The sequence below is a fragment of the Puntigrus tetrazona genome, chromosome 6 (genome assembly GCF_018831695.1).
Source record: "Puntigrus tetrazona isolate hp1 chromosome 6, ASM1883169v1, whole genome shotgun sequence".
In the NCBI taxonomy this organism is placed as follows: Eukaryota; Metazoa; Chordata; class Actinopteri; order Cypriniformes; family Cyprinidae; genus Puntigrus; species Puntigrus tetrazona.
This window is the reverse complement of record NC_056704.1, coordinates 22,701,396-22,823,291: the sequence shown is the minus strand read 5'-3', so window position 1 is coordinate 22,823,291 and position 121,896 is coordinate 22,701,396. Positions and strand designations below refer to the sequence as shown.

The window sequence follows — 121,896 nt, the reverse complement described above, 5'->3', positions numbered from 1 at the left end:
GATGCAGGCTGTGGTTACTAACATCACAAAGACTAAAAGTTGGTCTTAAGCAACATATAAATGGAGTGACAAAGACTTTATGCTGTAAACACTTAATAATTACGGCTCCAGCTCCAGACATTTCTAGTCAGTATGTGAAATCTTTATAAAACTCTTACAAGTATATATATATATATTTTGTATAAATCTGCATTTATAAAGCTTTCTTACATTTTGGTAACATTTTTAACATATTTAATCACAAAAATGTAATTGAGTATGGAATACTGTATATTTGTATAAACAAATGATGCCCAAAATAAAATATAAATATATTATGTTTATAATTAATAATATAAATTATGTTCAGGTTCCTTTATTTATTTATTTTTCTATAAACAAAACTATACAAAACAAAACCAAATACTAAAACATCGTAATAATGTTTCATTAATACTGATTAGTTAATTTATTACATAAATTTATAAAAATAAATTAACTATTATTTTTTCAAGATGATTATTAAAACGTTTTAAGGGTTATTCCATTACACAAAAATAATAATTCTTATAAAAAAATATATATATATATATATATGTGTATACAAAACTTTATAATATTTTTTTTACAGTCTGTATGTATATATAGCTACATAAACCTAGCAAAAAAATAAAACATACCTCTAGAAAAGGTGTATTTTTTTGTAAATGAACTACTAATCCGGACCAAAAAGCCACTCCACGTCATCGACTCTACTTAATATGCATGTTTGGAACGCCGCTTTGACCAATCAGATTTCAGGAGCGGAACTAACTGTTTTAGAAAGGCACGCTATGAGAACGGTCTTGTCCCTCAGTTGTCCAGTAGCCAATCCTCGTCTTTTCTCGGCAGGCGTGCATAACCACAGCCTTCGGCGCTAGGATCCAGAGGGCAGGGCTTTGATTTCCCAACTAATTCCTCTGGCAAAACACGAAACGCTCATATGCACAACTTCCTGGATAGAGAAGCGGACCGCGCCGAATGTGGTCGAAGCGACTGACTTTGTAGATGCGCGAGAGCCGCCGTACAGAAGAGGAACCGAACGAGCGCGAGCGTCTCAAAGTGCGTCCGGTTGGGATTAACTTGAGAATGTAAAGAGAATGTAAAGGACGCCACAGAGAGCAGAAGTGTGCGCGGATTGTGGGCTGTCCGAAATGTCCCACGAAACAGGCACAAGATTCGTCGCCGGTCATTAAAATCGCCTCGATCCACTTGCAATTATTTTGGTCAGTCAAGTTAGCGCGTTTCCTTCATTGACGCTCAATTTGATCCGCCATTCCGCGTTGCTCTAATTGCGCATTTGGACATGTGGAGACTGCGAGGATCGTGTCGTGTGGGGATGTTGTGTTTGACTTTATCGGTCCTTCTCATCCAACCCATCATCTGTCATCCCGGTAAGACGGGCCTTTGTGCTTAATATTTTAGGATGCGAATGGTGATTGTGGGATATTTCTCTGCAAAAAGTTGCTGTGTTGAATGAGCAGGTGCGTTCGCGTCGATCAGCATCACAGATCGTAAGACGTTAAGAGTGATCGTGTGCGTTAAAGGCAAATATGCGCCTTGCGAAGCGAAAAGATGTTAACTGTATGAGCTGTAGTTCGGTGTTTAAAAAGGCGCGTGTGATTCATGAAGGTCAGTTTCGCAGTCCTCTGCTCTGTGACAGAAGTAAGGCTAAAGAGCTCGGATGGTCTCACGGACTTGATTGTTCCCAAGGTGATGTCATCTAGGCTATGTGGAGGGTATCCAGAAACTTGTAGATTTGATATCTTGTAGATTTATTTTTATTTAATTAATTGTTATATATATATATATATATATATATATATATATATATATATATATATATATATATATATATATATATATATATAATTTTAAATGTTTTTATTTTTATGCAACAATTTATTATTTTATTTTTATATTTATAAAGGATTTGTACAGTGCAAATGTGTTTTATAAATAAAATTAACTTATTATTTAGATTTTTTTTATTGCATTTTATTACACTTTTTTTAATTTATGGCGTTCATTTATCAGGCTGAAAATTTCAATTTCAGAAATGCTTCTCTTATCATCTTTGCATATGAAATTAATATGAATTATAATGGTATAAAAACGCCTAATTCTCCTTAGATGCTCCCGCATTGTTCCAAAAGGAACCTGTCGATTCGAGAAGTGGTACCAATTAGATTTTACTTCAGTTTAATTGCTGTCTGAAATTGAATTCGGTTTATTATGCTGCCCTTAAGTTCTCTATTTCCAGTGGTTTTCTATTTTTTATAGTAATGAAAAAAGCAGCTTAAACCGCCATACGTTGCTAGTCTTACATGGTTTAAGCTGGTCTCCCAACCTGGCCAAGCTGATATTTAGCTGCCAGTTTGACCATCTGAAAAATACCAGCCAAAAGAGCATCTTGACCAGATGGGAAGACCAGCTAAACCATCTTATGGACCCTTTGATCAAACGTAACTGTCATGTTTAGTCAAAATCTTGTTTAATCACCGTAAGGTTTTCCAAACTAGGGCAATACCCACCACATTAAAGGGGACTATTGAATGTTCTTATTAGTGCTTGACCAGTATCACATTGTGTGCCCATTAACATGCGCTCATATTCTTATTCCTCACCACGTCTGGTCCTGTGATTTGAGAATGTGATTTTAATTGTGTGCATTATCATTAACATCACATTACCATTGTACGGAATCGTTATGAATCACGACTGCAATTACAGCCAAGACGTAGCAGTTCTCTTTAAGCTTCACATATGCCAAATTTCCCTTTTAGACCGTGGCTCATGGACACTCTTGACATCATGTGAGCTTAATGAGCATGGTAGAAGAAAAAAAAATATCCAAGCAATAAGTCTGGCTGGAAATGTGGAACATGATAACAAATTGAACAAACCAGACCTTTTCGCCCACTGCCGAGGCGGCACTGAAATTAATAGAAATATAAGCTTGGAAATGTGTCGGGCCTTTATTACTCATAGATAATAGCCTGAGCAGATGAACGGAACATGGCGGACATCACAAGTCACTATTTCCCTTTCCTGTCCCAGCCCTCATTAGGTTTTATTTAACTGTGCTTTGGTACACTGTCACAGATCCCGTCCCTGTATTTCTATTAGCTGGTGTCATACGGTGGACAGTGAGCTGAGATGGTCTGTATGTAGGGCAATGGTTAAACTGCAAGTTTAGATAACTTCTAATGGCAACGGCCTGTTACATCAGCTTGCGTAATGGTTTGTGGGGAGAGGTTACATTTGACATCAAAATCAGAACAGATGTTTTATTCTTATTGAAGCCAGGCTGGCCACTGGGCATCGGCGTTCAATGATAAAACTTTCTGACCCAAGACTGTTTCCCATTGTCTTCCCCTGAGCTTCTCAGAAATGAAAGGGCACTTCATTATTTGGTTCAGGAAGGGCTGGGACTTCCGATTATATAATTCTTTTTGTTTCGTAATTCCATTTGAATTATATATTGTTTGCGTGGCTCTGATTTCGCTTACATCGTGGAGACCAAATATATAGAGCAGATCAAAACACACACCGCTGGTCAAAAATGTAGAATAATTATGGTTTTCTAATGTTTTGGAAAGAAGTCTTTTATGTTTACCAAGGCTGAATTGATTTGATAAAAATTTTTTTTTTTTTAGTATATATTAAAATGTCATTTATTCACTACACAAATGTGGTTTATGTAAGATAAAGCATGCATTCAGTTAATCAAAAGGGGCTGTAAAGAAATGTTTCATTTTACAAAACATTAATATTTCTTTTTTTTTTTCAAAAAATGTTCTATTCATCAGGAAATTAAAAAAAAGGATCATGGTATATCATTTTTTTTACGTATTAATAATAGGCTTCCGATCATTTTAGGCATCAAATCAACATATTGAAATTATTCTGAAGGCTCATCTGAAGTAACGATCCTGAAAATTCAGTTTTGTATCACAGGGATAAATGACATTCGTTATAAAAGATAATAATATTTCACAGTATCACTAGACATGTCCGCAGTCAATCACAAGCTCCCCCTGGTTCACATCCGAGCCGGTTTTGTGTAAAATTTAATGCGCACCCTCGAGCTACTACCTGCTCCTGCGTGTTTGTAGATTTCTTTAAACTTATATCAAATGCATAGTTTAAACTTTTCATTTGTGTGTTCTTTCGTGCTCGCAAAAGAAGGTCAAAGATCTCCCAACCCCGTGGGGAGCGTCTATCATCTCCTCTGGCCGACACCACAGGAAGCTTCTGCTTGACACCAGTATCCATCAAGGGCCTCTTGTCAAAAGACACTGGATTTTTAATGCTCTACCTTGCCCTTCAGTCTCTGTTGCCTCACTCTCGCTCTCCCCTAATGAGGAGTCCTTTCCTGTGTGATTGAAAGGCAGTCGGCGCAATAAAATCAGAAAAGAAGCCCTCTACTCCTCTGCCATTCTTATCCACCCATCACCAAAATCCTGACCTGCATACAAAGAGCCCGTAAAGCGTTTAATTGAAAGCAGAGAGTAAAAAATCAATACGCAGGAAGCATTAAAAATAATGGGAAGCAGTGATCCAGATCCATATTTCATATCCACAGATGGGTGTGACTTTTACATATGTCGCTGGCTCGCTTTAGCGTGCATTTTACAGTCTTTTTTTTTTTTTTTTAAACGGCATTGGAGTTTGACTGTGGGCAAGTGCTTTAATAGAGTGGTTTAAAGTTTTAGCTCTCTGGAAGATCACTCCCGTCGTAACACACATTTTAGACTCGGATATGGCTTGTTAGGCTAATAAAACGCTTTCTCCCAACTTTTTAGTATAAAGCTGTGATGATTTGACGAGACGCCTCAAGAGGAGGATATGGAATGATTCTGCATCCTGTTATTCTAGGATTCTGAGATGCGTGTGTGCTTGTTTCTGCTTCATCAGCAGTATATTGTCAGCAGGGAGAAGATTTAGGAGGGACGTCTCTCCTCCTCCCATCTCAGGCCTTATTTTGCATAGTCATTTTTGTCATTTATTCCTATTTAATCATGACCATCTCACCTCGCATTAAAATCATGATCTATTCAACTCAGAAATGGCCTGTATACATTTCTACAGATAAGTGCATACTCATTTTCTTATGTCTGCTAAATATTACAGTATTTATTACAGTTTCATTTTACAAAGTTTGGGCTCATTAAGTAGGGCCCTGTTAAATCTTTTTTTAATTATCTTTTTCCCAAATTCTGTTATTTATGCATTTTTTTCTGTTTTATTCCATTTTTTTCGATTAAACTTTTTCTAGACTCTACTAAACGCATTTTAGACTCTAAACTAAAGGTTTTAACATCAAGCGTGTCTGATTATTTGGGTTCATGAAACATTTTTAATGAATTTAAAAGCAATTTATTAAAAACTTAGCGAAAATGACATTTTAAGACCCTAAGAAATACCATTTTTGTTTTTTTTCTCAAATTAATTTTTTAAACCAATTTCATTATAATGGTTTCATTGAATTTTAATAATCAAAAACATTCCTAATTAATTGATTTTATTATATATTTTTCAGAAAATATTTCTACTTCTAATTCAGAAATTAATACTTCTATTCAGCAAGGGAGTGTTAAATTAGTCAAAACTGACAGTAAAAACAGTTTCTTTTCGTATTAAATGATACTTCACAGTAATATAGCCTCTGTGAGAATGAGAACTTCAGAAATATAAAAAGATCTGACCCCGAACTCTTAAACGGTAGTTTATTGTGCATCCATTTTATTTTCTTTTAAATATCTTGTTAAAAAAGAAAATATGTTTTTACAAAATACTCATATTGATGTACTTGTGCTAGGTTAAAAAAAAATCAATGCAGAACTCATTCTGCGCCACTGAAAGACACTACAGTTGTGTAGGTAGTTGAAGTGCTAATTATGTGCGATCACATTTATAAACTATTAAATTATTTTCACCTGCTGGTCATAAAATCATTTTGATTTGCATTGAAAGAAGTAATATCATAGAGACCTGCAGGTAGCTCAGCTCTTTTTTTTTTTTCTTCTTTTTTTGCTTTGACCAATAAGTGACCACCTAGCAACCACCGAGGACATCTTAGCAATAGCATAACAACGCTTAAAAAAAGCACTTGCGCTATCATTTTCTAAAAATCAGAGAGCCTATAGCGTTAAAGGCTGCGTGTCTTTTGATCGATTGCAGTCATCCTCCTTTTTCTCATGTGTTCTGCATTCTGTAATCCACGGCATTATTGCAAATGTTCTTTTAATTAGTGTTTTAAAAGACGAGGAAATGAGCAATTGTGTAACCCGCTCCCCGTTTGAGACTTTTTCATCTTTAGCGGCTGACTGAGTAGTCGCCCAAAGCAGGCGAGGTATTTACATTTTTATTGAGGTGCAGCGGCACACAACTTGAGGCCAGGGATCGGGTCAGAGATTCTTTAGCCACAAGCTCTCTATGAGTCTTTTATCATATGCTTCCAATTGCTACATGCTGCGCTTTGAATCTCCTGTGTGGTTGATGAAGGGCCTTGACCTGCCGCATCCTCATATCGATTCCAAGCCGACTGTCCAATCACCCACACCAATGACACTGTGAACCACGTTAAAAAGGCTTAGGATGTTTGTAATGAAAGGCTGTTTGGTTCTGCTGGTTCAAAGGCATCTTTGATGAGACTGTAGCACATGAGCGAGTTGCTTAGCTGGAAGGTGGTCTCCAATGTATCTTTTATCTGCATGATACTTATATAGAATTTAATTACATGTATATTCAGTTCCGTGCAGACATATTAAAACAAATTGCGGCTATGAGTTAATAGCTATGTTTTATAAGCCCTGAAATATCCAGAGATAACAATCTGATGGCAGTAATTGGATGTCAGTTCATGTAGCCTCTCGCAAATGATTTTGCTAATTATACGTTATTTTAAGAGAGAGGTTGTATTATCTTAATATAATGATTGATTTGTGCCCTTAATAGCCTGACAGCTTCTGAAGCCTCGGAGTGGATATTTTTCTCGCTCGCTCTCACACAGTCACTTTGTCCTTCTTTTTTTCTTCTCACTCACTCTCTTTTCTGACCTTAATACTTTTGAGATATAGAAGTACGTGAGAGTTATCGCACCCCTCGACTTGTTGCAAGTCCATTCAAAATGCTCAGAGAAGTGGTAATTTCCCTCTCTCTGATGTATTACAGATAGTGCTGCTGAGGTGGATGGACATGCGCGCACACACACACGCACACAGACACACGCACACACACACACACACACACACACACACACACACACACACACACACACACACACACACGCACACACACACAGACAGACAGATAGACACATACACACTTTCCTCCAAGGGTTCTGCCTGTTAACATCCAAAAAAATGTGGAGAGTGGAAAATGAAACAAGAAAAAAATATATATATATATTTTGATTTAGAGATTTAAGAAAGCAAATTATAAGATTAGATCTCCTCTAAGGGGATAAACACACATTCAGTCTCAGCAAGCATCATGTTGATATTCTGTTGACATTTTTGTGTTTTTGGAAAACAACAAACCACAAGAAATACGCTTAAAAATGGCTAAATACTGTGTTTTCTCGGATTGTTTTTTTTTTTTTTTTTCGCTATTGTGAATTTATTTATTTGTGGAGAAGGGAAGGACTCAAAACACTTGTTTCCCACCTAAACACCATAGTTCAAGGTGTCAAATATGTACACAAAGCACTAGATCATTTGTTTTAATCATTTTAATATTATATAATTAGACAAGATCAAATTGAATTTGAATTGTTAAATGTGACATACAGAATATTACCTGGGTAAAACCCAAAATTAACCCAAATTTGCATTGTGTAAGTAGATGAAATCAGTGTTCTTGCCTTACATTATTTTATTACAGTAAACCAATGATTTATATTTTGACCGCTTGGGCTGTATTTTGTGGTCAATTTTTAGGTTTATGCCAGATTGTTCTGCAGTGTACTTTACTAAAGAAAAAGTTCACCCAAAAAAACAAAGAAATTCTGTCATCATTTACTAAAAACATTCTCATAAAAAGGAGATTTTGAGCTGTGTGAAATGAATACCCAAATAGTTGTTGGTGCCCACTGACTTTTTAAAAAAATAAACCACTTTGCAACACCTTAGCAACAACCTAGCTTCCAGTTATAATAACCCAGAAATTACTATATTTCTTGAAACTGCAAAGATTTGTATTTATACTATATAATTTGTTTATTTGTGAATAAAATTAAATCTGTTTTATTATACCTCACTCTCCAAAATATCTTCTTTAATGTTCAGTCGAAGAAAGAAACTCGTGCAGGTTTGGAACAACTTGAGGGCGAGTAAATGACAGATCTTTCTTTTTTTAAATGAGGATCTAAACCGTTGCTTTTTTTAGTAAGAAAAGTCATTTCAATTTGTACATGAAAGTGTGTTTTTCATTATGAACATCTCGATTGTTTTAAAGCAACCTTTCGAACTCAGAATACAGTTAGTTTAGATTAAAAACAGAGATCAGTAGATTTTCAGACCTTTTATGGTTCTGTGATTATGATTGTCCTTCTAAAGGTTGTTACACTCTCATCCAATTGCTTGATAATTAATAGCAAAAATGTGTTTGCCCTTTCCACAAACCTATAACATATGATTAATCCAGCTAATGGATTTGCCCAAGCTTTTGATAGACTCAGTCAGCAGAGCGTTCAGCTACTATAGCTGGTAAGTCCTTAGTGTTAGCTTTGGCAGCTTTAGTGATGGCTACTGGTCTAAGAGACTCCGTCTATAGGGATCTTAATTACACCGTAATTATCTTTCACACCGGGTAGATGTTAAGGCATTCTTTGCTCTTAATAGCCTCAATGGAATTTTACATTAAGCAGTCTACTTTGCCATTTTCATTTTATTCATGAATGATCACGTAATACTCCAGTGGAGCCCGGTGGAGGACTCTATAAAACGGAGCTTTCCGCGCCGTTCCGCGGCGGCTGTTTAACCGTTGGCTTTTCCATGCAGGAAGTCGTACTGTATTGCTGTTTAAAATAGGTCAGTCTTCTTACTAAACAATGAAACAATAGGCCATCACTTGTTCCATAAATACAGGATAAAGCCAGGATGTTAGTGGTTTGCAAACACAATGTGGGCTGGCTTGCTTTGACTCCGGACTCATGGTGTGGGTCCATCTCGTCCCCTGCCTTTTGCTTTAATACTATAGATAGGATCTTTTCTTCCTTTTGGGCATTGATTTATCCTCATTGATTGAATGAATGAGGATAAATGTTTAGTACTTACATGTGAGATGTTAGTGATTAAGTTACAATAGGCCATCTCTGCAAATGCTGAGGCAGAGGAAGCCATTCACCCCCGTTCTCTTTTTGTGTTGCTACTTGGCAACTCAAATCACGTTTTTTTTTGTTTTTGTTTGGAGAACAGATGTGCTATTATTTTATTCATAAGTGATCAGATTTATGTTTTTCTTCTGGCTGACAAACAAACAAACAAGCAAAATACTCCTATAGACTTAAATATTCCACTCATGTTTACAGTATGTCTTTCACTTTCTTTAGTTTTAACAAAGCTGCAGGCAAAAAAAACCCCTGACAAACAAAAACCACTGACACAAGGAGTTCATAGATTTACGTTTCAATTCTTTTGAATTGGGGTGATTATAATCCATAGCAACCACCTAGCAACACCTTAGCAACCAGTCATAATAGCCTAGAAACTTCCCTGAAATCGCAGAGAATACCTTACCAATGGTTTTGCATACTGTATAATTTATTTATTTTATTTTTGCTTAGAAATCAGTCTTAGCAGTCAGTCAGAGAAATCTGGAAACAGCCTAGCAACACCCTAGCAACCAATTGTAATCCTATATCAGTATCAACTCTGTACTTGCATTGGCCTTGCATATTTATTATATTATTCTCTAAGATGTTTTCACCCTTTTAAATTTTGACTTTTTTTTTTTCTGGCAGACAAAACCCCCAAACACTTACATAGACTGAGGCCCTTTAGCCATATCTAGGGACCACAATAACATGCAGTCTTTGGAGTGGACTCTTTTGATTTAGAAGCAATAAGCCAACGTAAATCAGTCTGAACACCTAGCAACACCCTAGAAAACCATTCGGAACATCTCAGCAATTTCCTGGAAAATACAGTAAAAGTTGTCAGACACTTTGGTGAAGTTTTACAGGCACAACCGCCACTTTACTGTAACTTTTTCTTCTAAAACCTAGTTTTTATTGTTCTTTTATTTAATGATGACAGTGTTTGGTGATAGGAACAGAGTAGTCTAATTATAAAAAATATGCACATTGTAGATGTCGCTGGTGCACTCCACTATTGCCATACAAAGCTTTCATCCACAGTTTAGTAATTAGGATCTTTCCATTTTAGCGATTTCACAGTTTGTAAGCTGGTTTCGCACACAATGACACATAATCTCGGGTCAGCTCTTTAACCTGACATCTTTTTTTAGATGATCTCCACTGGGTCAACAGGCAAATGTAAACACTAACCGCAAAAATAGATTACGGAGCCGGAGCGGGAAGCAGAGGCCCAGTTAAATATAACTCAAGAGAGCTTCACGGTCGGCTCTCGATTATTCCTTTGAAAAGCCTCTGTAACGAAAGTAGATTATATTTCTTTGTGGACACAAAGAAAAATCACTCACATGTCGAATCATTTATCAAAGGATTGTCTGCACTAAGCAAACCACCAACTGAGGTTTATCGCTAGCGTTTAAATCTCCATGCACGTCAGGTGCTTTAGGTAGAGGGGAGGAGCCGTGCATCCATTATGCTTTCCTGACCTTTTCCGCTTCTAGGTCTGTGCGTGCCATGTTTGCCCTTTGAGGACTTGCTTTGGAACACAGTGTAAATGTCCACTGTGCCATTTAAGGATGTTTGTGCCACGGATTTAGAGCTTTCAGTAAAGGTCGACAAAGAGAGGTATTGTTAAGGAAGTTGAGTAGTGCAGATGATAGACTCACCTGCTGTGACCTGCGTGTTGAATTAGGACGTGCCTGGACCCATTCTTGTTTATTTACTCTCTGCCTGTACATCCATGCATGCATATGTTGTTTAGATCATAGCACTTTATTGTGCTTTCATTAGTGCATTCATTTTTCCTTTTTCATCCTTTTGAAGCCTCTTAAAATTGATTTCACCTGAAAGCACACGATTGTTTGTACTCAAAGGCCATAACAAATTGATCTTTTTCAAAGGAATAAATCACCAAAAACCTACGTTTGCTTAAAATTTACCCATTTAAGGCCATCTAAGATGCAAACCTGTTGATAAATAGATGAGTGAATGCAGCGAATGGGTGCCGTCAGAGTTTAAACAGCTGTTAAAAACCATCACAATAACTCACAAGTAATCCATATGACTCCATTCATTCAGTTAATAAAAGATTTTATCTTTAAACCATTGCTTTTAGCTGAAATTCAGGTCTTCTATATAATACTGTTTTATCTAATATTGTTTTCTTCATTGAAAAAGTCGTATCTGAATGAGAATAGAAATATGAACAGATCTAGCAAAATAATTCAAAACACTTTTGGTTTGAGAGGACAAGGGGGATGGACTTGATATTAAATATGTTTAAAGTGCCTAAGGTTTGTATTTTGGTTTAGGGAGTCAGAAACAACAGTGTGACATGCATGCAAGGAAAAAAAACCTTTTTAATTTCTTTATAATATGCAGTTATTTTTACCCTATTTTTTGCAAGTCTCCCAAATGATTCATTCAGTGTTTCATTTTGACATCAACATGAACCTTTTTTAAAAAACGTCTTGTTTCATTGATTCAGAGTTGAGACTTAATGCACAGCGCACTCTCAGATTTAAACCTTTTTAGTGCTGTGTCACACACTGCATGAAAACTTTTCCTGCATTTTCAAAAATCCATAATAGGGGCACTTAAATGATGTATTTGTTTGTTCTAACGCACAACTTTTCACTTTAGAAGATCCTAATCTGTTCAGATGAAGAAGCAAACTCGTCTTGAATGGCCTGAGTAAATGTTCAGCTCATTTTAATTGTTAGACGAACTATTCCTTTAAAACACATCAATTATAGAACCAGCTTTGTAATTATAAACTTATGAACAAATGACAAAACTAATTTTTGTATTATACAAACAGTGTGTGCAAAACTGAATTTGATCAGCAATGATAAACAAACCCTTGCGTCTCTGTGTTTGATGCTAATTCATGTGAACAGTTTGTTTCCATTTGGGCGCTGTAAAGGTTGCATGTTTTGCTGTAGTTATTATAGCAGCTGTGCAGCCTGATGAAAAAATTCTTGACATGAATTATCACTTAGCCATCGCAAAACATTATGGCTGATGAGAACCGTGTCACGACAGCATCAGCATTTTAGCGTGTCTTTACTTTAACCATGTTTATTCGTCAAAAAAGGGCCATAGTGGGTGTTTCGGCTTAATTAAACCTCTGAGTTCTCATGTTAAAGTGTGACGGTCTATTTTCAGCACGCCTAGTGGGAGTATGGGTTGTTTATGTATTATGCCGAGAAGTCCGCTGAGAAGCTTATGTGAGCATGGTAACAGTAGCTTTATATTGTTATATTTATATGTGGTTTGTGGCACAAATTACCAAAACTAACTGCAGTATTGCTTCTGATTATTATTTTAATTGATTTTGTCCTCTGTAACAATGATATTTTGTTTCTTAGCGAAATTCTGTTTCCCGTAAGGTTCGTCAGTAGATTATTAGTGGTTCGCTAATAAAATACATCCCTACTGTTCGAAAATACATATACACTACCGTTCAAAATTTGGGTTCAGCTTTCTTTATATATCAACATTCACTTCTGGGCTGCTTACTATTTGAATAGATTCATCATATATATATATATATATATATATATATATATATATATATATATATATATATATATATATATATATATATATATATATATGAATCTATTCAAATAGTAAGCAGCCCAGAAGTGAATGTTGATAATACAAATAAATGTTTCATAAGCAGCCAATCAGCATATTAAACTTTGTGAAGGATCACGTGACTCTTGAGAACTGACTGCTGAAAATTCAGCTTTGCATCACAGGAATAAATTACACTTTAAAATCTATTTAAACAAAAAACATTTATTATAGATTGTAATAATGTTTCACAATTTTACTATAATCTCCGTTTGTGACACAGACGTGGCTAATTTCTCAGATTACGCATCTTGTAGAAAATAAGCGTTCTGTTATTTCTCTTGGCAAAAAAAAAAAAAAAAAAAAAAAAAAAGCTGCGTTAGCTTTCTAAGGATTCTCGGGATCAAAATATCATAGACATTTGAGTTAGGCCCTTTTGACCTTTTCCAGTAAACAGCCTCTTAAACGCCTTAGATACTGGATAGCAACACCACAGTATTGCTTCAGTGAGTTTTCTACATAAAATATACAACTCACAGTTAAGCATGTTAGTTCATCTGTTAACTACCGCATCGCATCGTTGAAAGGTGTAACAGACAGTTGTATAATTGTGTGTTAGAGGACACTTAACATCTGCTAACACCTGCGTGTCCTTGCGTATACGTGTTTACCCGTGTGTAGGTTGCCCAGGTTACCCGTTATGTTGATGTTTGTGAGTTCAGAGGCAGAAGTTCCTGTTTAATGTCATGTTTAGCTGCACTGAACTGCGTAAATGCACCTGGCATCACAATCTGCCAGCGCGCATATTGCCTGTCTCTTGTATCCCTCCTGCCTCATAACAACAAGCCGGCTACAGGCGCGCACACACACACACACACACAACACCTTTAGCAAGCCATCCTTCATTTACTTTATTCGTGATCTCCTTACCGTGTCAAACGGCAGACATGCAAACATATTCCCTCAGAGGACCGGTTTGCTGATGTGGCGCCTGCCGGCTGGTAGCTACTGTTTTAAAAGCCCACGGGAGAAGACTTCAAACAAGCCTTGCATAAGCACTAAGGTATCGAGTCCTTTATTTTAGGTCGGAACCTAATGTTTACCCTTCGTAACGAGCGATAGGAAAATCATTACAGGTTAGCGAACCCCATTCATAACCTTTGAATGCTTTCTGATAGCTTTCACAGATGCTAATTGTCTGCCATGCTAGTACAACGCTCTACGTAGTCTGTTGCTGTCCATCAGGGATTAAACAATAAACAAACCCAGACAGGTCGCTAACCAATGAGAGCAGTTCTAATTGCTTACTAACCAATAAGAGTGGACGTAATTGCTGCAATGGAGGGAATCGACTTAGTGCAGCCACTAATTAATCTCCAAAGTAATGATGCAAGTGAGGGCAAGAGCGCGGCGAAGGATTGGAAAATCTGTTTATGCAAGAGTAGCAGCACCAGGGTGTCTGCACCCCAGGAGACTGAGTCACTTTAAGAGACTTTGAAGTGAGATAAAATGAGGAATTGCACTTCGGTTTTGAGATCTGATGACTGCCTGACAAGGTGCTCTGTTTAAGTGCTTACAGCCTGCGTTCACGTGACGTGCCGCGGTGTACATCAGGGAGTGGTTTGAGAAAGATGTAGTTCACTTGAAAATGAAAATTTTATCATTTGCTCACCTTGCTGACAATTTCTAGATGACAGGTTCAAAAAAAAAAAATTGTGTCAAAGCAAAGATGTTTTAGCGTGTTAAATCACTGGCGAACACGATTTAAACGTAAACACAGAATTTCATTCAAAAAGAAATCAACGCTTTAATTTAGCAAAGGTGGATGAAATAGATCAAAAATTGCACGCTTTTTACGTTGTCACAAAGAATCCTAAAAAGTGTCGAGTGTCACAGTATTCACAAACATATTAAGCAGGAAATGTGTTAAAAAAAAAATAATGAGAAATGCTTCTCGAGCAGCAAATCGGCATATCAAAATGATTCATGACTAATTAAAGACTATGTGACACTGAAGACTGGATAATTGCTGCTCAAAATGTAAATTATTTTAAATGATTCACAATATTAGTCTTTGGTGATTAGAAGATGCTTCTTATTCTGATGTTTGCATAATGTATATTTTTGATTACTTTATTTCACCTGTCGTGTGTAAACCTGTCATGGATGTACAAAAAACTAAAAATCTCCATGTGAATGCAGCCATATAAAGCTATAGCTTTCTAAATAAATATATGGTAATGTAAAACAATATGCACAGTTTTCTAGATGAAGTGGGCGGCACAGCTTAAGTAAAATATGCCTTATTTTTGTAATGTAATGAAATTGTTTTGTTAAAGTTTTATTCAAAATACAATTAATGTATATGGTTTAATTAACTACAAGTAAATCAAATTGACTACATTTAGATTACACAGACACAATAACTTTTCTTAAAATCAAGGCTTTTATAACTGCTCAATTTTTATGCAGTGAGCCATTACTTGATACACTTATAAATGCACTAGACCACTAGTCTCTCCCTGACATATGATCTGTCATGTGGTTCAGAAATGCAATAAAAACACAGCTCTCTAAAGCAGAGCATGAAAAGTGTTGTTGAGAGTTTCTCTAATTGTCTTGAATAGACATAGGGCTCTCTCAGCAGGAAGCTTTGAAACACACAGAGCAAGATAAGCAGGGTCTTTACAAAGCCAAAGGGAGAATAGCAGGGTATACCAGACACAGCTGAGAAAACCTGTACTTTTAGGGTACTGCTTGAAATATTAATACGTCTGGAGGAGAAATTATATCCTACACAACCCAGCGTGCATCTTTCTGATGCACACCAGGAAGTGTACACTTCAGTACTTTTGATTCCATCCCGTCATCCCCAGCAGTCCCTGGTACAGTGAACTCTGCTCATGTTTCATCATAAGAAGGGAAAATGTGTATATTGCATTACATATTTTAGTTTTTTACAGTAAGTTACATGTCATTCTTCTTGCATTTCCATAATTTATTGAATAACGTGATCAGTTTTGAACTTAAAAATTGTTAGATTTAACCTTTTGCACTGGGAGCAAGGAGCTAGGGACTGAGAGTCCTGTCTTTCTAAAAAGTGAACCATATAGAGCCTTAAAAATTGGGATTTTAAACTAGAATTTAAAAGGATGTCAATATTTGAGTTACAAACATTCAGAGTCTGTATACATATATATATATATATATATACACACATATATATATATATATATATATATATATATATATATATATATATATATATATATATATATATATATATATATGTGTGTATATATATATATATGTGTATATATATATATATGTATGTATACTGTATGTGTGTTTGTGTATACATATTTGCATTTTACATATTACATAATCCTGATTTTACTCTGGTGAACAAGAATAGCCCTAACGACCTGTGTATCATTAAAACAACTACCCCTTTTTCAGTTAAGCAGTCATTGCTTGGGGTGTGAATTTGTAAGACAGCTGTGAAAATGAAGACTAAAGACTATTCGGAGAAAGTTAAACAAAGACATAAATGAGAAAAAAAGTGCCTATATCTCCATGTCGATTAGATGCCCTAGAGAGCACTTTTTGTTCAGTTATCACAAAGTCAGCTATCCAGCTACTGCTTAGAAAAGGCTGTCCCTCAAAAGCCTGCATGCAGAAGGAGACTTATGAAAGAAGCCACAAAGAGCCGAATAATCACTTTGAAGCGGCTACAGAGTTCAGTAGCTGAGAACGAAATAAAGGTGCACTAGTCAACCATATAAAGAGCTCTGTATAGCGCTGGCCTATATTGGAGTTTGGCACAGATGGATGAATGGTTTGGGGAAAATACTGCAAGGAAAGTTGTTTAAGTCTGCTAAAAAAAATAATTTATCTTTCAGCAGTACAGTGATCTCAAATAAATTAATATTGTGGTCCTACATTGTCCAAGTGAAAGCATTGAAGTCTTTAACGACATCAGTATATATTTGCCACAAAAGACGAAAAGCTGCTGTCGATTTAGAAATTTTGCTTTTGATTTGGCTTTCATCAAGAGCCCTTTTTTCCATAACGGCAGATATTTGCGATGACCGAATGTTATAAAATCTCATTTAATGCTGTAAAATTTTACACTGAACTTCTGTGCCTTGAAATATTAAAACTGTCATATCCTGTGCAGTGGCCTTAAAAGTGTTTAGTAAAGAAATCACATCATTTAAAAGTCTCACCAAGCATTTATTCGATACATTCAAATAGTAATATTGTGGAAATGCTGAATTTTCAGCAGTCATTACTCCATTCTTCAGTGTCACATGATCATTTAATAATGCATTCTAATATGGTGGGAGAAAAAAAGCATAATAAAGAATATTAGTGTTGAAAAAAAAAACAGCCAAACAACTTTTCTAAAGAACTGCATACTGCATTACCAATTGAATGTAATACGTTTTTGTAACAATGTGGATATCTTAACTGTCAGTTTAATGTGTCCTTGCTGAATATATCAAATAAATTAGTACTGATAAATCTTATTGACCCCCCGAAAACTTTTGAACAGTAGTGTAGAACACTCTCTGGTTGGCACATGTCCTTAGCTAATGTGATCTTTAAATGCGACTTGAAACGAATTGTACTTTTCTAAAGCGTTGTCCTTAAGCATGTGAATTTTAATTGCAGAAACTATTTTTGTTGGTAGAAACTATTATTTCTGCTCCGCTGGTTCAATTTCTTAGTCGATCAATTCATGAGCTCAGACCTGACAAGTGAGAGTAAAAAAAGCCTGATGATCAAAAAGAAACTTTCTGTTTGTTAAGCATGACCTCCCACTACTCTTTATGAATTACAAATCATGCCGTTCTTAAGTAATTATTGCGACCGGAACTTGAGCTGGTGTGAGTGTTTCTAATGAGAGGAGCGAAGTGGCAGGTTTTTTACAGGTTCGGAGTCCCCGTTGAGTACTCTTTGAGTGTTATTATTACTGTTATTACTACTTTTGATTACTTCGTCAAAAGTCACGGCATGTATGCAGTTCTAGCACTGGAGGTAAAAGCATTAGGAGCTGTATTATAGGCAGAGTATTTTCTAAGGTGGACCATATTGTAACATTGATCATGTTTTGCATTGAGCGCTAATGGAAAGTCTTTATAGTGTCATCTGATTTATCTCCGACAGCTTCTCGTGTGGAAACAGAGCGTCGCGGGAGCTCAGCCACTCAAAGAGAGCGAAGGGCGTCTGGGGAACCCTATTGGGCGTATTCAGGTGAGTCATTCTCTCCTAGACCAATGAACAATGAAAATGTGTGCACAGCATCAGTAAGCAATAGCAACAATGTTTACTCAGCATAAGCCTGTGTGTCTGTGGGGAATCAACCCTATTGGGAAATTTAATGAGTATATTTCCTTTTGAAAAGCGGCAGGTGGGTTTGGTCTATTACTTTTCATGTTTTGCAGCAGGAAAAGACCACTTTGGAGCCACCGGGCAAAATCAATTGGAAATACTGAAAGCTTTGTCTCAGAGAGAGATTTTTTTTACATAATCTATAACTCATCTAGCTCAGCAGAATCTGCGAGTGATTGCTGGATGGTTCTTATTTTGTACTTATTGGGAGTTATGAAAATGAATCGATCAATGGCCTCTGGCGGACACACGGTCAATAATCGTGAACAGCAGCTGCTCTTATCTCATTTCAAACATCCCTCCCCCTCTTATTTCCAGCTGTTCTTTTGTCTTTTTATTTTAGATTTTTTTTCTTCTCTCGTTCCTCTGGGCATCTGAACTGTTCGCTTCATCAGCTCCGAGGCACTGACAGACCAGTGCCGGCTTGTTCTTTGCCAGCATTCTGACTTGTGTCTGTGCTCAGAGGGATGAGGAACATTTATGCCTGTGGTTCCAGCAGCCCTCTAGCATGGAATGATCTTTAAATGGTGCTTTTTCCTTTCTTTCGACTTGCTGGCAGCCATATATATGTATTTACCATGTGAAGTCGTGCGATAAGCCCTGCAAGGCTTTCTCCCTCAGTGTGTGCTTGCTCTAATAGACGATGCAGCGTTTTCCAAATGTCGTTTCCATGATCCAATGATCTATGTCAAAAGACACTGTTTTCTGAAATTCTGATTTTTGTGGTTGCTTTTTTATATCTCCCTGTAGGAAAGAAAACCCCAAATGATCTCTTAAATGTCTCAATATCTGTTTGAGTGGGACATGAATGGAGATATTTTCTAAAGTATCATGTTTCTTTTCCTCTTATGTGACTATTTTTTCTCATGAGAATAAAAACACAGTAGTCTCATATGCATCTACAAAATTTGTCAAAAAACCAGAGTTTCTTGATTTTTCCGGTTATATGATGTTCTTTTCAATTCATTCCTTACATTTCAATTCAAGTTGCAAAACTGCATCATGCTTGTTGCAGAAATTGAATTTGAATTTAACAAATATGTCATTAAATTGTAAACCAACCTCGTAAGATACCAAAAAAAAAAGAAAAAAAGTCAGAGATCTCAACATGAGCTAAAATGATCTGGGCTGCTGTGTCCACTATTTCTATTTTTAGACCTCCTAATGGATTTTAAGAGAAACATCTGAGATTCATCATGCCTCCAGAAATATGAAAGAGCAACCTATAAGCAGTTTGGTTTTCTTCTAAGTTTGGTTTCTGAGCAAAGTAGCCTGTGCGACATTAGACTTTCTGTAGACCTTAAGAGTTCGCATGATTTCTTGGAGTGTTTTGAACAGATGTTGTTGTTTCTCAGGTATAGCTGTGGTTCCACAGCGGTTTCTCTGAAAGCATTAATGAGGCTAGTCAGCATGAAGGGTTTATGATTCAATTCACAAGCAATAGCTGTCTGCTGCGCTTGTTTGTGCATTTTGCTTGTCTTTCGCACATTTTTCCCTGTTACAAAGGATTTATTTTCTCACCAGACACTTTAACTGTCATTTTTGTCTCTTTTTGATTCAATTTCATTGTTTTGCAGCTTGTCCGTGTCAGAGTACTATGTTGTATGTTCACTGTCAAGCTAAACCCCCTGCTAGTGCCACTAGGTGGTTTGATGCCACGATAGCTGATGTGCTTCTGTGGACTAAAGAGAGCACAGTCTGGATTTTCAGAACTCTTCTGGGGATCAAAGCTTTTTTTAGTTTTATGATCTATGTTAAAGGGCATTACAGATGTTACAGGAGGAAAAATGTCATTGTTATGGATCTCTGTGTGCAGCAAGTGTTGTTTTTACTGTAAAGTTTAAGTGTAGCTTTGGAAGAGAAAATACCGTACAAATTGTACTGTAATGCATTACTATTTTTTGGAAATGTACCATTGTATTCTTTGAAATACTGATTTGGGTAAATACTATTGCATGTGATATTTCAGTACCAAAGAACCATGGTTTTGCTTGCCATATTATATAAGTTCTTTATTGTCACAGGTTGACCGTACAATGCATCTTCAGTTAATCCATTATGTTTTACTGCCAAAAGAATAACATTTTTGTCATTCCAATATCTGGGGCCATATTAAAATGTAAGATTAAACATGAAATTATATTATAATAATATAAATAAATAAATGATTTTATGACATTAAATTTAATTTGCTAAGAAGATGAGAAAATGTAACATGAATAATTAGTATTGATTTTTGAAATGCTGATAGAATAATTAGTAAAAAATGGAGAATGCAAAAGTCTCTCAGACTTCTGGACCTAAATCTGTGCTTGTAATGATTTCTGTGTTAAGCTTTTCGTAACAATTGATGTGGTTAACCAACAAGTAATCTTTAGGACGTTCATGAAAGCAGTTCTGTAGCTTTTCTCAGCCGAGTCTTTAGTGTTCTTTTCAAATTTGGTGACATTTGAAGCATTTCAAGTTTTTTTTTTTTTTTTTAGTCTGCATGTTTGTGCTCTTTTTGAACAGAGCCAGAATGCACTCGAACCTTTCATGCTCTCACAATAATTTCTGTGCCAGAAGCATTCTACAGGCTTTACCTCTTTACCTTTTCCCTCCTTTAAACCCATTTTCAGAGCAAAAGCAAATCAAAGCTTGACAGGTGCGGAAACAATTGCAGATTGCCCAAAAAGCCCATCTAAACACTATTTTGGGATTTACACCTTTGAATTTATATGCAGTAAGATAATGCAATACATTTGAAAAATTTGCAGGAGACACAGCCAGTGCAATAGATTGCTTTCTGCTTGGAAAAAGAACCTTTATTTTTCGAGCTCATATATTCTAACTTGACATTATTCAGTTTGGAAACAAGATAAGTAGGCCTTTGTTGATAATTTTCGCAATTTAGGCGTGTAATGTGCAAATCAGCATTGTTTATGTGCATGACTGATCTATAAAGGATCCCGCTAACTTTATCGTAGAGTGGATGAAATAACAGAACCCCCTCTTACAATATATTGATCTCAAGAAGAACCTAATAAGGAGCAGATCCAGCCTTTGCCTTCAGAATAGCTTCCAACAATCCAGAAAAGAAGATTGTACAGTCCTTCACAAGAGAAAAGCCTACAGATCCGTGAGGGATGAAGAAGGACTCTATTTCTTGCTTTGTGCTCAAGAACTTCATCCCAAGAAGCGATAATAGCTCTATATATAATACAACACTGTATAAGATGTACCTGGACCTGTAAAGTGTATTGATTAATATGAAATCATAGCAAATCATATAAAATAAATTAAATGTTAAGATAGAAAACAATTATAATATTATTTCTGAATATTGCTGTTAAAATGTGGTCTTCTTTCAAAAAAACATTCAAAAATCTTTTTTAAATGTGTATAATACATGATTCCTTTCTTTTTATTAAAAAGTTGAGTGCGTCATTTTCAGCATCATTAGCAACATTTAGGAGTAATTCTGTAATGTGATATAATACTCATCATACTCAATCATTTAGGTTCGAAAACATCTTGTGACTTCCTTAAAGCTTAAGCGCATCAGACTCAGGGAAACAGATTCATTAGGTATATTTTATTACTTTTGTCATTGCTCAGGTGTCTAGGATTTATATCTTCACCAGGTTATATGTCTTTGTGTTGACCTTGGATAAAGACAGTTTCAGTATAGCAGTGCTGTAATAAATTTCAGCTTTGTGAAGCTCTTAATATAGAGGTTTATTTTTTTCATAAAGGTTTCATAAAAGTTTGGAGGTAATCTCTGAGACTTTTTTTACTTAGAATTTTGGCCTTTTGCCACTTTTATTTGCTGAGATAACATATAGAAAGGTCAGGAAGTGATGAAGAGAAAAGTGCCGGAGCGTCAGGTTTTTCTCAGATGTTTCTAAAAATCTCTCTGAAGATAAAAATAATTTCATCATAGAAGAATTTTTAACATTGACATCAAATTAGATGTGCACTCTTCACAGCGATGCCATAGAGGAACCATACAGATATAGGTTCTTGAAAGAACCATCTCTTTCTTACCTCTTTCTAATCTGAAGAGCCTTCTTTTACCACAAAGAAGCTTTTGTGGAACAGAAATGTTCTTCAGAGGTTAAAGGTTCTTTATGGAACCATTTAGACAAAAGAGGTTCTTCAATGGCATCTTGAAGCACCTCTATTTTTGACTGTGTAATGTCACAAAGTCACTGAGCAAAGTCACATATCTCTTTTTTTTGTTCAGCTAACACACTTTGTCCTTAATGTTGATAATTCTTTTTTTCTGGTTTCTTGAAAGATGTCTGTGCTTGTAAGACATTCAGAAAATGGACATAAAGGATCGAACATACTCTAGGCCTCAAAACCAGACACACTAGCCTCAAGGAAGGTGGCAATCAACAAATGTTAAAAACATCACGGTACAGCAAATAACTAACAATAATGATAAAAACAACAAAAAAAGTGACAAAAATTACATTTAACTACATAGTTTATTCTACATTATATTTAGCAGTGCATGCTGGGTACTCACAAAGCCTTAACATTTCACCAAAATTAAATTCATGTGTTGAAAGAGAATAGCGTTTTTTAGTATTTGAGATTAAAAAAGTTTTTCTTTTAAACAGGAAAATGTGCAGTTCCATTTTTTGCAGTGCAGTTAGTCTCACCGCTGTCAAAAATTGAGATAAAAGTGATCACATTTGGTGTGGAATCAGTTTTCACTCAGAAACTGCTGGTAAATCAGTTACAAAGAAGTGGCAAGTAACACATTAAATTAAACATGACATTTTCTAGTAGAAAAACTGAATGAACATTTTCCTGTAAAGCATACTCCAATAATCTTTGTGTCTTCTATTTTGTACAGTACAGACTTCCCCACATGAGCAAAAACTACCGCTAAGAACTTTATTTTCTGTATTTAGCAACTAAATGGTCTCTTCATGTGAGCTTGGAACACTTTTCCCCTTTTTGCTGATGCAATTTGTCCATGCTCGGCATATGCTGTTATAATTTTCTTCTCTCTCCCATGTGACACGACAAATAATGTTGCTATTTTTGTGACAGATGCGCCTGCGATTCTTGTGCTGGCAATATGATCATTTGGAACTCGGTTCAGTACCATGTGTTGCTTCAGAAAAATGACATATAGAAGTGCTAATTGTCAGGTCTCCGCTAATTGCCTGTCAACAAAACGTGACCCACCTTTGCAGCTGCATTTGTAAATGACTTCATAATTAAAGTCTTTTCATGCTATTCATGAACGCAGATGTATGTAAAAGTAGTTGTTAAATGTAATTAGATTTCTTAAAGAAGACAAAAAGACTCTATATGTGCACAGCTAGATGCGGATACGGCTGAGGATGGAGCCCGGGTAAACGACTGTAGAGCTTGCAAGGTGAGATTTGATTATGGTTTATTTAAAATGTGCGTGTGTGTGAAGGTATTTTTCAAAAGGGACAGATAATATGCCACACTGCAGGGTCTCCCCCAGGAGGTGCGGGCACGCATCATTACTCATATTTTTCCTCTCATATTCTGCCAGGTTTTCATTTTCTTCTGCCAGTATTCTCTCATTCCCTCTCCCTCTCTCTCTTGTCTATCTCTTTCCCTCCCCTTTCCTCTCGCTATATCTGAGCAAATATTCACTTTGTGCTAAAAAGAGAGTATCGGTGTTTGACAGCCTCCGTCGTCCCAGCATTCTGTTATTACAGGAGCAGTTTGCGTATTTTGTTTACACGAATGGTTCAACATTTTAGGAGGAATTCTGGGTCATTTGGGTTCTATTTTTAACCACGGAACTTTGAAATTTAGGATTATGTGCCCATCAAGGATTTCAGCGGTCGTTCCTAGTCATTTATGTGATGTAAATGCAGCAATATGACAGCCTGTTGTGGTCGGAAGCTAAAACAAGTCAGATCGACGATCATTTTTCTGTGTCCCTGGCAACCCTCTGTGATTGATGGGTCAAGATGGCCCACCTAGATGGTTATGCAAGACGAGCTCTCATAATTTGCAATGATAAATCGCTAAGACAGGAACCAATTTGTGTGAGAAATCCGGCTCCTATATCATCCTCGAAGCTTTCTGTGGCAAAGTGCCTGTCCTTGCTGGAAAAACAAGTTTTATTAAGAATTCAAATTAGATAGGATCTGTTTAACATAATGGAATATAGCGCAACAGAAGGAGATGCTTAGAATGATCTCAGATGTTCTGTGGTTACTCAGAGAAAGGAGCACGCAGAGCATCCAAAAGAGGATTTGTATTCTAGGCTGTTTATGTGCGGAGTGAAGTGGATGAATGTTTGGGGAAAAGATGCAGTGATTCTGAAGAAAGCTGTATCATATATCATACGCCCAGTTATCACTGGTTTTATGGGGTCACATAGTATGAGTGTATTTGTAGCCAACATCATATGGGTCAAGACTATAAATTTTTCTTTTGTAATAAAGATTGCGTTCCATGAAGATATATTTGTAGGTTTCCTAGCATAAATATATTAACTATCCCTGTCTAGGCTCTTCAAGGCAAGTTAAAATTATTTCTTGGTTTTATATAGCAAATATTTAAGTAATTTAAAACATTTTTTGTAAAGTATCAGCATTTCAGTTCTCTAAAAAAGATTTATCAAGATTTATTTTTCTCAAGTCATTGTTATAGTCATCGTATATTAAACAAATGGAGTTGAATTGAGAATTGACAGGCATTTATAAATTCAAAATAACTGACAGGCATTTTTATTTTTATTTTATTTTATTTTATAGCTCTTTGCTTTTCAGGGCAAATAAAAAAATCTTATTTTATTTCATGTTTTTCTATAGTAAATAATTAAATAATTTATTAATTATTTGTAGAAGTATCAGTATCAGTATTTCAGTGCCTTAAAGGAATAGTTCACCCAAAAATGAAAACATCATCATTTACTCACCCTCAAGTGTTTCCAAACCTGTATGAATTTCTTTGATCTGTCTAACACAAAGGAAGATATTTTAAAGAAAGTTTGTTACCAGGCTGTTTTGGGTCACCATTTACTTCCATAGTATGACAAAAATACTATAGGAGTCAATGGTGACCCAAAACCTTTTTCAAAATATCTTCCTTTATGTTTGCAAAACAAACTACTCGAGGGTGAGTAAACGATGACAGAATATTCTTTTTTGAGTGAACTGTTCCTTTAAGAAAAAGATTAGTCAAGCCTGTTATTTTCATTCATCATTTTTATTGTACTAAACGGATGCATTTAAATTGAGAATTGCACTTTTGAGGGGGGAAAAAATTGACAAACATAGTGAATTTCTAATTGGCTAAAAGGTGAAAGCTTGACTGTTGACCTGGACTGTTTTATTAACAGAGCCTGAGAATGTCACAGAAACAAATGCATTTTCTCGGCACACTGCTTTCATGTGGTTCTATCAAATATGTGCACAGTTTTGGTCTCTATAATTTTGCTAGTAAAAACAAAACACTTCGGTTTGTGTTGTTTTTTTTTGTAGCCGCGTAAGTGCTAGGAAAAAAAAGCTCACAGTGGGATTTGAGTTCAGGCGGTTACGTGCAGCCTGGCAGCCTAAGAGAAATCTAAGGTTACCCTCCCTGCCAACACAAGCGTTTTGTAATCGTGACCCTGTGTGAGGAGGGGTTTGTTTGGTGAAACTTTCCTCCCCACCCATAACATCACCCCTGCATACAATGGAAGTGATCATATCTCTGTCTGAACAGGAGAAGAGGAAATGAACACATTAGAGGGTGGACTGTAGAACATGCAGCTACATGCTAGATAGTTATCTTGCAGAAAATACCAGATAATTATTGACCTTTAAATTTGAATTCACAGTAAAGTTTTTCTTCTGTATGAATCCTTCTCACAGCGCCCATGGCTACAACCATATCCCTGGCCATTCATAATTCATAATATGCTCATCGGAATAATAGAAGAATACATAAGAATATATTATTTATTATAGACGCCCTGAAAAATCTGTACTTCTGTTTACTTCCGAATACTTTTTACTTTTTTTTTTGTCATAAAAAAGTATTCTGCTGTGTGTGGAATTTATGTGACAGGGTTATTTTTATCCCAAGATCCATAAAATACTATGTTGTTAAATCGGTAATGTATATGAAATTAAAACAAGCCATTAAAAATGTGGGCACAGAAACCTAAAGTTTCTTTTTTTCAGCCTCCTAAATTAAGTTTCACAGGGTGTGGGACAACATCCAGTTCACTTGAACTCTCCGTATAACTACTCGGAACAGGAAAGGACTTTGTTTTAGGTCGCAAAGTACCTTAAGATGGAGGCTGATAATACTGGAGGCGGACCTTGTTTTGTCTGGAACTCCACTCGCTTGCTAATTAGACGCAAATAGACCTTTGATTTATCATTTCCTAACTTGTCCTGTTTCACCACGCAAGTGGAACGCAGCCGAGATACTTTGGAAGAATGGGTCAAAGATTAGTGTTCTAGAACATGCCATTCTTGCTATAAAGGAAGCTTTTAGACGCATTATGTAAAAATATTTGAGAAAAGCTGCAGTACTGTTCAACAGTTGAGGTACTGTATGATGTAATGAGTAAATAGAGTTTAAAGTAAATGTTATATATTGTTATATATTGTAATATAACATAAGTTGCCCTATTATGGGGTTTGAGGGGTACGAGTCCCAACAACAGGTTAATATGCATTTATTTTTACTTTACTTGCCTTATGACTCCCAAATGATCAACTCAACGATTAATCTTTCCATTTCCCTCTTTTGCGTGACACTAATCTGTGGTGATTTTTCGGATTGGTCTTATTTTTATTTCATCATGCCTGTAATGCCTAATAAAGTTGTTTACAGTGTTACCAAAGAAACCGCTATTTGTCACCTAAAAGTAAAAGTGTCACCTAGCGACAATGAATGAATTAGCATTTTCATTCAGACAAATGACTTGACTTGGGATTTGTTTAAAAACTCAATTCAGAGTCGACTCTTTCTTCTGAGAGACAGTAACTTAATACACCGTCACAATTTTTAGATTTAAACCTTTTTACACACTGCATAAAAGCTCATATTCAAAAATCCATAACAGGGGCACTTTAAAACAAGTTTTATTCTTGTAATGGCAAAGCTGCCAGCAGCCATTGCTACAGTTTTCACCGCCATATCATCCGTCAGAAAACATTTTAATATTCAAATTTGGTGCTTGTTATTATCAGTGCGGAACATTGTTGTGCTGCTTCATATTTTTTGTGCAAACCATGATACAAGCAGCATTTATTTATAATAACGTAAGAGTCGTGAACATTACTTTTAATCAGTTTAATGTGTCCTTGCTGAATAATAGAATCACTTAAAAAAGAGATAATGCATCTTAAATAATTATGTATCTTACTGGTTGTTCATTTTTGAGGCAGTCATTTATAGGGACGTGAAGTGTAATTTGTGTTGAGTTTCGGTTTGATTATGTGTGTGTGTTTGTGTGTGTGTGTTCTAAACTCATTATCGAGGGCAAAATACTGTTAATCTCAGTACACATTCCAAAGGAAGTGGGTGGAGACGATGAGATAAAGGATGTAATTCAGTCTGAAAGGTATCAATTAATGAGTTCAGTTATATCTCACCAAACAGCAGCAAAACCCATTTTCCTGCTACACATTTTCTTTACTTTAATGAAGGTTACATAATGTTTGAAAAATGATTCAGACACAAAGCTTTAAATATGGAAAGGCTTCTGCATTCAAAGCAGGTCTTCAAGCTAAAATCTGATGCTAATGATTAGAATAAGAGTCATATATATATATATATATATATATATATATATATATATATATTATTAATATTATTAATATTATTATTATTATTATTATTTATTTTTACCTGATTACTTTTCACTAGTTAAAAATCAAAAAATGCAAAAAGTCTTATTGCTCAGAAATGTAATAATACATCTTTTCTCAAGCCACAGGGTTTGAGGTATCATCCCTTCCTTTTTTATTGCCCTGAGATTAATTTATAAGCAGGGCCTTCCGATTTCGTCTAGGAATAATTTGTCTCAAAAAAGAAATGTCATTTGGCAGTGTGTGTTTAAATGCTGGTGATACTCTGAATGTGTTTTTCATTCCAAAAAAAATTTAAAGCTTTAACAGTTTTATGACTGAACAGCTTTGAGCAGTTAAAACTATATTTCTTTTTCAACCAATTATGGAAAGAAAAGGGGCATTATTGTGCATTTTCTTTGTATCACTAAAGACGCTTTGAGGTAAATGTGAGAAAATTAAAGAAAATTGGTGTGGTTATAAAAGCTGAAGCTGTCATAATGCATCCAAACAGCAATTGCAATTTAACCCTTTAAAATGCAAAGTATATGATATATGCGCAAATTGCATTTGGAATAAAACTCTTGATTTTTGTGTCCATCAAACTGATTAAAACATTTCAGTTGAACCGTAACTCGCATTCATGCTGCTCCAAACACGCATGGCTTTCTTTCATTTGTGGAAAAGGAGACATTTTAATGAATTGTATTAGTCACTCTTTGCCATGCAGTTTCACTGAATGAATGCTAAGGCTTTCAAGTCTCAACAAGGAAGCAGAAGGCACCATCAAAGTATCATAAAATACAATTCATGAGTTATATTTTAAGTCTTGCGAAAGCCATGTGAGAGATTTTTGCAACAAATAGGTTTGCGTGCCTGTTAACCTATTGCTGCAAACGGAGTCAATGAGTTGAACTCGAGAAATGGATTCAATTCTTGAACGAATCATTTCACAAAGCTTCATCTTCAGAGTCGTACTGACTACTTGTGATACTTCTCACAGCTTGTCTTTTTACGTTTCACAGAGTGTCGAAATAATAGCAGCTTTTAATTTTTTTTTGGTGAACTAATCCTTTAAGACAGATTGTTTATTGCTTCTCATTTCTCTTTGAATTAAGGACATTTAGCATATTTTCCCATGAATATTAATACTCCTAGTTCTGTTCACCCATTGAATATGCATATCTGTAATCTGCACACAAAGACACTTTCCGAATTCCTCATTTCCCATGACTAACATGTTTAATTCTTTTTGAAGTGTAACAATCATTTGCTTGTTCATTTATGAGTCACTCCTGCAGTGAAGCTCTAAGTCTTTCGAACGACAAGCTTCTTTTTTCGGCAAATAGCGCTTTAGTATCGGTGACCGAATCCGCATAATTCGCATCTCATTGATCTGTAACTTTGTTGTAGCTATATTTGTCTGGATTCAGATCCGATCTGGCCTGTTTTTCGCATGGCTTGCAGCTATCAATGACCCTGGAAAAGTGGCAATAACCGCAGGTCTCCTGTCCAAACCCCAACCAGCTCCACTGTCACTATCAATCGCATCAGCATCACATGTTTGTTTCCTGTCGACCGTGCGCGGTCTACAGACCACAGAGGGTTAGATTGAACACGACTGGTGAGCGGAGCCGTGCCAAAAAGTGTGATGGCTGCCAAAGTGTGTGCCGCGTGTCCCATTTTCTCAGGAGGGACAAAACAGACATGACAAGGCAATCTCCACACAGTCAGCGTTCCCGTGACAACGCCGGTCAGGTTATTTATCTGCAAGGTTAATGGGATTACGGCTGGTAACAAAGATAGTGGATTGAGACAAACATGTGCCCGTCGGACTGAAGGGGAATGTGACAGAGAGTGGTAGCTGTTGAGCTAAATGACTCAGCTAGCCCAAACAGATGGTGCTCAATACATACACGAGTCATAAAACAGTTTTATGGCCGGCGTTCCTGGTTTTCCCCTCCAAAAGAGATCCGAATGTGGCACCGCATATTTGGAAGCGTTTGCGTCGCCTTGCCTGCTCGTGTTTTACTCACAGTTGATTCCGATTTCCGTTTCTTTGTTCTACTTCTGTTACGTAACGCTGCAAACGTGTGCCAGAAAGTTCAGTTTTTGTCTCATTTATCCATAGAACAGTGTTCCAGAAGTACATCTGGGTATTCATTAGCAAACTTGAAATTCTTTTTCCAGTCAAAAAAAGAAAAGATGTGAACATAAAAGATGAAATTGCTTAAAATGAAAAGTTGCAGAAGACATTAAGGCATTGACATTTGTGTGTGTTTTTTTTTTTTTTGCCTTATTTTAAGCATGAGTCCATTTAAATACAGCTGGGTTTATCCCCAACAAAATTTACCAAGGATATATTCTCTAATATCTTGCACAATTTGATATATCAAGAAAACGACTACTGTCTGCTTTAGTAATACTCTTGTACTATTCAGAAAAATATTTTTCTTATACTATTCAGGAAAATTTTCCTTTTGCTAGATTTATGTTCAACAAGATCAAGACAATTGCCTATGATATGCATATGTGGGTCTCCTTGGAATTACAAAGTTCTAAAGTTATTCTCATTTATATTATGTGACGTTTCTTTTGTAAGCTGTGTACATTTTTATCTATATAAGTCTATGTAATGCAAAAACTTTGAAGCTCAATATCTTGAAACTGATCAGAATGCAGATAGAACCTTATAATTCTAAGGCACATGATTATGTACAATATATTCTATATGTACATAATAGGACATAGATATACACATGTATTTGTATATAAGTAACAAATATAGACTGTAAAAACAAATTCCGTAAAATTTACTATAAAAACTAACAGCAGTGTTTGCGGAATTCGACCGTAAAAAATATGGTAACAACATTTAGGTTTTACAGTTTTAAGTTAAACTTACAGTTAAATACAGAATTTCATAACTGCTATATTGTTAATATATCAACCTATTAAAGTACTGAAATCTGTTTTGTACCTTTTAAAAAACACTGATAATTACCAAATACAGGTAGTGATGAACCGAAGCTCATCACAAGCAGCTTTTAAAGAGAGACTCATTAAACTGTAATACGCAATAAACTTTAATTTAACAACATTACATGTAACATGCATAATAATAAACATAACTGATCAGAAAATAAATCTAAGAAAAAAAAACATCAAATTCAAACAAAATTTAAATGAAATTCTAGGGAATTCATTTTTTTACCGTTAAAATCACTATAATTTTTGTATGTTTATATATCTCATCTCATGTGCTGTATATCATGTTTTTATTTTTACTGCAAAACAAGTCAAAACTACAGATTTAGAAAATTGGCTTAGACTTCTGTCATTTTTGAAAGAAAAAGAAAACGTTTTTCTTTGCTCCTAGAAATAACACTTGTGGCTTCATGTTTTTATAATGTCACACTTTTGAACACAGATGTTGTAGCTGTCATCTCGTGGTTCATAGTCACTTTTTAGGGATCCAACAGAGTGTCTTTGCACCTGTCTTTACAGGGAGCCCACTCGTTCAAAAAGGCAGCTAAATGGCTTCTGAAATTGAATGGAAATTTCTGCTAGAGCAAAGTGCATGCAACCATAACTTTTTCTTTCTCTTTTTTTTTTTTTTTACAATATGGCAGGTCAAATCAAACCCATTTGAATTCCAATTACCATTTTTTCAAGAGACCATTATCACAGATGTGCACTTAATTTTGATATTTAGAAGCATTTTCTGAGGCAAGCATTATCATCCTTGCTAGGGTCAGAATATTGTAGACTTTTTTTTTTTGGACTAGGGCCTGCGACTATCCTAGAAACCGCACAGATAGCTTAGCAACTTTTTTCTAATTTATTTAGTGTGATGCTTCTTAAATAAGACTTCAGATGATCAGATGTCATTTTACAAGATTATACATGAAGAAATCCAATCCAGTCCAAAGGGGTTTTCCATTTTCTTGCATCTGTTAATGTGTTTTTGATTTTAAATGAGCATCTAGGGCCTTGTGTTACATTATTAGTATTTTTACACTATCCAGTCCCACGTTCCCTTCATTCATTCATAAATTCAGGCCTTAGGGCAACACAAACAGTGTAATAATCCAAGATGTGTTTTATGCCAACTTCTGTCATCAATAAAATAAGTTACATAGAGCCACTTCTTGTTTTAATCCCTAGTTGCTTACAATTACAGTTTGATTAAAAATAAATAAAACGATGATATAGTCGTGTATCTCTTTGCATTGCCTGGCCTGAGATAGATGGAAAAAAATGTTGTTTCATTCTCATTATCATTATCTCGCTCCTCCTGTCTCTTTCTGGGAATCAGATCACGCAGAATTAATCCAATTAGTGTCTCTGTTAATTAGCCTGCTATTCCAAGACTGAGATATAAATTAGAGCTTTCAAATTGTTTGGTGAGATTGTTCTGAACGCTAATTAAAATGCAGTGTGAATTATATGAATTGGCAGGACATAAAAGATGAGTTATTTCTTGGCCATACGAAAGAAAGAAGTTGGAAAAGTAGTCAGATTTATCGCACAGCTGCAAGATTGCGAGCACTTCAAGTCGCCTATTGAATCAGAGGCAGTCTTTTATTTAGATGAGGCTGTTATAGGTTTATTGATATTTCTGTTATATACAGAAAGGCCACGAGGAGTGTAATGGCTGATAAACGGTAATATATCTGGAAAGGATGATGACTCGTACAACATGTAATTATCCAAGTCAATTTGTTCTGCTGTAACATTTCTACATTTTATAAAGGATTTTTGTGTATTTGATGGGGTAAAAGATGTCTGCAAACACAATGGCTTGCTACACAAAGTGTATTACGTAGTTTAATCACACTTGTGTATATTAGAGGAGTTTATGTGATGAAAATTCACAATTAAATTCAGGCAAATCTTAAGCTTATGGAGCACCAATGAGAGATAAAGTATTGCAGTGTAATTGCATCTCTCAGGGAAGCGTTTGAAAATACACATATGTAGCGCTCACGTCTCACATTGCCTTGATGTTTGAGTGTCAATGAAAAATTCAAAAGGGCTTCAAGGCATATAATATCATCTTATGATCCATACCGGTGCTCTCAAATGTATTTCTGCAGAAATTTTCCACAATCAGTGAAAGGTAATGAATCCGTCAGAGTACAATTCATTCATCAAGTGTTGATGAAAAAAAAAGCAGTATAAAAGTCAAATATCATTGACACTTATGCATATTCAGAGTTAATAAATTCAGATTTCATTAATACATATTTTATTATGTTCCTCACTTTAATGATATACTACGCTTCAAGTTTTTGGGGTCTGTATATTTTAATGTTTTCGGGAATAATAATAATAATGTAAGAGACTGTGTACAATGTATGTTTTGTTTTATTATATTTCCTATATTAAATCCTGTTATGGCAAAGCTGACTTCTCATCAATCACTTCGGTCCTCAGAGTCACATGATCCTTCATAAATTGAGCTAATATGCTAATTTGGTGCACAAGAAAAAAAATCTTATTTTTATCAGTGTTGAAAACAGTTGTGCTTCTCAATATTTTTCAGGATTCTTTGATGAATAAAAATTAGAAAATTTAAATCTTCTGTGCAGCACAAACAAAAAAGATAATAAATAGTATAACAATACGGAGCAAATGATGGCAGAATTTTAATTTGGGGGGGTACGTCTCATTAATTATCTTGTCATATCTCCTCTGATGTTTTTTTTTCTCAGTCTGTGAAGCAGAGTTGATAGGTTTCCTCTCTGTGTTGCTGCAAATTTGTTGCATTCGAGAGAGCAAGACACGACAAAACTGTCAGCTCTCACCTTCCCTCAACACATCCCTCAGTGTGACGCGATGAAAGCTGTTGCATCTCGCAGCTCGTGAGCCACATCGTCTGAGGTGACCGGTCGCCAGTTATGTATACGGTCCTTAAGGACAAACGAAGTGTTGAAGAGAAGGAGATGTTGAGCGACTTTTAAGAGCGAGCGATCCAGAGATCACCCTGGCAGGGTGGATGTAGTGTCACTGTCACAATTGAAGACTCCGGCAGAGCCAATTGTTTAGTGTGTGACACGGAGAGATTAAATGGTTCAATGAAGATTTGTGGACTGTCAGTTGGACGGACGTGGACGGCGTGCGGGAAATACCGTAGGCTGATAGCTTAGGATGAGAACCGCGTCTTGATCTTTTCTCAAAGGAACCTGGATGACTAATTAATTAGGAGATAAGAAAGTGAAGCGAATTCGTCTCAGCTTTGCGCAGGTGTTTTAAATCTATTTCAGAGTAGATGGTGACCTGAGTTGCGGTGGGGGGCTTATGTCAAAGCGGGCTGAATCTGGAGGAGAGATTGAGTATTTCAGGTGAAGTGTCTTTGTGCAGATATCCAACCCCTGCTGGGACAAAAACCGACAGCTGGTTCGGGCTCACCGTGCCAGCACTTAACAAATCAGAATAGAGGAGTCTGGCCCAAAGAGAAATCAATGGAGAGGTGGAAAGGGGTAATCCAGCGTCCATCTAAGAATCATATTAGCACTGAGACTCTACGCCTGGGTGGAAAAAAACAAGCGGCTGACTGTCGTCTGAACTGCCAGCCTAAAAGCATAGACACAGAACCCTGAGGAGATACAGTGAAAGCCACGATAACCCTCAGGATGTGTTTAATTGGCTTCTGACATTGGGGAAAAAACAGCATCAGGTTGTAGAATCAATTCATCATTTTGGACTTGGACAACCATGTTGTGTGAATGCAAAAATATTCACAGCTGAAAAACCAGTTGCTTTTTCGTTGCTGGAAAATTGATGTCAATTAGCAGAGCTCCGAGGAGATTTCTGCACAGTAGCAGCGGGCCAAGATCTTTGGAATGACCTACTTGTCCCCTCATTAATTGGGTAAGAGGAGTAACCTTTCCTTAAAAGAGAAGAAGCATGACTTCTTCTGTCCCAATGGAAAGTGATCTGACCTTAATCTGTCAGATGGAAAAGAGAGCTCCCCCATTCTCTCTTGGTCTCAGTGTTCCTGTTCCAGTGACCTGGGTGAAGAGTTGAAACTGGTCAGGGCATATCAGGCTGTTTTCAGTGTTCAATTTCTTGGTCCATTAGTGGTCTAACAATACAATACAATGCAATATTTTTTTGAAATTTATTTTATTTTATTGTACAATTTCTATAAATGTATATTTCGGCATATATATCTATATCAGTATACTTGTTTAGTGACTCACTCTGTAGGTTGCATAAATACACCAGTAGTTGGAAACAAGTCTTCATGAGTGAGTCATTCATTGCTTTGTTCAAAAGCATTGAGAAAAGCATCAAGAAGTTGCTGTCAGTGCTTGAGTCATTGAATCATTCACTGAACCAATTAGTTAAAAAGCTGCTGATTTTTCGTTAATGGAGAACAAAACTGTAAAATATAAAATACTTAGTAGTAGCTTCTTGTTTTACACTGAAACAAACAAAAGTGTGTACTATTAAAGCATTGTTTTGGACCCAAGTCTGTTTCACAGCGTTTTTTATTTGTTTGGTTTTTCATACTCAGCTGTCCACTAGTGACCCCACCATACAAATCTAGCTCTATCAAACGGACCTGTTTCTCTGAGAATATCATCAGGATGTCATAGTCTATCGACATGGAAAATAAGTGTAACTGAGCTCAGTTGGGAGTCAACAGACTTTTAGCGCAGAAGATTAGAGACAACATCATTCTTGACACCACGATCAGACCCTCAAGCCCGAGGGCAAATCTGATGTGCTGTCTTTGAATCTCCAGCATAAAATACTTTTGTTATAACTCTCAAATTGCTTCAAAACCCAAGCCCATTTTTAACTATGCATTTGATTGGCATAAGGTCAATGCTTGCACGAGATAGCATTGCGATGGTAACCGTGCACCTTTTGAACCAATCAATCCCGAGTTTTTTTTCCCTCTCCTCCCACTTTGACTATCCAGGCTGAAAGAATCTCGGTGCGAGCAGTGCTGATGATAAAATTATAGTGGTTAGTTAAATTTCGTACCTTCTTGTGACTACGAGTATTCAGGTTGCCATAGCAAAGTCTGTTTAATCTGACTCTGGAAAAGCAGGTCCCAAAATTGGAGTGATTAGCTTCAGGCACCCCATAACCGCTCATCAGACATTAAAATTACATATTGCTGTGTACATTTGTCCTGGCAGGAAGCCGAAAATGGTGATTAAAATGACAGTTTTCCATAGACAGTTTGTACAGATTGTTAAAGAGAAACACAGTTGCTTTTACTGCTCCTAAGAGTCCTATATATCTGTTTACCGCACCCCTCAACATGTCAAAGATTATTATTCATATACTGTGTGGGAGACTTAATTTGATGCGCAAAGCATTAACCATTAGGAGGCAATTTACATACACCACTATGACATGGACTCTGATATGTCTGCCACCACCGGTAATGAAACCATTCATCAGTTTAGTGCTGCATGTTTGCAGAACATGTGAGCTCATATTTCTCTGTCTTAGACCAACACAGATGGCTGATGAGTATCAAATAATAGCTCAACATCATCACGAGAAGAGGGATTTATGTGCAGAAAAAGTTTGCGTTGCATTTGTGTTTTGCTAATTCAGATTTACATTGCAAATGTGTACTTTTCCTCAACTGCTAGACAGAGATGAGTCAATGTTTAGTCAACAGAGGAATAATTTAATTCTGTCCTGGTGTGTGACATGATGCACTCTAAAATACCGTTTTGCACATTCAGTTTTTTGGTTTTTTTAGGTTAAATGATTAGGCATGATATTTTTATTAATCAAGAGGCCTCGTGTTAACTGAGAGACTGCTTGGAATATTGCAACTTTTAAAAAGTGATATGCCACACAGCAGGACCTTTTAAAATGGCCTAGTGAAGAAAAAATGTGATTTTAAAAATTGTGGAAAAAAAATGCTGGAAAATATGTATTCTCTGTTACATATTGAAATACATCTCTGTTGTGATTTTAAAAAGGACATTAATCATCAGCAATATGTATTCCGTATAACTTGAGCGCCTTCTAGCATCTGCCAATGTGTAAATGTTTATTCTTCAAATTTATTATTATTATTATTATTATTCTTTCACAGGCACCTATGGACCTCGAAGGTGGGCTTCTGCTTATCCAGAATGTGGAGAAAGGAATCAGTCTCCGGTAGATATCCTAGATCTAGACACCCAGGTCTCTCAGGAGTGCCAGGAGCTCACCTTGGATGGCTTTGAAAACAAGTCATCAAACAGGACCACCATGAAGAACACAGGCAAAACAGGTTCGACCAAAGATTGAAACTGCTATTGTTCCAGAACTTTGACCTTCCTCTTAGCTTCAGGCCACCTAAATGTTTAATATATTTCCAAATAATTGCATTAATAAGAAGCAGTTTGCAAGTTTCCTATATTGACAGACAGTTGCATCAGGTCTGAGGGAGTTTGAAAGTCAAAGCCCAAGCTAATTTCAGACATGTGCAATGCCCTCTCAAAGTTCCTAAAAGATCTGTTGTGATGCCCTGTGGATGTGGAAATTTATTTTTTGAAGGCCTAAACTTAAAGAGGTCTGAGGATTTTTTTTTTAAATGTAGTAATGTCTTGTTTTTTGTTTTTTTAGGAAAAAAACTTATTGACCTGCAACTTTTAAAAACTAGTGTGAATACATATGAATAATTTGATCATCATCAAAAAAAAAATTCAAATTTTCTTAATTTTTCATATTATTAGTAGCAGCAAAAACACATCTATATTGTGCGTTTGTTGTACACATCTGTAACAAAATCATTCTTTTTGGCCTGCAAATCTAAAATTAGCAGTGCGAAAGCATATTTTGCGCATTTCAAATGTTACTTTATGGTGGTTTTAATTAGGAGTAATTTGGAGAATGGCACACTGTAGAGCGCTTTTACTGAGAAGGTTTTTGGGAATGCTCGCCAAGACCATAAACACGCTGTGGCATAATTACCATAGGAGCTTTTTCTACTGTTTACAGAGCACAGCGTTAGATCCTTTAAAACCCCGGCATCACAAGCGTCTCCTGAGTACCACAAGTCTTTAGCCCAGTGTGTGTATTCACCAAAAGATCCCATCTCTTCACAAACATTCCTCATATCCCGCCTAAATCAGTTGTTTGTTCTCACCCCAGCACTTTAGTTTACTTTAGAATTAAACCGAGATCTCCACATGAGAGCTTTGCTCGTGTGAGATGCTTTGAGTGGTTCCTTGTAGTTCATCTTAGTTTTTTTTACACTTCTTAGATTCTTAGAGAGTATGTGGTAGAGCTCTGTCCAGTTTAGCATTGAACGATGTGACTTATTTGTGAAGCATTTTATAAATTGAAAACCAATTAAAGTGGCCTTTTAAAGTGAATTTTGTAGTATTAGCATTCTAATTGTAATTTTTGCATTGTCCTATCCGATCACAAAATAAAGAGACGTTATTTAAAATTAAACATTCAATAAATGCATTGTTAATGACTGTGAAAGTTGTTAACATTTTGATTTATTAACAATAAGCTCAGTAATAATGCACGTACTTGCAGTTAAATGGATTTAAATGTCCAGAATTGTTTCAAATAGCATTGATTTTGACCACGTTTGTTAATTGGCCGTGGAAAAACAAGTTGTATGAAGAAGTTATATAGTTTCAGCGGAGTCTACCCAGCAGAAGAAATGGAAGATATTTCAATTTGTTTACCAATCCAGGCTTTAAGGAGTCAGAAGGTCAACTCTTAATGCGGTATAATGTGACGGTCTGTGCCAGGAGAGCCCATGGAGCTCATTTTGATGTGTCCGCTCTGGCCTGCAGAGTGCATACTCAGTTTCTTATGCATCATTATTTGTTTTAAAGGTCCTTTGTCAACATAAAAAAGACAAAATTCCCCTGGAGCATTTTACAGTCTGAAGGAGAGTGGGATATTAAAATGTATATATATCTGCCTACATTATTTGTCGTTGAATTACACAGCTTAATGTAATACACTTGGCAGCCTCGGTTTTACATACCACAGCTCATTAAATGTATTTTTATATCCATTCTCTAATCTGATCTTCTTTTTTTCATTCCAGTGTCTATTGTTCTGAAGAATGATTACTTTGTGAGAGGGGCCGGCCTACCTGGACGCTTCAAAGCAGAGAAGGTGGAGTTTCACTGGGGCAGCACCAATGGATCAGCTGGTTCTGAGCACAGCATCAATGGAAAGAAGTTTCCAGTAGAAGTGAGTGTGACACATTATGTCCCTAATGTGTGTCAACTGCACTCGAAAAACAATATCAGTTCCACTTGAAAGAAAAAAAGTTGCCAAAAGGGCTAAAGGAGTCCCGTGTTTCTTTGCAAAAACAAGTTCATAACAGTTCTTTTGAATAGTCCTTAAACCACCCACTTTCACATTAAAAAAAAATCTTATTAGGAATGGATTTTAGGAGAGGAGGATAACGTTACTAAATGAGTTTCTTCAATAAAGTTCAAGGATTTCACCTTGACTTGAGTAGGTTGAAAGCGGTATACTAATCTGCACTAATTGAAGGACCTCTCAATGAAACTTGGATCGATACGTTTTATTGACTTGATGGTGTACCTGCTACATTTCACTGAACAGCAAGGATATTTGGCTTCCTTAATTCTTGCCTCAAGGTGGTGTTTTTTAAAATGATTCGTCTTCTTCAGCAGTTCAACTTGGTATGTAAATGGGCGTATTTGTTTCCATTCAGTGTCATTTCCATTATTGCAATAATTATATATAATAGAAAATTTTAGTAGTATTTTTGATTTGTTTTGTTTTATAAAAGAATTTTGTGGATATGACAAAAGAAGTTCTGAGCCCCAGTGCTCATCTTAGTCAATAATGACGAAAAAGCTAAATTTTTAATTAAGTGTAATTCCTTTCCATGCCTTACAGGGTGTTTTGTAGTTGCTTTCAACAACCTTCCAGTTCAAAAAGTGTCTCTTTTGCCTTACAGATATTATTTTGCACAAAATTAGTGTGTTAGTTCTTGCTTGTAAACCTTCTCCATTTGCCGTTGATAACATGCATATAAAAGCTAGGTGCAAGAAACACTGTACAGTGCAATCAATTTTCATTTTGAGATTTCTGATAAATGAGTGCAAAGCTAAAAAATTCAGAATGGACGCACCACTGCAATCAAATTAAATATTATGCAATCGCACTATACGCTAGAACTTGTTAAGTCAAGTGTATACTGGCTATTTTTTGTTTCCACACATGGTTTCTGTCCCATTTTGATTCATTAACTAAACGTGTTTGTGCTATGCTTTACTTTTGGTCACCATAAACTCTGAATTGGCTCTTGGAGGAAGCTAATTGGCTAATGAGGTTTGGTGATAAATGAGTAATATATTTCCCCCCGTGAAGACAATAAATGGACACCATTAAAGTCTGTGATTTAAAAGAGGCCTGAAGGAGACTGATTGGTTTTCATTAAAGACTTTAACTTTGTTCTTTCTTCTCTTTATTAGCGGTTTAATTCATTGTCCACCCCTTCTGACATTGTCTGGTCTTAATTACTTTGTTTGGAGGTTCGTTTTTTAGTTGCCTGGCTTTTACCTGAAATGCCTTGGGTTCCTTTGCCATGACTGTTGCCTTGCCAAGGGCGTATCAGTCTCCTTTACAGAAATAGCTCTTTATTTCATTCCATTTCATTTCAGTGTTCAAACAAGGTCAGAATATGCTCAGAGTAGAAATGAATCCTAAATTCTTGAGCTGAACCTTACTGGCATTTATCCATGATCTAGCAGTATTTCTTTTCTGTCAGTGCAGTGTCTACACAACAACGGTTTAGAGGATGGGAAAGCGAAATCATTTGTATTCATCAGTCTAAGTTTGTTGGGAATTAGCTGGCACAGAGGTCAGACGACCTGGGCTGGCTCCGCCTCTCTGGCAGCACTTTCTCATTAGACGAATCGACTCCGCTCTATAAATCCCATTTTACACAGAAATACAATTGATGTGTATCCGCACGCCGCTGGATAGCTGCTAAGCATTATCTAGCGATTTAAAACCCAAACGCATTGAAGCCAGAGACTGAGAAGAGATGCATCCAATTATCTCTCGACGACTTTTGTTGACCTCTGGCTCAAATCTGGCACAGTAAATTAAACCACAACAGCAATAATGTTAATTTTATTTTTTGGCCTTTTTGCCACTATTTTAGTGCTGCTTGCCAAGGAAAGCATCAGCGTTAGTGTTTAAATGAACTCTTAACCCGAAGTATTAAACTTTGGCATACTGTTTGCATTACATATGTTAACCCTGTAAAGCCCAATGTGAAATGATAGTAGTGTGAGTAGTTGGAAGAGTTTATTGAAACTTTAGATAACAAATATTACAAAAAAGTGCAAATACATGTGGCATACATTATGGCTAATATAGTATGATACAGGGAGAACGTGAAGCTCAAATTCAAAGAAAGAAAAAATACTTTTTATTCAGAGGCCCAAAGTGAGAAAATAGTATGTAATTTGGTAAAGACAACAGACTATTTAGATCAAAGAGAAAACAGATTTCTTACAAAAAATGCATATAAATAACAGTGCCTGGATCTCCCAAAAAAAAGATAGCAGAGATATCAACTAGTTGTTCAGTAAATGTTATTCTTAAGTTTACTGTATAAAGATACTACAGTCCAAACTTTTCTTTTTGAGGAAGAATGTTCTTACATTTTTTAAGTGGTCAGACTTATGCTTTTTTGTGTGGATGATGACACAATGAATTAGCAGATCCATGTACCATCTGAAAATTTATGTCAAGGAATGAGTTTTAGTATGCAACTACATAGAAAGCACTGTTGGTCTAGTTACCTGTTTTTAATGTAGTTATTGTCATATGTAACAATGGACTGCAAAACCCATTTTTCGAAGTGGAGATGTACACATTTTCTGAAAGCTGAATAAATAAGCTTAGGACAATATTTGGGCGTGATGTAACTATGTAAAAAATCTGGGATCTGAGGGTTTAAAAAAATCTATAAAATTGCCTGTAAAGTTGTCCAAATGAAGTTCTTAGCAAGGCATATTAATATTCAAAAGTTAGGTTTTGATATATGTACTTTGGGAAATTAACAAAATATCCTCATGGAACATGATCTTTTTTTGACCCGTGCTATATGTATTTTTGGCTATTGCTATAAATGTACTGTAAATATACAATTTAAATATACAATTTGGTCCAGATTCACATGTTCTATTTGTCTGATTTCTAAAGGGTTGAGTTTGATTGGATGCCTCTGCTTTTTTTATTAAAAAAAAGTATTTTCCTATCCTAAGTGTAGGATTATATGGTTAGTCGCATTTAATTCTTTGTACATAGCAGTATCTGCTGTCCTCAAAACAAGCTTCCGCCCGTCGGTTGAGAAGCACTGGTCTAACAATACAAGAGCTTGCTATTTTTCTTACATGCACCATTAAATGACCAGGGAAATGTGCTAAAGCAAAGTCTACAATATAAAACGAAGAGAGAACAACACGGGCAGGCAAATAACGTCGGCGCTCGAAAGGCTGCCAGAGAATAAGCTCAATTGGAACGTGATTGTCAAAGCGAGGCTTAATCTTATTCCCTGCATTTCAACGATCTCTTTCACGATTGCTCAGCTGCTGTGAGCTTTGACACGCCATTCATCCCGCTTTCCTTTCTCTCCCTCTCTCTCTTTGTAAGATCGTCCCTGTTTTTTCTGTAATAGTAGATTTAGCATTTATTTGACACATGGCACTTTGTGCGTTTGTTCAGAGACAATGTTTAAGGCAACAAAGACATGTTGTTTATTGCGCCGTGCCGAGGGGATTTGCTTCTGAGGTTCGCTTTCTTCCTAAATCCGTCCTCAGAGAGAAAGCGTATAATCCTTAGTTGTCTCAGATGTCAAAATGTGGAGTGATGAGAGAAGTAGGATATGACAGATATGCCGTTATTGTGTGTGCGTGAAGACGATGAGAGGAATATCAATTCGTGAGGATTTGACAGCGCTACTGTACCAATTTCGATACCACGATGCATTGTGTTTACCAAACAGGAAAGTCAAAGCAGAACATTAGTGTGAGCCGTTTCATATCCTGTCAAATAAGAATGCAGTTATAAAACCATGTTCTCATCTCTTTGCCTTATAGATGCAGATTTATTTCTACAATTCGGATGATTTTGACAGTCTGAGCACCGCGATAAAGGAGAGACGAAACATCGCCGCCATGGCTGTCTTCTTTCAGGTGAAGATCTTCTTTGATTTTTCGGGGGGATTTTCGGATGTTTACCAGCCTGTGAAATAGGGCTTTATAGCTTGTGGTACCAGAGACTAAAAAACATCAGATAGATTTGGTTTGGGCCCATGTAGCCTCAAGGCTTATTTTCACCATTAGCAACAGGTAGAAGAAAGTGCAGACATCTTCTCCTGCCCTCTAGCCATCTTTCTCTCAAAGTATAATAGAATAAACTTGCTTCTAACTTCGGTTTCAAAGAATAATGAAAGTCCATGGGGCAAGGCATTGCAATGGAATGAAAGTTAAAGTACGATTAAACTGCTTCAGAAGTCTAGCTGCAAGACTTTGAGAGTGACTGGCATGACGAAATGGCCTTCTAACCTTGTCTGTACGAAGGTTCATACAATCATGTATGAGCATGTCAAAAAATGGCATGATGTAACCAAGAGGTCAAGATTCGACTGGTTAGCATGGCCTCTTCTTGTAGATGTAGTTAGCCGTGTATTTTAAAGAAAAAAAGGTGTGGTTTATGGATAAATGTTTTGCAGGCCCAGATGGGGAACCCAAATAATGATTTCCACAAAAATCTGCAGGCTTTATTCTTCTTTTGCATCTGGACCTGCATAATCAGCCATTTATGCTTTCGAAAAGTAGTCTGAAAGGATGATTTAGACAACGTTACCGCTAATAAAACACACTTTTTACTCTTAGAAGAAAGTTTGGGGTTTGTATGATTTTTCTCTTTTGCATTTATTTGACCAGAAATACAGTAAAATCTGTGAAATTGTGAGATTAAAAAATAATCATTTTCCATGTAAATGTTTTACAATTTGGATTATGCATCATTGTTCCGGTCTTCATTATCCTTCGGAAATCATTCTAATATGATAATATTTATTAGAATTGTCAGTGTAGACATTTGAACGGTAGTGTAAAAAAATATTATAAGGCTTTTGCAGAAATGCCTTGCTTCATAGACCTCTATTGTAATTGCATTAGCGTTTGTTTTCACTGAGGGACAAGTTTACGAAAGTGACATAACAGAGCAAATACATATACAATTATGCTCCCAACAGCATTGTCTCCTGTTTATTTCAAGTTTTTTCTTCTTTTTCGACTGTGACAAACGTTCTTATCAAGGGTGAAAATGGCAAATTTTCCACGCTTTTCTTAATGAGTCCAGCCAAAAAGGAAGATTTGCGGTGCACAGGCTCAGTATTCAGGGAATGTCACATGAATGTATAGAGAAAAACAGGCTTAACAGGTCAGCGTGATGATCCGTGAAAATAACATTTTTGCAGCGCAGCACCGCATTCATCCCCCTTCATTCACAACATGCTTCGCGCGGTCGCATACAGTAGGTTTTTACACACCTTAACTAATGTGACAGGCCTATTCTTCACGCTGAAAGTGGAACGCAGGTGTGTCCTATGTTTATCCATTGTCAAATGGTGAAAGAATAACCTACGTCGGCGGACTTAAACTCTTTCGCCCACATGTGACAGCGTTATGGCTTACCGCTATTAGTGCTTAGACGAATGGTGTCATGTGGAGTGTGACATGTCCGTTCCTGGGGGTTTTATATAGTTAATCGATGTGGAGCTCCTGTATTGGTGGTTCCCTTGGGCTCTTTTATTGCCACCTAGTTCAACCAAATGAATCCTCAGAGAGCACAAGTGAGTATATTTCATCTCTGACCTGAATGAGCTTCTCCATCAACCTGAATAAAAGGTGCTTATGTCAGCGTGCTCTAGTTTTTAATGTTGCGTAAGCAGAGAACATGGGAAACTTATGTTCGATAATAGCAGGTTTTAAATGCAGCCCATTCTTTTTGCGTTTCTTTTAACATAGAGGAACGGAATAATCGTTAATTTCGTGCTGCGTTTTGTTTTTTCTAGGTGGCGAAAAAAGACAACATTGCAGCCGAGCCCATCATCACAGGTCTCAAACGGGTAGTCCATCATGGTAAATGTTGCTATATAAACAGCTTATAGGGTGTACAATTACACTAAAATGAAATATAAATAAATAAATGTAATAATAAAAACTGAGCGCCTTAGCACAACAAACTTTTTTTACTGCAAATACAGTTCTCATGTTGGTTATATGGCTCTTTGGAGATTAAAAAGTCAAGGTGTTGCAATATAGCTTCTTCAGATATGAGTTCTAATAGAGGAAAAATTTAGCTTTTCTTTTGTAGGTTCTTGGAAGTAAATAGACTGTTTACTGTTGTGAAATAAAAACTACATATGAGTTTTGAATTGTCTTTTTTAAAACGTACGTACTTTGAAAACATACACTACTGCACTGTTTGTGGTCGGGGACTGCAAAAACAGGAATATAAAACTGGAAATATTAGTGCAATTTCGAATATGTTTTCTATTTTGATATATATATATATATTTTTTTTTTTTTTTATGTGAGGGCAAAGCTGAATTTTCAGCATTGTTACATGATCCTTTAGAAATCATTCTAATGTGGTGGTTTGCTGCTCAAGAAATATTTGACTATTATCAGTACTAAAAACATTTGTGCTTAATACTTACGTGGAAACCTTGATATGTTTTTCAGGAATTTTAAATGAAAAGAAAGTTCTAAATAATTTAAAAGACTATGTTTTATAAAACTCTAAAGGTACTGACTGTCACTTTTAAACAATTCCATGCATTTTTGCTGAATAAAAGTATTATTATTTTTTACTGAGCCCAAACTTTTCAACAGTAATGGATTTATAAATTTAATCAAAACTTTTTTCTATGTCCTAAAACATGTAATCACTGCATCTATTGTTTAGAAACTTGGCCCGCTTCGTTACAGTCTGGAAATAAAGAGAAAGCTGGGCAGATGCTTTTATTTCAAAATGCCAGAAGAACTAACAATGAGATAATAAAATGTCACCAAAACCTGTGTATATGCCATCACATCTTGCTGCCTCGTAGTGCTTCAGGCAGGCTTCATAAGATCTCCTTCAGTCTTGGAGTGTTTATTCAGTGTCTTTTATTTAACAGAGAAGGAAACAAACCTTGGTCCATTCATACTGAGGGATCTGTTGCCATCATCCTTGGGAAGTTATTACCGCTACACAGGCTCGCTCACGACACCTCCTTGCAGTAAAGTAGTAGAGTGGATAATCTTCAGTCGTCCTGTTTACCTGTCCTACCACCAGGTTCATAAACACACACACACACACACACACACACACACATCATGACTACATACACTTTACATTCATATGATCATGCATCACCTCCAGCTGTGTGCACTATGCTTGAAATTGGTCTGCGTTCATTCTCCTGTATCATATTCGTACCATCTGCAAGCAAACACACAAACACAAACAACAAACAGACAATATTACACTAGCAATGTGTGACTCATCTGCTGTGTGCTCAAATGTTCCTGAAAATGAGATGGTGCAGAAGATTTGCTAAACGAATTCATGCATGTGTATGTATATGTGCGTTGTAGATGTATAGTTTCATTACATTGTATGTAATGAAGTGGTGCTGATCTCTTTCTAAAATTCATCTAAAGATGCGCAACATATGTCAACTTGAACCACAAAACCAGCCATAATGTATACGCCATCTGAAAGCTAAATAAACAAGTTTTTCGTTGATGTAAGGTTTAAGATACAGCACTTTGAAAATCTGGAATCTGGTGCAAAAAAATCTAAATACTGAGAAAATGCTGTTCAAATTAAGTTCTTAGCTATGTACAAAATAACTTCATGGAACATGATCTTTACTTAATACAATGATTTTTGTCATAAAAGGAAAACCGATAATGTTGACCCATATTATTGTATTGTTGGATACAGATATACCCGTTCTACTTAAAACTTAAGGTTTTGTGGTCCAGGGTCACATATTTGTTACCATATCAGTCTTGTTTAGTTTTATTTTTACATTTATTTATTTGTGCTTGTTTGTTTTATTTATCTATTAATAATTAATAATGCCCATTTCAATAATAATTTAAAAATAATATATTTAATAATTTTATGATATATAAAAATTGTATAATAATAATAATAATAATAATAATACATCTATTATTTTAATTTACTTATTTACATAATATTTAGTCATGTTGATACTGATAGTAGTAATAGTCATATTTTTATTATTATAAATGTATGTCATGATAACGTCTTCTTAACCACATCTGTGGCATAGCAACCTTCCAAGACACCCATTTACATAAAAATGGAATATAATAATTTATACACTTTTCTATTGATGTGTGACTGAATGTTTAACTTAAATCAGCCTCACTTCCAAATCTCATTCTGGAAACAGCTAACATGGATTAACTTATCCGTTCCAATCTTTTATTTTTCTACCTGCTTTATTCAGCATCACACAGAGTAAAGTCGCAAATTCATACCCAGCATGCACTTCTCTCCTTACTGAAATCTTTTTGCCGGAATAAATTGAAAATAAATTCATACATACCTTGCAAAGCCGAGCTAAAAATGATGAAATGAAAGAGAAAATCACGATTAAACTCGTGGATAATGTTGTTCTTTGTCTTTCTGCCTCTCTGTCTCTTATTCTCTGTAGCTGGAGGCGTTCTACTCCATCTTCACCACAGAGCAGCAGGATCATGTGAAGTCCGTGGATTACCTGAGGAATAACCATCGGCCCACTCAAGATCTCGACAGCCGGCAGATCTTCAAATCGGCTCTGATGGATGCTTGGATACCCGACCTCATGACAGACAACATGGCCAGCGCTGCAGACTCGGAAACTTCTCGAGGTATGAGGATGGCTTTCTTCCCAAAACTGGCCAGACCAATGAAGGAAGAAGTAATGCTTAAGTAAGAGACATCATAGCCTTCAAAGGGATTCTATTTCAGAAAACAGTCTTTATGAATGAAACATCTGTACATTTACCACTGGAACTGTGCTTATTTCTCTTGGCTAAAGCTGCAGTTCAGTTTTGTACTTTATAGACGTCTTGTTTGGGTTTCTTTTCATTCGTCTCATGCATGAAGTGCAAAGCTGGTTGTTTTTGGGATATCCATTGCTCTTGAGACAGACTGAATAAATAGGATTTATTAATGCAGTGACTACAGCAGCGCTGCGCTCAGAGCCGAGCCAGTAACTGGGGGACTCTGTACTGTGTGCGTTAATGATAGCGTTGTTTTCCTCTCCGGCTGAGGGAATTGATTGCTATTGGTTGTGATGAAGTCGGGAGTGATGCAACACAGCCGAAAGGCGGAATAATCATCATTAATATTCCCTCTAAAAATAAACTCATACAAATGAAGACTGTGTGGCCAAACAGCAGTTCTGGCGTTTTCCTTTGCAATAATGCATCTTTTTATCGTAGTGTTTCTCTCTTTGTGATTTTTTTTTTTCATTCGGTATGAAATGCTTTCCTTGAGTATGGTACTCTATTGTCTTCTTGTTTTTAAAGACTAAGCACAGACACAATGTTTTTTGTTGTGAGAATTTTTAGATATGCTCAGCTACATTTGAGATTGATATTATATTATTTAGCAATCAACAAAACTAGTCCAATGTTTACATTATTACATAAGTTGTAAATAACAAACCGTATATATATAATATATATATAATATATATATATGTATATATATATATATATATATATATATATATATATATATATATATATATATATATATATATATGTATATATATGTGTGTGTTTGTGTGTGTGTAACAGGGTTGAATGATTGAGCTTCAAAAGGCAATAAACTGCAAAAAAAAAAAAAAAAAAAAAAAAAAAATATATATATATATATATATATATATATATATATATATATATATATATATATATATATATATATATATATATATATGTGTGTGTGTGTGTGTGTGTGTGTGTGTGTTTATTTTTTTCCACAAATTTGGCAGTTTATTGCCTTTTGAAGCGCGATCAAAAGTTACAAAAGTTGTAAGAATTATTTTATGTTTATCAGTAACTTTAACCAATATTAATTTCATCATTTATCATTTTAATTGATGTGTGAATTCATCTTAACAAATAACAATAGCATTTTAATTGCATTTATTTGGCTAACCGTTTTGTAAAAAGATACAAAGCTGCTATAAATCAAAAATATAAAATTTTCTAGTAGACTAACATGTCCTTTTACTGACTATTTATTGCTAAAAAATAATAAATAGGTCATTATATATCATTCCATGCCCTATTTTGTACTTTAATCGCTGTAAGTGCTATGTAATATACATACCCGTCAAGAACAGACCATTACTTGGGCTTTATCCAGTGCTGACATCTTAGCTTGTTGACTACATAACCCAAAGAACCGTCATGAGAATAGAGTCAATTTGAATCATCAGACTCCGTGTTATCTCTGCCGGACAGTAATGGCGGCAGTCATTAGCATGCTGATGATTGAACTGATGAAAATAATGGGCTCTCGCTGAGTCACCCATGCTAACAGAGCTCTCGAGGCCGACTTCCACAGCAGATGCCCTTTCACTAATCACCCCCTCGTCCTCGTTTCACTTCTTGTGTTCTAGCGATCTCCCTCTCGTTTCACAGACGTGTTTATCACAGGCTTGTTGACAGGTCGCTAATGCTGATACACACACATTAAGAGTAGAGGCTTTCGGCATAATGACCTTATCAAGCGCCACTTATGTGGTCCGCCCAGCTTGACAAAAACACGTCCCACCTAATGATTTGTGTGATAAGTGACGTCAATCGTGCAATTACGCCTGTTTGCCATTTCAGGGCTTCTGTAGTTATCGTTAAAAAACAACTTTTTTATCAGTTTAAAATGCACGATTCAGATTGATGCATGCACTCCAGGTATTCTTGATGGGTGCCGTGGTTCAGATCTGACCTGCAACAAAAATTAAATGTATTCTGATTGGCAGTGGTTGTGTCACATCACACAGCGGTGTTGCATTCTGTGGAGATGAATGGCTAAAAAAAAACTGCAAGAAAGCTTGCACATTTGGTAAAAATTATTTTTAGCTGCAAAACTAACCTAGTTCGTGTTTGTAACGTCTGTGACATCAAAAAAGCACCAACAAAGAGGTCACTGTAACAAGGAAGTTGAAAACAATAGCCATTGAAACATGAAGAGATGTGTTTTTGTGTGTGTGTGTAGCTCCCACTGGTCCTCAAATACCTTTCTTTCTCCCTACACTCAATACACACACGAATCAGATCAATAGTGCTACCGCTATTAACCAACATTAGCAAATTATATTTGCACTGTTACTATTCATAAAAAGTGTAGATCTTAATAATTATGATTAATGGGGTGTAACGATTCACGTATTGTGTATCTTATGGTTCATGGGCATTTTCTAAATCAAAGTGATCATCCTTATGCCCTTGATAGTGATGACTCTGGAGTGAGCAGAGCATGTGCATGCCATTATTTAGTTGTGTGGAATGCACTTGTCAAAAGGAGTCATTTCCTCATTATCTTCAATTCGTTACACCCCTACCATGTAACACTGAAGGCTGATAAAAATTCAGCTTTTCCATCACATTATTAAATTGCAGTTGAAAATGTTTAAACAGAAAACAGCTATTTTAAAATGTAATAATATTTTACAGTATTACTGTTTGTACTGTCATTTTGATTAAATGAGTACAGCCTTTGTGATCACAAGAGACTTCTAACAAATACAACAAAATCTTTCCTGACCCAGACTTTTGAACGCTAGTGTACTTTTGCTGCATTCATTTTTCATCATAGTATCTGCATTTCAACTGACGTGCGTGATTGGTGCGCTTCTTCCACCACCGAGAATTACACACACACACACACACACACACACACACACACACACACACACTCAGACTTCCTACTGTGTCCACAATAGCGCACGCATCCACGCATGCGTGCGCTCACTGCAAGGCTGTTTGAAAGCCTGGAGGCAGATTGAGATGAACTCATGTATTATTTTCCACTTTGAAGCAGTTTCTAGTGAGAACGCTTTGGTGAGTCAGACAGCAATAAAAGATTTAGCTTCACCTGGGGGCTGCAGTCGTGGACCTGTGCGGCTGAGATCTGGCTCTCCTCCCACTGCCGAAGAGCCGTAATTCCACCCGTTTATCTCCAGTCACACATCCCTAATCAAATGAGAACAACTGTACCTTCTTCCTCCTTGTTTTTTATCAGTCTTATCTCATCGCTCTGCTTCTCCTCTGTCCATCCAGTCTGCAGCAGCATCCCTGACAACATGAAGGTCCACCCTCTGAACAGAACTGCTCTTGTGTTGACCTGGGACAGACCGTCAGCTGTCTACCACCCGCCTATAGTGGGCTTCCTTGTCTCTTACAGCTGGGTGAAGGATGAAATGCCTTTTGAGAAGACCTTCACACAGAGCGGCGAACACAGCACGGTAAGGCTCCTGAAAATGAAATGCAGAGCAGTGCGATTATTTCAGAAGAGCACATTCAAAGTGTCAACCAACGCAAACCTCATTCCCTCAGAAGTAATTATCGTAAGGCCCGGATTTAGCTCAACCGTGTATTCAGTCACTGTGTTGAAGTGGCGTAAACTCTGGTAGGCCATCATCGTTTGGTCTATTAATTAAACATTGAGAAAAACAAACTGAGTGTTAATAACATGGACATCGTTCATATTAGTGTATTATGTGCTACTGTTCAAAACGTTAGGGATCAGTAGGGTTATTTTTTAACAATTACTTTTGTTAATCGGTGATGCTGATCAAAAGTAAATATATTTGTTACAAAAGAGGGTTTTTTGGAAATGCTGCAATTTAGAAATTTCTATACGTAACAGGATTTTAAAAGAATGTAATAAATTAAGCACACATTTCACATTCATAATAGTGAGAAATGTTTCTAGAACAGCTTAAAAATGATTTCTGAAGGATCATGTGACACTGAAAACAGGGGCAATGGTGCTAAAAATTCTGGAATAAATTACATTTGAATATATATTAAAAATCCTTATTTTAGAAGAATAATTTAATAATTAGAAACAATATTTAACAACTTATTCACTCTACATTACTGTATATATGAACAAACACTTGGTGAGCAGAAGAGACTTTATTAAATCTAAAAATAAAAAATAAAGTGTGTAACTTTATTAGGTATATTAAAATGTGCAATTTTACATGTAATTCATTTCAGTGTTTTAGTTTTAGTTGAAAATAACTTTACATTCTTAGTTGTTTTTCCGTGCATGCACTTTTGTATTGGCTTTTCAAATAAGTTGAAAAATACAAATTGCAGTACAACAATGGATCCCTCAGGGGGTCACGGACCCCCCGTTGAAAACTCTTGAGCTAGACAGGGGTGTAAGATGTAATGGAACACCTCTACTACTACAAATCCAGGATCTCAAGACATGTTGTAGTGCCCAGACTTGTCGGGAGTAATCTGGAATGAAAGAGATTAATAAGAGCTAAAACACTGTTGTATGGGACAGACGTGAGGACGGCAGGGTGTCCCGATTGATGTCATGAGCCAATTAATTAAATGAATTTGAACATTTGAAAAAATATCTAAATTTTTACCCTTGATACAGCCACTTGAGCATGATCGTGTCAGAACCTGTTGCCAGAGCCTTGCCTTCTGGACCCCAGCATTCCCTCATAATTCTGATGGATGGACTGCTCTCATCGATTTGATGGACTTAGACAGCATTTTGTCTTTCTCTCCTCAAGTCTAATGAATGACTTACACCCATGTCTGTCAGTCACCTTATTGGAGCGGGCTTACACACACAGTATCCATGACAACAAGACAGTGTCCAGCCATTTGAAGGAACTTTTTCTGATGAGGGCTGTCAGTCTTTTTTAGCCTCGGTCAAATTAAATTTGGATTTAGTTGAAGGATATAACTGCCACGGTTAAAGTCCAATTACTTTCTTTCACTCTACATCCCATCATGACTCCCTCATCTATTTTTTTGCCTCTACATTTACATTTTTATTTCAATTTTAAACCCAGTCACAGGTTGTGGCAGCGAATCAAGACCAACTTTGGGTTTATGAAATTCAAATCAATATCTATCTATTTCTGGGATATTGAGGATCACTGAAAGGCGGAGCGGGACATTGCAATAAATAAGTGTCAATTTATACAAATAATAATGGCAGATGTCACATTTGCTTTGACATTTCGGTTTTTGAAATAAGATCTTGTCAGATTTACATCCGCTCGCTCTGTGTTGTTTAATGAGGTTTTGGGATTTGTGTGTAGCTTTGAAGGGACACTCTGACTGCGTCCAGCATTTTTGAAATGCATAAATTAGACTTCATTTAATCCATGTCTGTTAGCTTGGAGGCCATCTGTATATGACTATACAACAAATATGTATGTATAAAATTATATATATATATATATATATATATATATATATATATATATATATATATATATATATATATATATATATATATATATATATATATATATATATATATATATATATATATATATATATATATATATATATATATATATATACATATGCAGTGAAAATTGAACATCTCTTTGGAAATAAAATATTCATCTTTTGCTCAAGATTTAGCACATAGGTTTTTCACTATTCATTACAGCAGTTGCTCTCCATGACTAAAGCATGGTTATTTTGCTAAATGCTAAAATTAGTTAATGTTTCTTATGCTCATCAAGACTACATTCAGTTGTTTAAAAATCCAGGAAAAACTGTAATATTGTGCTAAAATAAAAATGTTGCACTTTAAATGACCAGTTTTCTATTTTAATGTAAAAGTAATTAAAATGTAATTTGCATCCTTCGCTCCAGTATTGAGTGTCACATGATCCTTCAGAAATCACTGTGATATGCTAATTTAGCACATAATAATAACATATCAATGTCAATAGCGCAATCCGTTTTGAAAACAGTTGTGCTGTAACGTTTTTGTAGAAATCATAATGCATTGTTTTTGAGGTTCTTTGATGAATAGAAAGTTAAATATTACAACATTTTGCAACATTATAAATGTCTTTACTATGGATTTGGTTCATACTATTGATTTAGGGCATCCTTTTTAGATAAAAAAAAGTTATTTTCTTTCAAGAAATTGTAGCGCTTATTTGTGCGTATCCAGTTTGTATTCCTGCCGTATTCCTGTGTTATTAAAATGTATGGTGTGTCATATGTTTCCTGCAGAGGGCAGTCATCACACTCGTGTCTCCAGATGTCTTGTATCTGTTCCGAGTGCAAGCTGTATGTCAAAGAGACCAGCGCAGCGACTTCAGCCAAACACTTTTATTCAGAGGTTCGTCCCATTTTAAGTGGATTTCTCAATTGCTCATCAATCAATTACCGCTGCTATTCAAAGTTCTTTAGGACTGATTTTCATTCTGTGTGATTTGTTTTTCAAGCAAACACCACAAGGATATTTGAGGGCACAAGGATTGTGAAGACTGGAATGGTGGGTAACTGGTTTAAGCATCTCTAAAAGGCCCAAGGACGATAACTATACCAGTAATTATAATGATATAAAAAAATTATTACAAATTTTAAAGAATAGTAGAGATTGACCAAAAACTTTGGGGAGATAAGAATGCGTTGAAAATGTACTATGTCTTACAGGAAAATGAACTAAAATACTAATGCCATCATCATCTTTTTGTCTGTCTAAATGTTTTGTCTAATAAAAAGGGAACACATTCACAAAAAATTGAAAGCCAATCAGAATCTGTCCAGTTTTAAATAGCTTGAGGATTTAAAGCAGCAGACAACAGCACTGCATGCTAATATGAGACCCTGGACCACAAAACCTGTCATAAGTTGCTGGGATATATGTAAAGCAATATCTAACATTGCATTGTGTGGGTCAAAATTTAGATTTTTCTTTTATACCCAAAATCATTAGGATGTTAATTAAAGACATTTTGTAAAATACCTACTGTAGTCATAGCAAAACCTCATTTTTGATGAGTAATATGCATTGCTAAGAACTTAATCAACTTTAAAGGTTGTTTTCTCATTATTTTTTGCACCCTCAGATTCCAGATTTTCAAAAAATGGTATCTTTGCTATTTGTCCTCTCCATATATCAGTGAAAAGTTTATTTATTCAGCTGTCAGATTTTTGTGGTCCAGGGTCACTAAAGAGTATTTATTGAGTTAATTTATTGACTACAAGAGCATTTCTTTTCTTCTTCCGCCCTGTTTTCTTCTAGCCCACGGTTTCCCCCGCCTCTTCAGCAGACATGGCTCCTATAAGCTCAGGCTCCTCAACCTGGACGTCCGCCGGCCTCCCTTTTTCCTTTGTCTCGATGGCTACAGGAATGGGGCCTCCATCCAGTGGCGGACAAGCCACTGTAGCATCTGTGGTGACCAGCACTCTGTTGGCAGGACTCGGTTTCAGTGGCAGTGTGATTTCTTCCCTCCCAGGATCCTTTTGGCCAACCCACTCTACAAACTCAGGCCCGATGCCCACTCAACATCCACCCACCCCCACAGCCGAAAACACCCCGTCTGACAGCAACATTTTGACCTCTGAGGACAGCGTTGAAGCTAATAACAAACAGGAAGAAGACCGTGAACGGGATGAGAAAGAGGAAGAAGAAGAGGAGGAGGAGGAGGAAGAAGATGAGCAAAGAGAAGAGGAGAAGAAAAAAAAGGTAAAAGATGTAACTGTCAAGGACAAAAAGCAAGACACAGCGGGGCCCCAAAACCAACTGCCCCCGTCCCAACTTCAAAACACAGAGAGAGGGGTCAAGAGAGGGCTGATGTTAACACTGAGAACTCCACATTGGCTCCTAGAACAGTGGAAGAGCAGGGGCCTTCTGGTGAAGATTCATCAAAACCAACATGGCTGGTAGAGAATGATACTGTAGACATGCAGCTACCCTCCAGCTCGACGGAGACCACCGAGCTAACCAATGAGGAGAAGGCGCACTGGCCATACTTCATTCACACCGGTAGGTGAGCTATAGACTTGCAGGCTGAAGCTCAAGGAATAAGCAATAATAAAATACACAAGTACAGTATCATTAAAATAAACCTGTGGTGCCAAATTGTGTAAAAAAAATTGTAAATAAAATTTGAAAAATAAAAGAATTTGTATAAATATATTGAAATATAAAATATGTGTTTAAATACATATGGTAAAAAAAAAAAAAAATATATATATATATATATATATATATATATATATATATATATATATATATATATATATATATATATATATATATATATATATATATATATATATGTATGTATATATATATATATATATATATATATCATATATATTAACAAAACAATGCTTTTCTTTATTTGAAAAACAATCCTAAAACTACTAATGTGATTTCCATAATAATAAGAAACAACACAACTGTTGAAATCAGCATATTTAAATGATGAAAGGATCATGTGACACTAAAATCAGATGCAATGACTGCTGAAAATTCGGCTTTGCTGTTACATTTTAAAATATATAAAAAAAAAAAAAAAATTATTAACTTATAATGATATTTCACAATATTACTTTTCTTGTATTTTTATTAAATAAATGCAAGCAAGGTGACACTTATATAAAAAACCCTTTTCTATCCAAAAGTTTTGAATAGTAGTGAGTATTATTATGAAATAAATATTTTAATACAATTTGTTAAAATTGTATTAAAATATATAATAAAATGTAAAAAAAGAAAGAAAGAAATGTAAATAACCAAAAACTGTGAAATTGTGTGAAATGTACAAATAATAGTAGTAATACTAATAATAATAATAATAATAATAATCAATTGAATATAAAGTTCTGTGTATTATTATATGCAAATTTATAATTGCAATCCTTTGCAACTATAAATTTGCATGTAATAATACGATCATTGTACAAAAATAGCTGTTCTGAATATGCATGAATTCAATTGCAAGCATTTATACCAAAATAGACTCTGTCCATATAATATAAAATGGTTTAAAACTCTACCTTTTGTATTTGCTACCTTGCTGTGGTACTTTGACCATCATACAGACAGGAACAGCATCTCCACTGTCACCCGAGACCCGGTGTCACCATCCAGCCGGATGGAGTGGGTCATCCCCCTGATGGTGGTCTCTGCCCTCACACTGCTCTGTCTGATCATGCTGCTGGCTGTCCTGGTCTACTGGAGGTAAGACACTGTTGAAAAACCATAGTTCAAAAGGCAGAGGTGAATTGGCTATTGACCAACACGTCAGTCTTAGGTCATCTTGGACCTTTATTGGGATCTAAACTGAAAATATAGTATCTAGAATCAGTTTTCTTCATCTGATTTTCTTATCTTGTAACAGCTTCTACATTCATGCGTCTCGTTTTTTTGGAGCTTGAGTTTTTGAATGCATCATCTTATTAATATTCATGACAACATGTTTTGTGGAGTAGATCCGTCTGGTCATGGTTGTGGCTGGTTTGTAAACAGTGTAAGGTCGCTCTGACCCCTGAATCCACACCTCATCTACCTCTTTTTACTCCATCTACTGGCCTTTATAAACCTGGCTCAGCTCCCTGGAGAGTCCCAGCCCCATCTGCCCTCCCTCTCCCGGACCGCTCTCAGCCCCATGGTAACCGAATTAAAATCCTCCTATGGAGCTTCCTGCCAAATACCACCATCCTCCTGTTCAGTCTTGTGTCTGTATGTGAGCTAAGAGGTTGCGGGCCCCCTAGGGACCATGAGTCTTGTGCGGAGGGACCCAGCTGTGCTCCAATCTGTGAAGCTGACTCTTTGAGCATATCATTTAAAATGTGAACACAGTAATGTAACAGTAATATTACATTAAAACAATAATTAATAATGTTTTCATGGTATAAAATGGTTCTTAAATGTTTTTTTTCTATTATATTACTTTTAAATGTTTTTTAAATTTTTGTATTTTTTAATATTTTGAATTAGCTTATTTTTATATTCTCATTAATGTTTTAAAATTAACTTTTCGTTTTAAATTGCCATTATTTGTTTTAGTAATTTTAGTACTTTAAACCTATTTATTTCAGGTTTAGCATGATTTCTAATTTTGGTTTAAGGTTTTGTTTATGGTTTAAGGTTTTTATGCAATATTCATATTTTATTTTATTATTTGAATAATTTATTATTATTATATCATTTTTCAAAATATCTTATTAAAACCGTACAGGTTTGGAATGACTTCAAAGTTAGTTAATGATGACAGAATTTTCATTTTGGGAGAACAGTCCCTTCAAACTAAGCATGAGCAACATTAGAAATCATCGTTTCTAAAAATGGTTTTATATTTAGGTAACAATAACAGCACCAACCTCGCATGGCCTTATAAAGCACAGCAAATTTCGACAAATCTTTGCCTGCAAGTTCCTAATTGCAAAGCAATTACGTCAGCTGACAAATCATGCGACTTGAAAGGCAAAGATAATAGCAGTTTGATTTGATCACTTGATGGCTTTATAAGAGGTTGATCAGTGACAGTTAAAGTGAATGAAAGACTGTTTGCACAGTAATCAATCTGTTAAGTGAGTGGAAGGAAGACAAGTGACGAGACTCAACCCGAGAACGTGACAGCAGACGTCTTTGTCGAGACATCACCGTTGTCAAATTTTCAAGAACGTGAAGAACAAAGCTACCGAGCGAACAAAAGCCATTCGAAAGATATTCCGTTCTCGTTTTCTTACAGCTGGAGTTCACGCGAGTGTTTACCAGAAAGTATGCTATTATTTGCTTTAAATGAAGTTATGATGTTGCCAAGGCGATAGGCTAATGAGAGGTTTATGTAGGCAGGGTTCCATCTGGATGGCTCAGAGGCTTTCAGTCTGCTCAGACTCACAGATGCCCATTAAAGACCAAAGATGCTGCACTCGTCTCCGCAGTACATTTCTACACGTACGCATGAGATCGCCTGTGAATTAAAGCAATTTCAGAGCTGACGCAGATGGGGTACGATAAGAGGTCATATTTATCTTTTTACCGTTCGCCTGTTTTGCATTCTCAAGCATTAAACCACAGGGTCCAAAACTTCTCTGAAGGACCCTTCTGCGCCATTAGTCTGACGTCTCTAAATAAACGTGAGATCCCCTATCATAAAAAGGTCATTAGTGTAGGGTCCCTGTCCCCCCTCTTGCTCTTTGCTCAGTCCCCCAGCCCCCCCCTCCTTCATCAGAGCTCAGCGAGCATTCAGACCGTCTTTCTTTCTTTTTATCTCACCTCCCAAGGATGACTAGCATCTGCTCATTGCTCTGCATTAAGTACAGGTAGGGGCATGCTTATACAAATGCTTTATGGGAATTGCATGAAAGTACGTCTTCGATGAAGGGTGGGAGGGGTGTGTTTTTGTGCACTAAGAAAGAAATAAAAGACCGATTTTTAAAAGATCGATCCCAAGGCAGCAGGAGTTGCGTGTGCAAAGTTTGGCTGGATATTTTGTATCATCACTTTGCAGTTGATGTATATTTTATGAAACCAGTGAGAACTAGACGTCTGTGGGTGTCTGTATTAGCTAATGTGTTTTAATTTTGAAAATGTGTCAGTGATAGACTTTATTATGCATTATGAGTTTGTCTTACTTTATTTTAAGGATCTTGAATGTAATTAATGTCATGCTGTTATAATCTTAATTTGTTGCTGTTTAATTTTTTTTTTTTTTTAAAGACTGTGTTATGCAATATAAAAGCGTAGGTGAATAGATGTATCATTTCATGCATGGTTTATAAGAATAATAATAAACTGATATATGTCTACTGAGCTGATTCATTCATCAGATATTTCGCTGTTTTGTGATTTTAAGCATTAGCCGATAACATGATTTAGTTGTATTATGTCATATATATATATATATATATATATATATATATATATATATATATATATGTGTATGTGTGTGTGTGTGTGTGCGGTATATTTAGGCAATATGTCTGATATACACATTTTTTTGGACTGAGATCAGAGTTGAGAGTAAAATGCAGGCTATTGAACGAAAACACTGGTCAAAACTGCAGAAACAAGAGTATACAGCTTGACATCCAAAATGGTTTGTAACTTAGACTCTTAGAACTAAGGAGCTGTCTACAATCCTCCTGATTACCTGCTTTCTGCTAACTGAGACCGTTTCTGTTCATAGAAGATTCTTCCAGACCTCACATTTGTATATCGAAGACAGGAACTCTCCCAGAGTGATCCGCAATGACAGTTTCCCCATCCTGTCTCCAGCGGGTGAGTAGCTAAACAAACATCATTTAAAATACTGCCATGCTGCTTTTATTTTACATCATTTCATAGGAGTTCTTTAGTTTTGATTTCATCACATGTGCCCGAAAGTGATCGTACATTAGGAAGCAGCTGTCTGTTTAGGGAGCTCAATAGGTTTTGAATCTGAAATAAATCAATAAGATATAAGAAAGTGTTAAAGACGGTTTGTAAAGCAAGGACTCATTACATTGATCAAATGTGACAGTAAATAATTTTTTTGTATTTTGAATTGTATTACTTTCTATTTATCAAGGAACCAAAATATGAAGCCAGCGTTTTTTTTAACCACTATATTAATAATAAATGTGAGCAGCAGATCAGCAATTTCGAATGATTTCTAAAGGATCGCGCGAAACTCAGAACTCGAGTAATGATGCTGAAAACTCAACTTTGCATCACAGCAACGAATGACATTTTAAAGCATATTCAAAAAGAGCCTTTGTAAGAACATTTTTCTTTCAATGCAGCTTTGTTGAGCATAAGAGACTTGTTTAAAAAAAATCTCACAGACCCCAAACTTGCGAACATTGTACTTTTATTCCATAGAGTACAAAAAGAGGTGTTTTGCTGAATGTTCACAATGCTCTTGTGGATCAGGTCTTTCAGGCTCTGATGATAGCTTCGAGTGGGAAGAATATCTCTTTTGTGTTCCATCGCAAAATTAAAATCCTATTGATTTCGAACTACGTGAGGATGTGTAAATAATGGCAGAATTTTCATTTTGGCCTGGACTGTTTCTTTAATGATCAGCATTCCTATCTTGCGCTTTTCTGGGTTGTTGAGTGGATGCATATTTTATGTTCTGTGCTGGTCTGTTTGTCAGTGGGCGAATGGAAAGTCTGATTGCTCACATTGGGCAGTGCATTATTTTCTAAAATTGCATGAACTGCATTCGGTATTGCCACTCTCTTGCTCGGTTTCTTTCCTCTCGTTCTCTCTCTTCATGTGATGCGGCCCAGCTCTTGACTGACAGGTCTATATGAGCCAAAAGAAGTAAAACTAGCCATTAATGTTTATGAGAACTCCGTTTGAGGTGATAGTTTAATGTCTCTCCTGTAATAGAGAAGTCATCAACAAGCCATGTTAAGTTAAAGAAGTGGTCTGTGTGTGCGTGTCTCGGTGATTTAATAAGGCAGAATCTTTTCCGTTAATTGCATGGTGAATGCAGCGTGGGGGTTGAACTGATGCGTGTTTGGTCATCCTTCACAATGACGAAGAAGTAAATGCTCCAGGGGATTCTGGTCTTTTTTAAAGATGGTCCCAGCTGTGTGTCTCCCTGGGCAGTAATGAACCATACCTTTATATGGCCATTCTACGTGACAATAGACCATCGGTCCGGTCCCTTTCTTTGATAGATAACTGATGAGCTTTATATGACACAGATGTGACCAAATATCATCACTCAGGAAGCCAGGCCGCGAAAGTGGGGCGGTTGGATTTTGGTTTAAAGACTTTTGTCAAATTTGGAACAAGGGTGCATTTTGTTTATTTATTTCAACTATTTCACAGAGGTTTGTTTCTTAAAAGTGCCAATAGGTATTTTAAAATGACACATTCTTTAAATTTAGTGTAAATTATTACATGTACTTAATGAATAATTTAACAATTTATTGGGAAAAACTGCATATATTATCATATGCAGTCACTAAATAATGTGTTGTGTCAGTTTGGTTATATATAATATACCATATTATATCATTGTCATATTGATAAATGTTCTGTGAGATGATAATTTGGTGTAAATTTATATCTTTAATTTATATCTTTATTACATTTTTACATTTTATAGTTACATAGATTCAGCTATATGCTGTTTGTTTGTTTGTTTATTGTGTGTGTGTATGAATATATATATATATATATATATATATATATATATATATATATATATATTATATGTATATATGTATATTAGAAAAATTGTTTATTTTTATCTATGAAATATATTCATTTATAAGATAAATTATATAAATATAAATATAGACATGTAAATGCATGTAAACATTTCCAAAATATATACTGCATGTGTATTTATGTATTTATTACATAATAGATATACACAGAACAAGCACACATATTATGCAAACAAAAACGTTTATTTTGCATGCGATTAATCACGATTAATCATTTGACAGTACTAATAAATATATATTTATTGATTGATTTGTTTATTTCTAATTGTCAAAAAATACTCAAAAATAAGCAGCACAATATATATTATTAAAAAGAACTGCAGAATTGCATAATACAATCATGTAAACCCCATCTCTAAGTATCATCAAAAAAATTGTATTTTAACAAATATTTTAATAAACCGCCACCTTTTAAATATGGGAAAAACTAATAGTAATTCAATTTAATGTTATAATTCGATATAAACCTCTATCCCTAAACGTGAGAAGATGTCATAATACAATATAATATTCGTATATTTTTATTATAAACCCTTATTCCTAAATATGAGGATTAAGTATTCATTTGTCTTCAGTTTATATCAAAATGTTAGGCTTTGTATGATGTATGTATGGTTTGTGTTTCAGAGGACCTGGAGGCTTTGCCGGTCAGGCAGTTCCTCAAACGCATCATGGAGCTGTACTCCAACAACCAACATGGCTTTTCTCAGGAGTTCGATGTAAGTATGGTCTTTGTAGTTGGAGCGTGTGAGAATGTGTGTGTATGTGCTCTGTACATGTACCGGTGCTCCCAGTAGCACAGAGGCACAGATGGCTATGGGAAAAGGACTAATTAAAGAGGAGAGCTTCATTAAAATCACTCCTCTCGCTGGAGGAATCTATGCAGGAATGCAGGAGAGCTTGAGTCTGGTTCGCGCCCACAGCAAACATTTACAAGATCACAATCCAGTATGGACAGATCCAAAAGCACTGGGCCTTCTGAAGGAGGCTTTCTTCAAAACTTTGATGCTTACCGATATGGGCAATGCAGCAGGTATCGATTCGTTACAGAGGTGCTTTGTTTTACAGATACTGAAGGACGAAATCTGCACGGCAGATTAATGTCTGCTTCATTACGGCTCACTGGGGAGCTAATTATTATGCTGCTGTATAAAATTTATTTCAAATCGCATTGATGTGACAATAATTAAATGATTTGGACAAATGGGCCAATTTATGTAAATTCTAATCAAAGTGTGCCTAATTACTGGAATAATTAACTAATTATTTTGGAAATGAGTCTTAAATAATTTACTAATAATATGGTCAACAAAAGCAGTTCTAACAGAATTAAATAATCGAAGTATATATCTGTTCAAAAAAATTACGTTTGTTACAACCTCACGTATAACCCATGTGAAATCCGATTATCGTATTCCAGAAATCATGCATGTTGTGCATAGTCTACACGATCTGTACTGCATTAATAGGAAGCGTAGCATAGTAGTGTGCTATTTTCATCATAGTGTAGCCTGTGAATTAGATAACTCGCGACTAATAATTTGAAATCATGCCTTCCCTGCAGGAGGTTCAACACTGCACGTCTGAAATGAAGATTACGGCAGAACACTCGAATCACCCAGACAACAAGCATAAAAACAGATACATCAACATTGTTGCCTGTGAGTTGATTATCACGTGGCAAGCATGAACCTTTACCTTCTTAAGAACATACTGTGAATTCATCTGTGATGAAGTGCTAGCAGTGCATGCAAGATGAAGATAAAAGATATTAATATCCATTTCTCGCTCTTGCATGCACTGCTAGTATTTCTAAATAGCTTATACGTATCTCGAAGACTGATTCGGATGATACATCATTTATTGCTTTTTAATATCCAGATGATCACAGCAGAGTGAAGTTGCTGCAACTGTCTGGGAAAGACTCCAAGCACAGTGATTACATCAATGCCAACTATGTAGACGTAGGTGTTTTATTACTAAGTGCATGCTTGTTGCTTTAATGCTTGTTTTATAATTAAATATTCTTCCTCTCAGGGTTATAAAAGACCCAGGGCTTATATAGCCGCTCAGGGCCCTCTCAAGTCCACGTTTGAGGACTTTTGGAGAATGATTTGGGAACAGAACACCACTGTGATTGTCATGATCACCAACTTGGTGGAGAAAGGCAGAGTGAGTGACTAATAACCACATCATTTTTTTTAAATAGCTTCCACAAAGTTTATTTAATATGCATTAGCATAAAAGCAATTTGAGAGCTGTGTTGGAGGATAGGAATTTAAAGGAATAGTTCATCCAAAAATCTAAATTGCTGAAAATTGACTCAGGCCCTGAGGCCATCAAAGATGTAAATGAGTTTGTTTATTCACCAGAAACTTTGAGCATTAAATCACTTGCTCACCAATGGATCCTCAGTGAATGGGTGCCGTCGGAATAAGAGTTAGTTAATCCATCTTGGAGTGAAAAGCTGTTTGTTTGTAAGAAACATTAAGATGTCTTTAACATCAAGCCATTACTTTGTGCAAAACTACAGAAATATGCACAGATTAAGCGCTGTTTAAAAGTAAAAACTGTTTTTAGCATTATATCACTTGCTCACCAATGGATTCTCAGTGAATGGGAGCTGTCAGAATAAGATTTAGTTAATCCATCTTGGAGTGAAAAACTGTTTGTTTGTTTGTAAGAAACATTAAGATGTCTTTAACAGCAAACCATTTTGTGCAAACCTACAGAAACATGCACAGATTAAGCGCTGTTAAAAAGCAAAAACAATCCAAAAATGTTTTGGTTTCGCTATCTGCTTTTTGGACATTCTGACGGCACCCATTCGGTGCAGAGGTGATGTAAGATGATGTAAGACGATACATTTCTCCACACCCGAACACTACATCTTAGATGCCCTGAGAATGAATGCATTTCATTTTTTGGTTGACCACTTCTGTTAATGTAGATGTTGCTGTTTTAAAAAGCAAAACACAAGATGCCTTTGTTGTTTTTACAGAGGAAGTGTGATCAGTATTGGCCATCAGACAACAGCGAGGTTTATGGGAACATAATGGTAACTCTGAAGAGCACTAAAGTTTACGCTTACTACACACTCCGCCATTTCATCATACGCAACACCAAACTGAAAAAGGTGGGTTTAAATAATGTTTATAGAGCACTGACGTGTCAGACACTGCATCGTGACCTCTGTATGTTTTTCTCAGGGTCAGAAGGGAAGGCATAATGAACGGCTGGTTGTCCAGTACCATTACACTCAGTGGCCAGACATGGGCGTACCTGAGTATACTCTACCGGTCCTCAGATTCATCTCTCGATCTTCAGCCGCGTGCACGCCAGGCACAGGCCCCGTTCTAGTTCACTGCAGGTACTCAATGTTATGGAAAATATAAGCTCCGCCCACTAGCGTGTGAAACCATCAGTTTCAGTGTCGTTCTTTCCAACTGTGTGAGCTTTTCCATCACTACATCTCATTCAGCGTTCGAAAGTGTGAGCCTTTTTGCTTTGTAGCATAATGAGATGTCGTTTTTATCAAAGCATCTCTTTCTCTGTGTCCTGCAGTGCTGGAGTGGGCAGAACAGGCACATACATAGTAATAGACAGCATGCTGCAGCGGATAAAGGACAAAGGCACCGTCAACGTCCTGGCATACCTGAAGCACATCCGAGCTCAGCGTAACTACTTGGTCCAGACAGAGGTTATTACCTGTTTGATGCAATACGCTATATTTACACATACTCAAAATGCACACTCAAATATTAGTGTACTGCTTACTGCATACTGTGCTCCAAATAGTATATACTCCAGACTCTTTGTTAAAATTGCATGAAAAAAAAAAAAATTCAGAAAATGTTTTACACTACATTTCGGCTCATGATCTTAATTCGTTCAATCTTTGAACACATGTCGCATTTCAGAGTAAATTTTTTTAATTAAAAGTATAAATAAACTATTAAAAATAAATGTTTTTAATAATATAATGCTGAAATTAAATGTAAATATTAGATGAAAAACTAATTTAATAAAACTTAGAATGTTGCCATGGCTGATTAAAGTTCAAAGCACATAACAAAATCAATAAACATTAAAATTCAAATTAAATTTAAAGCTGAAAATATAAAAATAAGAGCTAAGTTAAAATATTATAAACACTATACCGATAATGTTATAGCTATAGCTACTAATCCTAATTTATTAATTTTATTAATAATACTAAAATAACACTGCAACATATGGTGCTTTCAGTTAATGCTTATTTGTATTAAGGTGTATTTACTTTTGGCAGTCTAGTCAATTTGTTTTAATTTCATTATAGTGGAAATGTAAAGTCAGTACAGTATAGTATGCATTGTTTTGCGATTGCACATTTTGGCAAATGTAAAAGGTTAATTGTGTATAGCAAGCATATGAAGAGATCATTTGCAAAAAAAATTCAAAAATCATGTTTCATTGTGCATCCCAATTAATCTCAGTGAAACTGCAGATGTTTTTTTTTAAGTACAAACAGTAAAAACAGCTAACTAACACAACATAATAAAAAAACATGATTTTGATTAAAATGTAAAAAAAAAAATATCTGTTTTTGCAAATAAACTGCAAATTTACACACTGCACTACGCATACTGAAAAAATATGGTACGAGTAGAATTGCAGTATGCCCTTCTGAACATAACTGTATTTTGGTATTCGTTTGCAAATATAACGATGAGATGTCACATACCTAATGCAACATAGTTTGTTATAATGACTGTGTATGTGTGACCTACAGGAGCAGTTTATCTTTATCCATGATGCATTAATGGAAGCTGTGCTTAGCAAAGACACTGAGGTGTCTGCCTGGCAACTCCATAGTTATGTCAACAGCATTCTCACCCCGAGCCCCACAGGACAAACACGCATGGACAAACAGTTTAAGGTCTGGACTTGATGACTGTGTTGTAGCAATTGTATTAAGATGTTCATTTTCTGAGTTCTACAACTAACCTGCTCCTCCTTGTGGACTGTCTTGTTATTGTTCCTCCAGTTGTTGACGCAATGCAATTCTCACCTCACTGAGTGTTTCAGTGCCCAGAAAGACTGCAACAAAGAGAAGAACCGCACTTCGTCAGTCTTGCCAAGTGAGTCGCTAAACCTTCCAGACCCATATATCAAAATCAACAATCCTGCTTTGTTGCCCATATGGATTTTGCTGTATTTTCCGTGTATAGTGTAGCACAGTGTGGTAGCACCACTAAAAATATTGATTAAATTGTAATGATCTTATTTTGCTGTCATTTTTATATTTCTTCATTTATTTTATTTCAGTTATACTTTATAATTTAAATGTTTTATTTTATTTTCAGATTCATTTTTTTAAATCTTCATCGAACATTATTTTATTCATTCATTTAATTTAATTGCCAAACTGTATCTTTTTTATTTCGAATTTTGTTAGCAATAACATCACTACAAATTCTGATAGCTCTAGTTATCAATTTATTTCCATGGGAAAATGAACAGAAATATCAAATAGAAATATATATATATATATATATATATATATATATATATATATATATATATATATATATTTTTTTTTTTTTTTTCTTTATTTAAATTTTAATTATTTTATTTTTCTATAATTTTTATATTTACATTTAAATGCTTTTTTTTCAGTTAGACTTTAAGTAGTACTTGTCTTATTTAATTAAGTTAGTTGACATTTATTTATTTTCTCTTTTTTTATTTTAAATTTTAAATTTTGTTAGCAATAACAACTCTTTGAATCCCGATAACGATTGTTACCAATCTGATCGGTAAACTAGGAAATTGAAATATCCAATATAAAAATCCAATAGATTTGGCAATATTTTATTAAATGACCTGCATTACGTAGAATAAAATACATATGCTTCTAATGTGATTACAGTCTTCATCTGTACATAAGCTGAGCGTATTATTGACATTTTCTAGAAGATTACTTTCAAAAAACATGAAGGTGACAAATAAGGCCATGCAGTGCTGTTTTAAAATACAATGACTGAATGAATGATAAAGTTGAAGGTTTGGTTTTCTGTTGTTTATCATTGATGTTTTGCCCCTCAGCGGAGCGGGCTCGGGTGGCACTAGCTCCCCTCCCAGGAGTAAAAGGAACAGACTACATCAATGCCTCCTACATTATGGTACAGCAACAAGCCTTTACTGGAACATTATATATTATTTTTGATCATATTAATAATGCATGCAGCATGAATTATTTGTGTAACTTGTGTTCCAGCTAAGGATAAGAATCTGCTCATCTCAACATTAGCTGTGATTTTCTTTTAAAACGAAATCAATGTTTATCCACTCACAGGGCTATTACAGGAGCAACGAGTTCGTCATTACCCAGCATCCTCTGCCCCACACAACCACAGATTTCTGGAGGATGATCTGGGATCATAATGCTCAAGTTATTGTGATGTTGCCAGACAACCTCGGCCTCGTGAGTACAGCGTTGAAGAGCTACTTATGAACATGAGTTTCTAAGTGGATTCATACTGCATTATATAACTTATGTCTTTTTTATAAGCGTTCAGCAGCTTGTGTTAATGTGTTCTCGGTTGTTTCATACCAGCAGGTTATCATGGCATAGAAGTGAATTATTACATTATGTAATACAGAGTTAACGTAAAAAAGATATACCTGAATAGCACCTTTTATTAAAGACAAATGATAAGGAAGTTGGTCATTTCCTGTTTACAGTGCATGGCCCAATTTGTTTAACATTTAGTATAGATTCACTTGTATTTGTAAATTTGTAAATATTGAATGTGGAAACATGCTCAACATTGATAAATTAGTTAAGTCTATTAGTGTTTTATGTGTATGATATATGATATGGTATAATATGATATGATATATGATATGCCCTTCTCTTCTTTTTATAGACTGAGGATGAATTTGTATACTGGCCCAGCAGAGAGGAGCCCATGAACTGCGTGGCCTTCACTGTCACCCTCATTAATACTGACAGACTCTGTTTGTCTAATGAGGAACAGCTCGTCATCCACGACTTCATCCTGGAAGCCACACAGGTACCTCAGTCACCACACAAACATCGCTCTTAAAATAGTTGACTTTAAAAAAAATTTTTTTGACTTTGTTGACTTTAACGATTGATGCACAAATGTTACGTTCAGATATTTTTTTTTATATTTGTATCTTTTTTTATTATTTTATTTACTTTTTTGTAGTTTTTCTTTTTGATTTTTGCAGATTTATTTTTACGTTTTTGAACTGAATAAGTATCACTAAGCAGGAAAGCACAAATATAAAAAAAGTACATAATACATAGTGCAAGGATTCATTACGTTTATCAAAATATGTTTTTAACATAGAAATGTTTCTTAATGATTTCGCACGAAAGATCATGTGACGCTGAAGTATGGAGTAATGATGCTGAAAATCCAGCTTTGCCATCACATGAATAAATCAATACATTTTAATATAATGAAATAAAAAACAGTTATTTTGAATTTCTAGATTTCACAGTATTACTATGTTTAACTGCATATAGATTAAATAAACGCAATCTTAGCTAGATTAAGATACCTCTCTCAAAAACATTAAAAGAGATGGATGGTGGATAGATAGATAGATAGATAGATAGATAGATAGATAGATAGATAGATAGATAGATAGATAGATAGATAGATAGAGTTCTTGATCTAATGTTGTATAGTTTCTACTTTACCATTAAAATGGAAAGCAACCAACCCATTTTACTTCCTGTTTTAGCTGCACTTGTTGGTTACATAACTGTTTATTTTTGCTCTGCAGGATGACTATGTTCTAGAAGTCCGACATTTCCAATGTCCAAACTGGCCAGATCCTGATGCGTCCATCAGCAGCACATTTGAGCTCATCAACATCATCAAAGAAGAGGCCATGACGAGGGACGGCCCCACCATCGTGCATGACGAGTGAGTGCGTGAACCATGAGTAGTAGTGCACGGAACCAGAGGGAGGGAGAGCCTCATGGATTGTGTGTTTCAGGTTTGGAGCCGTCTCAGCCGGGATGTTCTGTGCTTTGACCACACTTTCTCAACAACTGGAGAACGAGAGTGCTGTGGATGTCTACCAAGTGGCCAAAATGATCAACCTCATGAGGCCTGGCGTCTTCACTGAAATTGTAAGTTCCTCGTAATACAAGTCTACCTGATGATGAATTAAATTAAAGAGAGGTCATTGGGGTTTTGTGTATAGAAGTTAGGGTAAGGCAGTACGGTTCTTTTTTCGTCATTGCTTCATTGTGGGACTTCTTTCTACCTCTTTTAGGAGCACTATCACTACCTTTACAAGGCTATGCTCAGCCTCGTCAGCAGTAAAGATTTCAGACTCGGCTTCACCTACATGGACAAAATTGCTGGAATAGTGGTAACCGATGACTCCAACCAGGCTGAGAGCATGGAGTCCTTGGTGTGAAGTTTCCGGAAAATGAGATGGAACAAAGTGGTTCCTTGAACTTTCCATGAGGCCTTTTTTCCCCAGACTCTTGGTGAAAAGAAAAAAAACAACAACAAAAAAGAGCTTTTATATACTGATAAAAATAAATTCTTTTGATATTTATTTTTGCTGCTTTTTGTTATCCTGCTGAAAGCCACAACCTGCTCTCCAAAACACACGCACACAAATGCATACATACACACACATACACGCGCAAACACACAGTCTACTTTGCACTACACTGTCAGTGTTACTACTTGATGCCTAGCTGATTATTGATAATTGTGTTGAAAATGTTTCTGAGTACCACTTTATTGTTGCCGATAAAGTCTACAGACTTGTGCGGGTGATCAGCGACAGCACATTAACACACACACACATCAGCCTCATACCCATGAAAACTGTACACAGAAAAAATCCAACTTAATGCTCATAATGATGCGACTTTTAACCGTCAAGCATTGTGACTTGTTAGATTAATGTTCTTTTTTTATTTATTAAGATATGCCATTTTATGTCTAACTTATATACATTATTTCAGTGTGGTATCATAACAGCGACTGTGAACATATATTGTTATCAGTAGCATTTCTATTGTTTTGTAATATATAAAGATATTGACCAAAATATGTCTTGTTTCCTTCATTTGAGTAATTTTTATAAGAGCTATTTGCACGGAAAATTTTTTTTCTTTTTTTGAAATGGTGACTGTTGTGGTTAAATCATCACATATTTGAATATAAAACCTGGATATTCACGCATAAGTAAAACTAGTTAACTGAAAACTACCTGAAAAGGTTAAACAGTCTCTTAAATATAAAATTCTCAGGTCTAGTCAATGAAACGACTCTGATGAAGACCAACAACCAGATCTGGATGTGAAAAACTTTTTAATGGCTATGAATATTAATTGAACGTATATTGTAATTTTAATGTTGTATTTAAAATAACAAATCGCAAATAAAAAATGTAAAGATATATCAGATGTATTCCAACAATGCAATACATTTTAATGTCTCTTTCATATATTTTGTGTTTTAATATGGGCTATTGTTGGACTTTTAAAAAGGATGTTTACAGCATAGTCAAATTTGCGTTATGTGTTTTTATAATATCAAAAATCTTAAACTAATTTTATTAATTTTATACAAAAAAAATGTTTACGTTAACTTCGGCTTTCACCATCACTGAACATCTCAAATAAAAAACATGGCTGTTCTACTCATATCTGCCACTAGGAGCACTATATCTCTGGGAGCAGTCCACTATTATACAGAGAGCGGTGTTTCTACTTTCATCATTAAAGTGTTCTGTTGCACAAATGACACGGGAATCTTTGTTGCATTCAGAAATACCGCTTTATGCTAATTAAATTTTATGTGTATGTATGTCAGCGGAAAAGCAAACATGAATGCACACCAGCAATGTTTGGTTTCCCTTTTATCCACCCGTGCACTTGTACAAATGAGCTCGCCCGCGTGTGACGTATTTCCTTCATGACTTAGGTAATGCCATCTTGATACGAAAATAGTGTCGCATGAGTTGTATAAAACGGAATGTTGTCGTCTTAATATTGAGTACATATAAAGAGATAGCATTGTTTTACTTTATTCTAAATAGAAACTGACACAGTTGAGAGTGTCATTCTTCGTGAGAGTTGTGCTAAGTGTCTCATTCATTCTTAGCAGTCACATTTTTCGGAACGAGGAGCGCTGCTGCTGGTGGCGCTAACAAAGGAATATCTGGCTCCGAGCAGTTGTTCATTGGTAACGTTATTTGATTTTTTCACCGTAACACATACATTGATATGTATCTACGTCGCATATGTACAAATTTGTCGTCTATTGATGCTGTATTTTACTGTTGCTAAGCGATAAGGATTCGCGAGTTGTTTGCACGAGCTAAGTACTGAAGTCGCGCGCACGGCCGTCAGCTCACATTACAACTAGTGGAAGGGGGTTTGATTCAGCTCAAAGATTCGAATCTTTTGAATCAATTTGCTAAAAGATTCGTTCATTGACACTTTCAAAAAATTAATCGTGATGACAGGTCATTGGAATACTTTCTTAACGAAACTAAAATACGCTGCTGTTGTTACATTACCATTGCAGCCGTTGTTGTTATAATTTTTTTTTATTATTATTATTAAAATTGGCTTCGACATGTCTACACCTAGCAAGTAATGACATATTCACAAACAAATGGCCACGTCCCACACCTGCTATTTTAACAATAATAGCTTAAACTGTGAGTGTCAATAACCTTTTGTTCTCGAAGGAGATCAGTGCTATTTTGACTCATTCATAAAACAGACTTGTTTAGTGAAGGGGGCGTGGTCTTTGGTAAAGTCCAACCAATGATACAGCTCAATGCACTTGATTGCTGGTTCGCTATAGCCAGTCAGATTTATGAATCAAAGTGACTGAGGTGGATTTGCTCAAAAACACAGATTTTTTTCACAAAAGTAGCGTTGTTAAATATACCATTTGATTTACCAACAGCTCGATTGAGGAGAGATGGCTGAGATGTACATTCGCGTCGCGGAGGAGGAGAACGAGGAGCCGATGGAGATCCCGTCGGAGGACGACGGCACGGTGCTGCTGTCTACGGTGGCCGCTCAGTTTCCAGGGGCTTGTGGCCTGCGTTACCGGAGCCCGGTGTCTCAGTGCATGAGGGGAGTTCGCCTTGTGGACGGAATCCTACACGCCCCCGAGAACGGTTGGGGAAACCTGGTCTATGTGGTCAATTACCCCAAAGGTGGGTCGTATGGTCAGTTAGCCTCTGGCTTAGTTCAGAATATTATATAAAGTTCCTACTAATTGTCAAAAGCATGTTCTGTAGTATGAAATCATTAATAATAACGAGCAGAACATCTTCCCCTAGAATAGAGGTATTTATGTATTTTAGGGTTCAGGTATGTGCTTAACTTTGTACTTAAACATTGAAGTTGTATGTCACAATAACCAAAGTTGAGCTGCATGGAAACGTTTGTTCTTTTGTATTTCTATCTTTAGCTGTAAAAAGAAATCCAGCTCAACTTGATTTAATGGAGTTGTTTTTGTTGCATGAAGGATGATTGGCATTATGCAGATGTGTGAACATGTAACAAGTGAACTTTTTTTTTCTTTTCTAGAAACGGTTCTGCCGGATAATAAGAGAAAGATGGATGAGATCGATGCTTCATCCGCGACGAAGATCAAGAGAGGAGATCAGAAGACTTCAGATCTGATTGTGCTGGGTCTACCGTGGAAAACTACAGAACAAGACTTAAAAGATTACTTTAGTACGTTTGGGGAAGTCATCATGGTGCAGGTGAGAAATACTGACATGAATGTGATACTTCAGCTGTGATGGTCTTTGTACTGCCATATTTTGGTGAAAGCTATACATGATTTATGTCTCTGTGTCTAATGTTTCTAACTTTTTATGTGGCTTTCAAAAATAGAACTGGGCTCAGCTGTCAGTCATGAAGTCAGATTAGATGTGGTATGAACGCAGCTCTTGACTTGATTCTGTTACATTAGGTCAAGCGGGACGTGAAGACGGGAAATTCAAAAGGATTTGGGTTTGTGAGATTTGCAGAGTGGGAATCTCAGGGTAAGGTGATGTCACAGCGGCACATGATTGATGGCAGGTGGTGTGACTGCAAACTACCCAACTCAAAGGTCAGTGGCTTTTTGTTGTTGTTGTTTTTAATAGTACCAAAAGTTTGGTGTGAGTAAGATTTCTTTTTATTATTTTTGAAGGAAGTCTCTAATGTCCACGAAGGGGCATTTGTTTGATCAAAATTGCATGTTTTGTTACATTAAAATATGCTGATTCGATGCGCCAGAATTTCTTATTTCGTAGTAATTTATTATCAATGGTTGCACTGCTCAATATCGCTTATGGAAACCATATACTTCCAAAGTGTAGTTTTATAACATTGTGAAATGTTTTTTGTTACTTTAGATCAATTTAAAGGAACACTCCACCTTTTTTTGGAAATGAGGAACTTCACCTAGTTAATAAGTTGAATTTTAGCATTTTTGCATCCATTCAGCCGATCTCCGCAGTGCAGTAGCACTTTTAGCATAGCTTAACATAGATCATTGAATCCAGTTAGACTGGTAGCGTCACATTCAAAAATGACCAAAGAGTTTCAATATTTTTCCTATTTAAAACTTGACCCTTCTGTAATTATATAGCAAGATCGACGGAAAATGAACTGTTGTGATTTTCTAGGCTGATAATGATTAGGAACTACACTCTTATTTCGGCGTAATAATCAATAAAGTTTGCTGCCATACTTATGCTGCAGCAGGCACAGTGACATCACACAGAGCCTGTGGAAAATAGTCCACAGCTTGCAAGACACACTCTGTGCAAGCAAAAGGGTCTGGCTGTTTTCAGGCAATGTGTGATCTCACTGTGCCTTCTGTGGCAGTGGTACGGCAGCAAGCTTTCCTGATTATTAAAAGTCTTACTGACCTCAAACTTTTGGTCTGTAGAGTATATGATAAATTGTATATGATACTATAAATCACCATTTATGAAAGAAACGTCAGGTTCTTTATTGTTTGGGGTGCTAAACTGAGGGATCTGTTTGAATATCTAACAGCAAGGACCAGATGAACCAATGAGGAGCAGGAAAGTGTTTGTGGGCCGTTGCACGGAGGACATGACCGCGGATGAGCTCCGTCAGTTCTTCATGCAGTACGGGGAGGTCACAGATGTTTTCATTCCTAAACCCTTCAGAGCGTTTGCTTTTGTCACCTTCGCAGATGACCAGGTAAGCTATTGTTGTTTTCAAATCAATTTTAAGGTGATAAAACCCGTGTTCTTAAAAATAATTCACAGAGGTTCTTTTCTTGACCAAAATTACATAAACATTTGCATGCTTTAAAGGCTTACTTCACCCCAAAATGAAAGGTTTGTCATTAATTTCTTATCCCCTTGTTGTTCTAAAAAGGTCAAGGTCTAGAAAAGTATTGGTTCAGTGGTTCAACGTTATGAAGCTACAAGAGTACTTTTTGTATGAATAGAAAACAAAAACAGCAACGTATCCCTGAATCCCCGAAGTTTAGTCCTGGACAGCCAGTGTCGATGCAGAGTTTAGCTCCAACCCTAATCAAACACACCCGAAGCTGGTAGGTATTCTTGAAACTTCCAGGCAGGTGTAATGAGGCAAGTTGCAGCTAAACTCTGCAGATCACCTGCCCTCCAGGACCAAGTTTGATGACCCCTGGTATACACTATGTGTGTGCTGTGGATGCTCTCCAAAATAGTATTTTTGTACCTTCGTAACATTAGTTGAACCGCTGATGGAACATTCTGACGATGTTCTTATTAAATATGTATAAGAACATTGCCTCATGTATATATACTTGGCAGTCAGTGGGATAGTCACAAGCTTCCAGGTTTCCATCAAAAATATGTTAACAGGATTTTACAGATTTTGCCTTGTAAAGTTGCAGCTTTCAGGAATCTATTGTTTAATATTCTACTCTGGATGGAGTAAACAGCAGTTCATGCATAATTAATTAAGATTGTCTCCCTTTCTCCAGGTTGCTGCCTCCCTTTGCGGTGAGGATCTGATCATCAAGGGCGTCAGTGTGCACATCTCCAATGCTGAGCCAAAACACAACAACACTAGGCAGATGATGGAGCGGGCAGGGCGCTTTGGGAACGGGTTTGGAGGTCAGGGTTTTGGAGGCAACCGTAGTGCCATGGGGGGTAGCTCCAGCAGCTTGGGAAATTTCGGCAATTTCAACCTCAACCCAGCCATGATGGCTGCCGCCCAGGCGGCCCTGCAGAGCAGTTGGGGTATGATGGGAATGTTAGCGCAGCAGGGTCAGTCGGCAACATCTGGCACAAGCACAAGCGGCACAAGTTCCACTCGGGACCAGACCCAAACATACAGCTCGGGCAACAGCAACTACGGCAGCAGCTCGGCCGCTCTCGGCTGGGGCTCCGGCTCTAACTCTAGCGGTAGTGGGTTTAATTCCAGCTTTGGCTCTAGTATGGAGTCCAAGTCGTCAGGGTGGGGTATGTAAGCCGGTTTGTGTTTGAAGTGTCGGTATTTCTAGCGTGTTTGGTAAGTATTTTCCGAGAGACTTATTTCGTCACGTGTGTTTGGGAGTGGGGATGGGTGAAAAAGCAGTCTGGGGACAAAAAAAAAGAATGTTTTGTACACTGAATGGGATTTGAGTTAGTGTTTGGAGGGAGATGTTAACCAGGATGCTACGTTAATGTACCATCTTTGGTGGTGTTGTTTTTTTTCCCCCTAATGTTGTATTGTCTTGATCGATGCAAACAAAGCATTTCAACTGGATTCTTATAATGCATGTTGTACAATCTGTGGATATCTGAAAACGCATGAGAATTGCATCATATTTTAAGTACATTTATCATTATGTAGGACAAAAAAACCAAACAAACTTGCATTGGAAAGAATCTGGTTGAAACCTGAACATATTATAAGTTCAGCTTTATTTCAGTACAGTTTTATGGAAACCCTTTAAAACAAGCCTTCATCAAAATCTCTTCTGCAGTTGACATCTGTGGGGTTTGCCTGGGAAGAGCGCCCTCTATGGCAGCACAGTGTGGCTGAGGTCATTATGTCACCTTCCTCCCATGTCTATATGCTCTCATCGCACGGCTCGATGACACGGTGGGTGTCTCCTTCTTTTTTTAATCCACTTTTTAAGACAACAAGTGCGCAGAAAGTGACGTTTTTTTAAACAACCCTTGAGTGCGATTGGTGGTGATGGCGAAGAGTGAGAAGGCTGCGAGTGAGCGAAGAAAGTGTGGAGCGCACGAACGAAAAGACTTGCGAGTGCGATGAACGAGCCGAAATGACTGCAGTGGGTGGGTTTGGTGAGCGTGTGAATGAGAGCTGCTGATACTTCCCAGCTTCCCCCTTAATTGAGCCCAAATTGATGGACATTTAATACGTGTACCTCAAGGATTTTTTTTTTTTTTCTTTTTCTTTTTTTGGTCTCCCTAGAATCCCCCATTTTGCTTTTCTCCTTTAGTATACTGACAATGTGCTTATATAGTTAGTGGAATGTTGTGATGATGATGATGATGCATACTTTGTCTTGCTTCTATAATCCCATCTGAATGCTGTATGGTGTGTGTGCTTTATTTCCTTGTAACTTGACCTGTAAGTGTGAACTTTGATGTGGATGACATCTTCAGTGGACACTGAGGGGGGAAAACATGAGTGATGGTGTAAGTGCGACCTGTATGTTGAGTGCTGTGGATGTCTGTGGAGTTTCCCTCTAGATAACGTCGCTCAGTGTTTTCAAAGGCATTTTATATGACTTGTCAAATGAAGGGAGTGCTTCAATAAAACTAATTTGAATAGATTGCTCTTTTCTCATACTGGTTTGTCACGTGATGTTTGACGGCAAATACCACACAACTAATTGAATTCACACATTTAGGGGCCTGGAATATGGCTGGCCGCAAGTGAACCCCAGGCGGGAAGTCCGTTTGGGGATGGAGGAAGATGGAGGATGCTGTGGTTCTGCATCTCTGGTAACGGCCATGGACACGGTAGACTCTAGCAGAATTTGATAGATGCTTCAGGATGAGTGCTTTTCTCTGAACCTTTCAAGCCAAATGCATTTGGACCACAAAACCCAGTCTTAAGTGTTAATTTTTCAAAATTAAAATTCATACGTCATCCGAAAGCTGCATAAATAAGCTTTCCTTTGATGTACGGCTTGTTGGGACAAAATGCACAACTATTTGAAAATCTGAAATCTGAGGGTGCAAAAAAAATCTAAATATTGAGAAAATCGCATTAAAGTAGTTTAAACGAAGTACTCAGCAATGCATATTCCTAAACAAAGTTTTACAGTAGAAAATTTACTAAATATCTTCATGGAACATGATCTTTGCTTAATATCCTTTTTTTGTATAAAGTGATTGCAAAAAATTACAATTTAGACCGCAAAAAATTGATTGCATTTGTTCAACTTAAGACATTTCAGTCTGTATTAGACTTGATCTGGTTTCAAGAAAGCAGCTCATCGTTTTAAAATGCAGTCATATGCAGGTTAAAGTCTTGTTATTTCCAGGTCCATGTTTTTAAAATGTATGATAAAATAAAAAAAACTGTACTGTTTCATAGAGCTTCATATTCCCAGCAAAGATATGTTTTCAGAATTCTTTATTACAATAAAACATAAATGAACCCATTTTTTTGAGTAAAAAAATTATTGGTGTTTAGTATTGAATGTGATTTATGTACAAGTATTTGCACCGGTGTATAACTGAAATATCAATAATGAGAATCTGCACGTTTCTTTTGTTCAGTCTTCAGGCTCATTCTCCTCTGTTTCCATTTCTTTACTCTTCCTTTTGGCGGCATTTTTTTTCCTCTTCTCCTTTAGTTCTTGGTTGTTCAAAGCCAGTTCTTCACTTTTCTGCTGAATGTAGTTGTACTGTAAAGGTATAGCAAAAGCACAATGTTTTTTACTAATTTAACAGAACTGTAAAATCTAAAACCATTCAAACGAGCGGCAAACTTTCTGTATATCTTACAAATAGTTGCATATGGGGGGAAAGTAATATTAAATATTTAAAAAAGTTGTGTAACTGTCAATGCAAATTATGTACATTTTAATTTAAATTAACTTTCCATGTTTAGACTTGAGATTTTATTTGTTGAGACTGAACACAATTAGTTTAAAAAAAAAAAAAAAAAAAGTTAGGGTTTTGCACAGTGATCGCAAAAACATGTTTTGTCATTTGATTTGTGAAATCAAGCTACCAGTGCAGTGGTTCTCCTCGCCGTCAGCTTCACATCATCCACTGTAACGGTGTGTCTTTTAGCATGCCTGTAAACATTATAAAGCATCTTCGTTAACGTGGTTAATTCCTAAGAAGAGAAACTACTTCTGAGGGTAAAGTTTACCTGGCAAACGCTTCCAAATCCTTGGCAAATATATCTAGAGGTAAGAAGGAGTAGTGTGAATAATTATCGTTTTATCTCATCAAATCTGAACGTAAAGTCAAACCTTACCGCACTGTCTGAACGCAGTCTCTGCTATAGCTGCTATCGTCTGTTTGGTGATTTGTTTCTCGCAGTCTGCGGCGATGTCTTGACAGAGACGACCAACGGTGTAGTGCACAGCAGCTTTAAGCCTCTAAAATCATATAAGTTAAATACTAACATTGTGAGAGAAAGCCCGAAAGGTTTTTTATAACGAGTACATGACGAAACACATCCAAGCATGTCATTAAGTTTGACGTTGTAACCTGTTTTTGTGCCTCGTCCTCGTCCATGTTCAGGAGGTAAATAAGCTGAAGCTCAACTCTGTGATTTTATCCATTACAAAAAATTGCGCGAATTGCGTGTTCTTCACGTTGTGTTGATAGCGCCTGTGTGTATTATCACCGTATCAGCGCCACCTACCGATGGGGAGCGGGTGTCGGTCAGGTATATAGAAATAAACAAGTCTCTCTTAGTGGTAGGACTTCATTTTATGCTGACGTCACTAGTCAATATTTCCGTTTGTCGCTTCCTTAAAAGTAAAGCATTCAATACTGTGGAAACCATCGCTGTGTTGGGGTTAGTTTTAATATTGCGCCACTTTTCACGAATTAACAAAACAGTGCCAAACAGCCTCAGCCTCCCATACCGATATATTTTATTTTAGCATATTTTAACATTTATGCATTACACAACAGCATCATCCTTTTGATCAGCCTCAAAGCGATAATCAGGCTATGTGCTGTATCACTTGTAATAAAGGTATCAAATATATGCCATTTTCTGTGGTAGTTTTCAATTACATTTTTATTTAAGCGAAACGAAGGTGCTGCTACAAATAAGAAAAAGGACAGATTTTTGACTCTTCACAAGAAATATTTCTCCTTTTTTTTGCTTTCCCCACTTTTTGCAACGCTATGTTCACTGAGGACTGTTTAATGCTGAAATCGTATGTTATTACTCTTCAATAAACACACTGCATGATTTTCAGTTATACACAATGGTTCAAGCTGTTCTTTTGTAGGTTTGCTTGCAGATCTGGTCTTCACATCGAAGTTCCTTTAAAAGAAAAAAAAGTTATTTATAGATTTTTTTTATCTGGTATTTTTACACATTTTGTTTGAGATGTGCAATTAAAAGAGCAAGGCCTATGTTCGACTCACGAGGTAAAGAGTGTCTCCCTCCATCCAGTGTGTCCATCCTCTGTTCTTCTTTTCTCCTTTCTGCACACACACAAGTTTGTCGTCGTCCCAGCTGATTGTTGTCTGTAGAAGAAGAAAAAAAGCAGTGTTTCTCGATCTTTCTCAGTCTTTCGCTGCCGCTCTCTCTTGTGTCTGTGTGTGTTTTCAACCTGGCATTTTCTGTTGTCCAGTCCTTTGGTGATTTCATCAAATTCCTCACCGATTTTGAATGAGCAGGAGTAGTTTCGGAAAGTCGTAAATGTCTTAACGATGAAAGAGTCTCCATCTTGCTCAAAAACTTTCTGTGGCTTTAGCATCCTCGCCACCTTTCGGGTGGCGAAATCAATTCCTGTGTTACGCATATTCCAAAGCACAAGTTTAATTTCGGATATTTTGTACTTTTACAATACCGTTTCCCTTTAAAAATAAAGTTAAAAATATATTTTGCAAAATTTTTATATATATTTAAAATATTTAAATGCCTGTTTGTGTGTGTAAAATATTTAATTACAAAATATAAAAACCCTGAGAGATCCGATGAACGATATACTCACCGAGAGCCACCATGTAACCTTCGAAGTTTTGATTGTCCACTATGTCCCAGGTTCCACTGTAGTTTGCAGGCATGCTTGATGTTGATCCCGGAGCGTTTCTGAAGCTTTTCAATCTAGAAGCTGGAATTTAAAGGTCTGTGTGGGGAAATGAGAGAAGCAGATGTGCTGTGTCGTATTTCACGGCGGGTCTGTGTGTAGTAATATGGGCCAGGGGTGATTCCTATCGCACAAAAGAGTCAGAGAGGTCGCTCTGTGAGGCGGAACATAACTTTTACACACTAATTGCGTATGTGTCCCGCGGGAACTCAAAGAGAACAATGCGATTCGGAAAAAAACACACGTGTCTTTGGCAGCGGATTGAATTGGTACAACAGTTTGGCAAGCGTTTAGCAATGTCGGAGATGCCCAGTAGGTTTGAGGTCGTTTCATCAGCTTTCATTAACACTGTGGCGATGGCTTTAAAGGATGTCTGAGGTACAAACACCGGCTTTTCTTTTTTTTCTGTTTTCTGCAAAGCCAGATAGATTCGTTTCCTTTCGGGGGGCTGTGGAGATAAGAGATTTCTTTAACTTTTGTACAGGCAGGCATCTTTTCTTGGCCCCTCTGTTCTGGGAGATGCTGCGTTGAGGTGGGTTTTTTAATCCATCCGTTCGAAGCTCACGCTGAAAATTCAGTCACCGTTTAGCCTATTTAGCGTGAAAGCGAGGGTTCGAAATGAATAAAAGTAAGTCTTCTGTAATGAGCAGACCAAAAGTCATTATTTTCTGAAAAGATGGGTTTCTAATAACAGTGCAATAATAATGTGTCAATGAAAAAGTCATTAACACACAACGCTTAAAAGAATCAAGCTGTTATTAGTATCTATTCTTTAATGCCATGATTATTTTCAGGTATGTAAAAAAAAAAAATCGAATCTGCAATTAAAACAAACATTGGAATACTTTTTTACAATAAAGTACTATATATTTTCTGAAATTATTTGTGATATTTACTAGTAAGTTCTGGGTGAAAATTGTTCTACATCGATAAAAAAAAAATGCATATGTATTTTATTATAATTCGATGCTGAAATATGCTAATCGCTGCCTTTTACACGCAAAAAAGAGAAAAAATAACTAATCCAGAGATTGACATTCTCCATAACTATACTTATACGAACCACTAGAGGGTGTCATTTGATATTACCCAACCGACTATCTTGATCCTCCCCAGAGCTACTAACCTGCTACGCTGACTAGCGTGAGACCTTTCTGGTAAGTCCTGTTATTTTTCTATGTTTTCTTCAATCTGACTTATTTCACGATGTAAACACGTATGATTTGTCAGTAAGATGCAATTAAGAGCATTACAAATTCTCTTATTATAGCTGTTCATCTTGCTAAGTAAAAGTTGCTTTCTGCTGTATGGATCTTCTGAGGTGATGGTACAATGCTCCACCACTTCTTAGTTCATGCAGCTTTTCAGACCAGCAGGTGGCTTCCAAGAGATCAAAGGTTAAAATTGTAAGGTAACAGCATATCTATCTATCTATCTATCTATCTATCTATCTATCTATCTATCTATCTGTCTATCTATCTATCTGTCTATCTGTCTGTCTATTCAGAAAATAAGTGCTAAACACTATTGTTTTATTTCTCTCTTGTGAAGCTTGTTACATAAAAATGTTTAAAATCAAAATGGTTTCTCTCTGGCAGTCAGATCGTTCTTTTCATCTTCGTGGTGCTTTTCCTGACACCACAGTTTTATGTTCTGTCAAGGTAAGTGAGCTATATAACGTTTCGTATATAAAAAAAAAATACTAATATTCGCATGCTTGTTATCATGTGATATATCTAATGTTCGGTTTTCACAGGCCCAAAACTTCTCGTTATTGCGAAAAGCCGCTGTTAAACAATCTCATAGTCTTCATTGTGTTCTCCTTCGTTGCAACTGGTAATCTGATTCATTTATTTTTAATATTGCATATATTTGTCTGCATTCCAGTTTGAAACTAAATATCGAATACCTTCTTAACCCGTTGAAGGTTTGGCTGTAGCGCTTACACTCACTGACCCAGTTCCCAAGAGCATCAGGGTCGCTTTTCACTCATTTGGGCTTTTCACATTTATCCAGGGGCTCTGTACGGTCATTCTTACCCTGTCTGCACCTCAGTGTGTAAGTATGAATTATGGTAATTATGATTTTACGTGCAAAGCATTGCTTATATGTCACCTTTTGTTTTTCTTAGGCAAAGACCACTACAGAATTATACATATTTTCTTTGGTAGTCTCTTGGGCCTGCATACTCTCAACAGGTAAGATGATATATACTTGGTTTTTGGTCGGTTCCAATTCCGGTGTAATAAGTGTAGAAAGAAAATAGCCATTGTTCTTGTGCCTCTGTCTAGCTTTCTTTCTGGTTAGAGGAGGTCTTTGCCTGGTCCACAGACTGTTTCCTCATTGGTTAAGAGATACGTGCCTCTGGGGTTGAAAATGAGCCACTGCTGCAGTATGGCCTTCTACTGACACTCAATACAGGTGCATCTATTATTTACATGGTTTCACTGCTTTACAGACAGACTTTTAGACACACACATACAAATTGTATTTTTCATTTTTGTAAAAACTATATATATAAACACATTGTGTCTGTACGGTTGGTTCATATTTGCAAACAAGGGAAAAAAACAACCAGTTGATTTCAAAAATATATTTTATTGCTAGGTAGTAAAACCACTGCAAAATATAACATGATGTATGTGATTCCATGTAATACAGCTGAATACTGTAACAAATGTTTCTTAAAACATATAATGGAAAAGCAATACATTTTATTTAACCTCTTAAGACCCTGTGTCCTCAATTATAAGTCTGGGTGTCCTGTAAGGAGCACATTCAGAGCTTTTTTTCAGAGATATCAAATGATTGGATGTTTCACCACGATCACTCCCTCTCCTTGATCTTCACAACTCTTTTAGAAATGTGATATTTCATAATTATGATTTACATCTGTCTAATTGTTAAACTGCGTGTCATAAATCACCCTCCTGGGAAAATGTTATGGGGATTAAGGAAGTTGACTTGATACATGTCTTCATTTGACACCAGGACTATAATGCATTTTGGGAGACATAACAAATGAATAGGGAAAGAAATTATATTTTAGTATTCTGTTATATATTATTATGAAAATCTGGTTACTTCCATTATTACACTTCTTTTGTCATGATATGTTGGCCCAAAAACACATTAATACGTAAATTAGATTGTATATAATACGAAAACCCATGAGAATTTTACACACATTTTGCTGAAAGAAAAAAACGGTATAACTGTTATAACATAGTTGAGAATGATCTTTATACAAAGTTTGGTAAACAAAAAATATCTTTAAAAATTAAAATGTATTGGTGATATTCAAAATCAATGCTGTGCCTATTCATGTTCATTCATGTCTTTTAATTATTTTAAAGAAATTCCTTTGTCCTGATGTCCTAAAGTAGCATACTTAGCATAACCTATGGATAAAATATAATTTAATTTTTTTTTTTTTACAGATTATTTTTAATGCTCTAAACAATGTAAATACATATTATTTTTCCTAAAACCTTTTTCTTGGGTCATAAGAGGTTAAAGAGTCAATTCAAATGTTAAACCAGTCAGCAAGGCACTTCTTACATTGTTGAAATCCACACAAATGTTAAACATTTTGTATTTATAGGCACCTTAAAAACAAGAATATTTGTGTAAATACACATAATGTTTTTATTATGTGTGCATTTATTTTAATGTCACATTAAATGATTTAATCCCTGTGGAATGTAATGCTGTTTTGCTTCATTACAAAATGTTAAATTGGTGGTCATGAATTGACAATGCTGTCCAGCTGTTCAAAAACAACTCCTGCAGTGTTTCATAAAGCATGCAATGCTGACTAACACACGCTTGATACGTTTTAAACAACACGGTATAAAAACAGACTTTCCAAAGGCTTTCAAGTTTAGATATAAAACTATTGTAAGGTTTGTTGAGTCTTTTCATCTGCTCAACACATTATGAACCTTTGTTTTCTGAGGTATGACAAAAATCTTTGACACCAATACATTGTCAACAATGACGTTCTGGAATGGATTCATCAATAAGGCCAACAACAGAATCTCAATTCAATCTAAAAATAAAACCATAAAATTAACATTTGTTCTATTCTAAAAACATTGGATATGCTATTTTAGGCAAGTTTTGTGCACATGTTTTATCATTATTTCTTAACCTGAGGTTTTTGATTATGGGAGCATTCAAATATATGTTTTATCTGATCACTGCTTGGTCACAAATTTGGTAAAAATGCTTGATATGGAATTACATTTGTCATACTTGTCTTCTTAACTACTTCTAAACCATCTGATCTTATGAAATAAGTATTTCAGCGACATTATAAGATTAATTTGTTGAAAAGAAGTTATTTTAAGGTACTAAAAGTTCCTGAGATTTAAAGTGGTCAATTGTTTATAATGCAGTGATTCCGTAGCACAGTCAAATTGCAAACTCCTTATCACAGCATTAAAAAACTCTTATACATATCACACCTCAATTGGTGTGAAAATCACACTTCAATTGATACTCTTCAATCATTCACAATACAGCATTCTGTTTGAGCTATAGGCCCTGGCAGGTGGCTTCACTGAGCAATTTGCACTGGTCTTTAGGCCATTTATCCTAACAATGCATCATAGTCAATGTACCATATAAGAGTACCGGTCTTCGGTTGTACTTTGGTGATGGGATACTTGGATGATTCACCCTTAATTCGACTGAGTTGACTGACAAGTTCATGCTTGCTCTTGCCCATAATTAAAACACCTACCCTTCGAGCCTTATTGATAGCTGTGAATGTGAGACTCATCCTCTGGTGTGGTTTCATGGGGCTTTCTGTCAGAATGACCAACCGTTCCTCATCATTTTCCAATTTGGTGTCCTGGAATAAAGAGGCAGTGTGGCCATCCTGGCCTACGCCTAGCAGGATGTAGTGGAAACTGGAGCTGTTGACATGTTTATTGATTTCCTTCTCATATAATGTTGGTCCACCGTCCTCTTCCACACATAACCGTTGGGTGAGATGCACAGGCATGGGGTGGATATTGAAGTAGGGTATGCGGATATGCTGAAGCAGGAGATCGTGAATGGACCGGAAGTTGGAGCCCGTTTCTGTATGTGGCACACAACGCTCATCTACTTGCCATATGTGAGTGCTTCGCCACGGAAAAGTATAGAGGTTCAGGGCCAGCGCACGAAGCAGTGCCACTGGGCTGGAGCCACCAGACAACGCCAAATGAAACTGACCTTCTTCACGAATGGCCTCCTCAGCTGCCAGGAGAAGATCAGAAGCCAAACGCTCCACTAGTTCCTGAGCCCAGGCAGATACCATTTCTGAACTACGGTACTTCCCTTGCATCACCTGGAAGTTGTCCTCAGCACCAGGGTTGATAACGTTGACCACGGCTTCATGGCTAAAAGCAATTTGATAACCCTGGAGCTGAAAGTTCAGCAGGTTTCCATTGGCTGCACCACCGGGATACACCCGTGGAAAGACCCGACTCAAACCTTCAAGGAGAGGAGTCCAAAATGCCCAGGAAGCAAGGAGTCCCTCTGCACTAATAAAACTATCCTTCCGTCCAAAGAAGACATGGGAGATCAGCTCGCAATAAGCCTCTCTGGGTGTGACTGGTGACTGGATGTAATAGTCACTAAGTGGTAACCCCAGAACATTTACATCTTTGTATTCGGTGACCTCCTTCCAGTCACCGCTGCTTACCATTTCAGGCTTAAACAGGTTCTTGCTGACAAGAATCGCAGGGTACTGCAAGTTTCCATGACCCAGGTAAAATATGATCTGTTTGGATTTGCACTGAACATTGTTGGGATCCTGGACGCAAAAGACATCATTTTTGAAAAGAACACGTGCATAAGAAACCCTTTCATCAAGAGCCTTGCCTGAGGTCATAAATATGGGGATACCCTCATATTGTGCATTGTCGACATGAATGACCACACCTGTAAAAGCAATTATTGTCAACATAAGCTTGGTTGAAGAGAGTTTACACAGTCACACCGCTATGAATCAATGACCATTTTTCTATGCACTATTTAAACATGCTAAATTATGTAGCTACAAAGGTCTTCCACTCACCAGCAAATGTGGGGGTCAAGCTGAAGTAGTCCTTTGTTTTATTTAGCTCTTCCTGCACCTCTCCATTGTAAGCTTGGTACTGACCTACAACCGCATTACTGTTATCTACGTATTGAAGGGAAGCCAAGAAATTAAGCTTGTTTTGTAGTATCTCTTTGCTGTTGGATAGGTTTGCTGGAAGGTTCATTAACATAAGGGTCATGACCTCAGTGAGATGGTTTTGGAGCACGTCTCTGAGGACGCCATATTGATCATAAAACTGAATCCGGCCTGTAAATGAATTATAGATAATAAGTGCTGAAGTATCACTAAGAAGACAAACGGAGAAAGGAACTTTTTGATACAATGAGCATGCATTAGTTAGCAACTAAAAAAAAACAGTACCTTTGGCATCAAGGGTTTCCTTCAATACAATTTCTATTCTTTCAATATGGTGCTTGTTCCAGATAGGGTCCAGAAATTTCTTGTTCTCTTTTCTAAATGGCAGTATTTTAGAGACAACCTTCGGGAAAGAAAAAAAAACTTAAAGCTCATTTAGATCATGTAATTTATGTCAAAGTACACTACCGTAATAAAATTTGGGTTGAGAAAGTTTTTTTTGTTTTGAAAGAAATTAATGCTTGATACATAAAGGATTCAAAAGATTTCTATTTAATGTAAATTATGTTCTTTTGCACTCTTCATACATCAAAGAAATCAGTGTTTCACAATATGAATGGTGTTTATTAAAAAATTGATCTTTGGTGAGCATAAGATACTCTCAAAAACATAAAAATCTTGTCAATGCCAAACTTTTGAAAAACGTTAATGAAATAACAATATACCTGCTTTCCTAAATAGTGGTCAATCCTGTACATCTCCTTTTCTTTCAGCTGGTCTGACAGTTTTTTGTCAAGGGCCTGAGCACTGTAAAGGTTGTGACCAAATGGCTTCTCCAGTACCACCCTGAGCCATGTGTCAGATGGCGGGCGGCAGGTGTTGTTGATCTTCTCTGCAATGTCTGCGTATGCCAAAGCTGGAACAGACAGGTAGAAGAGCCTCCCTGCTTCGACCATGCTCTCCTGTGCAAGCTGCTGTTTGATCTGCTGGCTGAGCTTCTCATAGTCCTCAGTAGTCTTCAGCTGGTGATATTTGGAAAGATGCAGGAACTGGTCTTTGACCAAAGTACAGCGCTCTGTAGAGAGCTCCGGGGGACAAGCCAGCTCCTTCAAGATGCCAAACAGCAGCGGTGTCCCCTTCTCGGTCGGCGAAAGGCCCCCACCATAAAATGAGAAAGTGTGTCCTTTGCCTACCTGGTCAGCATAGAGCTGTAAAAAGCCTTGCCACAGGTACTTCCTGGCCAAGTCACCTGTTCCACCCACAACTATCACAGTCACATGCCCAAGACTCTTCTTAGACTCATCATTATCTGCGTGGCCTGTCTGCCAGCATATGATGGCCATTAGCAGCAGCTCCCATTTTATCCTAAGCATTGTAATATCACACACCGCCCTTTAAAAGGAAATAAAGATAACAGTACTTTAGAATGTAAAAAAATATATAGATAGATAAAAACAAAAGAAAACTGAATGGTTAAGTATGAACTTAAAAGAATGCATTTAGAAACTTGATTATAATATTTGCTTCAGTGGCTTATTAATTGTTTTATTTCCAATCTATAACTCGGTAATAAGTCAACACCTTTTGCAAACATTCAGCTGATGTTTACAAACTAGCCTCAATCCTCACATAAAACATATGGACCTGTCAGCACTGCAACAAGATAAACTTTAGTCCCTAGATAAACATTTCAAAACTATTAAGAAATGCCATAGGGAAAAATTATAACTATTTCTAATTATAAATTACTGGTAACTTTATTTTAAGGAGCAATTACCACTAGTATTGTTAAAACTATTGTTTGTCCTCAAATTACTAACATATTGGCTATAAATTATTACTTATAAAGCACATATTAATTAATGCCTTACTCCTCATGACCATATTTTAGATCTCTTAATCCTACTTCATACATAAACATCTACCTTACTATTAATAATACGCAACAAATTAGCAGCTTATTGAGGTTAATAGTGAATGTGTTCTCTAATCTAAAGTGTTACCAATTAAATAATGTTTAGATCAATACTTTTACAAATCTTATATTCATATACGTGCTATACATACTAAATTAAGTGTACATGTAATTCAGTCCAAAATATCATCATTGCAACACTGCATCATCACTATGTGATGTTTCAAAAGAAAAACCGTTAAGATCAGTAATAATGAGTCATGTCTGCAAGTCACGGTGCCTGTGTTTTAACTTAAAGTCCATGAACATATTTTTCTTTATTATTTTTTAAATCCCTCAGCACAATAAAACGTTAATTTGAGCCCACTGGGTGTGTGGATCTTTATTGGTAATAGTTCTATTGTGATACATAGGCATGTACAATATAGTTTACGATAGGCCCAAGTAAAGAAATTGACATATTCCACTGACATACTGTACCTGGACTGATCTGGAATATTGATTAAAGCAAGAACCACTGTAATGTAAATGAAATCCCTAGGTGAGTATTCACCCACAGATTCAAGGTTAAACCAACAGCCCCAGAACAAATAGACTGCATTTATGGTAAAAGACCAGAATCAATTGAAAGGTCACACAACTTGGCCAAACAGAGCGAGTCCAATATATAAGTTGACTAAGCCAGAGTTGAGAATTGGATGAATCTGTCAACCACGATGATTCTGATTTCATGATAACTCATGATGAGCCTGTGTAAAGGCCAAAGATGAGAGTTCACGCAACCTTAATGCTCAGACAGAGCAAGCACTGTTTGCACATTTGGGTGTTGCAAATTGTTAAACATAAGAGCCACTATCTAGACTTAAAAAGTAAATACAAAAATTCCTTGAAACAATCAAGACTATAAAAATTGGCGTAACAGGACACAGTCAAGCTGATGTACAGAACTCATGTAGTTCAGCACTTATTAGGGTCATTCCTCCCATTCATATAATCTACTGAACAATATAAACATTAATATGAACTTGTCAAAATAATGCTTCGATCAATTCACACGCGTTATTATATTATACACTGACAAGAAAATTAATTACGCCCCATCAAAACCATGCCGATTAAACTTATCCTTTATACGATGGAGATACCAAAATAATTTATTTAAAATGTGGGAATTATAAATAGTGATCCAAGTAAATGTGACAATATATCGGTACGTTCATTGCATTTTGAGACATAAAAACACTGTATTAGAGGTAAAAGTGAGCATACCATCATACATAACATCCTGACAGCACCTGTTATTGCTAACTGACACAGGCAGGCAAATAAAATGCTAACATTTTAAATCGTAACGTACATATGTCATCTGTAGACAGAGCGATATATACATAAGGACGAAGATGGGTTTGAAAGACATAGACTGTGTGGACATACCTGATTCACCTCTGGACAGTATTGGTGACAGCTCGAGCGGCGTGGTGACACGGGCTACTACAAACAAGCGTTTCCAGTAGACGGTCACGTGATCGCGCCGCTGGTTAATCATGTGGTTTAAGGATAAAACATTCGAGTTTTTTTTTTTAAATTACGTTGACCGAGAAAACGTGGACCCACAAACCTGTGAAGTGCTTGATAAGCAATTAAAACACCTATTATTTGAGTGTGAATTACACAACAGAGGTATATACCGAAAAGGAATGTTTTTTTTTTTTTTAAAGAGTATGTGATGTGAAACAAACAATTTAATTCTCTGACATTATCGGTTTAAAGTCCGCGTTGAGAAGCCAAGTAGGTTGTCTGCGCATTGGAAACGCAATAATTTTTTTTATTGCTCCAATTTAAATGATATATTTTATTACCTATTGATTAATCATCCAGAATTTAGCACTGAATATGTAAATCAACTACTGTTTGTGTTATGCAGATCGTGTGTTGCCCAAAGGAGGGCGATATTTGCCAATAGACGCTTAATAAATGACTTTCAAACGATGCTTTCAATACATTTTCATGTTACAATATTTATTTATTTAAAGAAAAATGCTGGAGGTGAATAGCTAGAATGCCACGGGCAAATTAAAAGACATACCAAAAACAAACCTGCAGATAAAGGAGGTTAGGCCTACTTAGACTCGATTTCACAATATATTAAGCAACTAGTTTCATAAGTGTGATTTTTAAAACAATATTCTTATCTTTGTGTTCGCATGTGTGTATTCCTCTTTTGTGCATTTCCTTTAAAGAGAAAGAAAACCTTAGGCAAAGAGTATTTAAACAAAAACCATTTACCTCAGGAAACATGTAAAGTCATCCAACCTGCTTTAAACCTGCTTGTATGCACCATTAGTACTTTAAAATGCAACAACAAATCAGTCATCTGTTATACTCTATCAGATATTTGTGATTTATGTAGGCTTACTGCTTGCAAAAAAAAAAAAAGCATTTTGTCAGAATACGCCGACATTTGTGGATGTCTGTCATATGAAAGAGATGTTCTTTGAAGCCAGATGGTGTACACGACATCTACAACCAGAGGCTAATGAGGCTATGTTAACCAGTCAAACCTTGACCCCTTGATCCCTAGCAGCCCAACATAGCACATGCTAATGCTGTGAGTCTGGGGCAGGGGTATTCAACCAATGGCAGATGGGGGAGCATTTAGAAAAGCTGTTTGAAAACATTCTATTGTTCGGGATGAATACTAGCAAACTAAATACTGCACAGTCTGCATGTACTGCCTCTTTTAGTATTATTATTAAGTAAAGCAAGCCAAATAATAGCCAATAGCTTCTCTAATGTTTTCTAATAGCAAATACTTGAGTGTTGAGTTTGTGACTCAAACACACACACATACACACACACACACACACACACACACGTTCGTTTTTGTGAAAAGCGGTGACATCCCACAGGCGTGGTGGATTTTATACTGTACAAACTGTATGTGCTATTGCCCTACACCAACCCTACACCTAATCCTAACCCTTACAGGATACTACGGCCATTTTTAAATTTTCAAAACAGCTTACTCTGTGTGACTTCAAAAGCGTTTTGAAAAGCGGAGCCATGTCCTGAAAAATCTCCTTCACCTTGTAATACCTATGTCATACCTTTGTCATTATACAAATTCATGTCCTGACTTGTCACAAAAACGGACGACACACACACACACACACATATATATATATATATATATATATATATATATATATATTAGTTTAAAACTACATCACATATTATGCTCAACCAAGAAGTCAGAAAAGAGAGTTTCTGTTACTTCCGGTTAATTTGTTATTCAGGAAGTGGAAAGTAAAGTCACGCGCAAAGCAAAATCTGAAAACCTGCGTGGTGCTTTTAAACTATCGTAGTCAACATTTGAATTGGATCAAACAAGCTAATCAGAGTTTTCCTAAGATAAGAATGCATTTTGATTTTAGGACATGATGAAAGTGTATAATGCTGACTAGTGTATATATTGCAGAAATAATAAGAGTAGCGTGTTAGCATGATAGCTTTTTTGTTAATATTTATATTTGTAGTTATATATTGGTTAGACGACAAATGACACTTCTGCTAACATAAACTTATAACACATATATGCATTCACATGAAAACAAAAAGGCCTTCCTAGCACAGGACATTATATTTATTTTAGTTCTTAGGTATCATCATTCATTATTACAGTTACCTAAAATTTAGCTAAAACTGACTAAACTACAACTAAATAAAAATAAAATTAATATCAACTAAAATAAAACTACATAGACCTATAAAAAATAATAAAACCAGGACAGACGCACCTGAATAACAAATAATTGAACTGTCATTAAAATGTAAATGGAAAAATACAATTTTTAAAAAATGTATTTCTATATAAGTTACTTTCTTTAGTGACATTTTTATTAAGCAGTCTCCCTATATTTGGTGTCTAATATTCATATCTATGAATGTATATTCCTTTCTTTTTCAATGTGAGATCATAAGGGCATATATTAAAATACAAATTGCTGGTTCAAGAGATGAAGACTTTAATGATACTCTACATCTTTTCAGAAATGCAAAATCACTCCGCACTCCCACGCAACGATATAGAGTACCTTTACAAGTCTTCAGTCAAGTGTCTGAAACATTATTATCATTAAATATAATTTTGTAGTCACACAAACCTTCGCAAACCATAGTCTTTTCATAAAGATGGTTGTTTTGCATTGTGCTTATCAGTGTTGCCAGATGCATCAAAGATTTTATACCCAGATGCACATGTACTCTCAGCTGGGACCACACTAGCGTAGGCCTCCCAGCTAGATCACCAGTTAAGGTCAAAGTGAGATGTAAACTGTAAACTAGGTGCCAGAAGTTCCCGTTTGTGTGACAAGTGTCTCTGGTGTAGCAAGTTTGCGAGTGTGAGCGCATGTGTGTCATGCAGGAAAAAAACAGGGAGCTCAGCTGTCGCCGCCTTAACGTGCAAGCAATGGAGCTACGTGTGATTTGAGAGTGTGTGTGTGTGTGTGTGTGTGTGTGTGTTAAAGGGAGCTGGAGGTAAGAATGGCTATGGCACCAGGGGGCTTATTGTGTGTAAGATCTCCCACACTTCTTACAACTGTCCATGTTCTTCCCATCACCCCCTTCCCACTGCCACCCTGCCACTTGCCTTCCTTCCTTTAGATTCAAGTGCTTTGTTCCTCCTGAAGTCCTTTGTTCCTCCTTAGGCACAACATTCCAATCAAACTGAGCACACAAACACATGCATATGAATGTGTGCCATCTTCTTTATTGGTCCTCTTCGCCAACACACATTACATTTATCATCCCTGTGTCTAAGCACTGACTAATTTAAAGCTCTGCCTGCTACTTAAGAGCTCAATACTCCCAGATTAAGAAGTGAATGAACGCTGTTAGTTAGGCGGTGGATCAAAGAAACTGCATTTCTTTACATGAAAGCTTGTGAAATGTATGCTAATTGTAAGGCACATATATATTCACAATTTCATTTCAGAACATGGTTTTCTGGATGTTTTTTTTTACATTTATGTATTATGTACTGTGATTGTGTAATTGTATAATTACTGCTGGTAATGCGTGATTGACTGATGTCACAGGTAGCTTATTTCACATGTAGCATGTCTCTCATATCACTCCGTTGTTTCCTTTAAATTTTTCATATCAAAATAATCAATATTTTATTTTTATCTTTGAAAGTCAGCATCTAATTTAATTTTTAGTGTTCAACAAGTTATTAATCAACAGGTCATCCACTATATATTATTCCACTAGGTTTAGTGTCACGCGATCCTTCAGAAATCATTCTAATACGTTGATTTGGTGTGTTTAAAGAAATATTATCAATATAGAAAACAGTAGTGTAACTATATATTTTTGAGGAAACGTGACAAGTTTCTGGATTTCAGGAAAGATTTGATTCTTTGAAAGTTTGAAAGAACAGCATTTATTTGAAATATAAATCTTCCACAACAATATACATGCCTTTTGATTAATTTAATACTTGAATTAAATTTTTTTTATCTTATTTCTTTCTCATACATTTTTGTCATCATTTAAAACCAAGCGGATATGAAATCACACAATTAACTCAAATGTCATATAATATAATATATATAATAGCAGACTATTAGTTCATCAGTCATACCGTTTTACTGCTTGACAACCATAAAAGTATCCCAAATAATTACGGTCTCAATTTCAAACAGTGCAGACATTGTTTTATACTCCTGGGGTGAAATAAAAATAACCATGCTTGCAAAATGTTATTAGCATTAGCTTAATATAAATAAAATTCTACTCGCTTTGATATTTCGCAATCTTACGCAACGACATTCATTCGTCTTCTAAGTACCGCTTAAGTGACTAAATACTTTTTAGTCACATTATATCCGAAATCCATTTATGACTCACTTACAGAAGTAATTTTGTTAACTTTGCGTTAATAACGTGTTAACATCTTGCCATATGTCACTGGCACATATCCCGCGACAGCACTCCCTTCACCCCCGGTAAAGGGATCAGTGTAGGATCGGGAGCGTTAACAAAGCTTTTGAGGGGCAGACAGTCTCGACGCAGCCTACAATGGACGGCCGCCTCCGTATTTGCGTTTTTTGGCGAGAGGTGGTGACGAGGGTGACAAGTGGGAGTCGAGGGGTGGAAGAGTTGAATGACCCTGCAGCAGTGGTCCCACTGCAGATCCGTGACCCCCGGAGTAACGGGCCAACCTCCTGGCGTGAAGTGCTTTGTATTGGCGGTTGTATGGAACAGGGTGGAGAGGTGAAGGGGGGCTGATGGGAGTGCAGCAGATAATTCAGGCCTCCTGCACCACACATGGCCCTTGAATGAAAAGGGAGCTCGGCATTGTGAGGGCATCTCAATGGCTCTAGCTCCTCATTTGTTGGAGACAAATGTCCCTCTGAACATGAGTGTCTTGTGCTTAAACACCAAACAGAGCGAAGTCATTAATCATCCATTTTGTGTGGCCGAGCACTTGCTCCAAAAATTAAGAGTCGTACTCAACATTCATAGAAGCTGGAGTGAAAAACAAAGAATTGCTTTGTTAAAGCCTTAATAAATGTTGCACACATAAATAAACAAAGGAATGCTATTAATAAGCATATCACATTCAGTTTGGCCTGCGAATATGCTTGCCATTTTTAATCGGCCCGCGCTTTTTTGGACTAGTTGATATGGGAGTTTATATTCATAATAGACAATATATGCATGTACAATGTGCCACTACAGAATGCTGTTTGTCTAATAGGGACAACTAACATTGTAATTCACACTTATTGTATTGCATTTACTTGCGTAAATAAGTAAATTCTTCATGCATTTTAATAATTTATTTACTGTATATACATTTCCAAAATAGAAATCTGCACATTAGTTGAAGCCAGGTTCAAAATTCTTAAAAAAACTATCTAATAAATAAATATTTATATACATACATCAAGAATAAAAAACTTAAAAGTGTACTTTAGATGTTTTCTTTCCAGTAATATGGAACAACACGTTACGACAAGCCAAATAGCCCAAAACCTCGAAACTGACCATTACACGAAAATCAGTGTTTTTGCCTGTAGTGTCTTGCCTTAATAATAATTTTGGTTTGGTTGGTTAGCTGTTTTAATCTGGGGCTCTGCCAGGCATATTTGGCAGAGACATCGTGTGTGAACATATACCCTAAACCAGCTGACTGAGAAAATTCCTTGCTTGAATCATCTCTTAGAAAGGGCTTTGGAATGGAGGGTCTGGTTGTTGCTCTGACAAATGTGAATTTTACACACATGTAGTTCTTACTGGATATTTATATAGTCGTTAAAGGCCTAATTTTGCTGTTTGGGCATGCACTGAAAAAAAAAATCACACAAATTTGACAAATACAACGAAACAGCAAGTGATACATTAAAGAAGACTAAAATAGTATTTCATTGTAAAACATATTACGATAATCATTACTTTATTAACCTTTTTCTTTTTTAACAGTGCATTTAAATATATTGGATACTAGAATGTAAATTGCTTTGGGGATGTTTATAAATCTAGTTTTCATATTAATGCCAGTAAAAACTTGAGCCCTGCCGCATAAAACCCTGCCTGAGTTTGTCTAGAATTAAAGCTGAGGTCTTTCATTCATTGTCTGTCTAATGAATATTTATAGCCGTTCTCACAATGCAGGCAGCCTCCAGAGCTCTTGAGAAGAAGTCAGCTTGTGTTTGACTCCCAGGTCAAGGAACTCTGACAGACTGCCGCACAAAGGAGACTTGACTCAAGCATTCCTTTGCGTTGCCTGGCAATGCTTTTGTTTGTCCTATTTCGTTGTCTACATATTCATACTCCTTCGACTCATTAGCAGTTCTTCATTCATTGAGGCAAGCCCACTTGACCCCTTCTCTAACTTGTCATGGGAATAAAATAGCGATGGTTGGTTTCCCAAATATATTAAATGTGCTTTACTATGCCCTGTACCACATCAACCCATAGCTTTAGTTTCAGTTCATGCTTTAAAGAATTTTCCATTTTACCCTGTGCTGAAACAAATCTTTACAAATCTATAAAAGCATTAGGCTATATAAAACTGCAACTGGAGAGCACATTTTCAATATATAGACGTAATATTTTGTGAACATCTTAAAATCGTTTTTAGTCACTGTTGATAACCATTACTAGCATTTTTTTAGCGTTTAAGCCTATTGAAATCCGTGGTGAACCGCATAAAAACATGCAACTAATTGCAGTCTGCAAAAGAAATACCTGGATATTAGCTTCAAAGGAAAGGAATACTAAAAGCCCTCTCTTTGAACTGATACCGTACCCAATCGTCTAAAATTACTATTGTGCAAATGAACGTGGGCAAACATCCGAAACTCATTGAACAGGTGTGGGGGCCGTCACTCAAAGCACCCACGCGTCAAAGGACACGCCCACATGCGCCATATATGGATCGCATTCCAAAGGGCGGAGTCACCTTACTTCCCATATCCATGAATGAAACCTCAACACCACTTAGTAAGTTCCTTAATGCCGGAGTCGGAGGAGTTTCGCATGGACCAAAAAGTTTCATTTGACAAACGCAATGGAATACAGACGCACTCCGTTTCATTTCTTATTTTTGTATTTATTTGTTAACAACGTATTTATTGGGATTCAGTCAAAAGAACGTAAGTACAGACCGAGATTTTCTTCACTTTAATCTTTCTACAAAGAGTTCACGTTTCTATTTGTAATTACTGTATGATGTATTAATACAATATAGTATTTGTGGACAACATCGAAATTAGATTTTGATATACTATTTCGAAATATATTTAGTCAATATTTTTCCCCTACACGTCTAAATATAGATTAAAAAGTAAACGACTTTAATATTCTTTGACATTAACGTAATATTGTATGATCCTTAGATGTGCTACTTGATATGAAGGCTGCCGGAAGTGAATTAGGTTGGTTAACCTGGCCGAATGAAGAAGGGGTGAGTCTTATTAATTTATCTGTTCTCTATACATTCAACATATCCACCGAGATCCATGAATAGACTCCCTTCAGTCTAGCTCCGTTGAGGACATCTTAAAGAGGTTACAAGGATGCATGAGTCAGTGTCATTTCGTGCACTAAAACACCAATAAAAATTAGTCATATCCTAAAATCCATTAAAAGCTTTTCCTGCTATTAAGGTTGACACCCAACCTTTTTTTTAAACACCATAACCTATCATACAGAGTATTATTTCTATGGATGTTTGTTTTACATTTAATATATTAAATATAATAAAAAAACATATATATTTATTTATTTAATGTGCAGCTCCAAAATGCATTTGGACACCTAAATCACATATTAAGTCATTGTATAAGAAAACAGTGTAGCAACCTAAGTGTCTTTTTTATATATTTTTTTTCAATCTATGTTTTTTTAAATTTGCCAGATGTAGCCTATTAATCACTTTTTAAACAAAATATCAAACAGTGATTGTCAATATGACTCAGAAATGTAAAGTTCTAAAAAAATGTCAGATCATTTGTTTGCAGATGCCTCTTCTTTTATAGATTTTATAGAAGTTTTTTCATGTACTGTATTTGTTTCTAAATATTAACATCTGAAGATTTGAGGAGGAATAAGTTCCGGATATATACTGCAGAGTACACGGCCCACTTTTTCTTTCAAGCTTTTTTTATTAGAATTCACTGTGAATTCCTCTTCATCCGCACAAAGACCTCTCAAGAGATGTACTGCGAGGGTTCCACCGCTTCCCCTGACCATGCGTGCTCACACGCTAAAGTGTTTAATTAGTCTTTTCGAAGCTAGTCCTGTCATCTTCATTCCCTGATGTCGTGAAGGCTTCTATCAGCTCCACTCAGCTGCTGGATCCACAAAACCCTTTGAGGTCAAGCTTATTTTGCAAGCTATTTCAGTACTTTTTGAAGAGCAGAGTCGAAAGAGAGCTGTATCAAGGCAGAGCGTGGTGGGAAAGAGGAGAGCAGAGGCCTACTTTTTTGTCTCCCACACCCTTCTAATGAGATAGTTTTACAAAGGTGTGATTCCCACATTCAGAATGTCATGTTTTAATCTAATATTTCGAAATTGGGATATTTCAGTTATATGTTGAGAATCCTGATAAGCCTGTCTTAACCAGCGGAATGAGTTTGGCATGAGACTTAAACCAGTCCTTAAATTTGCAATGCAGAAATTATAATTTTTTTAATTTGTCTAAAATGTTGTCTTTTTCCATCTTTTTTAGTGGGAAGTTGTCCAGACGGTGGTGAACACCTCTCTTCTTTACACCTACAGTGTGTGCAATGTTGCCAGTGACACAGAACAAGACAACTGGCTTCGTACAACCTTTATCCAGCGGAGGCCCGATGTCTCTCGTGTGTCCGTAGAGCTGCGGTTTATCGTACGGGACTGCAACTCTTTTGGTGGCTCGTCACCTTCCTGCCGCGAAACATTTGGCCTGTTTCTCAGCGAAACAGACACAGATGTTGGCACAAATTTCCGCAAGAGCCAGTTTCGAAAGATAGCCACCGTAGCCCCGGACGAGGTAACGGCTAATCGCGGAGGAGGCCGAGCTGATCTGCGAGTGAACATTGAAACGAAGAGCATCGGGCCGCTCTCCAGAAGGGGCTTCTACCTTGCCTTCCAGGATTCGGGGGGCTGTGTTGCTCTCCTGGGGCTGAGGGTGTTCTACACCACCTGCCCAGCCACGATGAGAAGCCTGGCCGCCTTTCCTGAGCAGGTGGCATCAGGAGCGCTGGCGGAGGTGGAGGGCACCTGTGTGAAGGACGCAGTGGTGGTTGGAGAAGCTGCTCCTCGGATGTACTGCACCGCTGAGGGAGAGTGGGTCGTTCCTGTGGGCCAGTGTCTCTGCCGAGCAGGATACCAAGCTGTCGGAGATGCTTGCAAAGGTGAGTTTTGATGTTTATTGTTTAGTAGGGTTCTGTGCTTCTATGATATGTTGAACTTATACTTATTTGTAAGTAGTTAATTGTGGGTTTTTACTTATGAACTTTTGTTTTACTTAAGGGATTTATTTTTCTTAAAGGGATCATTAATTACTCTGCCTCATGTCATTCCAAACCTGTAAGATCTTTGTTCACCTTTGGAACACAAATTAAGAGATTACTGAACCTGCATAGACAGCAATGCAATGTTCAAGGCACAGAAACATTGTAAGAACATCATTAAAATAGTGTTAAATGTTGCATTAGTGGTTATGCTTTTTATGCGCAAAGAAAACAAAAATAACTTTATTTAATTTTTTTTAAGAGAAAGTCACAGTTCTATTGCTGTCTATGCAGGGGAAGAAAGCTCTTGGATTTCATTAAAAAAACCTTTTTATTATTTGTTTCAAAAAATAATGAAAGTCTTATGGTTCTGAATGACATTAATGTAAGTAATTAATGACAGAATTTTCATTATTAGGTAAACTATCCCTTTAATGTCCAATTGGTGGCTAGTATCGAATTTAAAATCAGATTGTCACTATCGCAAATGGGATCAGACGAAAATATTTAAATATAGATTGACACAATCAGATTCATTCCGTCACTGTTACATACTTGACATTATTTCATAGTTTGAGCCAATAACTCTGCACAAGTTGAAGACTATTTGGGAACAACTGCAGGTCTTTGTGGGTGGGCAGATGGTAAGTGTGTTGTTGGGTGAGGGTGTGTTCTGGGAAGCTCGCAAGATTTTTGTGGTTGTCACAGAGCTGTCTGAGAAGTTTGTGAGAGGCCAGAAATATGACTCAAGTCAAATGGAATGTCAGCCGTCTCCACACCCTTTCACCTGCTGGTGTATTATTTCTACATGTGTGCTTAGCGCTTCAGGAAGGAAGTGTGAAGATACCAGTGTACTATTGTTAAGGAGTGTATGTACATAGTCACAGTGTATGATTTGCATTCATAGGTTTTTAACCTTTGGACGTTCTCAAACATATTGCATTTGAATAGAACTTAAATAACGTGTTTGGGTGAAAGGGTTAGTCTTCAATAATGAGCTATAATGCTTTTCATTAGATAATAATAAGATCTGCAAACAAAGAGCTAATTTGACTTTTATCAGCCAGTCACTTAACCAACTGGTCCCAATGCTTTTCTTTTTAGTGGATATATAAAAAATTTTCCCTCAAGTTTGGTTCAGTTTATTATCTTTAATATTGCTACATTCATACATTAAATGCTTTGTTCCATTATAACAAGTTCTGACAAAAAAGGATTATTTTTAAAGTTTCCTTTTTAAGGTTTTCCCAACTAGTTTAAAGGAATTCCCCCTAGGTCGTATTACACTTTTCCCATACCCTACACCAGCTGATATGACTCAATGGGCAGAGCTACTATTACCTGTGTTACATTGTATGTGTAAGTGTGTTACCATGACAACAGCTCACCGCAGATTACAGAGAAGGTTTGGCATGCTCAAGGTCTGTCTAGGGTAGTCATCGTATAATTAAAGGTTGGGCTGGACTTCTCTGGACACCTTTTGTATTTGTGGGAAAATGTGGTTTTGAGTAGACACGCTATTTATATGTGACTGTAAAACGTAAAACCAAAGGAATTAAAATCTATCCACTGGTAAACACATTGCAGACCAACTGCAGGGCACGTTTGTTAAACACACAGTAAAAAAAGGATATCACTGGAAAAAAGTTTTCAAAAGAGCCATATAGGAAGGGCAATCTCAGGAAAGCATGTTTTAAAGACCTTGGCCTCTGGCAGCCCTACAGGAACCTGCACCTGAAACGGACGCTGAAGAACCGAATATCTGAAGGCATCCAGGGTTATTGGGAAAAGGGCAAATTCCACACATTTCCTTCATAATGTAGTTTCCAGGAGACATGATAAATGTTTTGACACCCTTGAAAGAAGTGTGATGAATGATGACCCTATGAAATAGCTCATGGGGGAGATGTAATGGAGACTGGTATCTTGTAGACTTTGTGATGACATGTTTCAGGAATGGGGAATACATGTCCAGACATCCCAACCTGCGGTTCTTTCCGTTTTGTTTCTGACAAAGCCTTTTTTCTTCTTCTGTAAATGACTGTCTCACACTGTAATTTGTTCATCGACTCAAGACTGCAGTAATTAACAACCTTTCCCCTTACCTAGTGATTCAACTTAGTTTGGTTTTTCCTTCTACAGAGTGAAAGGATGTCTCTAAGCATTCAATGTAAAAGAGGGTTCTTAACCCCAAACAACCATTGAAACAATGAAGTTGCTGTTGTCATTGTTTTCATGGGAGTTTTACGAGTGGTTTTCTGCGTGACTGCTGTTCTGTTCAGCTTATCGCCACCTGCCAGTGTTTGTTGGGGACGATTGTGGTTGGTTGCCAGGCTGGGATGGGGGGGAAGGGGTCTCTTTTGAATGGTTCGCCAGAGAAATGTGGAATTGAGAAGTTTCGGGGGAGATCACAAGTGTTCCACCACTTGTAAATTTGATACCAGTCTACCAGAGATGTTGGATAGTAGCTGACTATAATACCATGTTTTATTTTTATAATGTTATATAAGGATATACGGTTAACTGCATTGTCACATGAAGTGGCCATAATCGTTTTAAAATTAGCTCTAGTTTAATCCAGTTTAATTAGAAGGTGGGAACTTTAATAGTTATGTAGTGGTTCAGTGCTGCTACTAATACCTAGAGAGCAGTGTAGTCTATATTTTACATGAATAAAGTATAAATGTCAATTCATTAATATTTTAAATAATTATTTTTGATTTTGGGGGGGATTTAGCTGTATTGGCCAATACTGCATATTTAATTGTGCATTCTCATTTTCCCTATTTTGACATGTACTGTGTTAAAGGTAAAGTTAATCATTAAAACTCTAAATGAACATCTACTTGTGATTTTTCTAAATTCTCATTAAAAAAAAAAAAGTTACATTGCTCAGTGTTACTTAAAGTCGAATTTTATTTATAGGCATAACATGAAAATAATTATTAAATATTACTTAGGAAAACATTTATTCACATTAAAACATTAGTTTTCTTTAAAATCCACCAGATCGCTCTAGCACGTTGTTGAGGACTACTGTGTCAGAGAAACTGCTATTTTAACTGTTGACCTTTTTACCCAAAGGGCATTAACTATTCCTTTTGTGTATTGTGTTCAGAGTCTTATCAGTCCTGCCAATCATTTGTGTCATGCATATTTAAGTGGTTGTGAGAACATAAACGTGGCGCAAGTACACGAAACGGTCACTTTTCCTCACATACTGTTTCTTATGGCTCCTTGAATTTCCACCACCGCAAAATTGCCCTAAATAGTTTCTTAGTGAAATCGGTCATCCTGATTCGTCAGTGGTGCCATGAGCAAGTCGCACATTACAAAGCACTTTCTAAACACGTTTCACACAAGTAAAGTTCCCATGGAAACAGTATTAACATATTGAATCAGACTTATTACTCATGGCTGACACGCATCTTGGTGTTTGGTGAAATTTGGATTCATTCAGACCGATTTCACATTTGCCACTCTCAGTAGACACAAACATGAAGATTAGAGGAATAGAGTGGGAGTTTCCCGCTCTTGTTCTGGCTTCAAATAAAATGCACAAAGAAGGGCTGCTTTTATTATGCGGACCCCCTCCTATAGACGTCCACCCTTATACACAGAGCAAATACACAAAACCCAATGTAAAATCCCAGCGGGAGAACTTCTGTCAGCAATCCTCGCGCACCCATTCACGCTCACACTCGCACACCTCCCACCGGTCGTCAATCTGAAACTCGGCCCTTTGTTTGAGGTGAGCACTGAGAGACGGGCCCCAGGGGGGACAAATTCCCCTCAAAGGAAGTTCCTCAGCTCTGTGGAATCTATATTCACAGTGATTTTGCAAGCCAGTGAGTTTCTCATGCCCATTAAAAGTACACCTATCAGAAGCGGCCTCTTCTTAAGTCCGTGCATGTGATTCTGAATCATTGCTCTCGACCGCCTTTGTTAATAATTGTTATCACCCCCCCAACCCCGGCCTCCATTCCTTGTTTCCGGAGTTTCTTCCCTTTGTGTTTGTTATAGCATGTCCTCATCCTTCGGCAGAGGAAGGAAAGGAGGAGAAGAGGAGACCAGAGGGTTTATATTGACGCTTGCAGTTCCGACATCCTGTTTTGTCCAGCGGACATCCAGATGTGCTTCATTGCATTTTTCAAATCTCTTTCTTTCACTATTTTGCCACTAAAATTGACAGTGCAGGTATAATTTATCATAAAGGGACTACACAAAAGTCGTTGACCAGTTTGACTGGTTTTATTTAAAAGCATCTTCCTGTTGCATTGTGAGGTGTGATTAATTTTTTTGTTGTCGTTGAATGTTGGAATGCCTGTTGTACGTTGTCTGCCAGTTGCACCATCTTTTGTGTGCAGTTGCGATTATGCCAAAAATAAAGAAACTATGATGCAAATGTTCTTTTAGTTGATAAACGTAATGTTCACCTGTTTTTTTTTTTTTTTTTTTTTTTTTTAAGCTTGTGAACCTGGTTATTACAAGAGCACTGATTCCAGCCAGCCATGTGAAGTGTGTCCAGAAAACACCAAACGCTCGAGTCATGGAGCACTGCTGTGTCCCTGCATGGAGGGCTTCTTCCGAGCTCCTACGGATCCTACCTCAGCTCCTTGCTCTTGTAAGTGGGAATATTTGTTTTTGCTCCTCTACAACGTTGTCTGATGTTAAGAAACCAGTCTTTAATCTAAATTCTAAACATGCCTTGTTTTGCTCTTTTAGCTCTCCCTAGCCCACCCCAAAACCTGGTATACACACCCTTACTGACTGCGGGGAGTTTGCAGCTGACTTGGCGCCCACCGACAGACACTGGCGGCAGAAGCGATATCACATATAGTGTGGTGTGTGAGCGCTGTGAGGGTGGTCTGTGTTCGCTCTGTGGTGGGAGGGTGCGATTTGAGCCTGCGCAGACGGCCTTGAAAGACCCTGAGGTTATGATTAGCGAGCTGGAGCCTCATGTGAACTACACATTTACAGTCGAGGCCCAAAGTGGCGTGTCCCAATTCAGCCGAAAGAGAGCCACGGCAAGCATTACAACAGTGCTTCACTTCACAGGTTAGATATTAAGAATTCAAGTTTGAAACTATGATCGACAAGCAATAGTTCTTTTCACAGTGGTAGTGAGAATGCAGTAAAAATAACAGCCAATTGCATTTAATGTATTGCTGAATTTTGTACCTGTGAGGTTTATTTGTGGGCGGAGCCCTCATTGCCACAGTTTGATAGGATTAAAAGATTAACATGAAGAAGAATTGATCACACGTCATGCCTGCTTTAGACACGGTGTATCAAATGGTATTTACATGTAAATTGAAACATTGATGGTTAGCCAAAATACTGACAAATTGTGCCTCTTTATTTAGATGGCCCGAGGGTACTGTACCTGAGAGTTGAAGATCGGACCACCAGCAGTCTGACTTTATCCTGGGTCGTGGACCACCATGTGCAGAATAACAACTTTCCCCGCTATGAGCTCATGTACCGTAAGAAGGTGACTGTGATATCTAAATTCATTTTTAAAAATAACAATATCATAGAGACTAGAGTGGTATATGGGCTCGGCTGGCAACCACTTAAAGGAATACTCCACCCCAAAATGAAAATGTTATCGTTAATCACTTGTCCTCATGTCGTTTCAAACTCGTAAAAGCTTTGTTCGTACTCTGAGCACAATTTAAGATATTTTGGATAAAAACAGGGCTGTCCCATTGACTGCCAAGTAAAATGCACTGTCAAGGTCTAGAAAAGCATGAACAACATTGTCTGAATACTTCATGTGTCATCAGTCGTTGAACCGTAACAATATATAGCGGCAAGAATTAGAATTTTGTATGGAAATTAAAAGTAAATAATGACTTTCTTCAACAGTTCGTCACTTTATGCTCTCCAAAAAGGTGCTACAGTGACTGATGGCAGATGGAGCATTCAGACAATGTCTTTCATACTTTTCTAGACCTTGACAGTGTTCATTACTGTTACAAGACCCTGGTTTTCATCCAAAATATCTTAAATTGTGTTCTGAGGACAGACAAAGCTTTTACTGCTTGGAATGACATGGGGGTATGTAATTAATGACAAACTTTTCATTTTGGGGTGGAGTAACCCTCTAACAATGTCCTAGTAATACAGAACACCTCAGCAATAGCATAACAAAGCCTTGGCAATGTGGAACCTTAGCAATTTCTTCAGACATAGCTGACTTTGTCGCATGCTTTCTGTTTCTCTCTCCATGGCCTTTCCATGTTTTTTTGCCTTTACCATTTTGGAATAAACATTCAGTTTCCTCTCCTCATTGTTTCATAGGAGGATCCCGGAGAGTTGGACGTCACCACCTACACAGTTCTGGTTCTGGAGAAGAACTCTGTGCAGATTAATGACCTTTTACCAGGAACAAAGTATGTGTTCCGCGTTCACACCCTGACAGCAGAAGGGCATCCCAGCAGCCACAGCGCCGAGCTTGAATTTGAGACGTTGGCTCTTGGTAAGTGTGTGCGAATGACCTGTGGATGTTTGGATTTAGTCTCTTAATGCTTTTGAGTATAAAAGTGCGTAACTTAGATGTGTTTGTGATAGGCTGTGGGTGGTGTGGCAATGTTTGTCGGTATGAGTAAAAACAACTCTTTTTGTTCTGTTTTTCAACAGCAGAACCTCAGACACAGAATAGTTCCATGGTTGTCATGGGTGCCATCGCTGGGGGCGGAGTCATGTTGCTGATTGTGGTGGTTATTTTGCTCCTGCACAAAAGGTTAGAGCACGTTTCTCTGGTCTCACTTTTTCCATTCTATTCTCTTCTTTATCTCTTTTCCAACCACAGGGCAGGATTTCCCAACTTTGCCTTAGTCACTTTACCCACACTGTTTACATTCCAGCTTTGATGTGCAATCATTCTCATTTAAGATATCATCAAGATAGGAGTTTAAATTACCTCACTAATGTGATCTTGAATGTTCTTTCATCAGGAGGCTGAATTCTCATGTTCGACGGAGAGTAGATGGAGATTACTTTTCATGTCCAGGTAAGAAATGAATTGAATCCCTTTTCCATTCATTCCATTCACGTTAAGATGTCATGTTTGATGCTATCACCCATGGCGCTGCATAAAAATCCCTAGATATAATCTCCAAAACTGGTGGGCGTCATGAAATCAAGGTCTAACTCTACCTATTTATTTTTCAGAAAAACTTCTGCCTTTGAAGACCTACATTGATCCCCATACATATGAAGACCCCTGCGCAGCTGTACTGAAGTTTGCCAGTGAAATTCACCCTAGTCATATCACCAAGCAGAAAGTCATTGGTGCAGGTCAGTGTTATTTTTAGTATTAATTATATCCTATTATAATAGTTTACATTTTTCGGTGTTTTATTTAATGTGTTGTGGTTTTGTCATTTGTACTGTTTTAAAATATATACATATAAATCTAAATATGTACATGCGTGTGTGTGTGTGTGTGTATAAAAATTCCCTTTTCCATTTAATGTAATTAATTCAACTAGTTCAATGCAAATGTTTTTTTTAATTGCCAAGGCAACATTTTTCCTTTTCAAAGTTTCACACAATTGTGCTTTCATACTGTTCTACAGGAGAATTCGGTGAAGTATACCGTGGTTCTCTGAAGATACCAGGGCGCTGTGAGGTCGCTGTAGCCATTAAGACCCTGAAGCCAGGCTACACTGAGAAGCAGAGGCAGGACTTCCTGAGTGAAGCCAGTATAATGGGCCAGTTTTCCCATAAGAACATCATCCGTCTGGAGGGTGTTGTCACTAAATGTAAGAATCATACTGTCAAATCATAGTTTCCAGTACTTTAGAGTATCATTCCACAAAACAGTACCTACATGTTCTAACAGGATCTTCTACCTATTATTTCAGTCAAAGATGCCATGATTATCACAGAGTACATGGAGAATGGAGCTCTGGATCAGTATTTAAGGGTATGTTCCTGTCAGCAGATGTTAATGTTTAATATCTGAATACCTTTGCTAAGATAGATAGAGTTATTAATCTGTTTCTTTTTGCTCCACAGGACCATGATGGGGACTTTTCCTCATACCAGCTTGTGGGAATGCTCAATGGCATAGCGGCAGGAATGAAGTACCTCTCAGACATGAATTACGTCCATCGGGACCTCGCAGCTCGCAATGTCCTGGTTAACAGCAACCTGGAGTGTAAAGTCTCAGATTTCGGCTTGTCACGAGTGCTGGAGGACTATCCTGAGGGAACCTACACCACTACTGTAAGTTATATGAATGCACAGAATCATAATAAAACAATTAAATACATTCGTTAAAACATTTTTATATTTTCGAAAAATAATTTTTATGAAATGGATTATCTAAAATTGTATAATAGGCATGTTTAATACAAAATACTTAGTTAAACTTAACTCTTACACTTTTTAGGGAGGAAAGATTCCTATTCGTTGGACGGCGCCAGAGGCAATAGCATACAGGAAGTTCACGTCAGCCAGTGATGTGTGGAGTTTCGGCATAGTCATGTGGGAAGTGATGTCATTTGGAGAAAGACCCTACTGGGACATGAGCAACCATGAGGTATGGAAAATTTATTTTATTTATTATTGCTAATTTCTCATACTATAGGAGAATGACTAAATCTAGAGATCATTAACATTCATTTCGTGGGCTTTTTTCCACTCTAAGGCTAGTAAATAACCAGCAATGTCATAGCAATGTTCTAAAAATCTATTGGGTTTTTAGTCCTCTATTAACACGAGTTATACCTTTTTTTCTTTGTGTGTTTGATCACAGGTGATGAAATCCATAAACGAAGGCTTCAGGCTGCCGGCGCCGATGGGCTGCCCGTCTGCGGTCAATCAGCTCATGCTGCAGTGCTGGATGCAGGACCGCTCCAAGAGGCCGCGCTTTGTTGATATCGTCAACTTGCTTGAGAAGCTGCTTCGCAACCCAGAGTCCCTCTCAGCTATTGCCAGTATCGACCCACGGTAAGGAACTGTCAACAGACTGTTGATCATAAATGTTATTTCAGTTCAAATGAAGAAACCTACAAGGCTTTTTAAAGAGATTTTTAATAAATACATTTTAATATCTTTTTTTCCCCCCACAGAGTCTCTATTCGTCTCCCCAGCACTAGTGGTAGTGATGGCGCCCCCTTCAGGTCAGTGGATGAATGGCTGGAATCTATCAAGATGGCCCAGTACAGAGAAACCTTTGCCCTTGCTGGAATTAAAACGATGGAACAGGTGCTGCGATTGAAAATTGAGTAAGCATGCCTACTTACATGCATAAGCTAATCACAAAATGACTAATTACAAGAGGTTATGATTATTTCTATGTCCTCATCTGACCCGTTCTGTTTTCTTTTTCAAAAAGGGACATTAATAACATTGGAGTACGACTGCCAGGTCATCAGAAGAGAATAGCCTACAGCGTTCTGGGCCTTCAGGACCCAACGGCGACCTTGGATCTGTTTTCAGTGTGATCGATGTTATTAAGTGAAGCAGCACTGTTCTGGACTGGACTTTAAAAAGCTGGCTGAATAAAGACCAGAAAATGGACTCCCTTTGGGAATATAATCACTTTACCGTTTTGTTTTTATATAATATTTTTACATGTCGGATGGACCCTTATGCTCTTTGTGATTCTGTTTTAACTTAAGCCATATTAAGCACATCGTGGACATATATTGGTCTGTTTTGAAATATTGTAACTACTGCCTCAGGTCTGTTGATTAGGGTACTATCAAGGGTACAATGATAGTAAACTTTTATTACTGTAGTGCCCGTATATTGCCATGATATTCCACATATTAAACGGAGTTGCCAAATGTGAGGGGTTGAAGTCTGATATAAGGTTGTACAATTACAAATGTAAAAAGTGTAGTAGTCATTGTTATATGTTGTTAAATTGTTGACAGACATCCTCCTGTTTGGAAAGATGGGATGTTTACATGTCTTATTTCAGCTCTTTTTATTTAATATTTATTTTTTTTTATTTATTGTCTGTGTTTGTAAATAAAGTATTGTACTGTATAGTATTAAAATATTTTGTAAGTCTAATCCTAAGTCATTTCTTTACAATCATGCACTTCACACAAGCTTCAAGCACTAACATGTCCAAAATTAGTTTTAGATAATCTTGAGGAAGACACTATCCGGTAGTCCTTAAGCCATTCGCTGTAGTGGAGACAAAGTGTCTGTAATAGTCCTGACTCACTTCGGTCCTTCAGTGATGAATGTTTGCGAAGACTAATGAATCATAATAATCATGAATTAGCTACTTTTGTAGATCAAGAGGTCCAAGCAGTGGTTGAATGAAAATGCTTGATGAATGAACTGTGGCCTTTTGTGTGTTTATTACAAAAGCAGACAAAATTTAAGCTCATAATTGTGCAAAAGCTTGTCTGTTCAGGTCTGGTGTGGGTCAGGCTCATTTTTCTACGCTTATCCTGACTGTTCATATAACCCACAGTGACGCTGGTGTCACAAACAAATCGGGAAAAGGTCTTTTTTAAGCATTATCCCTCACTTTCAACTCAGGACGTCTTTAAGTGACATATAATCAACCATAGATGTGTAATCAACACCCAGGTTCAGTCACGTGACAATGGTTGCATTTTTTTGTTGCCATGGCAACATTTCCAAAATGGTGGTATGTCTGGATAGCACATGCTGCATTGTGAGCAATTTTTAAATTTTTTTTTTTTTTTTAATAAAGGTATGTTTCAACTCATGCAACAATTCTGATGTTTTAATAACATATTACGCCTAACCTGGTTTTAATACATGTCATGAACAAAATTCTATAAAACAAGTTATGAAGATATTGTGGTGACTTATGTGTCACATCGGGCTGTTAACATTATAACAGTAGGCGGAATTTTGCTCTAATGTATTTGTCACATTAAGAAAAAGGGTAATGAACTGCTCAATTAATTTAGCAGAATCAGTTATTTTAGTGTTATATGTTTTCTGTTGCTCATTTCAAAGCATATTTTAACAAATGTACATGCATCCAGTGTGAAGTAGTTATTTATTTTCATTCAGTTGGAACTTTTTAAAAGGTAAAATGGTAAACTGGTATGTTACAAAAGAGTTGGTCACATGTAATGGTCACATTTGTGGTTCTGAAAAATGTTGTGGCAAAGCAAATAAAATGCAAAAACTGTATTACTTCATAAAAAGGTTTTTGTTTTATCTTCCCAGAAAAGCAATTATTTTTATATATGCAATTATAACATTTATTTTTTTTAAACTGAGATATATAATCCCAATTTAACATATATATATAACATCAAAATTTACCATAAAGACCAAATGTCACATATCTTTCACAAGGAGGGGTTGTATTTAAAAAACAACTGCTGAAACATGTTATAAGTGGTCCATCTCGTCTGTTTTATATGGCCCATACTCTTTCTGGTCCGGGTTATTATGGGTTAAAATACGATGCTTAATTACTAAATTGCAAAGGTTCAATACAAAAATATAGTTTCATGTGTATTATAATATGTCGTTCCAATTATGTCCAGAAGAGGGAGACACAATCACGTCCCTTTGCCTTTGGTGACGTGCTTTACGTCATATAGTAAAGATGGCGACTTACTGAAGCGCTCCATGCTCTATTGTTGATATATTCGATATGTTCTTATTTTACTAGATAAACTCAAACCGGAATCGCAAAAGATGTCAAGGTTAATAGTGAAGAATCTCCCAAATGGGGTGAGTATTTGTAAATGATATTAGAATATAATGTAAGTCCGCTGTAAAAGATGAATGTGTTTAACTCTTAGGCACGTTTATTCACTAACAAAAAATATCACGATACAACGTTTGTGGTGTCGTGGACTTACTGTAGTTTTTGAACATAATACCACGTCGCTGGCATGCTGTTTTGAATATAATTTAAATTCCATGGTGTATATTAGGGTGACCGTGCGTGCCATCCCAGGTAAAAAAAAAACAAGTACGCTTCCATAATGTAATTAAATTGCTCTATTTTCGTGCAGAAATTTGTACTTAATATATACAAATTATTTTTTAGTGCTTGTTAAGATAAATTTAAGATCATCTAAGTGTACTCAGCTGTGCTATTTTGTGACACTCTTAATATGCACTAACATGCACTTTTAACATACTACCTTTGTTTTTAAAAATGTATTTAGTTGCCACTTGACGATCTTAAGTTTATCATAAGTACTAAAGAATATTTTTTGTATATTAAGTGCAAAATTAATGTGTGAAAATAGAGCACTTTAATTACAGTATGGAAGTGTACTTGTGTTTTACGTGGGATTTTTTCCCCCGCGAAAACGATGACGTTACCGTTATTATTAGCATCATATATGGTTAATAAACAAATATAAAAGTAGTTTATTTAGTTGTTATAGATTCCTTCAGGCACTGATTGTGTGTTATCTCGTTTAAAGTGAACAGTAGAAAGTCATTTTTATTTATTCTCTGTCCTCAGATGAAGGAAGAACGTTTCCGCAAGATGTTTGCGGATTTTGGGACACTAACAGACTGTACATTGAAATTCACCAAAGATGGTAAATTTCGAAAATTTGGATTTGTGGGCTTCAAGACAGAGGAGGATGCGAATAAGGCTATGAAACATTTCAACAAGAGCTTTGTGGACACGTCTAAAGTTACTGTAAGTGACCGATTGTGTGATTGCGTGTATTTGAACTTTTGTCTACTAATTCTTATTAATTATCTGTCCGAATAAGGTGGAATTCTGCACAGATATCAGTGACCCAAACAAAGCCAGACCTTGGAGCAAACACACACGTCAGCCGTCGTCAACGAAAGTGACCGAAGAACAAAAATCATGTGAACAAGCAGAAAAACATGAAAAGGTTATTGAGCTATGCTCTGCCACTTTTTCTGTGTTCGCAACGGTCTATTCCTTTTGGTATCCAGACATTTTTATTGAATGGTGTCATTGATTTGCTTTTTCCTTTTAGTCATTTGTCTGTTTTTATTAAAATGGAACAATGTGTATTGTAAAAAGTGCAGTATAAATTAATCAAACTAAATTCACGCCGTCGCTCCATCTCCACAGAAGCAAAAGAAGCCTTTGAATGTTCTTGGAGATGTAAGTATGTCTCTTTTTGTATGAAACGAGTCGTATTTGGATATATATGCATCGTATAATACGTCATTTGTAATCCTCAGCTTGAAAAAGACCAGAGCTTCCAGGAGTTTCTCGCTGTGCACCAGAAACGAACACAGGTGCCCACTTGGGCCAATGACACCGTAGAAGCGACTTCTGTTGGAGGTGAAAAGAAGAAGAAGAAGAAGGAGGAGGAGGAGGAGAAAAAGAAGAAGAAGCAGAAGGCTACTGTTAGTGATGATTACCTAAACTTCGACTCTGATGAATCAGAGGAATTTAGTGATGCTGAGGATGATGAAGATGCTGACGAAGAGGGCAAACAAGGTAATAACTTTGTGCTTACTTCTAGACAATCCCATATGATCTCCCTCCGACTTTCTTAGTGCATGATTTTGATTTCCTAATAGTTTTTTTTTTTTTTTTTTACCAGATGCTGATAAGGAAGCGCTGAAGAAAGATCTGTCTGATATGGATTATCTTCGCTCCAAAATTGTGGAGAGATCAGACGTGGTGGATGAGGATGAAGAAGAAGGCGCAGACAGTGCTGATGCTTCTGATAAGAATGAGGAGGAGCAGGAGGAGGAGCCCCCAGCCCAAAACACAGACAGTGCTTATGAGAGTAGTGACAAGACAAGCAGCCAGAAAAGCACAAAACCAGCAGCTCAGAACACGGTCAGTGTCATAAAACATGAGGTTTAACACTAACGAGTTTGGCTATTAGAGGCTGATTTGTTAATGCTGTTTGTACGCTATTATAGTTTGAGCCGAGCACAGATTTCGTGGTTAAGCTACGAGGTGCTCCATTCAACGTCACAGAGGTAAGACATCAGTTGTTGATCGATTCTGAATATTTCATTGTTTTACATAAGCCAAATGAACATACAATGAACTATTTCAGACACACATAACCACACAGTATATCAAATAATCATTCTAATCCAGTAGTTGCAAATGAATGAGAATTAGCTGACATGTAGTAATTTTATTTTATTGAATCTTTTCAGTCAATGATGACAGATATTTTTTTATTTTATTTTAAAAAAAATTAATTTTCTGGTTTATCACTACATTGTAGCAACAAGTGAGAGAATTTATGGTGCCTTTGAAACCTGTTGCCATCCGATTTGGCAAATACAATGGAAGCAGATCAGGTACGAATATCTGAGGTTTTCTGTTTGTAGATGATGTAGATGTTTTAGAGAGATTAATCGTGTACTGTTTGATTGATGTTGAGTGTCCTCTGAAAAGGTTACGTGTATGTGGACCTGAGCACAGAAGAAGAGGTCGAGAGGGCCCTGCGCTTTAACAGAGACTACATGGGTAAGCATTTTTTCCAGTTTCTTTGACGAGTACACAACTGTGAGGAAAAGATCCTGTGTGTTTTGATTTGTGTGAATAATCGGTCTTACAAATAAGGATGGTTTGAGGATCTCAAATCATGCGCATTATCTGTGTAAACCCACAGGGAATCGCTATATTGAAGTGTTCAGATTCAACAAATTTAACATGAATGAAAAGTCTACGAAGAGAAGAGACAACGAAAGAAATTTTGTTCCCGAGCTGAGGGAAGATGAGGAAGAGGAAGACGTGGCAGAGTCGGGAAGACTTTATGTCAGAAACCTACCCTACACATGTACTGAAGAAGAACTGAAAGAAGTCTTCACCAGATATGGTGAATCACATGACACACACCTTATTATCAGCGCTAAACTTCACGTGTCATTTCTCAAGTGTTTAAAAACCAATGATCATTCTTGTGTCTCCATCAGGTCCTCTTTCTGAGGTGCTTTTCCCCATAGACAATCTGACTAAGAAGCCCAAGGGCTTTGCCTTTGTGACGTACATGATCCCAGAGAACGCAGTCTCAGCCTTGGCTCAACTGGATGGCCACATATTCCAGGTACTGATCCAATCCTTTTCCTTCATTTGTGTCATTTTGTTGTAGTTGCTTTCTTATAGCTGTCTGGATCGTGTAGGGGCGGCTTCTGCACATCATGGCTTCCAGACTGAGGAAGGAAAAGCCTAATGAAGGGCCCGATGCTCCAGGCAGCTCGTCGTATAAGAGGCAGAAAGATGCCAAAGACAAAGCCGCCAGTGGCAGGTCAGCATTCGATGAACCATCTGGAGCTTTAAACAAATATTGGAAAATTTTCGATTGTGTTCACCCTTCTCCTGTTGTGTTTCTTACGCAGCTCTCATAACTGGAACACGCTGTTTTTGGGCACGAGTGCTGTTGCTGACGTCATCGCTCAGAAATACAACACAACCAAGAGCCAAGTGTTAGATCATGTGAGTATTTGAGATCTAAAATTTGTCTCTCTGGCTCTGGAGAGGATCAACATATGCGATTCTGGATTTGTGTATGTTTTCAGGAGTCTAAAGGCAGTTTGGCTGTGAGGATGGCCCTCGGAGAGACTCAGATCGTACAAGAGACCAGACAGTTTCTCCTGGACAATGGAGTGTCTCTGGACTCATTCAGTCAGGTATAGTATGCGTGCTCTACTCTGATGTGTAGTAAAATTAGAAGGTTTGGGATCAGTATCTTTTTATTTATTTTTTTTCTCAGAAATTAAATGTATTATTTAGCAACAATTAAAGCATTTTATACATTTCTTTTTTGAATAAATGCTTTTATTTTGAACTTAAAGTAAAACAATATCACTGTTCCCACTCAATATATGACACTATCATATATGACACCGAAGACATTTTACATTTAAATTTACATTTGATAATGTATTAAAATATAAAATGTAAATGTAAAAATATTAATAAAATATTAAAAAGATTAAATTAGTAAATTATTTTGTAATAATATATATTCCTTTTTGTAATAATTCAATTTAATTCAAGTTTATTTATATAGTGCTTTTCAGGAGACATATTGCAAAGCAGCTTTACAGGAAATTACTTTTTATTATATATATATATATATATATATATATATATATATATATATATATATATATATATAGTAGAAATTTAATGATTTAACTAATAGCGAAAAAAATTCCTAGTTACCACAGGTTGGCAGAAACTGAGAAACAAACAGAGTCATAATTTGTGTAGCTGCTGTTCCATCCAAACAAAAATGATTTGTTCTACCCAAGCTAAAGAATAATAATGTGTGCTAGATGTAACTGCAGTGCAAACATTATATCCCATAATGGGATGCCTTATGTGAATGCTTGTCTAAAGAGATGTGTTTTTAGTCTAGAATTAAAGAGAGACAGTGTGTCTGAACTCCGAACGTTATTAGGAAGTCTTTTCCAGAGTTTTATTAGGAAGTTATTTTAAGCAAATGTAGGTAACTTAAGGTGATATAAATGTAAAAGTATGGTGAATATTCAATATCACTTGATTACTGATATATTACAAATATATTGTGTATTTCTATTTCAAACACTGATGTTTTTACTAAGCCATCTATTTTAATTTAAATGAGAATGTGAAAACAATTCAAATTTCAAAGCATTCTGAATTCCTGATTTAAAAATCTTTGTCAAAATTCCACAGTTCACTCAGTTTGCACAGAAAACTGTGTGCAATTCTATTTTTTTCTTTGTCAGCATGAATCATTTATGTGCGTCTGTGATTTCCATCTGTTAAGGCATCAGGTCAGCGCAGTAACTCTGTGATCCTGGTGAAGAACTTGCCCACAGGAGTGAAGGTCTCAGAGCTGGAGGCTCTGTTCTCGCCCCATGGGTCTCTGGGAAGAGTTCTGCTGCCCCCATCTGGCCTCACTGCAATAGTGGAGTTCCTGGAGCCCACTGAAGCCAAAAGGGCCTTCATGAAACTTGCATACACCAAGGTCAGTGAGGAGCTAATGTTTTCGCTGGTAAAAAAAAACTGCTGAAATGTAAAAAGAAATTTGTGTCTTTAATAAAACTTTCAGCGTGGTGTGATATCATACAGTCTGCCTTTTCAGTTCCAGCATGTTCCGTTATATCTGGAGTGGGCTCCTGTAACGGTCTTTACAACTCCCAGAGCACCTAAACCAGGTAATCCTTTAATCCTGACATATCAGCCTGCTGGTGCTTGGACCAGCAGTTCATCTTTCTATAAAGGGTATGTATGCTTAAAGACCGAGATGTACATAACCGAGCCATTTATTAAAATGCCAGCGTGAGAATTCATAACCACTGCTGCAGGGAAGCTGCATTGAGTTTCAATCATTCAACCTCAAAATCTCTGTCATAATTTCATTGAAAGCTCATTTTAGGAGTAATCAAACACAAGCCCTGCCCATGGCACGTAAATAATGTGACTTTTAGTTATGAAGTATTATGTTGTTATAATAATAATAATATTATTATTTAGTATTATGATTTTTTTATATCTTAAATGTATTTTAGTTTTATAAGTTAATTTGTGGGAACAGTGTGCAAGAAAATCTTAATTCAGATTTTTTTAAATTATACATTTAAAACATTAGTTAACGCATTAGTTATAAGAAACCAACAATAAATCAATATTAATGATTAATCTTGATTAATGTTAATTAGCATAACTAAATTTTATACATACATGCATATATACACGTACATAAAATTTGTGTTTTGAAAAGGCTATAAAAGATTATGCAAGTTTTTGGAATAAGTTTAACCTTTGCTCACCTAATTTGCACATTAATGTGTTTTTAGGGGCAACATCTAACATAAAAAGATATTGTAATGAAAGTGATGAGAAACTTTGCCAAAAAAAAAAAAAAAAAAATCAGCTTTTTTTTAACATTTTCCTGCAATGTCAAATAATCCTGCAGAACTTACCAATTATTAATACGCTGATTTGGTGATCAAGAAACATTTCTCTTTATCAGTGACAATTAGTTGTACTGCTTAATATTGTTTGTGGGAAATGTGATTAGTTTTTTTTCCCAGGATTCTTTGATGAATGGGAGAGTCAAAGCATTTATTTGGCATAGAAATCTTTTCTAAAATTATAATGGCCTTTTACTGCGATGCAATGCTTGATACTGTCATTTTTCTCATTCATGTCCATCCTTCTTCTCCCAGAGCCCCAAACAAAAGATGCATCTGCTGAGAACAGTGACTTGGCTGAAAAGGAAGTAGAGGAGGAGGACGAGGAGGATGAGGAGGAGGAGGAAGAGCAGGTTTTGCCCGGCTCGACTCTCTTTATTAAAAACCTCAACTTTAACACATCAGAGGAAACATTGCGGGAGGTGAGCACAGAGGCCGTGGCAGCATGTGTTGCGTGATCAGATCACCCCGAAACGGGGGTTATGTTAATAACAGGTGTAAACACGGCCAATTTCTCACCATATGGCTTTCATTGTGTTCTTTTGACAGACGTTTTCTAAATGTGGCGTGGTGAAAAGCTGCACGATATCAAAGAAGAGAGATAAAGCAGGTTTGTTTTCACAGACGCGCGTATTTGCCGTATCGATTTCATCGGCGTATTTGTTGGGTTTCTTGCTCTCTCTCTCTCTCTCTCTTTTCTCCCTCATGTCTCGCATCTTGTTTCCTCACTGTGTGAATCTCACCTTGATCTCTTTGTCTCCGTGTCACTCTCTCAGGTAAATTATCATCAATGGGTTATGGCTTTGTGCAGTACAAAACTCCAGAGGCGGCACAGAAAGCCATGAGACAGCTGCAGGTAAATGGCCATCTGCTACTGTTTCCTTGCTATATTTATGTACATTTATTATGCACAATGTTCATGTGATGAAATGGATTTCGGGCCGGAATCTTTTTTCATTGCTTTTTTCATTTTTCTCGCAGCATTGTAAAGTAGATGAGCACCAGCTTGAGCTGAAAATAACAGAAAGAGAAGTCAAGTAAGTCGAGGCATCGAACGTCACGCTCTCTCGGGCACTTTTTAAGAGGACTGATTATACATTTAGTTCATTCGGTGAAGAATTCAGGATTCAGGTCAGAAGAGTCATTTGCTCATCGTGAATCAAACTGCAGTAGTCAAGCATGTGAAGGTTGAGTTTTTATCTCATTATGTTTAATTCAGACCTCAAAGTCACAGTCGAGTAAAATATGATTTCCTTTGCTTCGGTGCTGATGCTTAAAGAGGAGATTCAGATGTAAATGTTCTCATATATTTTATTATAGATTATGTATCTCTTACATTTAATTTTAAGACAATTTTTTTTGTTTTAACACAACGATTTTACAAAAGGAGCTGTTTATATACTTTTCTGCTAAATTTGTGTTTTGAAAGGTTGTGAAAGATTATATGAATGTCCTCAGAGTTCTTGGAATAGGTTTAACATTGCTGGAAATTATATTTGTTTTAAGGATATATGCAAAAGTAATGCATAATTAAGGCCTAATTTGCACATTAATGTGCTTTTGGGGGCAACTTCTGATATGAAAGATATTGTAATGAAAGTAATGAGAAACTTTGCAAAGTTTTATAGGACTATCCCATTTTGCATATAACCTATTCACCTGCTCTTATTATATAAATGGTTTACAAAAAAAAAAAGTTTGATGTAAATTGTAGTAGTAATGCTGAACCGGTTGTTTTCCTCTAATTGTTTCTGCAGGTCAGGTGTGGCACAAACCAAAAGGAAAAAGCAAACCACCAGGAAACAGACAACCTCGAAGATCCTGGTGAGAAACATCCCCTTCCAGGCCAAGGTCAAAGAACTGCGAGAACTCTTCTGGTGAGCTTTTCATTCACATTTTCTGGTGTTTCTTGTGTATATCATAGAACATTTTTGCCTTTTGAAAAAATCTTGGTGAGTATTTTTCACTAACAAAAATGATTTAGAAAATATCTCTTTTAGACACGGTACCTTGTAATTACTGTAAAATAGTCAGTCTTGAGATTTGATAGTTTTTAAGTGCAGGTACATTGTGATGTTGAATTAGTTTTTTTTTTTTTCCCAGCACGTTTGGAGAACTGAAGACAGTCCGCCTGCCAAAGAAAGGGATCGGTGGAGGCCACCGTGGTTTTGGCTTCATTGACTTCCTCACTAAACAGGATGCCAAGGTGGGTTCATCTGTCTCTTTTCACAGTCAGGTAGTCTCTTGTAAAACAGCTATTCAACACTGATCCTGTCCGGCATGCGCATGCATCTAACACGAGCTTTGATCTTGTGCTTGTTTCTTGCAGAAAGCGTTCAAAGCGCTGTGTCACAGTACCCATCTTTACGGCAGGAGGCTGGTGTTGGAGTGGGCGGATGCAGAGGAGACTGTGGACGACCTGCGACGGAAAACCGCACAACACTTTCATGGTACAACCTCTGTCTTATACACAGTCACAGTTATTTATAGTAGGCAGCTGCAAGCAGTTTTGATGAGAATTTTTTCTTTTGGTCACATTAACCTTATTTTATCTGATATTTTATCTTTCTTACATTTTTTTTCAGAAAGAAACAGAATACAAATATATTTGATAAAGAATACTAATATTACAGTTACTGAAATTAATTGTTCTATATATAAATAGCTTATATTTATAATATTTAGATAAATACTTATCTGTAAATATTAACAAATATTATTTGTTTTGTTCTTTTAACTTATTGTATAATTTAGTGACCGTGTAATTTAGCCCTGTTTCCTCCAGAAATGTTTTCTGTTTTTTTTTTTAGTTATTTATTTAATAACTATAAATTAATAGTAAATAGTTGACTTAATAATTGTCATAGTCATTTTTTGCAGCCTTTCCTTTTTATTTCCTTTTTTTGTCAATTAAACCTGATTTTATTTGTATACTTTCAAAATCAGCATCGATTTATTTAGCATTTTATGTATATTTTGTATATTATATTTTAAATAGTAGGGCAAAATTTCAAGCAATAATTAAGCTAACTTTTAACTATAGTTTTTCCAATTTGTAGTTTGACTGTTGCTAAACTGCTTGGAAATTGCAGCCTGCCAAAGCACAAGCCTCTCCTAATTTGAAGTAGTTTCCAACACACTGGTTGCAATTCTAGTCATTTCCCTTTCTTTAATTTAATTAAAACAAATCTGTGCACAAATCTGTCCTCTCATCAACTCTCTCAGATGCTCCTAAGAAGCGGAAGAAGGCGGAGGTGTTAGAGGGAATCATGGAGCAGATGGAGGTCGGGGAGGAAGA

The 121,896-nt window shown here is 36.6% G+C and overlaps 8 protein-coding genes across 13 annotated transcripts in view; 5 read left to right on the top strand and 3 right to left on the bottom strand.

The window, feature by feature from the left end:
- The first annotated feature begins 840 nt into the window (after nt 1-840).
- ca16b (carbonic anhydrase XVI b) lies at nt 841-71,468 on the top strand. The gene is given in 30 exon segments (XM_043242246.1): nt 841-1,412; nt 18,095-18,181; nt 37,175-37,354; nt 39,140-39,288; nt 43,188-43,283; nt 45,173-45,239; nt 46,283-46,440; nt 47,840-48,035; nt 51,459-51,643; nt 54,414-54,522; nt 54,629-54,678; nt 55,432-55,917; nt 55,920-56,175; nt 57,240-57,378; nt 60,332-60,423; nt 63,000-63,091; nt 63,937-64,033; nt 64,254-64,336; nt 64,410-64,544; nt 65,374-65,508; nt 65,582-65,742; nt 65,937-66,072; nt 67,144-67,290; nt 67,399-67,492; nt 68,460-68,536; nt 68,710-68,838; nt 69,284-69,430; nt 70,176-70,318; nt 70,392-70,527; nt 70,674-71,468. Coding segments are annotated over 30 exon segments (4,197 nt in total). The 5' UTR covers nt 841-1,324; the 3' UTR covers nt 70,821-71,468.
- Nucleotides 71,469-72,344: 876 nt separating this feature from the next.
- On the top strand, nt 72,345-83,320 carry tardbpb (TAR DNA binding protein b). 6 transcript variants are annotated; one of them, XR_006251209.1, is made up of 10 exons: nt 72,345-72,607; nt 73,343-73,598; nt 73,975-74,153; nt 74,366-74,506; nt 75,442-75,612; nt 76,388-77,493; nt 78,272-78,365; nt 82,775-82,815; nt 82,980-83,069; nt 83,257-83,320. XR_006251209.1 is itself a non-coding variant. In XM_043242500.1 (6 exons), exons 2-6 carry the CDS (start codon nt 73,358-73,360, stop codon nt 76,874-76,876), a joined length of 1,221 nt encoding a protein of 406 aa, XP_043098435.1. In that variant the 5' UTR covers nt 72,345-72,607; nt 73,343-73,357; the 3' UTR covers nt 76,877-78,193. The 6 variants fall into 6 exon arrangements, 1 of the variants encoding a protein (XP_043098435.1); XR_006251207.1 differs by having other exon boundaries at nt 82,929-83,069; XR_006251208.1 differs by having other exon boundaries at nt 78,272-78,383.
- cenps (centromere protein S) lies at nt 78,986-80,330 on the bottom strand. Its single transcript, XM_043242503.1, has 5 exons — nt 80,094-80,330; nt 79,858-79,981; nt 79,750-79,783; nt 79,606-79,672; nt 78,986-79,276 (listed from the first exon to the last, which is right to left on the bottom strand). Exons 1-5 carry the CDS (start codon nt 80,118-80,120, stop codon nt 79,145-79,147), a joined length of 384 nt encoding a protein of 127 aa, XP_043098438.1. The 5' UTR covers nt 80,121-80,330; the 3' UTR covers nt 78,986-79,144.
- On the bottom strand, nt 80,469-82,756 carry rbp7b (retinol binding protein 7b, cellular). Its single transcript, XM_043242501.1, has 4 exons — nt 81,563-82,756; nt 81,179-81,357; nt 80,991-81,092; nt 80,469-80,886 (listed from the first exon to the last, which is right to left on the bottom strand). The coding sequence occupies exons 1-4, from the start codon at nt 81,633-81,635 to the stop codon at nt 80,833-80,835; spliced, it is 408 nt and encodes a 135-aa protein (XP_043098436.1). The 5' UTR covers nt 81,636-82,756; the 3' UTR covers nt 80,469-80,832.
- LOC122347321 lies at nt 82,991-85,110 on the top strand. The gene is made up of 6 exons (XM_043242504.1): nt 82,991-83,064; nt 83,257-83,319; nt 83,415-83,494; nt 83,586-83,716; nt 83,790-83,856; nt 83,950-85,110. The coding sequence occupies exons 1-6, from the start codon at nt 82,991-82,993 to the stop codon at nt 84,030-84,032; spliced, it is 498 nt and encodes a 165-aa protein (XP_043098439.1). The 3' UTR covers nt 84,033-85,110.
- On the bottom strand, nt 84,237-91,245 carry h6pd (hexose-6-phosphate dehydrogenase (glucose 1-dehydrogenase)). The gene is made up of 5 exons (XM_043242499.1): nt 91,177-91,245; nt 88,553-89,219; nt 88,113-88,230; nt 87,729-87,998; nt 84,237-87,592 (listed from the first exon to the last, which is right to left on the bottom strand). Exons 2-5 carry the CDS (start codon nt 89,198-89,200, stop codon nt 86,253-86,255), a joined length of 2,376 nt encoding a protein of 791 aa, XP_043098434.1. The 5' UTR covers nt 89,201-89,219; nt 91,177-91,245; the 3' UTR covers nt 84,237-86,252.
- Nucleotides 91,246-98,244: 6,999 nt separating this feature from the next.
- epha2a (eph receptor A2 a) lies at nt 98,245-110,783 on the top strand. The gene is made up of 17 exons (XM_043242731.1): nt 98,245-98,405; nt 98,649-98,716; nt 99,983-100,646; nt 105,214-105,369; nt 105,471-105,803; nt 106,112-106,239; nt 107,052-107,229; nt 107,391-107,493; nt 107,708-107,763; nt 107,925-108,050; nt 108,332-108,517; nt 108,620-108,681; nt 108,774-108,983; nt 109,150-109,299; nt 109,516-109,709; nt 109,832-109,987; nt 110,098-110,783. Exons 1-17 carry the CDS (start codon nt 98,321-98,323, stop codon nt 110,204-110,206), a joined length of 2,964 nt encoding a protein of 987 aa, XP_043098666.1. The 5' UTR covers nt 98,245-98,320; the 3' UTR covers nt 110,207-110,783.
- A 1,514-nt stretch (nt 110,784-112,297) lies between these two features.
- The window catches only part of rbm19 (RNA binding motif protein 19), a 10,196-nt gene continuing 597 nt past the window's right edge, over nt 112,298-121,896 (top strand). The window contains exons 1-24 of the mRNA XM_043242040.1: nt 112,298-112,445; nt 113,194-113,376; nt 113,453-113,581; nt 113,788-113,820; nt 113,901-114,162; nt 114,269-114,510; nt 114,597-114,656; nt 114,914-114,989; nt 115,087-115,158; nt 115,304-115,510; nt 115,608-115,738; nt 115,815-115,939; nt 116,031-116,127; nt 116,211-116,321; nt 117,449-117,649; nt 117,767-117,839; nt 118,854-119,020; nt 119,148-119,208; nt 119,375-119,454; nt 119,580-119,635; nt 120,356-120,475; nt 120,702-120,804; nt 120,928-121,048; nt 121,824-121,896. The exon at nt 121,824-121,896 is cut by the window's right edge and continues 597 nt beyond it. Of these exons, the coding sequence (XP_043097975.1) occupies nt 112,410-112,445; nt 113,194-113,376; nt 113,453-113,581; nt 113,788-113,820; nt 113,901-114,162; nt 114,269-114,510; nt 114,597-114,656; nt 114,914-114,989; nt 115,087-115,158; nt 115,304-115,510; nt 115,608-115,738; nt 115,815-115,939; nt 116,031-116,127; nt 116,211-116,321; nt 117,449-117,649; nt 117,767-117,839; nt 118,854-119,020; nt 119,148-119,208; nt 119,375-119,454; nt 119,580-119,635; nt 120,356-120,475; nt 120,702-120,804; nt 120,928-121,048; nt 121,824-121,896 (2,819 nt within the window). The 5' untranslated portion in view covers nt 112,298-112,409. The remainder of the gene's footprint in view (nt 112,446-113,193; nt 113,377-113,452; nt 113,582-113,787; nt 113,821-113,900; nt 114,163-114,268; nt 114,511-114,596; nt 114,657-114,913; nt 114,990-115,086; nt 115,159-115,303; nt 115,511-115,607; nt 115,739-115,814; nt 115,940-116,030; nt 116,128-116,210; nt 116,322-117,448; nt 117,650-117,766; nt 117,840-118,853; nt 119,021-119,147; nt 119,209-119,374; nt 119,455-119,579; nt 119,636-120,355; nt 120,476-120,701; nt 120,805-120,927; nt 121,049-121,823) is intronic.

What these genes read in the sequence shown, in the direction of transcription:
- epha2a (XM_043242731.1), top strand. Translation starts at nt 98,321, where the DNA reads ATGGAATACAGACGCACTCCGTTTCATTTCTTATTTTTGTATTTATTT. An exon ending in TACCTCAGCTCCTTGCTCTT is followed by an intron (nt 105,370 to 105,470) that starts GTAAGTGGGAAT and finishes TTGCTCTTTTAG; the next exon opens with CTCTCCCTAGCCCACCCCAA. An exon ending in ATTGCCAGTATCGACCCACG is followed by an intron (nt 109,710 to 109,831) that starts GTAAGGAACTGT and finishes TTCCCCCCACAG; the next exon opens with AGTCTCTATTCGTCTCCCCA.
- cenps (XM_043242503.1), bottom strand. Translation starts at nt 80,120, where the DNA reads ATGGACGAGGACGAGGCACAAAAACAG. An exon ending in GACTGCGTTCAGACAGTGCG is followed by an intron (nt 79,784 to 79,857) that starts GTAAGGTTTGAC and finishes TCTTACCTCTAG; the next exon opens with ATATATTTGCCAAGGATTTG. An exon ending in CGAGGAGAACCACTGCACTG is followed by an intron (nt 79,277 to 79,605) that starts GTAGCTTGATTT and finishes ATACCTTTACAG; the next exon opens with TACAACTACATTCAGCAGAA.
- rbp7b (XM_043242501.1), bottom strand. Translation starts at nt 81,635, where the DNA reads ATGCCTGCAAACTACAGTGGAACCTGGGACATAGTGGACAATCAAAAC. An exon ending in TGGACAACAGAAAATGCCAG is followed by an intron (nt 81,093 to 81,178) that starts GTTGAAAACACA and finishes CTTCTTCTACAG; the next exon opens with ACAACAATCAGCTGGGACGA. An exon ending in AGGGAGACACTCTTTACCTC is followed by an intron (nt 80,887 to 80,990) that starts GTGAGTCGAACA and finishes TTTCTTTTAAAG; the next exon opens with GAACTTCGATGTGAAGACCA.
- h6pd (XM_043242499.1), bottom strand. Translation starts at nt 89,200, where the DNA reads ATGCTTAGGATAAAATGGGAGCTGCTGCTAATGGCCATCATATGCTGG. An exon ending in ACCACTATTTAGGAAAGCAG is followed by an intron (nt 88,231 to 88,552) that starts GTATATTGTTAT and finishes TCTTTCCCGAAG; the next exon opens with GTTGTCTCTAAAATACTGCC. An exon ending in GGAAACCCTTGATGCCAAAG is followed by an intron (nt 87,999 to 88,112) that starts GTACTGTTTTTT and finishes ATTCATTTACAG; the next exon opens with GCCGGATTCAGTTTTATGAT.
- tardbpb (XM_043242500.1), top strand. Translation starts at nt 73,358, where the DNA reads ATGGCTGAGATGTACATTCGCGTCGCGGAGGAGGAGAACGAGGAGCCG. An exon ending in GGGAAGTCATCATGGTGCAG is followed by an intron (nt 74,154 to 74,365) that starts GTGAGAAATACT and finishes CTGTTACATTAG; the next exon opens with GTCAAGCGGGACGTGAAGAC. An exon ending in TCACCTTCGCAGATGACCAG is followed by an intron (nt 75,613 to 76,387) that starts GTAAGCTATTGT and finishes CCCTTTCTCCAG; the next exon opens with GTTGCTGCCTCCCTTTGCGG.
- LOC122347321 (XM_043242504.1), top strand. Translation starts at nt 82,991, where the DNA reads ATGCTCCACCACTTCTTAGTTCATGCAGCTTTTCAGACCAGCAGGTGG. An exon ending in AGAGATCAAAGGTTAAAATT is followed by an intron (nt 83,065 to 83,256) that starts GTAAGGTAACAG and finishes TCTCTCTGGCAG; the next exon opens with TCAGATCGTTCTTTTCATCT. An exon ending in GGCCTGCATACTCTCAACAG is followed by an intron (nt 83,857 to 83,949) that starts GTAAGATGATAT and finishes GCCTCTGTCTAG; the next exon opens with CTTTCTTTCTGGTTAGAGGA.